The sequence below is a fragment of the Tetrao urogallus genome (genome assembly GCF_951394365.1).
Source record: "Tetrao urogallus genome assembly, chromosome: 27".
NCBI classification, from domain to species: domain Eukaryota; kingdom Metazoa; phylum Chordata; class Aves; order Galliformes; family Phasianidae; genus Tetrao; species Tetrao urogallus.
This window is the reverse complement of record NC_136840.1, coordinates 2,646,511-2,790,689: the sequence shown is the minus strand read 5'-3', so window position 1 is coordinate 2,790,689 and position 144,179 is coordinate 2,646,511. Positions and strand designations below refer to the sequence as shown.

Here is a 144,179-nt window from a genome sequence, read left to right as displayed (position 1 = left end):
TATTTAACTGAGGTGGGGGAAGACTAATTGAAACGTATAGGAAATCTATAACTTGGAAATGGAAACACAAAAAGAGAGGAGTGTAATGGAAGCACCACCTCGTGAGCTTCTGATGACCTTTCAGAGGAAACAGCAATGACAGCTCTGCGATGTGTGGCTGCAAAGCTTCTCAACAGAAATGTGTGAGTGTGGCTCTCAGAACACTTTTTTCATGGTTCGCAGGCTACATGCGTTCAAAAAAATCTCAACCAAAAGATGCTTTTATATTTTGCAGTGTAGCATCGAAATTCCTGTGTGATGCTTTTTCCCAGTATGAAGTCACTGGCTTTCTGCCTTTAACATCCATTTCAATATCCATCATTTCTCTCAACTCAAGAATGGAGGAGTTCAGATGTTAGAATTTTGATTCACTCCCATCCATGGCAACTAACATGCTCGATATTATGCAGTAATTTCTGCTTCAATTTCTACATTTAATATTCTTCCCTAAAAGCCCTCTTCTGTTTGTCTAGTGCAAGCTGAGATAGGTAAAGCAAATTAATTAAATCTTCTTTCATTGACAGTATGATGAAATCTTAATGCCTTTTTTTTTTTTTTTTGAGAGCGAATGCACCTCTTATCTCTTTGTTTAGAAACTGTTGTAAAGAAATGTTCTGATTATTTGATGGAAGGAAAGAGGAAGGTGCTATCTGCAAATGGGCAAGGTGGGTACTTTGTGGGCTATTTCAGGTCAATTTCAGACCTATTTATTAGTCATTGCATTCTGTATTTCGTGCATGCATGATTTTCATGTTGCACTTACTGCGGCATGGCGAGAAGCAACAGAGATTTATGTGTGCATGGCTGTGCAAAAGCTTTATGGTGAAATAATAGTGAAATAGTACTAACATGATAATATTACTTCAGTAAATTGAGAGAAGTAATGCCAATAAAAGAGCTTTTGTATCAGTATAAAGTCCGTGCCAGGGAGTGTATTAATCTCACTATTAAGGAATAGAGCAATGCAGAAGCTATGCACAGGGGATTCAACTGAAGGGATGAGATCCCAACTGTTCTGAGACCTCTGGAAAGGCTTTCAAACAGAGGAACCACTGGAGTACTTTCGCAGGCAACCTCCCCTGCCCGAAACATACAAACAAAACGGAGGTCTGGCGCTTCCTCCAGCCTTACTTTTCATGTTACACACATACTGCATTAATATAATACCTGTGTATTTTATGCTTGGTTTCAGAATGCTGTTAGCTGTCAGACAGAGATGTATTTTCAAATGTTTTATTCATGTGTCACTTGACTGCTCATTTGCTAAGGGTTTACAAATACTTCATCAATTATTAACACTCCTGATACCTCCTTTGGTTTTGTTGTTGTTTCAATTTTTAAGGAGGTGTAGGAGAGGAACACCGCAAATTTAAGAAAACAGATAGTAAAATAGGAATTAAACTTACATCTACTTACTTCGTATAGCCAACTTAGTTTTTAAAAGAAAATGATTATATGAGAGATGAATTGGTTTTGTTTTTTTTTAACAACACTGAACACCGATGTTCTCTCCTGGTGCACACAGAGCATTGAGGATGTATGCTCTCAAGGGAGAGAGTACACCAGTACAGATATGGTTTGAAAACAAAACATAAGCATGTATTTAACCGACTGCATCAATTCCAAGTGAAACTCAGTGCTGTGCCAGGGGTGCTCCAAGGAACCAAGGTCTCATCTCCTTCGTAAGAAAGCACAAGAGATGTGCTCTGGCCTCTGAAGAGAGATGTGTTTTAATGCCTAAAAATAGAGATCTTTCAAACTCTCACATCTGTAAGAAACTTCTGCTTTTCCATTGGTACGGCTGTATAAGCACAGCAACAACAGGAAGGCTTGACTAAATTCTGACATAAACAAAAATATGTAGGAGAGTTTCTTGCTCCTCCATAAGAATAAACGGAAAGTGGAATTTTGCAGTGCTGTCTGAACACTGACACAACTGGAACGCAGCATTCCAGCATCACCTCCAAAGCCGCTCTGTTTTCTCCTCCCTTTTAGAACCATTCTGGAAAGATGCAGCTCCTGTTGCTGAAAGCCCTGTTTTACTGAACAAATCAATACATGGGATTTCTTTCTACAAAGCCCTTTGAAGCTCAAGCAATTGTCTTGATGGGCTCTGACTCTCTTGCAGGAAGAGCACAATCAATTATCTAATCTCACAGAAATAAAGCGCAGGAGCGATGCGTGCAGCGTGCGGTGCCATGGCTGGTGTTGGGCAGCACATTAATGTCTCCTACAAAGTGCCGCTAGAAAATACAGCAGCAATTATACAAACGCCAGCCTGTTTTTAAGAGCTAACGTTGGCCCTTCAAAGGGAGCAGAACAAGAAACAAGAGGGTGGTTAAGCAGACTGCAGTACACACAGTGCATGGCGCCACTGCTGTGAGGGGCTGCAAATGGCGGCTGCCCTCAGGTGCCTCGTGCCCCTGCGCTTGAGCCCGCCTTCACAGCAGGCCCCAGCCAATAGCGCTGCATCCCGCCTCCCCCCAGCCAATGGGGATGAGCCCTGCCTGCCCTCAGGATGTGTGGGGTTGGCCCTGCCCAGGTGGTTCCAGAAGGTTCTGCCTTCTTCACTGCCATCTTCTTGTCCCGCAGGCTGGAACAGTCACATCTCACTGTTGAGGTGAATGAAGCTGCATTCACCTTCCCCAAGTGAGTAGATGGTCCAGAGTCACCCAAAGGATGGAAATTCCTGTTTGTGTCTCTTTGCCTCTCAGTTAGCTGGCAGCTGCAGTTTCAGTTCCCTTAGGCTGCTCCCTGTGGGCTGGCCATTAGCGCAGACCTCCACAGCTGCTCCCTGCAGCCATTTGTGCTGCCCTGCTCAAACCCATGGAGCTGAGACTCCACGGCCACATGCAATTCACTTTCTAAGCTGTTAGCAAATGTAAGGTTTAGTTTCTCAGCCACTTTGCAAGAGACAAAAACACCAACACCCACATCTCTAAATGCCAGCACTCACCTCTTTTAATTGAGGCTTTTGTTGTTAAATAGAGCCGTGTTCATCATTTCACACCAAGAAATGAAATAGACTGATGTTTTCCTGTTGGGTTTGTAATCACACAAAATGTCCTAACAAATAGCAAGCAGTACTCGTTAACAGATGAATTCGTTAGAAGCCACTCTTTGCTGCCTGCAAACTTCAGCAGGTCCCAGCAGCAGAAAGGACCCATGTAGGGGCAATGGCACTTCCATCTGTGCTCTGAGTTTGGAGCTGGTTTGGAATTGCCACTACAAGTGATGGAGATCAATATGACCAAAGGCCTTGATGTGTTCTCCCATGCACTTTGACTATGAAGAACTACGTGAATATGTGACCTTTGTGAAATGGCTTCGAGGATCTGCATCCTGCCCCTTCTGGGCAGATATCCAGACCACAGAAGTCATCATCTAAGCTAAGTTAACACTAATTAGTTTTCTTGTTAGCAAATTCTGAAATGATGCCATCTCTAGGGTGAAATATAGAAGCTAATTAATAGTACTTAATTTGTGTGTCATCATGATGCCCCACTAATACATAATCACAACAATAATATTAACAATAATATTAATCTTTGTCACCCGGAGTGTTCTTCAAATTATACTGATCATATTTGTGAACCTGGCAGAAAGGAAACCAATCATATTTCTGTTGTTCTTAGATACAACTGAGCTTATTGTTTGTTTGTTTTAAAAAATGATGGCCTTCAGCTTTTACAATTTTCATTTTGTCCTAAATCATGTTTTATGATGTATTTATGTACTTCCATTCTAACTCATACTTACAGACAACCAATTATACCAGGGATCCCAGAGTTAATATTTTTGGTTTCAAAGCTTCATTTTATCTGAGCCTCTATAAATAAGATTCTCATGAAGTATTTATACACACTAACCCAGCTCAGAGAAAGAAATAGAAGTAATGGGTAAGTAATGGAGAATCGGTTACTATTTGTATTTTTGCATTTTAAAAACAGATACTATGTTTTAAAACCTATCTGAATTTTTAAATGAAAAGCAAAGCTTGCTTACCACGGAAAACCGAGACTCAGCGTGGGGGAGATGCTGCATTTGTTGACTTTTTTCCACAGTGATTTGGTTTTGTCAATCTGAAATAATGTGCATTGGATTTATAAGTGTAACTAGATCTATGTATACACCATATATATAGACATCTGATATCCCTCTCCTACATAGGTGCATATTCTCTGTACAAATGGCTACATCTGTACTTCTAAATTCATACTCTCATAGCAAGTTAGTGACTTGCTATTTTCTCTAGCTATGTCATTACATTTACTGTGTACTTTACTATTTCACCACCTTTTCCATATTTTTTTCTGTGCATTTCTACTGCCCACACTCTTTTTGATGATTGTCTTAGGGACTTCTTTCTCCATACAGGGTTTTGTTTCTGATGACCCTTCAGTGCCTTCTAAAGACATTTATCCTACATGCATTGAATATGATTTGATTTAGCCCTCTTCCTACCCATTTTATAAATGTTTCTGAAACACACAGCTGTAACAATAAGCTATGATTCAGCACATTTCCATCACATAAAAATCAAATTTTAGTAGCTCTGATTACTTCTTATTGTACTGAGATCAATAGATGGGAGAACCCTTAACCTAGCAGCATGCCAGAGTGCCCGACATGTATTCATAAGAAGAGTCTGAAAATTCAATAGAAAAACTAGGTTGAAGGGGCATTCATGCTTTGAATAGCAAGGGTTGGGTTTTTTTAAAAGCTTTTCTACCTTGCTTTATACAAATTGAATTTCTAAAAAGGCTTTGAGTCCTTCAGAGTTTGTTCTACTTTGTAGGTGGGTAACAGAAAGGTCGAGATAGTTACACAGCATCCAACCAAAATGAAAATTCTGCAGTGACCAAATCACGTTTCATCTACATTCTCCAATTACGCTGCTAAATTTCCCATTCTGCTTTCCCATTGTGGAGTTCTATATTGTAGAGTGCGTGCCATTACAATATATTGTATTTCGTTGAAAAAGTGCATTTCTAAACAAAGTTGGTGCATGCTTAAGTAAGAAGGGCCACATTTTCTTTCAAGCTCAGTGAAATGAATCTGGAATGTTCTATTATTTCCACAGGAATTAATGTAGACTCTCGGGGTACAAATAAGAGGAGGATTTGAATCTCACCAAAAGATGGGGAGGAAAATAATATGTCTCTATCTCCAGTAATAGACAGCACTCTAATAAATAAACACTTGTGCCTTAAATTAGGTTCAATTTATTATGGTTATTTTAATGCTTCAAATGACGCTAATTAATATATTTTCCAGAAACTTGAAGGTGATAACGCATGTGTTACATGCACAAATATACATCCTATATCCTTGCTCTTGAGAACCTACAATCCAAATGGATAAAATTTGTATTTGTTAAGAGACAAAGATCATTCTTAGGTACCAGTTAAGACTCAGCTTAGCTTTACTTCCTCTTTGCAGCAGAAATGGATGCCATCCATACTACCTGATAAACCAGCATTCCACTCTCTTTCATTATAAATTCAAGTCCACAAGAATATGAACCACATAATAAACATTTAAGCGACATTCATTCTGTCGCTGAAACCTTTGGACCTTAATGCTTCTGTGCAAAAAAATAAAATAAAAAAATTTTTAAAAAGTCAAATGAACCTGTTTTTATTTATTCAAAAATGTCCTCTTAAGGGTTGATGAAATTCTAAGTTACTAAAATGTATACTTTGATGAATTTGTGCATACATATGGGACTCGTGAGGAAGGAACAAGGATACTTTCTTTTGGCAGGTATTTCTTCTTTCTCTTCCATGGAGTATAATGTTTCTTCAAAGGCATGAAATCAAAAGCCTCCTGCCAAAGGCGGATTTGTCTGGTAGTTAGTTTAATTTTTCTTGAAAATTTTGCCATGGGCTATTTTGAAAAGTACATTGCTGTTGAGGGTGCAGAGGAACACATTTGTTTCGCACGAATGGCGGCAAATTCCAAGACTGACTTATGCACTTCTTGATGGTTTTCTGGCACTGCTTTTTGAGAGAGAGAGACGTCGCTGTGTGCACATCGAGACGACATCGCGGGCTCCGGCTATTAAAGATTTATTTAACTTGAGAACGTGTTTTGGTTTTGCAGATGATTACAGATGGCAAGGTGGCTGAATCCTGGCGCAGGAGATTGTACAGCGTGACCCCGATGAGCTGACAGACATGGCAAAACAAAAAAATCCTTGATTTCTGCTTGCATGTTTTGCAGGACTTTTGAGCAAGTAGTGCCTGAAATAAGAATCCATTTCACAGGTAATTCTTATCAGTTTGTTTATAGCAACGTATGTCTTGTGATGTTCCCGCTTTATGAAATGAAATTTATATCACTCGGAAGTCGTGTTATATGTGAAATTATCTAGTTCAGGTTTCATCCAATTCCATACCTACAACAGTGCAGGAGTGAATTTGCTTAACCAAAAAGAAAGATTACTTGTAGTATTTATTAAGGCTGAAGGTAGGCTGGGACTGGGTCCTAGAGCTTCTGGGTACCTCATTCCATGGGTGAGGGTGAAGAGACAGTGGTGCATTTGAGCTTCACCATAATCAATCTACAGCTCTGTTGAACCTTATACCTCCATCATGTATGAGCACAGACCTCTGTCTGCATGATTTTTTGCAATGAGTTTGTTGTTCTGGTGATCAAAATCATTTCCAATATGTATCACCTGTAGTACTCAGTTCGAGGTAATACATGAGTATGTGTTCTTTGTTAGAAATTCATGCCTTCAGAATGAGCAAATGATTTGGACCATGGCTACTACAGTGATGCTCATGGTCCTGTGAGTAATTACTTAATGACAGTAGTGGAGCTGAGTATTGCAATATTCTGTATTCTCAGTGTGCAAAGTGTAATACTAAGTAAGGAGACAGTAACTGTGTAGATATAAAAAAATAAATGGTACAGCATCATGCCTTTCTGTCCTGAATCATCACAGGGCTCAATATTCTATAGATCATGTAATAATTTCATTCAGGAGCATAATAAAAGGCAAATTGGTTTCTGAGAGACAGTTATATGTGGTAATCTGTTTTATTGCTCTCTCTTACTGACTGTATTTGTACTGCAATATTAGTTCCACTATTGGAATTCTGATGGGGGGTTTCTGGTAGATATGTATATGTATCTACAGTTTATATTTTCTGAGCCATTATGGAAACTGAGCTGTAAGGTTCTAAGAGAAAAGGATTTGTAAATACTTACAGTAATGTGCATTGGTAATAACTGTATGTTCAGATATAGCACATTTTTCTCTACGTTAAAGAAGATTTCAGCGGCCATATTTTCAGAACACTCTCAAAGCAGTTCTGAGTGGACTTAATTTTGACAGTACATTGGGAAGCCTGGAATTGTTTACTCTCCTCCTTCTAGCTAAAACAGAATAACACAAAAGTTAAGGAAGACTTTCACGAGGTCACAAGAGAAATTAACTTTTCTACATCAAGACTTATAGGTCTTACAGGACTATACTTCTTCCTTGAAGTAGTTTCTTGTCAAATAGAAGACTAGGAACATCTTTAGATACTTACCTTTAAATTAGAATAGTTGTTGAATAGATCACGAACAAGGGATATTAAGAAAGCAGTTGATTTCATCTACTGTAGATGTGGGTTGGTAATGCCACCAGTGTGCTTTTTTTTTCGTTATTATTCTTTCTTGTCTGCCCACTTTCTTTTTCTCCATTGGTACAGCATATCTTCATTGGCTAAATCAATCTTTCCTGTCCTTCTGTTTTTTATTAAAACCATTGTTGCCTTTTGTTGTATGTCCAGAATTGATCCCTTGTGATGAGGAAAGGTTGGATGGAGGGAGGGCCGTAAATAGAGTAAATCACAGCCAAAAGAGCGTGATATTTAACAGCTTGGGTTTGCAGCAGTAAAGGGCAAATTCGCAGGTGTCACATAGAGTGCTTTCATCGCCCAGAGGGGCAATTCCAACAAGGACTGCCTGCTGCAAAGTACAATGGTGTGAGGTGATTCGTGGGTCACCTGCACACAGTTCTCTTGATGGATTGCAGAAACTTTCTCTTGTACTGATCTTAGCTACATCCTTGCTGCCTGGGGTTTTCTGACAGGCCTTTTCTTCTGCCAGTAATGGACTCTTGCCTCCCGTTCAGTATCTTTTTCAAGGTAGTTACAGAAAATCCCCTGTGATCTATTGCATAGAGCTGGCAATCCAAAGAATTGTGCCCATGGTGTACTACTTTATTCTTTGCTCTCTCTGAAGCAGTTGACCCTTCTGCAGCATTGGCAGTTGGATTAATGTACACAATATGCACTTTGCAGATAATACTATTGTCTATGTCTTCACATACTGAGGAAAAGGAATCCAGAAGGGTAAATAGGATTTCTGGTGACTGGAATGTGATTAACTGCCTGATATAATGTCCCATAAAATACGCAGAACGATTCCAACTAATTTCATTTGGACACTGGAGCAAACTTTTTTGGACTGCAACTCAGAAACTCAAACAGTAAATTTTAGAAAGAGTAGAACTGAAGGGGTAGAAGGGGTAACTAAACTTACATATCAATTGTGTCAGAGTAAGGCTAAAGTACTGTATGAGGTCTTCTTAGCAGCAACCATTGACAAGAGTTGGACCACTGAATCCTTGCCAAGGCATCATAAACAAAAAATTAAATGGTTTTAACATCAGAAAGCTGTTGACCTTTAGTGACTGTGTATAAACATGCACCCACACACATGCAAAATTTGGAAAAAAATGTGGTCAAAATGTTACAACTGGAGTTGCTCCAAAATTAGATAACGTACATCGGAATTTAACCTCCTAACTTAAGAAAATGGATAATAAATGACATTTGGTTTTGGCCCAGCAATTTTAAGGCATTCCACATCCACTGATCGGTGGCAGTAAGCACATTTTCTTTCTGAAGTAAGAGAAATTACAGAGGCGTAAAGAGACACAGTTCAACTGCTCTTCAGATATTTCATTTCTATAAAACTGGTGCAGCTCAGAACTCCACACCAATTAAAAATAAGTGAATTACAAAGAAAAATCAGCTCTGAGAACATGGAATAATTGGACTGGAAGGGGAAAAATAATAAAGTGGATACATATTTTGAGAAGTGCTCACAATAAATAAAAAGGAGAGACACTTTGCAGCCTCTCCATTTTCACTTTATATAGAGTGATGCTCAAGGCAGGGTGATTCATGTGATGAAATAGAGGATCTGAGCAGATAATAGTTTGCCAATTCCCTGAGCTGCTTGCAGGACACAGAAGGTTGTCCAATTAATCCCTCTTGTTTGGATTAATCACGCCAGCCTGTTCTACAGAAGAGGCAGCAACCAAACAAGAACAGAGAAGATGCTGCTTAGGCAGAATTTTCCTGAGAAAAGGATTTTAGACTAAATTTAAATCCTGAATTCATGAAATAATATTCAAAAATAAATTAAAATCCCTCCCTTATTCATGCTCAATCTCTATCAAACAGGATAGACAACATAAGACAGGATTAAACAAATGTTGTGGGTTTTTTTCCTCTGATGTTCTGATTTTTGGATGAAAGGATGTGATTGTTGCCATTTGTTCCATTCTATACCATTTTATATGAATTGAACACTCTCCTTTTTAGTAAGACAGCTAGTGTTAGTGTACACTTGAGGAGGATACTTTGAGATATGGGAGTGCTGCCTGGAAACAGTTGTAATGTTTAAAGGAGTCTCACAGCCAGTCCTACTTTACCTGCATTAATTGCAAAACACACGTAGGCTTCAGGAAAAGGAGAGATGACAAAGGCAGTGAAGATCTACACCCTGCATCACTCTCTCTTCTCAAACACATCTGGAAGGTTAGAAAGAGGTGGTTGGATAAATAGGAAATGATCTTTTCACTTACCTCTCATCCCTATTTACTGTTTGTTGTGTGTGCACATGTATGCACAGGCTTAGATTAATACAACTACTTGAAGCAATACTGAGTTGCTAAATATTTTATGAGCCCGTGGAAGGTTAGTCATTACACACATTGCTCTGTGTGTCTCATTCACAGCCATTTGCAGCTAATTGCAGCTGGACTTTAGAAGGTCCAGAGCCCTTAGTGGAATAAAGTCAGATAAAAATTCCCTTGTAAACACAGAGGGCTGAGAGGAGGACTGTCCCAGGTGTTTTAGTGCTACAGAAACCACAGTGTTACAGTCTGTGCTTCTAATTACACAGGAGGGTAAATGATCAGAAACTACTTAAAATGTGCCTTTAATTTATTAAAAGAAAAAGAAATAAAGATGGGATTTCAACCCCGGATGTAAAGCCTCATACAGGGCCAAGGTCAACTACCCAGTACTTACAGTTTCTTAAATGAAGACTTCGTATCTTTCTAGGAAACAGTTAAGCTCATATTGTGCTTTTGAGCTAGAAACAAAAATTAATGAGGATCTTGTGACCTTTGTTACTGCACACATCCATCCAGATGGCCGTGCTGCTGCCTTTCAGCCTTCGAGTTTGAGTCCACGAATCTTAACATCATCAAAGGGTATTTTCAGCAGCATAGGAATCTTTGATTCCCACTCATTCCAAAGCTGAGCAATTTCATGATTTTGTTTCCATTTCTGAAAATTCTGAAAAAAAAAAATAAAATAAAGATGATTTTTCCTAAGATGTTGCTTGGTTGAGAAGCTGTTTGTACATCAAAAATATCCCAATGAAATATGCTTCAGCAGCCTAATGATCATCTGCAGAAAAATGTTTTTATGTTTACACTGTTTCAGTGGAAATACTCATACAGATCGATTTGGAAGCATTTATTTTGTTTTTAAATTATTAATATGGAAGTTGAAAGAGAAAGTCATTCAGTTTTTCCCTTAAATTAGCCAGAGTCCCAAATACCCAATATATACCCAGATACCCTTCAGTCCCTTTGCTTTTCAGTTCCCATGCTCCAGTGTTTTTCCTGTCAGTGTTAAGCACAGACATTCACACCACATGTCAGTGTACAGACGTGTAAAGCTGGCACTGGGTCAGAATCCAGCTTGTGGTACATAAATCAGCAGGTAAGGTTACTGAGCCTTGAGTGAAAATGCAGGCGCTACAGAAACTTAAATTCAAGGGCACTGCTTTTGGAAATGTGAAAGTGAAGTTTCTGGGGAGGTGCTCTAATTTATTTTAAGTGGCTTTGTCCATATCTTCATCTCTCCTTTCCACCCTTTCTTACTTATGGGTGCTTAGAGATTTGTCTCACAGTATCTATTCGTGCTGTATGTGGCCTGAAGACTGAAGGGAAAATCAAGGAAGGAATAAAGCCCTGGCCAAGCAGGGACTGAATTTTCCCTTGGGGAGACTTGTCTTCTTTTTTTTGGCACGGCTTGTATTGATAAGAGAGAGGTGTGATTCTCACGTTTAATGAAATTCCTGTAACTTGAGGCATTCATTTAACATCTGCTGTGTAGTGAAGAAGCACTGAAGGTTATTCTGAGCACCGTAGTTGGTTCAGAGGACCTGTTGGCATCTTCCCCTGTGCTGCAGAAAATCAGAATCTGAAAATGGTCCCAGTGTCTGTTTGGAAAGTCAAACCAAGCCACCTGACTGACTCGTTTCCTAGCACATGGAACACCTCTTGTCCAATCTTGTAAGCAGTCTCATTTCCAGCTGCCAAAGGCTTGGTGTCCTACAGAAATAAATCAAGGCTGGCAAACTGCAGTCTAGCAATAAGAGGCACCCTGGGTTGGAGCAGCATGATTGGCAACTGTGATAAATTTCTGTAATTACTATTGACTCTGGGCAGACTTTAAGTGGTTTAACGTATTGCTAGATTGGTGAAGTTTTGATTAGTTTAAAAAGATGTATTGCACATAACTTTCAACTGCTGGTTAATTTGTGTGTGTGTGCCTTTTTAAGACAGTATCTTGTTGAAGAGAACACTGACAGGAAAGCTAGCAACTCCTGTTAAACCTTTTGCCTGAAAAAATTCTCAATATTAGTGACAGAAATTATTGCTCTTGCTGTGATCTTGTTAAACTCTCCATAATTTTCTATCCACCTGTATAATCAATGAATATACAGATGTTACAATTAAGAAATACACAGGAAAGTGAAGCTAAGTAAGATTATTGCAACAGGAAGATAATAAATGGCAAATGCTTACCAGTGTTGTAGGCTCACAATATTCTCCACAAGGAGTGATCTCCAGGAAGAGATCCATCTTTGGTGGCAGTCAGCACTTAAATGGGATCTAGGAGAGGTGGAACCAGGCTCCATCCTTTCCTGTAGCACAGGTGAATTGCCTGTGAACTACTGTGAAGTGATGCCTAACTGAGTGAGGCACTGAGGTTTTCAGTGACGATGGGAGCTCAGTAAATGTGTGTGCTACCAACCACCCTTGTAGGAGATACAATGATCATAGTAACAAGGATTGGCCATTAACAATGTGTCTAGAACATACTTGGTGAGTAAAAGAAATACGTGTCCATTTTTAGGATACAGGTATGAAAAATAAAGGTGCCTCAATGTAAATATGAATCTGACACCTTATAGCACCAAATTACTTCTAACTGAAATGCACCTGGGCTTCTGTTTTCCAAAAAGAAAAGTGTTCTTGTTGCTTGTGGTCATCTGTCTCTACCCTTAGATTCCTGAAGTTGGCTGGAAATTGACTACAACTGCATTATGCATATTCTCCAAGGCTAAAGAATTTTTTTGCTCGGTCTTGGCAACAGTCCTCACTGGAGCCAGTAGATAGGGGCAGGGAGAGCTAATTGGCTAGAGAGCGAGTGAATGACATAATTGGCTGCAGCATATCATTATCTTGGTGTACCAGCTATAATGACTGCCATTTACTCAGGCCAGATGCAGCATCCCAACAATATTCAGGAGCAGAAAGAGTATTTTATCAGTGGCACTCATTCCCGACTCTCAGTGTTGTCATCACTGGGATAAATGAGCTTTGCCAAAATGCATTAAATCCATAAAATGCACATTCATGCAAAATGTAGCACAGGAAAGATAGTAAAATTAAAGGGACAACTCACTGTAGTTTTGCTTAGTACATGAAATGTAAGAGGGCACAGTGCCTTGCTGCTAAAATTCCTAAACTGAGAGTCTCAAGTTCTGTTTCTCTCCCAAAGTAATGTACAGTCTCAGGAAAGACCTCTGCCTTGGCTTGATTTCCTAAGAACACATACAGCCTACAGACATTCTGTTGCTTTTTGCAACTTTTGTTCCAGAGATGGTTTTAGAAATTTTTAAGAATAGTTTCTTTTTGTGTAGTTTGCGGTTTATCCAAGTCTGACAAGGTACAGTTTTCAAAATGTGGAGTTGTTTCAGATAGAATCAATTTCCATGTATATATGTACCCCCTAAATGAGACCTTCTCTTCTGAATGCAAAACGAAGATCCAATGAATTCAGGGGTCAAGAGTATTTCTCATACCTCCAATTGTAATCAGCTACGGAGAGGGATTTGTAGGTAATGAATTACCTGCACAATCTTTAACCCCAATTACCAACTACTTGTGCTCATCCATAATTGTCTTTGCTGAAAACTCTTTCTTCCTGAGAAAGTAAATGATGAATTACAGTTGTGCCTGTCTGCGGACAGTTCCAAATTGATGCATTGTTGGAAGGTTCCTGTTCCCTAAAACACAGACATTAGCAATCTCTTCAGACATCACATAATCCTTCTGAGCACCTTCCCTGTCATGAAGGATGAAAGAGCTGCCATATGGAACTTTCTCATATAAACTCAGATTAAAAATCACAGGAGAAGGAGTGATTGTGACAATTATCTGTTATTATTTACTGAATTGGTTGATCTAAATCAAATTGCATTTCAATAGTAGCCCTTAATTTGAAGTAATAATGCTTAAAATATTGACCAAGCTCTGATACGTAAAGTGACAGGTTATAAACTTCATGGGTTTGTTTCAAGTTCTCACTCACTTTCTAGATGGTAGACTGGTGGTGCTCAGGCAGTGTTTTCAAGTACTTGTCTTAAGTCATAAAGATTAGAAGTACATTTCTCATTGAAGAAACCTTGAAATGCTTATTCTGTCCAGGAATGGAATACACAAAATCTCTCCATCAGATTTAGCCAGACGCAGCACAACAACAGCTGATACGAAAGGCTGCTTGCCAGGTTTGAAGTGGGGAAGTGTAATGTGATGAAGTGCTCTGCTACTGTTGGGCCACACGACACCATAGGAAGGATATACCCCCAGCTGGTGCTAGGGGGGAGAAAAAGAAGAAGGGAAAGGAGAGAATTTCAGCCTGGTGGGCCTCCTCAGTTTTGTCCTACCAGGTAAATCTGTGTGTAAGATAACCACAGTAGACATGCAGTCTGAGTAGAGTTTTTATATGTGTAATTTCATCTCATGAAATGATGATGGCTGCATTAAAGACATCCAGATGATCTATGGAAGTATGGCTTCAGATATAATAAACCAGAAAATAGAGTGGAAGTATATGGATTTTAGCACAGATACAAAAGCAAGTGTTTTTGTGATTGATAGCTCTCTTGCAGACACTGAACTGAATCGCTAGTAGCTTGGCAATCGATGGCCTCAGGCTACTTAGGAGGTAGTATTTAATATTGCTAATTTTCCTCTTCTGATATGTTTGCAGAAATCCTGCAGTGTAAGGAACAACTCATACATGTTTTCTAAATTTTGAATAGTTTATTTAAGTAGGGAATCAAAATAGACTGCCCATTCTTTCAGGCATGCTTGATATTTCTGTTATGTCCTACTTTATGGGCAGAGAAGTGTGGTTGGCAGCTTACAAGAGAGAGAATCTCTGCATCTCCACCAACTCAATAACTCCCCCTTCTCTCTTCCTGGAAGCTATTTTTCTTGTTTTTATAGCGTTATTTATGATCCATTGAAAAGCCTCATGGTGCAAGGACTGGCAGTGTTGTTCTTCAGAACCATTGCTGCTGTATGTGGCACATAAAGTAGTAGTGGGAGGTGATGGGTAGGAAGGAGAGGAAGGGAGCAGTGTATCTTAACCCCGCATTAGATATTTTTATCCGTGCATGTGCATGAAAATTCAAAGCAAGGAATGACCTTGCAGATGATAAATACTACTTTAGATGGTACAATGAAACCAGCATAGTCAGAATGGTGCAGGAACACAAAATGCACAAGATGACGGCACAAGTGCAGGCAAGTAGGAGAAACAAAGCTGCTGGTTCATTTAATCCTAATAACATTAGTCTGCTATGGAGAGCAGTGAAAGCAGAGCAACCTCTCTTTATTCCTCACAATTGTGTGCTCAACCACACAGTGGCTGGAAGCTTTCGTTTGAACTTTTGGAGAGAAGAATAACAAAATATTGTGCCAAATTCATTATGGCTTAAATAAAATTGAGAAATGATAATCAGGAAGAACTATGCCATTAACTGGGTAAATGCACGTATTGCTAGCTCAGTGCCTGGAAAATATAGCCTCAGGTATTTTGCAGGAGTAAACAGATGCAATTGTATTGAGTGTAGCTGAGTGATGCTGGCTTATGTCAGCAGGAGATTGGGTCCTAAATATCTACCCAACTAACTCACAGAAAAGCGAGTACCTGCAAGTATAAAACTGTAAAATAGAGAAAGGGATTATGCCCAAAGAACTCCCAGCTTATTCCTGCCTCTCGTTCTTTCTTTGTGACTTAAAATATGCATCTTTCAGCATACAAATTATACTAACTGTGTTTTTATGCATGTAGAACAATAATGCTGAACGTCAATTGAATGTTCTGAGTGCTGCAGGAATACGGATGTTATGATCTAATGGGTACAGATTGCCAGTCTGCTTGTCAGAAAGAAAAATGCTGGGTAACGGAGTTTGCAAAGGAGTTCAGGAAATCTCCTAAAACTCAAAGCATCTGTTGCAACATTTGTGGTGTTTTATCAGTTAATATAAAAGGTGTTTGCAGCTCAGTGAAGCCCAAACATTAAGATTATTGCACATTTTATTGGCTTTTCCTGAGCTCTGAAACTTGAAATTCATCTACCTCTAACCTTTTCCACCCAAGTCAGTTTCATACATAAGTAAAGAGCGAGCTGAAATTACAGGGAGCTGTTAAGGAATGAATTGACTTGCTTTCTTCTTTCAAAACTGATATTAAAATATATGAGGCACAGTTGTCAAACTAAGAAATTGCAGGATGATTCATAGGGAATGAATGGGCAGCCCGCTAGTCTTTCTGCTCCCTTACATTACTGATTTTTAATGCTCTTTGAAAGGGAAGACATTTTCTTGCCATCTAAAAGAAAATAGAAATGGGGAGGGGTTGAAGGGAAGGCTCCATCCCTTCCCAGCTGCTATGAGCATATTGCAGATAATGCCAATCACCAGAGCGTGCTGGAGATGTTAGATGTTTTAGTAAACAGCTTGTAAATGAAAACACAGAGGAATTGTATCTACTTTTCCCCTCTACCCGCTCTACCATTTTTTATCCTTCCCCTTTTCTATAAGACACTTGTCAGGCAACACTGTGTTTGTCAGTGTTGTAGCCCAGCATCTAGGAGCAAAATACATACCAAAATTGATTTATACATTCAAGGGTGAATTTTCACTTCAGTTTGCTGAGCTACAGCAGTGAAGCATGTCTATTTAATTTGCAATATAAAAAGGGATAAGTGCCATGCCAGCTTTGTGAATGCTATTGGTTCTACATGGGGTAGCAAGGACTGGAGGAATCTTATAAACTGGGGCCTCCATCCCGGGATTCAGCACAGATGGGTACACTGCTACCTTGTAATGCAACTGAGTGAAGATATTAAGCACAGTTCAATAAGTTTAATGTAAAAAGAATCCTCCAAAGTGCATTAAAATCAATTGCAAAAGGCTCAGTTAATAGCACTGCATTTCAGACAAGTTCTGAGGACGCTCGCAGTCTCCAAACTGGACTCTGAAACCCCAGCTGAACAGCCTGTCCACCTAGACCTGCAGAGGTGGTAAAAGTAGAGAGGAAACAAATGGTTTTCAAACTGCATAGGGTGTTCAATGAAGGGATTATCTGAACAGTGTCTTTTCATGACAACATGCCTTCCAAGGCCAACGTGCTGCTTGTGTTCTCTTAGCAATTTCTTCAGATAATGCAGCAAACAGTTTCAGTACATTTTTTTCCTCAAACTTTTTACTTATTGTCAGCGTTTGGCCTGGTTCAGCCTAGGTTTGGTGACAAAGGGAGAAGGGGCCTATGGACCATGGCACTTGTGATAAATACCTTCTATTTACTACAAAGAAGCCATTGAATGTATTTTTCAGAAGAGAAAACCCTTAGATGTGTGCTCATACTTTTTTTGTTCCCAGCTTCTGCATTTCCCTGTGCTAAGAGGCTTGCAATATTTGATGTGATACCATAGTCTGTAGATTTTCTCTAATTTTCTTTGAATTTCTTCTCTCAATTTTTTCTCTAATTTTCTTCTCATGCATTCTTGTTCTCCTAAAGCAGATTCTTCTTATGAAGAAATTCCTCTTCCATTTTATCATGCAAATTCTCCTTTTCTAAAGATTTGCTTACTTTGATATATTGATGTGTTTTATTTCTTTCATAGGAGTCCACATATTCTCAGTTATCCCTAACTATTATTTCCTTGCCTGGACATCTGCTATTGTGGCATCTATTATGCTGTCAAACATAAAAGGCCATGTCATATAGATGATGACTATTGTGGTGTCACTCCTACTCAGAAGTCTTCAAGTACCTGACATCTGTTCTTCAAATTCAGTTCCTAATGGTGACTGGGGGTCTCGTGTCACTTTTTGTAATGCTCTCAACAGTTTTGTTTTCCGGGAGTTTGATGTTTAGTGTCAGCACACAGATGATCACTGGCAATATTACCAGGAGAGCTCTGAGTGAGGTTGACCACATACTGCAAAAACTTCAAAACATTCCTACAGAAACAAATTCTTCTTTGTTTAGACCAAGCTTTCTACCCCAAGCACTGCCTACAGCACCTTCTTTGTTCTGAGTTATTCTGCCATTCAGCCATGCAAAGAAGTCCAGAATGTTTCTTGCTTTGGCTGCAGCCCCAATTCGTAGGAGTTCAAATCAGAATGTTGAAAGCGTGGATTTCAGCACACAATTAAATTATTGCTGTTCATGAGCATCACTCACAGCTAAATGGTTTGCCCAGTGACAGAGAGGCTGATTTTCTGACTCTCTGAATTATATTCAAATAACATTGTCCCATTCCTCGAGGGACCCATCGGTGCACTTATACGCTCTTTAGGGCTTTGGTCGGGCTTAATAAAAGACGATGGATTTGAACTGGCATCTTATGCGGGGAGGCTTGTGTTGTAGATGCCAAATTAAAACTAAACCCTCTCCTGTGCAAGAGTCACATAAAACTGAAATGAAAACAAATATTCTGAAAGGAAATATGAAGAACTTAGAGAGTTATTTAGTAGGAATACATTTTCCTACCAGAATCTGTAATAGTTTTTAAAAGAATCTTCAGAAGGATGAAATCTACAAAAGTGCCAGGTTTCTTAAAATGAAAGCCTCATTATGACATCTTATGAGAATGTTATTTTCATAGGAAGTGAGGCAGCAGAAAGGAGGGAAGATCAGGACTGTAGTGAGTGGGAAATATTTCAAAAAGTAGTGGCAATATTGAATTTCCACCTTTCTGTAAAAAAAAAAAATGCAGTTTGTTCCAACAAAAAATAATAGCTTAGTTCAGGCTGGGTAAGTTTGGAGGACAAAATACTGCAGTGGAGTGAAAGTGTGTGGCGTGGCATTCAGTCTTAATTGGAACCTTAGAATTAATATAAGGATATGCAAGTGAGGGATTTTATAGTAATTGTTTCCTGAATGAGTGGACGTGTTCTATTTCAGAGCTCTGCAGAGCTGTTGCAGGTATTTCTGTGCTGGTGGCTCACTGCTGCCTGCCAGCTGGGCGTTTCTGCCTTCCTTCCATGCATCAGCCAGCACGACAATGCCCACAGATAGGCACAAAATCATCCAAATGAGATAAAACCACTTCCATCAGCATTTTACATTCATTTGTATGACCCTGAAGTGCATGAAGAGGGCTCATGCATCTTGTTGTGTCAGTTCAGGAATGAAGATAAGAGCAAGCAGTGCCTTAAGCCATCCTAAGTGTTTTTAAAATAAACACCTCTGAAACCTGGGAATCAGAATAATGCCACGGAATTCAGACCAGGTACCAGACACTGAACTCTGCCTGTCAGTCTGTAACTGAGCTTCAAGCAGGAATGAAGCTGCCTTTCCTGCTGTCAGAATATGGCCTCTTGTAATCCACACTCCTGAAATAATATCCCAATTAGGAAAGCGAGCTGTAGGGAAATATTCCCATCAAGGGGCGTGCTGCAAAATGTCTCTGTGTCTGCTCAGAGTAACAAAGAAGATACTGGGAAAGGACAGTATAAACTGTGCAATGTGGTGCAACTTTGTGAGGCTGCTGTTAAAGCTGGAATAAGGCAGCCTGTAGGGCAGATGTTCAGTGAGTCAGAGAATAAGATTAATTAATAAAATAAACTTATGGAAAATCCTGCATCTCAAATGCATCTGCACACCCTTTTGAATGTCTCGGCTCTGTTATTAAATAGTGGAGGAAAGAACTGGGGAATAGGTCTTATTTTGTTCTTTGGACTATCATCTTGCTTGAGTGCAGGTCAGTTCCCATTGGATTCTGAAATAAATCTGGGCTCTTGACAAAACGGTCTAAGAAGCTTTGCTGAATGCTTGGATGCAGTCTCCATAGCAAAATTAATCTGATACAGCTTTTGGTTTCTTGAAGGATTACTTCACTTAATCATAACTGTTTTCTGTAAGCATTTTAATCAGCTGCTAATCTTCGTCTCTTCATTCACATTAGATAATTGAATCAAGATTTTTTTAAGTGTACACTCAAAACCAATGATACTTATGAAGGAAGTCTGTGAAATGTCATTATTTTGGAAACTGTTCTATGTGTTTTATTTCACATCAACATATCTTCTTTCTTCATGATGCACAATACCCCAGTTTTGAAACAATATTATTGGAGAATCACTGTTAACATAAACTTTTAAATAACTTTTTAACATAAACAAATTATGCAAGCAGAACTAGAGAACAGGGTAAGATAGTTTTGAACCTCTTTGGGGGGATGGAAGAGTAGGTGAAGGGGAGGAAACAGAATCCAAACCTAAAAGCAATAGATCTATGTGACGGGTTGTTACCAAAGCAAGCGATGAGCAGAAATACTCTGATTTTTTTTTTTAAGTCTGTCACAATGGAACGTAACAAAAAACAAATCTATGTTAGTCCTCTCCTTCTGAAAGGCACTGCTGAAGATTGGCAAAGCTCCACGAAGAAAATGACTTTTTAATAAGATGCATGGTGGCTTTACATTGTTGTGTCGATACTTTTCCATGTAACAAGAGGAGTGTTGCAGATATCTGAATATCCAAGAATATTTTGGCACTATTTGGGGATTAAATTTCATGCTCATGAACAAAACCAGGGTTGGATAGCTGGAACTGCTCTAGAAAAGGAAAAAGCCAAAAACTCTTCCTATCTGCTGTCTGCCAGAAGTACTTGGAGGCGCAGGGTAGTGTAGAAGAGTCACAGGGCTGAGTTTGCTGGACGAAGTCATTCATCAAAAAGAAAAATAAAAAAAATAGGAAGAACTGAGAGGAATAGCAAAGCACTTTCTGTAAACTAACATATAAAAAAGACAGCAGCAAAGTAACATGTCTGAGACAATGGTTCTGTGTGTTGTAGAGGACTGGAAGATACACTGGTCTTTTAAGTTTGTTTATACGGATGAATGCTTGGTGTTCTCCCAGTCTTAACTGAAAGATGTTGGCTGTGTTCTAAAGGAATGGCAAAGGGCAGTTTTCTGGTAGTGTGTTCATTTGTTTTCGTTTTAGCTCTTTGTTCTTATTTATACTCATAAAGGAAAATAATAACTCTAATAGCTTTATTAGTGGTATTAGATCACCCCAGCAGCATTTAAGTAGATTTCTGACAAATGAAGATGCTCGTCAAAAATAGCAATAAAAAGTTACACAACCAGTAATAAATATGCATTGAAACCTCACAGATATATCTGAAATGCCTTGTTAGATGTGATTGTTTTTATGTTCCACATTTACTTCCCTTGAGTTTTGTTACCGTAGTTAATACCAGCAAAATCACCTTCACTGTATGATTAATCTGCCTTATGGCTCCTACAGTCATCAAAACCTGTTTGTGGCATTTGCTGTGATCACAGCTGAGATGTATCAGAAGTGAAGACCATCAACCCATGGTCATATATGCATGCTGGACAGTGCTGGGAAATGCAAATTGTCTTTTGGGCTCTTGCTTAAACGTACTTAAACTCCAGGTGAAATTGGCACAAGATGCACAAAGCTGTCTTGGATCAGATGCTGTAACTCCACAAGGTGTTAAAGGCTGCTGATCTCTGATAGCTTGTTCTGTGGGCAAAGTCAGTAAACAGCAGGAGAACATATTTCCTGAAATGTCTGAGTCACTGTTTGTGATGGAATAAGGCTTTTCTTGGTACTTTTTAATTTTTTTCCCTTTCAACTCTATGGTCCCAGGCTATTTATTCATGTGTAGCAAGAATCAAAGTCTGAATCTTTTCTTGGTGGCTTAAAAACAACGCCAGCCTACTGTTTCTCAATTATTTATGTCTACTGTTTCTGAAGAGAACTTTGTGATATAAACAGGAGTTACACTTTAATTGTGCCTTTGTTTCTGTATACCAAGTCACCCTTGTGCTTAATGCACATTTATTGATTGTAACAGCCACCAATACCCAGGGTTTACATCTGTAAATGAAACAGTTCTGTACTACTAGAGAGTAGGAGGTGCGTAAGTAAAACAAAGTAATAAATTAAGCAGTACAAAAACCAACAACTGTTTCTGGCATTAATGTGCAATGTAGGAGACTCCCAGAGCATATCAAGCAAAGCTCTTCAGGGGAATTCTACCAAGTCTCGACTCCTTGAATATCAGAGAGATAATTTTGTGTAAGCCATCTGAAAGGTATTGTAATACAATTAGTTGTTCAGAGTTGTAGGAAGCTGCTTGCCAATTCTTCATGGATTTCATTTGTAATTTGCCTCAGGAGTGTGGAAGCTGCTTCAAAACCTGTTTAGAGAGAATTCTGCAGAGGTAAGACTATAAATATCCATGTAAGATTAAGCAGCATTTGCATGGTTGAGCTATTAGAGCCACTGCTGTTTGGCTAAGATGCAAACAAAACTGAATTCACTTCTATTGTGGCCGTTAGAAGACCACTTTAAGTAGGGAATAGCCTTTAAGTGGGGAACTACCATGATCTGAATGGACATTTAGTTTGTCACTACTTTGTAGTTCAGCTATTAATAGATATCTCTAATTGCATTCTTCATAAGGTGCACTGAGCAAAGTTGCTTATTAAAATTCTACAACTTTCCTTTTTAAATGTATGACTTATTAAAATTGTAATCATTCAATGGGAAACGAAGCATTGGGAATTCTATTTATTTATACAGAGAGCTACAGCCTTCTGAAGTTAGTGGAAATTTTTCTATTGATCTCAATGACTTTTGCATCGGAGCTGTAAAATGCAAGTAGAGGCAGTTTCAACCCCTCTTAATTGTTTTCATGTACAAGATGATATCTAATGGTTATGAGTTCTTGCTTTTTCTGTTCAGCACGACAAATGCTGCACACCAGCTTTGGCAAAAGGATATGGGGAAATCCTGCAGTTATTAAAAAAGCTGTAGTTGCTATTTTTGCAGTTACAAAATGAATTTCTGGATAATAGTGTAAGTGAACGTATTTGTACTCATAACTCTTCCAGTGTTTGTAAAACAGTGTCCCAAAGGGAAACTGTGAAGCAGGTCGGTTATTGGAGATGATTTTGACTTTGACATTTTTTAGGATTTAAATTAGAATTTCGTAAAAGTTTTTTTCTTATTATTTTCCTAGAACATTTCCTCCATTCAGTTTTCTTCCAGCACTGTGCACCAGGCAAGGATCCACTGTGCTGGACAGAACTGAGTCGTGGTCTTAGCTGGCATGAACCTCCTTGATTGAAGAAACGAGCCATTATAGCTCAGGGTTTAGACACATGAAATCCTGGTTCTGTTGGAGTCATCTGAACTTCTGCCTCAGAACCAAGACTTTGTGAGGAAATATTGAAAGCACTGACATTAATTTACTTTGGATTCCCATTTCAGTTAGATTAGAAGCTCAGTTCCCCCCCTTTTCTTCCTCTCCCCCACAGACTGCTTTGAAAATCTTGGCCATTGTGTTTATTTCTGAGGCAGAAGATTTTATCCTGATTCTGTCACATTTACACCTTACTATTTTTTTAATCCATTTTTCATATGTAGTGATATTTTTAACTGAGATGCTGAGTTATGCAATAATATATGTAAAGTCTCCTTGGTGATATTTTGTGAAGGGGAAAAATAAAGCTGTCGTGGAAGTGGTCTTGAGAAATACATTCTTTAAACTGGCTGCCCCACCTCATGTTACGTCCAAGTGCAGACCTTTTGTTACATGGGAAGAAGGCTTTTCCCCAGCTTTATTCACAAACCCTGCATTCAATCTGTTGCTTTGTCCTGTAGTGCAGAGCATTACAAATATGATGATTAGTAATGGCCTTGCATCCGCCAAAAGGATTGGCAGATCTGGTAGTATATAAGGATTTTTAGATAAATTTTACCTCTGGGAAATCTCCAGGTTTTCATTACATTTCTGTCCTCTCCTTTTGCTCATTTCTAGAGGGAAAGATAACACCTTTCTTTCATTAATGAGCCTTCTTTTATCTGAATTATTTAAATACAAGGCAATGTCCCTGCTCGTTCTCCTGCAATATAGGCAGACCTATACTGAGATACTGAGGACACTTCTAAATGAGATTTAATAATATAGTAGGACATTTAGCATATATTAATTAAATATCAGCAGATGGTAAGGAGAGCCCTCGCTGAGAGTGAATAAGTACAGAGAGAAATATAACTGCCATGTAATTAAACCAAACCTGCTGAAACAATGAAGGTGCAATTACTTTTTTATTAACACATTACACTTGCATGCAATGCTGAGGAATTTAATTACTACCTAACTTCAATTATGTTCAACTCTGGAGATGGTTTAAGTAACGAAGTTCTGAATCTGAAGACCTGCAAAGTGTGAAGGTGTTGGGATCCACAGTAACTCACCATCTAAATTGTGCCAACAGTTGTGCTCTGAGCAGTGCAGTGTCAGCACAGAGAAGAGGATTTGTAAAGCCCTGTTTTCCCTTCCTTCCTTTCTGCTTTCTCTCAATCCACATCCATTGATATCCTCCACTGGAAACCTCTTAGTCTAACTTGTGTCTGGTCACAATTCCATCTGAGCTTAAGTTGCTGTGAAATACTGGAGTGTGAGGTTGCTATTTCTGTAGCCTATATCTGATGGTGTGTCTGGAAAGGGAAACTGCTGGAGGTGATTCCTACAAGGCACTGCTGTTAGAAAATTGAATGATGAAGGAGCTCTAATGTGGATATACTCAGGCAGTCTGAGGTCACTATCATGACTCAGCCTGAACATTGGTGTAAAACAAAATCTAAGTCATTTAACTTAGAATAACCATAGAAAGAAACTTAATGCTGCAACAGATTCCGTAGTTCTTGGGTAATATAAAGAATGAGCTTTTTCCCATCTCATCCAAGCAAAGGTGCCCTCAAGCTTCTGACTCTTTTGTGACCTCAAAGTCCTGTCTAGAGCGTTCCACATGATAATTAAAACAGTATATAATATCTTAGTAGGATTCAAATCCAACTTTAACAGAAATGACCTAAAATCCATAGTGATCCATAAAAGACACTGGTTTTTCACCCCACTCTTATGCTGTTTCTTACACTAGAGCTCTGTATGCTGCTGAATGTTCTTCTTATTTAACAGATGTTTTTCTAGCTAATGTTCTTTAAGTACACAGTGTAACCTTTGTCCATCTTTCCTAAGATTCATTCGGCAGGTTTACAAACTCATCAACTGAAGTATAAATATCATTGCAACTTCTTTTCTTCAGCTCATCTTTCCTCTGAGAAGCCCTGGTGGAAACAATCACGTTCCCCAGAAGAAGATAGCAGCTTTGCTGCGCTTCTGTGTTTGTATCAGAGGTGTGAAATTGAATGCCTGTGAGTTCTGCTCCATGAGGATCAAAGTCCTTTTATCCAGATGAGTGCACCAGGTTATATGACAGACCTTTAAGCTGAGGACCAGCCAGCCTGTAACTGCAGTGTGGCAGAGACTGATAGATCTCAACTCCAGCTAACTCCAGTATAAAGATAGATTTAAGACAAGTGCAACCCAGAAAATGGGCAGCAATGTGAATTCCTTTGTAAAACAGAGTGGATACAGTGAGTATTACACTGTACAGGGGTTTTGCATCTCTCTGTTAGTGTAGACAGGACTCAAACCTGACACACACCTGCAGCAGCACGTTATGGTGTGAAGATCAATAAATGCATTGGAGATAGTGTTGAGACATCTTTGTCAATTCATCATCGACATTAAGTACAGACAAAAGCAAACTGCAATTTTCAGTCTAATTGGCTGGATATTGCATTAATTGTGCTATTTAGTGAGCTATTATCAATGAGCACTGGGAGTAATGCTAATATATTTATTCGAGACATCTACCACAGGAAACAAATCTTCTATTTAATACACACGTAGGTTGGACCTTATCTCTCCTTTCACAAGGGATTTGTTTAACCAAGACTCTGGCTGATATTAGCAGTCTCTTAAATTGAAAAATTGCAATTCATTCCCCCACAACTTTGATACAAGTCTTATCAGCATAAGGAAGTGACAAAAACATCTCTCTTCTCCAAGACAGAGTAAGGATTAGCTGAACAGCAAAAGAGACTTCAATTTGTAGCTCAGAAATGAAAATAATGGGTGAAAAGCTTTGTCCTTTATTGAAAACATGGGGTTGATGTTACACTCAGGTTTGCCCCTACTTATCTGCTTGGCTACATCATCTTTTCATTGCTGCTCTGAGTTGAACTACTGCAGTGGTTCTCAAAGTATGAAAGATGTTGGAAAAAAAAGGAAATGTAGAAGAATAGCTAATTAGATGATTAAAATCATTGTGCTGAGCCATGCCACTGGATGTTATTAATAATGAATGACTTCAGCTTCTGTAACACTGCCTGCTCTCTTATAAAAGATTCTCGTAGGCCCACGTCTTATGTATCTGAGATGGACTCTACTGTGTTGAGGGGAATACATGTGAGGTCTCTTTCTCACAGATTCTCAGCTGCACACAGAGGTGAGTGGAGAATGGAATCGCTTCAGTTCCTCCAAATTGGGAACACTCTTCCACTCCTTAAAGAGAAAAGACAATGCAATTGAAGTGAATTGTATTAGTGGTGGATCATGTCAGCTAATAATTAGTCAATACATTACATTGCCCCATTTAGGTTTTCTTTTCCTATTTAAGTAGCAGCACAGTTCATTTCTCGTATGTGTTAAATCTTCTCTAGTAGACACTGTGAGCAGTGAATTAAGTGTGAACATCAGAACAGCATCCTGGAATGGAAAGGAGGTTGTCAAACTAATTTCTGACAAGTGCCAGGATGAGGATCATGGCAGTTTGCATGTAAAGGCTGTGCTGGATGGCAAACTTCATGGTCCATCAAATTCAAGGATCAAAATGGAAATGAACTTGTAATTTTTTCAGTACAATAAGTATTATTTTTACCTTACTTTCTACCACCTTTGTTATTTAATAACCCATTTGAAGAACATTCCCCTGTACTTTTATTACTTAGAAGGTATTTAGTTTTCTATTCTATCATGCGAAATTCGGGTTTTACAACTATAAAATTCCAAAATGTTTTACAAGTGGCCCTGATCCTACAAAGACCTACCCATCTGTTTAGCTGAATAATAATAATCATTTATATTCCAATAGTGCCCTTTATCTTGCTTGGTCTGTACACAGAACCATCTGCTTCAAATTGACTGCCTTTCAGACTCAGCTCTCCAAGAGCCCTGACCTTGTAATCTCATCTCTGCCTTTGACCTTGCAGAGCTGCTCTGAATGAAGGATTAGGGTCTGCCACACACAAGGCAGCTTGTGAAAACAGGATCTGACATTACAGATTTGTAATTGAAGTCAATGAACTTTTTTTCCTTAATATGACTTGAATTTCTGATTTGTTTTTCAGTAAGACAAAGCAAGAAATGAAATGTAGGCTCATTTGCTCCATGCGTCTTCTCATCTGAAAGTCTCTTGGCCTCCTAAAGCAGTAAAGTAAATGTACCTCTGGCTGTTAGACTGGGCTGTTTATTCCACCCACTGATTTTTCTCTCTTTTCCAAAGAGTAAATGCATTTTATTTTTCATTATATAAGGCTTAGAGAAACAAGTAAAGCTATCACTAGAGAAGGGAGTACTTCCAGCAAGCAAGCAAGCAAGAAGATTGCCTACTGAGGCATGTGTTTGATGGTAAATGAATTGTATTTGTGAACTGCCTCCTATTTACTGTAAGGCTTTCAATAGTAATCTTTCTTGAGCTAAATTACATTATCACAATAAAGTTAAAAGGAACATGATTTCTTCAGCCAAACCTACTTAGTCATCAAGAACCCCAGCTGCTTTGAAGGGCTCCTGCAGCCCTAACTAATAGAAGAGACTTGCCAACGTGTGGCCTTGCCTCTCACAGAAACATTACTGGTGAGGTGTGAGCATGTGGAGCACGCATATGGAATATCAATGCAAGAAGTCTGCATGGTCTTTCCAATTTGAGAATGGCCCTTCTGCATCTTCAGGTCTCTTCACTCTAACACTTTGAAGCTTTGGAGGATCCAAAATTATTTCCTTATTCTCTGTATACCTGTCTTACATTGCCTTTCCTTAGCCTTAAATTCTTGCCAGTTTGTTTGTCTCATACATTCAGTGTCTGCTGTTCTCAGAAGAGTCACTTAAACCTTTTCACAACAGACCCCATTTTCTTCTTTGATATTAGAGTCTACAAAGAAAAAAAAGAAACATAAAACTCTTCCAAGCTATTATATTTCGAGTGCAAATTATGCTATCATCTAAAATTCGGAATGATCACCCTGTCAGCTTCACATTTTGGTCCTGCTTTCAGCACAGGGTTTGGATGGGGTGACTTCCAGAGTTTTTCCCAAAGTAGAATATTGGAAGATATGGACTATGATTCTCACCTATCAGGTGAAGTCTTTGAAACTGTAGCAGGCCCTTTGACTCTGCAGAGATGCAAGAACTTAGGGATGAATATTTAACTGCAGTTTTTTTGTACTGTCCTGGTTGCAGTCATGCTTTAAATTAACAAGTTATCTTAATTGTTGTTTTGGCATATTTTCTGTAATAAATTATTTTCTTTTAATTTACAGAGCCTTTAATGTTTCTCTATAGCACTTTTTGCAAGCTAATAGGATCTGTTGTCTGAAAAGTTAGACAATGGAAGAGATATTATAAATTGTAATTGTATATAATTGCTGCTTTGTAAGCATTTATGGGGGAAAGAAGAGACTTCCTTATTCTTTCAAATTCGAGTTTCTCTGTACAAATGTTCATAAACCTGTCTTTTTGTTTTCTAATTATTTTGCTTCGTTTGTCCTAATGAAGCTCTGAGAATGTTTGCAGGCCTTTCTGTATACCATACACAGGGTGTCGACAGTCAGGAGCTGCTCAGAATCGCTCCCATGACATCACTGTGTCTTCCTGCCTCCTGATGAAACTGGAGGAAAACTGAAATTGTTTAATGCTGTGAGGCAGTTGGTGACTTTCATGCTTTTAAGATGTAGTCTTTATGTGTGCAGTTTTCTGTTATTGTCCGGATAGATGTTGCCTATAATTCTGCCCTGAAAAATATTGAGGAACATGGCATGCTTAGTTTTTCCTATCCAAAATTTGACAACTGTTCCAAATGAAGGGGAAGCCGTAATTGCTCACTTTCAACATTGGCTTTTTCAGGGCATGAACAATATTCACTTAAGTTCTCAGTCATTTGCAAGAGGTAAAAAGACAAAAAGAGAATGCCTGAAAGTGAGTGGAGTGCATCTGTAGTGTTTTGCATTTTTATGTTGCTAAAACCTCAAACAGTCAGAATATTAAGAGTTACTCCTTTGGGACAGTGACAATTATTTTACAGTGCAAAAGACTTGAGGAATGGAAAATACGCTCTCATATTTCAAGCTGCTGTTTCAAATGATCCTCAGTGGCAGAGGACTGCCTTGCTACGGTCAAAAATTATGGAAGGTATGGATGGCATAGTAAAGAAAAATAGCGGGCAAAATGTGGCAAATAATCTCAATTTGTGACAATCTGAGATGCTAGAAAGCTTTCTAATGTTTGCCCTCTCATGCGTTCCTAGCATGTTTCTCTGATTTCCTCTGGAATTTATTGTGCTCCATGTAATTAGTGACTGTTTTCTACTGGGAAAACAGAAAGCTAAGGGGGGGGGGGGAGCCCCTGAGATGATGTTTAAGCAATAAGTTCCCAATGTTTTATTGAGAATCCAGCATTTCCGTTAAGTAATTTCCCCAAGCAACTGGGATTTAGTCAGTGTTCTTAGTTATAATTAAATGATAAATCTTGGCATGGACAGTGTCCAATATAGAGTAAGTCAGTTCTGCTGAAGCAGAGTGGCACAGAAGATCCACTTCCCTGGGAAAACAATCCAGGCTGAGGAGGCTGTGCTCTCCTGTCAGAAGCCAGACAGCAGGCAGACATCACTGCTTAGTAACACAGGAGCTGTTTGACAAGGAGTTTCAGCCATTTTCTGTATATATGCAATTTTCTATGAAATATATTTACGATAGAGCTTAATATTTCATCATCAGTGTGAATTATTCTTACAGAGCTCTTTATTGCTGTTGCTACTTGCAAGGAGAAACCATGGTAAGAGGAGGTCGATTACTGAAGACGTATTACAGTGTGATTATTGCATTACAGATTTTCCTGATACTTCATATCAGTCAGTCAGCCTTTATAGAATATTTTAACAGAAATGTGAATTACTAAGAAGCCTGTATGCATTTTAGCCTTTTTCAACTGTGTTTTGCACATCTCAAAATCACATAAATAGTCTAAAGAGGGAACACTTTAAAAGAAAGCTCAGAAGAGAAGGCAGGGTAACAGTCTGTTTAGTGCTCAAAACAAAAGAGAAAAGGAATAGATAAAGACAAGAACGTATTGCTATGGAATACTATCTTGTATTGTCTTATGTAGATTTTTTTCTATCATCATGCAGCTTCCAGAGTTGAAAATAGATACCAAGCAGTAGCATAAGAACATATGGACCTTATTAACAATGTAATAATATTTACTGATACTGTTCCATAAACTTACACACAGCACTTGACAATGGAGGTTGGCAGATCTCATGCTGCTTTATGGACTGGGAAGCTGTGGCATGCAGAGACATACATGGATTAGTAGCAAAACCTGGACTAGAATCTACATTTGTAGATTGGGTCACAACAATCCCACCCCTCAGTAGGTAAATGTATCCCCAATGGCAATGAAAACCACCAAATCCTGTCCAAGGGCTGAAGGAAGCCATGCCAAGATGTTTGCCATTGGATGGAGTCCCTCAGAGTAAAGTAGAGGACAGTTAATAAGAGAGAGAGTGGGTGCTACAGAATATTCTATGGCATAGGTAATCACTCATTTTGGTAAGAGTTTAAGACTTTGTAGCTTTTACTGCTTTGCACTAACACTGATTTGTGTTGCTTTTCTGGAGGTTGGCCCTTTACATTTGGGCATAGAAAACTCCAGACAACTGCAGCCTTCAAGATGCCATTTTTGACCTGGCCAGCATCTACAGAAACCTCGTTGCTTTAGTTAGTAAGTAGCTGTTGTTCCTTTTCTAGATCTAAATCCTAAAGCCTTTTACTATTGCTAATACTTTATTCAAAGGCATTGTTAACTCAATGTAAAGAATATAGGAGCTCCAACAACTGTCAAGCTGAAAATTGCACTGAACAGTTATTAATGAAATGCCTTTAACTCAGTATAAGAAGGTGATGAAATGAAAGATATCATTATATATATTAAGTCTTTTGTCTTCATTCAGTGTCTTTTCCCTGCCTGCAATAAGAAGCTATGTCCTTGATCACAGCTGACAGATTCTGCAGTAATAAAATAATTAACATAACCTTAATTTATTTCTCATTAAATTGAATTTAATCCTGGTTTCCTTAACGCAGTACAAAACCTAAGTTGATTTTAGCAGATCCAGTATTTACTTTTTTCACTTTTGTACTTGAGAAATGAAATTTGATGCATTGCTTTCGCTACTTATTGTATTGAATTTATGTGAACGTACAAGTTTGAACAACACTGTCACTACGAACCTGTAAGGAGGATGTTTGCTATCTGAAAATGTTCCATTTGATTCATAATGTTCTTCTGTGACTCTGAAAGCTCACATTACTTACTGAAAGATAACAGCTTTGTGATTAAGCTCAGCATATTTGGCCCAGGCAGGCACTGCAGCTCAGTACCAGGTGTTCTGCTCTGCACACCAATAGGTTCAGCTGTAACTGAAGCATCTTACCAGTGCTGGTTTAAGCTTTGACTCTACGTTAGTCTAAGTGAAAGCTGATCTTGAAGAATGATCTCTAACTGACTCTGCTGGACAAACTCTTGACTAGAATGTCCTTATTATGGCCAAAGACTCTTCAATCATTAGTGAAAGTATGCTAGTTCATCAAACATTCAAGGCAATCAGGAGGTTAAGTCACACAGAACAAACACCAGTAGCTAATGTGTATGCAATATAATACAGCAGAGGAAGTATCTCTTGTGGGCAGAGAGTGGCAGGACTAGTAATTTCGTGAATTGTATCATTAATAAAATATATTTTATTCTATTTGATGCTGACTTTGGAAGGCTCCTGTATGATTATTACGTTTTTACGTATGAGAATTTTTTGTTTCTAAAGGCTTTACCGGAGGCTAAATTGTGATCTAATACAAAATTCAAAGAGGTTCTGCTGAAATGCCATTAAAATTTTAACTTTATGTTCTTTCAGGGGTTTAAAAGTTATAGAGGCAAAGCTGTACAAGCCAAAAGGAATTCAACTATAAGATTTCTGTGTTCTGTAATAGGTAGAATGTCCAACCTGACACAGATCCTTTGTTGGGTTATGTATTCAGAATATTTGGGTTTTGTCCTAGTAAATGGTTGTGTTCACATGGGGCTCTTCAGCACTTGATCTTTTCAGATGTTTTTCACTATAAAGTTTCAAGTCCTTCTGTGCTGTTAAATTGAAATTAGGCAGATATTTCTAGATCAGTGACATGATGAGCTGACTCCTCAGAGCTTGCCTGTGCTCTTACCTGTGATGTGCTCTCATCTGAAAGAAGCCAGAAGCCAAGAATTGGCCTTGATTGCTTTTATCCAGGACCCATTGCTGTATTGCTCACAGCTTCCAGTATCTGTACTTTGATTTCTGACTGGTTGTGTGACTGGGAGTGTGTTGGCCTGATTCCTGTCCAGCTGATACCCAACTACACACTGACACTAACCTGCCTCTGTGCTTTGATTCAGTGGGAAGTTTGTCTTGGTGGTGGACCTATAGCAGAGCTGGTGCATCTTCTGACCATATTCCCAGCATTTGACAGAGCTGATAAGTAACAAGTGGAACCTTGCTGAAAACCTCAAAAGAAGATTAGATATATAGGCTTATGGCATGTTAACTCCTATGATGGCTGTAATTTATAATCCAAAGTTATAACCCTGAGAAAAATGTCTTTTTTCAGGCTGTTAAGCATTGATGCTCATACAGTATTTTTAATATGCTACAGACTGTGGTGGTAATTAAAATGCCTGCTGATGTCAGAAGCATCTCCAGTAGCATTTTCCCCTTATACTGTCCAGGAAAAAAGTCCCAAGCTATCATGCCTCTCTGAACTTATTCTACACTGCTTTTAATTCTTATGATAGCCACTGAAAAATTTATGAGTAAGTTTGTCTGCTATCAAAAGCTGCCTCATGGAACTTTATTATATTGGCACTCGATCACAACAGAGAAATATGGATCATCTCATTTAGTTTCTGAGACTGTGTCTGCAGGACAGGCACAGTTGATGATCCCAAATAGGCATCTCTCTAAAGAAGCATAGGCTGCATTTATCGCTGCTGTGGTCCCGGAGCAAGTAGCAGTGCTGCTTTGTTTGAACTGCAGTGGCATGGAACAGAAAGAAGGCAAATTAATATTGGGAGAAAGAGAAGGAAACAAAAGGGATTAGGACATGTGTGGGAAACTGGTTTTGCTTCTTCAGTTTTCTGCTTCTCATTATCAGTTTGTGTAGCATCACATTTGCACTAGATGGAAAATTAAAATCTTTCTTGCACAAAATGCTCTGGTGCAAAAGGCAATGTTAGATGAGCAAAACATCGAGCACTGAAGCATCAAGGTTTAAGATTTTTACTACATATATGTTACACCGTACGCTTCATATCTAATGTAGGCACTGAAAACTAAAATTCCTGATAGCTGAATCTTCAGTCTAAATATGCTGGCTATTTCCAGTCATGCAACTGTTTCACTTTGTCTTATCAGCTCAAGCTAAATGAATTACTGAATTCTGAAGGTTCAGTTAGGAGGGAACTGTGATTTTCGGGCCTTGGCAATAGTTGGGTTTTGGCAGTTTGTCTCTTTCTTGAACATCAAAATATATACTTTGATGGTAAGTGAAGAGTTGGTGTCCATTCTTACTCTCATGATTAACACCTTATGATTGGGCTTTATTAAAATGGGGTGTTGAGTAATTAAGGACTCACTGCACTAATGAGTATTTAAAGGGAAATCCCAAGATTCAGTTTGCAGCAGACTGTGTTCGTTTTAAAGATTCCCTGTTAAAAATGGCTATCAACTTCTACTTCTTTTTTTCCTTAGAGATCCATTAGAAAAATACAGCTTGTGAGAATATTAGTAAAAATAATTTGCTTGCCTTCCACGCAGAACTCGAGTAATAGAAGAACTTCCAGGTGCCTTGGACCATTTGTGCTGGAGTGAACCCTGGGGTTTGGGTATTTGCATTTGCACCTAAAAAGATAAACGGTCTGTATTGATCCTTACAGCGAGTGCAGCGATATTTATCCAGGAAAAATAAGAATTGTAGTGAACTCAAAATGTGATCTGACTTAATCTCAAGTTTAATGCTGAAATAACTGAGATCCTGCTCACCCAATCCCCTGAACCTTTGACTGTCAGTTGGAGAGAAAATTGTTAATAATTCTACCTGAAACACAAAGCTTTGGAAGTTGAATTGATGAACGTTGGCAGAGTCTCTCCTGACTTGCATTAACCTGACATCGATGGCAGTTTTCCATTGTCTGAATTTGTTGGTGTTCTTGTTTCTTCTTTCTGCTCTGCCACGAGAACTGAGAGCTTAGTTCCACAAGAATCAGTGGAGCCTCCTCTGATTTGCACTGACATAAGTACCGTGCTCACCACATGGCTGTGTTTAACCCCACTTAGTTTTTGTGCCCTCCTAACTTGCAAGAATAACTACATTTTGTGAAGGGCTTACTGTTTCATTTAAGAGTCTTAAATGAAACACATGGTGCTTGCTGGGAGTGTGAATGAGCAGGGCACGCTATCTCCAGTGCTGTGAGAGTGCCAGAACGCCAGGCTATTTTGGGATGAGGTACCAGACAGAATTAATGTGGTCTCTCACAGAAATCAATGCAGGGTTTTGGTATTACTTATTCTAGGGATGAGGATGAGGGTTTCTGTTTTGTCTTTAAAACTGTCACACCCTTTGCAGCTATCCGTATCAAGAGCTGCCTTAGCAGCCACAAGATGGATTTTGTGAGAACTGGATGTCATCTCCTTCACAAAACAACCAACTGAGCCTGAGCGAGCTGGTGAATTTCCCTCCAGAGAGAGTCACATTCAAATTAGCGGATAAAACTGAGACTTTTTCAGAACATCTGTTCCTGCTTTCAGACTCTTGATGGTGGTGGTAATAATATCAAGTGCAACTATCCAGTTTTTTTCTCACCCATGTTTTCTAAATCTTGGCTATTGATACTGTTTAGCAATGTTAATGGGTCTCGCTGCTTTTCTTCTCCCCTTGATAGGCTTTCCTCTTCAGACATAATTAGACTTTGTTTACGCAAATATTTCATAAGCGTCTGTGTGAGTAAGCTCAAGACATTGTGTTGTGTTCAGCTTCTAATATTCATTAAAATCTTAAATCATACAGAAAGGAAAAAGACAATTAAAAGACAACCCATAACCGTGTCCGAGTAAACAAAACGTCTGATAAGAACACTGGGACTCCAATGACTGATTTATGGGATTTCTCCTGAGTCACTGCCAAAGTAGAAAATAAAATAAAAGAATAGCAGTTCACCATTCTGTGCTTTCAGAAATCCAGGGAGTCACTTGGAGTATTGGAATTTTCTGCAGTTCTATCTATAACTGTTATAAAACCTCTTAACATGTTTTAATAGTCACTATTCCGATGTTTATTTGTGATATCATAGCCTATTATTAACATTATAAACTTTATACCCATGTGAGTGTGTTCTACTGTCCACACATTAATGATGGGGCACCCAATGACTCGATTGACTGCATATATAAACCCACATTCTGTGGTTCACAAATACGGTTCTGCATTTTCCCTGTATCTCATCACTTCACTTCCCATTCTATTTCCAGTTCTAAACAAGAAGTGCATTTGATGGCATCTCATTCATACTCTGTGGTCATGAGAAAAATTGACCTTTCATTCCTACTCCTTGCCTTCTGTATTGCAGCCTTTTTAATTGTGATGGTGTCATACCTCTCACACGAGAAGTTCTTACCTTCCTGAATAGCTTCCTCAGACACCATTTGATGAAATGTATTTTAAAGAATACAAAAGTTACCATTTAGAAGGTAATTTTTGATGCTAAATTGCATCAAAATATCAAGAATGTGGGAGATTTTCTCTCATTCTGCACTTTTTACGTTGAAACATAACGATGACTAATACGAGATAAGCAGAGGATGGGCAATAATGAAACATGACAGTGCTGTCCATCTTCCGTGTGAGCACTGCTTTTTCAACCTGGTGTTCTTCTGCAAAGACACAAAAGGTGGTGAAGTGTTAAGGAGGTTTCTGAAGCATACAGCTAGATGGCAACTAACCTCTAAGTGACAATATTGAAAACAATTTGTTTTTCACCAGGAGGGTTCGCATAAAAGTGTTCTAAAAATGCCCTGCTGCCACATCCACAAGCTCAACAATGGCAGCACTGACAGCCCTGCTGAGGAAGGCCTCCAGCATTTCTAATTCTGGTGGTTTGTTGCTGAACAAAACTGATGGAGTGATAGAGACAAAAGAGTGAGCAGGTTATCTGGGTGAGGGATCTGAGTGCTGGAGAAGCCGGGGTCTGTGTTTATTTTCAACAGAAAACTAAACAGAGAAGTAAACTAAACTAAAAAGAGCGTTTGTAAATAAGTCTGCTGCAGTGATTTTTGTACCCAAATGCAGCACACTCGGTGCCTCAGACTCACAGAGAGAGCCTGGATTCAGCAGCAGAGAGTATTCTTTCTTTTTCCTTTCCAAAAACAACACTTGCTGTGATCAGGTAGAAAATAAGCATCCTTGGATGCAGTGACAGTGGTCATGTGTTCCTGTCCAGAAATGATGAGGCCTCTCTCCCACTACTTATTTATTACTGTCCTTAAGAGAGGATGCTACAAGGTTATGAAGCCTTTTCTAAAAGAAAGCTGTCTGTTCCAAAGCCTTTGGTCTGTGGGACATTTGTTTTGCTCTTCTTAGTAGAGAGTCTTTTAAAAAGTTCCAAACAAACAAACAAACCCCTCAATTCTTTATTTTCTTACACTTTTCTGTTTATCAGAGGGATTTTTTCACACTGTGTACTGTAGAACTGTATTCAGGTCTGTGCCTTTCTTTTCAATATGACAATGGGCTTTCACATTCCTTGGCACAAACAACTCTCAGGGCAATAGCAGGTTTTCCTCAGTTTGTAGTCATTGCAGTAGCTCCCCAGTAAGCTTAAAAATATCTGGTTTACAAAAACAAATAGGCTGTTGCATCACAGTCCAAAGCCCAGTCCAAAGCAGTGCTTCCTCTGCTCCCATGTGCAGAATGGCTGGCCATTAGGTGCTGCCAAAAAAGTAGCTGAGGCAGTCCTTCTAAATCTGAGGACTGCTCACTGCAATGGGAAGAATTTATTAGCCATTTAACAGCTGTGTGTAGTACACTCAAAGGATGAATAAACAGTAATGAATTGGAGCAGCTCATGCTTTATTTATTTATTTTTGGTAGTGGAATTGGTAAGTAGCTTTGAATTATCTGGGCTGCCTCTGGTCCTCGCAGTAGGTAATTATGTGTTAAGTTTGCTATGATTTGTACAGTTCTCTGTCCATCTGCATTTCACCTGGGGAAATCCATGGTGCAAGCTGAGAGCAGCTTTGCTGGCTTTGGTGGAGGGGAAGAGACAAAGTCATGTTATTCCCAGAGTCAAGCTGGCAGATTGTCGTTGTTTCCGAGCTTCTTGTTTTACTGCCATCTTGTGCTAGTGACACAGTGTTCCACGTTAGGAAATGTCAGCTCCGTGGATGAGCCATCCAATGAGAATATCAGCTCTGTCAACAGGATGAGCTGTTGGCTGGAAGGAGCAACTGCCTGCATGCAGATCCCTCTCCTGGAGTTTGTTGGTTGAAGGGTTAGATGGAAGAAAAACCGTCCTGCCTTTTCTTCTCTGTTAACTCTTTATTTCCGTCTTTTACAAATACAATTCTCCATAGATCTTATTACTGATATACATGTTAATTTCTATCTTATTTAGCTTTCTAAGCCAGGTGCACACATGCCAACTGCAACAGCAAAAGCAGATGGTCGAAGTTGCTGAGGTCCCTTGGTATTTTTTGAGAGAAGGGATATTGTTCTGAGCAGTCCGGCTAATTATACTGCATGCAGTCACATTTTCTTCTGTCTGTGTTTTCCCCTTCTTTTGTTTGAGTAATTTTTATATATATATATATTTTAATTCTACATTGAAGGCGACTTGTTGTGTTTTTAGAGCAGAGTTCAAGCAGAATTCCTTCTGTAGCAGCTGAAGTTTAATATGCAGAAGTGTTTGAAGCTTGGGTAGGTATTAAGGTCTTTGAAAAAAAGTAAGTGACAAAAGCTAATTGAAATGGAACAGTGTTGGAAATTCAGTTCCAATAATTCCATGAGATAGAATTTAACGTTATTTAGGGGCACCCAAAAATAAAATTGGAGAATGTACTTTCTTTGACTTTTTAAATGTTTTTCTACTACTGAAATTTAGGAATGAGGACCAAAGAAACACTTTAAGAAGTTACTGGAAGCAAGACTCTGCCTGCTGCCAAAGAGACCCAGGTGCTCCATACATCTCTGAACTCAGCTGACTGATCTTGCAAAGTGTATTTCACATATTTCAGGATGGGATTTGGGAATGAACAAAGCCCACAAAGTACTGATGTTGCCAGTTAGTCTGAAGGCTTTTTCTGTCTTCCTTACCTGCTCATTAAGAATGAAATGCTTATCTCTTAATGACAGGAGCCGGGTTACTCAAATGGATGAAGTAGAATTGCATATACAGAGTTTGAAGCCCAAGGTAGTAGGAAAAATATATGTGTAGAAGGGTAGCATTCATTACTAAAAGACAGATATTGGAAACATGCACTGTTTAGATCACATAGAAGCAAAGGTTAAAGTGGTCAAATAGCATCATATATCAGTGAATGGAGAGATACAAGCTAAGAGTCTGTGAACAAAAAGTCTATTTAGATCAAAATCAATTTTAGGAAGGATGGCAAATGATTTAACAAAAATAAATCTGCAGAGCTTCTACAGCCCCTCACCAGCAGATTTTAGTAATTACCACATCCCTGCAACCAGAATCACATCACTCTAATAGCTCTTTGCATCCCATTTAAAGTACAGGGAACAAATGCTATTAACTACAGTGTACAAATACTCCTGGATGAAATTCAAAAGCCATTTTTCCATTTCATCACTGAATTTCCAGGAGGGAAATACTAATGTCTGTGCATCTAGCACACATTACAAATCCTTTGGAATACTTCTTGCAATCCAAATTCTATCTGTTCAAAAAGGACTCTTGCTGCCTCAGCTCCAAGGACAGGCAGGGCCAGCTGCAAGACAGCAGCGATGCTTTCACAGTTTGTTAATTTGAAGCTGTTTCTCATTTCCTCAGACATCCAAAAACGTCAGGAGAGCAACGTGCCCATAGCAGGAAGCCCAGCAGAGAGCCATTAGGCAAAGGAGCTAGGAAGCAAAGTTCTTCACTCACATACAGACAACGTCAAAGCCAAGCTCTGGAGTTAGGATGCGACCTAGTTAAATGAAGACCACAGGACTCCTTTCTGTGAGACTTTCTAGATCTAGACCTCTTTCTAGAGGTGCAAAGTGCCTGTGACAAAATGCTTTGCACATCCTCCCTTCCCTCCAGCGATAGGTGCAGCTGCTACAGCACAGAGCAGTGGGAAGACCACTGGGCAGGCCTGCAGCATCAGGCTTTACTGCAGCCTGAAAACACATCAAACAGAACTGGGACCCTTTTAAATTGTATCTGCATTTGTTATCCTATCATAATGCATATGGATGAAGAAGATAAAACTATTTTTTTTAAAGACCAGTTCATTAAGTTCTGAGGAATTTACGTAATGCACCTGCTACTGTTCTTTAGTGTATTTTGAATATTCATTTTATCAGTTGCCAAATCCTTCCAGTGACTTTTCTTTCATGTTTTTTGGAGATAAAGCAATACATTTTAGAGATGCTAGTGATGTGCATCGAGTCAAGCATCTGACCAGAAAAAATGTGTTCTGTCTTACATCTTCAGTTTAAGCCTTCTTTGGGGTCTGAAGTCCCTCATTTTTGTCTTGGTTTTGTATGGTCCCTTTACTGCTAATTGAACTGCTATTACTACTGTGTCTAGTTCCCAAAAATTTGGTAGGAAGGGCTGCATTCCCAGGATAGGGGAATCCTTTCCTTTCTGTTAGGATAGGCAGACAAGATTTGCAGTAACTCCACGAGCACAGGGAACTACTGTTTTCCAGCCAAGCTGTGCTAAGGGCCCACAGGTGCTTTCTACTCATTGCAGTAGTTAAGTAAAGCCAGCTGTCTGCGTTCAGCCACCTGGCAGTGTTAAAATAACACATTCTCATAGCAGGAAAGAGCATGGACATGGGAGTTAACACAGCTCATCTGATGAACAGTGACTAATGAAGCCAGAGCAGTTTGTGATCATCTGTGCAGACCCCCTAAGTAACCATTCCCAAAGCAGTTTAAGTTCTTTGTTTGGAGTCCCTAGCAGAGAAGGATAGTTAAGTAATAACTGCACAGCATGGCAGGACTATTCTTGCCTCTCGTGTACTAACAGAGGCTAACTAAATATAAGATAATCAGACTATAATTTGATTTGCTCTGATTCAGAGCCTGTCTGTTGGTAATACAGGAGTCAGAGAAGCTAGGTAGCTCTTTGGGATAAGACAGGCGACCTAACTTGTTCTCTTGCATTAGCTCAGTACTTGCTTGGAAGAGCAGAAACATGTCATGTGCAGTGGAACTATCTGAAAACTTGAAAGCTTGCTTTCGATGCCTGTAGAACCAAGAAACCTGGCAGGCTTCAAAGCTGTAACAAAGCTTCCTGCCCAGTGTAGGACTGCTGAGTGTTTGTTCTGGCTGCACAAGGGTGGGATCCACCTCGAGGGGACTGATGCTGTTTGGCTTATTCAAAAGAAGGAAAGAATGAAGTCAAGGTAAAGAAACCGCCCTGTGCCAATTTTCTATTCTTGCTTTTGTTTTACAAAAGATCATTAAAACTTAGAGGTATATTGTAACCCCTTCTTCCTTGTGTCCTAAAATCATAACGGCTGTGTTTAGAAAAGCAAATCTAGACACTTCACCTTGTAATGAGGTTTTTGAAAAATATATTTAAGAAACTATCATCTCGCAGGAGTTAATTCATATTAAAGTTCATATCTCTTCTGGTAATAAATTGTAGAAAATGAAGAAAAGTTTCCACAGCACAACAGGACTGAGCAACTCCTCTTTTTCTCTGCTCCCACTTTCAGCACAGAGCTGCAACTGCGTGCTGCAGGTCTGACCTCAGAGAGATAAGGGATTTCACTGGAGCAGGATTTTCATTCTATCCTCCCACTGTGATCTAACAGAGTTTGTTTAATAACATTCCTTTTGTTCTGGCAGATAATCATGGGCTGGCCCAGATAGCATCGCAAATTTGCTTCTTTCTGATAATAGGATCTTATCAGGGTTTCAGCAGCATATAGCATTTTACAGGATATGGCTTTAATTAAAATGACAATATGGAACGGCGGAGGTTAGATTTCCTAGTCTGGCATCTCTGTAACATCAGACTGGAAAAGGACAAGGTAATAAATGTCTTTCATCTGGTACCAGAGAAAAGGTAGAGAACTATTTTGATGACATATTAATCATCTGCTGGCTGGAGTAACTGCACTTGGGAGTTCCAAGGTAAGCTGTCTGTGAAGACATACAATACCTATGGACACTGCTGGGAGGTCCCCAAACAGGCTAAAACTGAAATAGCAGGGGCTGTGCCTTGCTTTTTGGTCATTAGTCTTGGAAATCCCTGTGTGCAAACCTCAGATTTCGCAGCGTGGAATACAAGATGATCAGAGTTCATGACAACAATACAGTGTTTTCTGTTTGAGAGAGGATTTGGGTCAGGCCCGGGCAAGCTATCACAAGAGAACTCAGTGTTGTAAGCAGAAGTCTTCAGATAAAGGCTGGTTTAGAAAATACAAACATTCCCCTCCTACAGTTCAACAGCTTTGCAATTCAGAGTTCATGAAAGACCGAGGCTGCCTGACCCCAAGAAACAACTTTTGCTGTGGGGAAGCATCTCCTATCCACTGTACAGCGCGTGTTACCCAAGGAAGTTTATAACTTGAAGCTAGTTCTTCAGTATCTTGCATCAGATTAATGCTGGCGCTGAGTGCCTACGTAGATGAGAAGCTTTTGGCAGCTCTCTGAACACACTCTTCTATGCCCCATGCAGAGTCAAAGCTCCAACTTCAAAGTTCACGTATCAGAATTCACAGATCAATAGTAGCCCCCAGCCAGCCAGGTTCCTTATCTCTGTGCTGCTCCCTGGTAGAGCAATCAGGGAAGGGATAGTGAGTCCTGCCTTATCTGTATTAAAGGCAGGCTATCAAAAAAAATCTGCTGTTTGCAGAGCCTTGCTTTCTCTTCCATCTGCCATCTTAGGAACTCTCTGCAGCCCCTGTTCCTACTCACCAATTCAGTTTCATATTGACAATAGCCTGTTCTCCCTCAGCCTCTCCATCAGAGATCACCAGGAGACCACGTTGTGATGGTGGCTGTAGGACATATCGAGGTACTGATAATGGCAATGGCTGGTGAAAGAGGAGGATGTTTCTTCCTACGAGAATTTCCTCTAAGAACAGGTCGAATTATCACGACCCAGCTTTCTAAGGGGCAGCAGAGGAGACTGTGTTCTTCTGCAGGACTTGAAGTTAAAGCTCATTTGCAAAGTTGCACATCACTTACTTTTACTGGAAGTTCTCTCCCTTTGAAGGTGCAACTGTGACACAGCAACACATCAAAGCGGGCATCTACCTTGAAGCAAGTTAACATACTAAGAGTTTTCAAGTACTAAGCATCTTCTAAATTGGAATTTCATTCTCTTAACACCGTAACACAATCAAGGAGAGTTACACGATGTCCTAAATAACAAGGGATGACAGTGGATGAAAAGAAAAAAAGAGATCAGCTGACTTAAGGGAAAATAATTGCTCTTACTCAGCAAGGCTGAAGTTAGAATTCCTGAATTGTTGAATTCCCTGATAAAAACCTTCTGAAAGAGAGAAATGTTCTTATTAATTTTTGTACTTTTCTTCGTTTTATCCCTTCTGTGTATTTTGTAGCTTTTAAAAGCTGAACAGAAGTGTTTTATAACCCGTCACCGGTGGCTTTGAAACCGGGGGAAAAGAAAATCATCCGTTGTAATTCTTTTCCCGACTCTATGATTTTTTTTTCCCTTGCTGGGTGCCACGTTCTGAATGCCTGATGCGATGGTTGGCTTTGAGGATATGGTCATACACAACTTGCTTTTTTGATTTGTACGTCGTCGTCACTTGCAGCGCACTTCTCAGTTACAGGACACTGAAAGAAATGGGTTTATGCCTCACTCTGCAAAACTCCTGGACTCCCTAGGATGTCTGTGTTTAAGTGCTGTGAACTGAAGCCCCACAGACTCCCTGTTACTGTAGGAACTTTCTATGAAGTCATAGCTTGCTTCTAAAATATAGTGCCTAGCTATATAATCAGTGAATATACAGATGTTATAACTAAGAAGCATACAGGAAAGTCAGGCTAAGTAAGATTAGTGCAACGGGAAGATAATAAATGGAAAATATTTAAACGATGTTGCAGGCTCACAATATTCTCCATGAGGAGAAATCTCCAGGAAGAAATCCTTCCCTAATGGCTGTCAGCACTTAAATGGGTCCAGGAGAGGTGGAACCAGGCTCCATCCCTTCCTGTAGCACAGGTGAATTGCCTTCACCTATGCTGCCATGGTTGATTCATTGCTTGCCTCAGGTGGTCAATCAGAGGTTCAGCCTGTGATTCAGCAGTTCCCATACACTGACTTAAAAGTATGACATCCTTTTATTGCAGTTCATTACAACTACCCTTTAAATAATTGGTAATTACTACCCTTTAACCTTCAGTTCTCTCTTGAAACAGCAATTGATTTTATTTTATCTTAAGCATTGAGGAAAGGCAAAATCTGTATTTCAGAGCCGTGTAGGTTTGTATCACGTGAGGTGTGCTTTTAATAACATCATAATTATTGTTGTGGGCTCTGTCCTATTCTGCCTCACTTTCTCATAAACTTTCTTTATAGTGTGATCAAGGAATTGTGGACTTCAGCTGTTTGTGTGGCAGAAAGAGAACTCCAAGCACCAGCCTGGAAGGAAAAGCTCCATGTTAAGTGCTGTACCAAGTAATACTGAGCCCGAGTTTTATGCAATGCCTAACTCCTGTGCTAAGGGAAATCACATCCAAATAGAATGTAGGATCAGTGTGAAGTACTTCAAATATATTGTAAGCAAAATATTTCCTCCTATGCTATCTGCCAGCAGTTGACAATTTCCATGCATTAACACAGTTGCAACTGAATCCTTAAAGTGTCTTGAAGATCAGAGAAAACTGTTTTGAATAAGATTTCATGTAAAACATGCCAACATATGCAGGTCTTGATAAATAAAGCAAAACAATCAAACAAAAATACAACAAACAAACAATAATCCTGCATTCCACTTCTCCATTTTCAGAGGTCACTCTTCCCCCTGTAGCCAGAGAAAATCCTTCTTTAGCTTGTATGGTAGGCCATTCGACTGAGCTACCGACTTCGTGGTCTCTTGTGTGATTACTCATGACAGAGTTCATTGTATTTTGTTTGAGAACATAATTAAGTCCTTAGTGCATGACAGCCGGGTGGCTGTCACTGTTACGGTGCTTGCTGCTTCCCTCTGCTGCACGCAACTGGAATTGCTGCAGAGAGACAGCAGTGGCGTGGGATGGAGGTGCGGGTGAACCTGAGTGCAGTGATGGGATCTGGAGGCTCATTAGCCCGGGGTTTAATTGGACTGACCGCGGCTGCTCCCATCAGCACTGTATTTGGAACTGCCTTGCCTGTGTCTCAGCTCTTCTTTATGGTCATTTGGCATGTATTTTGATTCCACTTCAACACAAATCCCCCCCCTCAGGAGGGGTCTGATTTACACGAGCTGCTCCTGGTGTGGGTGATGCAGTGTTTTGGTCAGCAGTGTTCTGTTGTAGCTCTCTGAGCAGACCTTTGGATCTGCAGGCTGCAGGGATGGGCTCAGCTGGGCTGGCTGTCACTTGGGTACACATTTGTACACATACTGAGTACGAGGACTGCTCTTATCACACCAGGGGTCCCATTTGTGCTTCAGTCTGCCAGGTGATGCTGTGGTAATACAAACGTAAGGAACCTTTTGGAGGTGGTGAAAAAACAGCTGGTGCTTGGTGCTGTTTGCAGGAGAGGTTACTTAATTCCGTGCAGTCAACTCCTTTTATCAATTTTCACTGTAATGTGTGTGTCAAATCTTGGTAAAGCATTTATAGGGCTTGTTTTTGACAGGTGAAATAGGTTAATTCATCTGAGAAAGAAGCTATGTTTTTCTTGATAGGAAAAGGATTATTGAAATGCTGAACAGGCTTTTTTCTCCATTCCTTTCTATAGGCTGGGTTTCTGATGCTGCAGACTGTAACACTAAACCTTGTGCTGGTTATTATCAAATGAAACTATAGGTTAGTGGTTTCCTCTTGTCCACACCTGCTGAAAATAAAAATAAAATGCTCATTCCATTCAGCAGCCTCTAAACACCCCTGCTGACAGGGGATATGCAGTGGAATTCACCTCAACTTTAACCCAAATAACCCAAACATAGTGAAGTGAACCCAAGACAAATTGGGCTGAAACCATGTGACAGGTTTGTTAGCTTGAGCATCTTCTTCCTAACAGTATTGAGAGCATCGTGCATGAGAGGCAAGGAATGTTGGGTTGCGTTCAAAATGTGAACACTGGAAGAGTGGGCCATTAAACCAATCATTTTCTTTTTTCTATACATGTACAGAGTTTGGGGTTTGTTTGTTTGTTTGTTTTTATGCTGTGCATTTAAAATTTAAAAAAAATAAATGAAGGAAGTTATGAGTATATGAGAACTGAAGCTGAAACATACGAACTGGTGATTGAGCAGTTTGTGTCTACTAGCAGAGGCACGCTCTCATTCAAAATGGGTAAAGCTAATGTCTGAACAGCTTTTCTTGCTGGAATCTCCTCACAGTGCAGGAATTGGTTGCATTGTTTGTTTAGCTCCCATCTCTCCCTGCAGCATGCTCAGCTGTAGCCAGTTCCTTTAAGTCTCTTGTCTTTTGCAACAACTGCCTCATCACTGCCACGGAGCGCTTGTTCATCTCTTGGTGGAGCTACACAGATCCTTTGATGTGCTCTTTAAATTACAGTTGTCTGAGATTACTTAGTTCTTTTTTTTTTTTAATCAGTGACTCTGAGATTCTTGAGCTTCTCTTCAAAATATTCGAGTGATTGTAGACGTGAGTGGATGGCTGTTATCTGCCATCCTTCCTATGTTGCATTCACACGAGCTGCTCCTCCATCTTTACGGATGTAACTGAGTTGGAATAAGGCAAAATCTTCCAGGCAAGCCCTGTGTGTCACAGCAGATCCTGGTTAGCACCACAGAGGGACGTGTCACAGGGCATCACTTCTCTGCTCCAGCGACCTCCACCTGGGAATGATTTATCAGCGTTCATGCTTCTCTGCTGCAGTCACCAGAGCAGAGCACAAGAGGCTGCTCTGCCTTTATGCAGCCCGAGAAGCATCACCAGGGGTCACACACATCGCTGCAGGAACACGTACAGCCATCTCCTCGTGGTGGGGTTATCAGGGAGTGGTAAGAGGTCAGCAAACTTGTGTCAGGAGAACTGTAGGAGCTGCCAATAACTCAACCCTTTGCTGCTTAATCACACGAAGTGGGGAGAAGAGCTTACCTCGGTGTTTGATGTTTGATTGATGAATGTCAACTGGCATTTCTCAGAAAATGATTTAACTTGCACCAAAGTGCTCCTATTGTTCCTCCGCCTTGTTGCTGAAATGATGTTTTAATGGTTGAGGAAAGGAACTGCTCAACTGCTGTTGTCTTTCATTCACACCTGAGATCATCGAGCAGTTGAGTTTCACAATGTGGGTAATTATGAGTAATTCAGAGCAATAGTTACTGGATGGTCACCCTCTGCTTTTCTGCCGGAGATTAAGATGAAAATAATAATGCAAAGAGTTCTCTTCCCCTTTTCCTCTTGTTACTGAAGAGTTATTATTATGTGACCATTTCAAAGGCATAATTAGGTAACTTAATAACATGACACCTGCGTATTTCCAGTCCTGTCAAAATTGTACTTAATTAGGGCAAAAATAATCTCTCATGACTCACTGTGAGGCTTTGGTGCATCAGTTAGCAAAAAGGAGAGAAAGAAACAGTGTATGTATGATTAGTCCAATGCATTCAGCAAATCAAAGCAGGGTGAAGTGTCCCTAATCAAGGCAAACATGTTTGCAATGCAAATGCCTGGTGCCTGCTTCAGCATCCTTCCCAGCTTGCAGGAAGCATGAGCCAGCCTTCGGGCTAAAGCTTGGACCACCTCATTAACCCCAGTACAGAGCATTAGCCTCCCATCTTGCTAGTTAGCAGGTGTTCTTTCTTTCTCAGGCTCCTTACAAAACAATTTCTCAGCTTTTCTGGTTTTATCCTTTTTTGCTACTCTCCAATTATAGAGATCATATAGAATCATAGAATGACCTGGGTTGAAAAGGAGCACAATGCTCATCCAGTTCCAACCCCCTGCTGTGTGCAGGGTCACCAACTTACTAGACCAGGCTGCCCAGAGCCACATCCAGCCTGGTTTAAACACCTCCAGGGATGGGGCATCCAAAACCTCCTTGGGCAACCTGTTCCAGTGCCTCACCACCCTCTGAAAAACTTCCTCCTAATATCCAACCCAAACCTCCCCTGTCTCAGTTTAAAACCATTCCCCCTTGTCCTATCACTATCCACCCCTGTAAACAGCCGTTCCCCCTCCTGTTTATATGCTCCCTTCAAATACTGGAAGGCCACAGTGAGGTCTCTCTGGAGCCTTATAAAGTTCCTGTTTGGGATTCCATCATCTTAGGACCTGTGATTGTTTCCATCCATATCTCATTACAGAGCAGCTATCATGCGCAGTCATTGAGCATCCATCAGCATCCCTAATTGCCCCAGGAAGCAATCTGTGAATTTAGCTGTGTAAGTTTGGATAAAAAAAAGTGGCAATAACTTCCCACTTGATGAGAAGGTTGCAGACTGGCTCAGTAACAGAGTTTTGAGAGCTACAGGCCCTCTGACTGAGGCTGAAATAGCTCACACCATTCACAATCTTTGTTCCTGTGAAGGCAGAGCAGAACCAGACTCGTGCGATGACTCCCATCCCTGTCCCTCTAACTGTATAACTGTACCCCTGCCCTTAGACAGCAGCACCCCATTTTCCCCAAGCTCTGAGCTGCTCTGTGCTCTAGACAACAGCATTACAATGTTCTAAAGAAGCTGATATGTGAAGTCCCTTGGTGATTGTATGCCTACCCTTTTCCCTTTTTGCTTAACCACAAATTACAAATAGCTGAGCGACTGAATTGCTTGTCTACTGCCCTGCTGCTTTTGAATGTCTTTCTTTGCTCTCCAAGCACGCATTCTAATCCAAGCACATCTCACCTTTGCATCATCTGTTTCTTGTCGTGCCCCTCCCGGCCCAAGTCAAAGTTCACAGAGGAAGATCTGAGCCAGGATGCTAAATCTGGAATAGATATTTAGTGAGTGACTGTAAGGGATGGGGAGTACAGGTGATGGACACTTCCTATTTGCAGTCTGAGCTCTTCCTACAGAGGTTGGAGCAGGCTGAGGAGCTGTCTGCCTGTAACCCAGCAGCAATCACAGCAGAAAGGCCTGGATGTGTGACAAGGGAATGTAGGAAGGATTTGATTTATTAATTTTGGTGGAGGAATCTAAAAGGGCACAGAAATAGCAGTAATTAATGCTGAAGTAGAAATTCTTTGCCCAACTGAGGGAAATGCTGCAGGTAAGTCTTCAAATGCAACTGATTTCTCCAAATTATGAAGCAAGGAGTGAATTAAGTATTAAGATGATGACATTTTCCAAGTATCTATTTCTTACAATCTTAAAATCGATTCTTGAAGTTCAAATGTTCATCCCCACCCCCCAGCATGTTAATCCAGACTGTTAATATTCTCATATTCTAATGCAAAGATGACCACTTCAGCACTGCACTTCTTTATCAGACAAACTGTGGTGTTTTTCAATGTTTATTTATTAATTTTTGCATGCATAAGTACAGGAAAATGCAAATTGTATTACATCTTAGATTAATCAATTGGAAAATAATAGATTTTAACTCATCAGAAATAATGGCTTCTGCCAACGCAAATGGTATTTCCACTGTAAGGAAGTGGGATGGAATTGTTTAAAGAAGCATTGTGGGCTTTTCAAGATGTATTTTTCCCCATCAGTGAGAATGCTGAGGTTTATTCTTTGGAATAAAAGGATTTTTATTAATGTGGAAACAAAATGCCAAAATGTCAGAATAGTATTGGAGCAGAAATTTTGAGACATGGCTTGAAGCAGTGATGGAGCACCTGGTGGGAAGGCAGGGCCAACCCATGGGAGCTCAGCTGCATGCAATGCAATGCACTGATTGACCTGAAGGGCTGGAGCCAGGACCCACCCCTTCCCAACCCTTTAAGGGCTGGCATTGGAGATGTGACTATCTCCCTGAAGATCCCTGTGTACTTGAGGCTTTGTGAAGGTAAGCAGCTTCTTTCCTTTATTTCTGTGCCCCTGGTTGTTGCATCTCAGCAAATCCTTGCTTGCTGCTGCCTGGAGCTTTGCTGCTCTGCTGTCGTTGCTGCGTTTTCCATTGTGTTACAGCATTATAAGTGTTAACATTTTAAGTTACTATAAACACAGAACTGGAAAAAAATAAGCACGCTGTAAAGAGTCAGACTGCATTATGAGGCAGAGTAAGCGTGCTGCTCTGGTGTCTTGATGAAAGATAAAGTAGAAATTGATATATGTACCTGCCACTTTCTTTGTGCTCACACTTCAGAGCACTCTATTGAGCAATGAGTTGGGGTTACATCACAGAGCACAATCATACAGAGATCCTGAGATTCTCTCAGAAAGCTTTGGAGGAGTAGATATGGGCTTCCAGGCAGGGGATCAGAATGGTGTATTCAGGTGTGTGTGTATATCCAGCAAATTTTTCAGCCACTAGATGTCCTAATGTGTGGAGCTGCAAATCCAGCATGAGCAGTGGTGTACAGAAATTACAAACCTGGGACTCAGTGCTGATTATCTGCATATTTTTAGCCCATGGATTTGCAATTCCTAGAAAACTGCTGAAGAGGCTCTAAAACACAACCAAAAATGAGGCTCCAAAACACAACTCAACAGCAGGTTTGCATGCAGGCTGTGACTGGCTGATTAATTGCCATCATGCACACAGGTTGTACTTTTATACTGGCTTAGCAGATGCTGTAGCTACTCAGTCTGTTAAGGATTGTTTCTAAGTACCTCGTGGCTGGATCCAGTACTGCATCTTGCTGCTAAATGTTGTTGTTTTTCCAGATCATATGATTTTGAGAGATTTGACAAACCCAAAGAAATATGGGTCTACTGCTAAAGGAAATGCAGTGTTGAAATCCTGACCTTATGCAGATGAGTGAGAGATGTAACATGGGAGGAGAAGAAAATAATGAAATTCAGCTGATTTTTTCTAATTATTATTAATTCCTATATTATAAGCAGTGGAAATGCCATGCCTTCATCTCACAGCTGCTCTCTCTGCCTGTGAGAACCCCCAGCCATTTACCTGCAAGATGCGTGCAGTGAAATTCCATGTTGCTGAGGGATGTTCTGTGCTCAGGAAGAGCTTTTGAGCCAGCCCTTGTTGTAGAGATGAAGAAATGGCTGGGTAGAAGGAGCACCCAGCTGTTGTTTTTATTGCTGGCTTAACTGTGTATTATTCAAGCAGGGTTGGGTTGGGGGTCTGTGTTCTGTGACTATCAGGTGGTCCAAAGCTCCTCACTCACATTTCCATGCACTGGGATGAGAAAGTTCTGTGGAGTGGCAGATAGATTCAATCACAGACTTGAGGCCAAAGGATCAAGATGGATTTCAGCTGCTTTTCTGCACATTCATGTCTCATGGAGTGCTGCACTCAGCTGTTACCTTCTGCTGGTTCACCTGCCCTGGTATTGTCTGAGAGAAGCAGTGGGTGCTGAGGCAAAGCATGGTGTTATTTTGGGGCTTTTATCTTAACCAATTTTCAGTTCCAGTTTCGTTTAGAGAATTGTTGCGAGTGAGAGAAGGGGAAGAATAAATAACCAAAATATGCAAAGAGTAAGTAGGGCTTTTATTGGCTTCTGTGTGCTTACAGCAGAGCCCATTCAGAGTTCTTAGTGTAATTTCATTAGTGATTTGTTGTTACAGTTCTTGCCTGCTCATGAATTATTTACCTGTTGTACAGGTGTGAGTATTTGCATTAGAGCCAACTGGTGCATGTGTAATGTTCTCTGTTAAGTACATCAGTGGGGTGGGTGCATTTATTCTCCTTTTATCATTCCATCCATTATGCATGCAGTTGTACACTTATACCTGAGGTGGCATTTGAATATGGAATGTTTTTCAGTTGCAAGAGCTGCAAAATGAGACCAATTCCTTTCTACCTACTCCTGAGATCATTCCAGCACTGACCCCCAGCCTAATTATCTGACCCCAGGTGATGTGAATTCTGATCTAACTCAGATCACCTGTGGGCTCTTCCAAGGCTGGACATGAAATAAACAAAACATCATCACCTGCTGCAGATTTCTGTGCTGTGTTTGGGCAGAGAGAGGGATGGGAGCCCCTTGGAAAACTCAGCTGGAACACTTTGCTGAGCTGCTGGTGTGGAGGAGGGAATTCTTAATATTTTCCTTCAGACTGCAGTTGTGTGGTTTATTAAAAATTACTGGGGTGTTGACACATACCAGGGAGAAAAGCTGCTTTTGCAGTTGTTTAAGTTCATGTGGTCGAAGGCTAAAAATCCATAGACTCTTCAACTATCTTCATGGCACACTATGAGGTGCAACCTGAAATGCAGAGATGTGGGGAAAACCACACTGAGTGCACAGGTGGCAGAACTGATGGCTGCAGATTCTGTCTGTCCTTCTGGTTGGTGCTTTTGTGCTGTGTGGATGTGGTTGGAACCATTCAGGAGGGTTCCTCTGGTTTGCTTTGTTCCTTCTTGCCTTTAGTTTTTCTTTGAACTTCGAGGCTTCTGCTGACAGACTTTCAGTTTCTTGAAAATGTAGAAAGCCAGATGTGAAATAAGGAGTGTGTTAGAAAACAAATATTGCTGCCAAGCTTAACCATTGAAATGCAAGGGATGAACAAACTTCTTCCTTCCAGCATTCTCAGCTTCTCTCCATTAGCATTTCTCCCTCTTGCCCCAGTAATGCCATGAATCCCTTCTGACTGAATTCCAGATGCACTTTCCTTCTTGCTCACTCCCTGTTATCAAAAGGCAGATCCTCCCTTCCCCTTTAACTTCCCTCTGGTTAAACCTCAGTGTGAATTGCAACTATATTTCTAACAGAGGTGGCTCATTGGGCTGCCAGAGCAGATTTAGAGCTTTGTTTCTGTAAGGTGCTGTACTTCCAGTGTGCATCAGTGCTTAAAGAACACATGGTTTCATCTGCAGCTCAATTTCACCAGCTCAGAGGTTGCTGCATTCTCCCCACTGAGGTCTTTTTTTTTTTTTTTTGTAGAACACTTTGCATCTTTGCATGTCATGTGCTCTGATTGAAGTTACCAGCTGCTGCCCTTCTCTGCTTATGCTCTCTTCTTTCCCATCCTAATAGTTCTATCAACTGAGAACTCGGTATTTTAATCCAAAGTGCCAAACGTTGACTCAGTGGCATGGGCAGAAATGGTCTGTGAGCTGAACTCAGAGCACGTGGCTGTATGGAATGGATGTCCTTGGAAGTAAGGCTGAGGTTGTTGACATGCAAAGGCTTAAAGAAGCACAGGAGATGCTGTAATGTACAAAACCATTCCTGTGTGCCTTCCTGATTGTGTTCCTTTGTGGCTTTCTGTTTGTTGTTATTCTTTCGGAGCTCATTGGCCATGGAGATGACCTTAGGCTATTGAAGAAAATGTATTTTTCATGTGCTTGCTCTCAGCCTTCACCACTCTGCTCTTGATTGTGGTCAGGCAAACGCATGACAGAAAAGAAATAAGAGCGCTTCCGATGTGATGTTCTCAGATATTGATTTATTTTTTTCCCCCCTCTTAAAATTCTGTTTACAAATTCCTATTGCTTTAATTATGTGTTTCTGGCTGAAAGCAGTACAAAGCTTGCCTGCAGGACCAATTGATAAGCCTTCATTCTAAGTCCATGTAACTAATCCTACTGTATTTCTCCAAAACTCACCAGTCAGGGATTTCTGAGCGCTTTGACAGGAGCAGCCGAGCACCCTTAGCATGTGATGCAGGTGGAGTAGGGTGAGGTTAATGGATGAACTCAAAAATAAGGAATACAGCCCCTCTGCTGATTCCTGTGCTCCTGTTGCCTAGTGCAAATAGGGCTTATCTCCAAAAGAATGGCAAATGGAGAACAAATACATTATCTTAGATTTTATGTCTTTGCTCACTGGTGCACGTTGTGATGCATTGACCTGGAGCGTGCCACGCTTGGCTTCTGCAAAGAGGATTCGGAGTCACGGTGGTACGAACCCGATCCCTTTACCCTACAGTTGTGTAGGAGCCTCACGGTGAGCACTTTGTTAGCAATGCTGTGCTCTGAGCGCCTCACTTGGTGCCACCGCCGCTCCCTGCGGCTGCACCGAGTCCTGAAACGCGTGGGGTGCAGCTCCCTGAACCCCAAAGCTTTGCTCCTCCTCTGCCTGCAGCTGCTTTGCACCTCTTAACTGCCTAAGTAAGGCAGAGCGACTGTACCTGAGCACACCTGGGCTCGTTGGCCCTTCTGTGCACCGAAATAGGTGGTTTGCAGCGAGCCGGGGGAAAGGGAGCGTGCAACAGTGCCCCTCACGGCAAGGAGAAGCACGCTTGGGCCAGGCGCTGTTAGTAAAGATGGCACAAGCGCTGTTTGCTTCGGGCTGAGGCGCTGCTCCCCGCGCACCTGTTAAGGGCGGTGCTTTGCTAAGGAGAGCGTGGCTGGAGGGAGGGGGAGAGGCAGGCAGGATGCGCTCTACTCCCACCCCCTCCGCTCTCTGCTCGGCCCCGAACACCGGAGCTCTTCGGGGGGGGGGGGGGGGCTCTGCGCGTTGCCCAACGCACCTGGCCCCGCCCCACGTGCGGCTAATTAGCGGCGGGGGAGGGGCGGCTCATTAGGGATGCGGGCGCGCACGGCGCCTCGGAGGCAGTCGGCGGGAGGAGCGGCGGCAGCGCGGGGCTACGGGCACAGCTCCGGCTCAGTGCGTGCGGGGGGGGTGGGGGGTAGGCGAGAGGAGGGGAGGAAAACAGGAGGGGGGGAAAAAAAAAAAGACAACGCGGGAAACGACTTCTCTCTTCACCTGCGGCGGAGGTTTGCAGCCTCGGCTCCGGTCGAGGAAGGAGCGGAGTTGCGGGGCCGGCATGGGCGGAGGGGCTGAGAGGGGCGGCTGCGCCCCGCGCCTGGAGCTGCTGCTGTTCCTGGGGCTGTGCGGCCGCGCGGCAGCGCTGAGAGGTAAGCGGGATCCCCAAGCCATCCCTCCCCGGCAAGTTTGTAGACGGAAACCCTCGGCCGGCCCCGAGCACCGGTTGCTCTGCTGGGCGAACCCCCGTCATTTAAAAAAAAAAAAAACAAACAAAAAACAAAACAAAAAAAAAAAAACCTCTCCCCACTCCATAACCCCACGGGATCGCGGTGGGAGGCGAAGCGGATATGCCCCAGCGTTGGGGTAAGGGGAATAGAGCCCTGCAGGAGAGAAACGGGGGCCGGGACCGAGGGCGGGACGCAGCTCGGCACTGCGGGCTCCGGGCTGCGGAGCATCCTCGGGAATGCGGCGTGTGCAGGGCTGCGGGCAGCGCTGGGATACCCGCAGTGGTCGCGGGGAGTGGCGGAGCCGTCCCGAAATGATGGGGCTGCGAGATCGTGGACTGTTCTGACAGCGAGAGAATCCAACACCTGGTGGACAATGCGAGTGCCTGCGCTTGGGTGCGCGTACGCGCGGTGTTATTGATGTACGTGCGATGTCGGGGTCCGTCCCCACCTCCAGCCTGGCACCTCGGTACGTTGAGCTCCGATAGGGCCGGGCACCGCGCATCGTTGGACCCGGCGCTGAGGGCAGCACAGAACGTTCCCTCCTGCTGTTGCGGTTTTACAGAGCAAACCTGCAGCAGGCTTTGTAGATCCGAGCACATCCCTCTTGTCGCCTTTCTCGATCTCTCCCCGCGTTCCCGCTGGGGCTGTGCCTCCATCTGCTGCTGTGGGACACCATCCTCTGGTCGGGCATTGCCCGTGGGTCAGGCACGGGGCTGGGCCACAGGTGGCTGCTGGACAAAAGCATCCCTTGTAGAACTGAACTGAACGATGAGAATGGGGGGAAGGCTGATATTACTTAGTATTTATTTCAAAAGGCATTTGTGACCATAAGGGACTGCATGTGTGTGTTTAAATCAGTGTTTCGTATGCATCTGGCAGGACTCTGGGGTGGATCTCATATTGGGAAAGTGTGGTTGGGATCAGGCCCCGTGAGCCTCAGAAATGTCACTGCAAACCGTGTGGGGTGTAGCAGGGCTGTTGCTGTTAAAGAGTTTTAGTTGTTCAACTAAAATTTTCCATCCAGGACGTTTCAGGCTGAAATAGGATGGTTTGGTTTGGGAGTTGTGGGTATCCTTAGGGTCAGCTGGTGGCTGTGGTCTCTGAGCTGCGATGTGCTGTGTTTGGTTGTGGCTTTGGCTGAAGCAATGAACCCCAATCACCGACCTGCTGAGCTGTGAGGGATGCAGGTGAAGTTATCTTCAAGCCTCCTCTGAAACAAATGGTATTCCGAGATCCTGGTTTGAACTGAGTTTAAAGAGAAATGAAATGACTGTAGATAACCTTCACGCTGCATTTGTCTGTTGGAAGGAATGTCTGTGCATTGCTTTGGGCTTTTATTTTACAGCAAACAATGCATAGACATTGAGGGAATTTGAAAATGAGATGGAAGTTGCTAATATTTTTTTAATCTCACTGAGGTATTGGAACTAATTTTAGGTTGCATGTATCCAAATAAAGATGTCTCTAAAACGTTGAATGCTGGTTTTGCTCTGCATCTCGATATTAAAGCCTAAAGCTACGTGTTTCATTGTGTTCCTACATCTGTGTGCGTTTTGTTGTAAATAAGCACCGTTTAGGGATTTTCCTTCTCTTGTTGCAACAGTACCAGTGCAGCCATTGCTTCTCACTTCTGGTTTTATTACAATAAATGCTCCGCTAAGCCTCCTCATGGAACAGGGCATGGCTGAGCAGCGAGCCATAGGAGCGGGTGTCTCAGTATGGAATTGAGGGATTTTTTTTTTTTTAATTTGCTTTTTTTTTCTTTTTTTTTTTTTTTTCTTAATCTCACCCAAAATATGCGGTCTGGAGAGCTGTGAATTTAAGGCATTGCTCTGATGTGGGAACTCAGCAGACAAACCAGGTTCTGGGCAACAGAGCTCTTGGAGGAATAACGCTTTAGAGAGATAAAAGCAGTTGATGCTGAGATGAATCCAGTGGCAGGGACAGGACTGATAGGTGAGTTGTTTGTGTCCTGGTTCTACCTCTTGTCTGGAATTTAATGCCATCCTTGTGCAAATTAGATGAACTTCTGTTTGCTTCATTACGAACGAGCTGGAATTGCATTTGTGTACCTAGATTCTCTCAGTATTTGCAGTGTACCTCATTGCCACCAGCTTAGAGCAACCTGGGAGTCACCGCTGCTGCTTTTATTTGCAGAGTGACGTGGATTTGCTGCGCTGCATTCAAGGAGCAGGGAGGCTTTTTGTGTCCTGATTTCTGCATGTGAAGGAGGTGTGTTATGGCTGGTGTTGCGTTAGATTGTCTTCAGTTCTCATTCTCTGTTCCTCGTGCCCCGCTGAGAGTAAAGCTGTTTATTTGTTTCTACGTTCACCAGTTTACTACCTGGAATATCTCTCATGTGCCGACCTCAACTGAACAGACGCTGTCAGCATACGGATTGATGTGATCTTAAAGTACAAATGTCACCAGGATCTCAGCAAAGCGAAGGACTGAGATATTAACAACTGACACGGGGTGAACAAAAATCAAGGAAAAGCTCTCGTGAGCTGTGTGCATCAATTGTATGACTGTATTCACACACATCACGTAGTTTTGCTGCGTGAGGAAAAAGCATTCGTTAAAACAAGAAATCCCATCTCTGAGCCATCCTTCTACTCACTGTGCCTTTGTTTCTCTGCCAGTGTTTGTATCTACTTCTCTGCGGCTCAGGGAAGAAACTTCTTTGACTTGGGGCTGTGGTTACTGAGTACTTGGTTGCTTCTTTCTGGTCTCCATGAAGATACAAGCTTGCTTTGCTTGTGCTGAGGTCTTGCTTTGTGTAGGAAGAGAAAGGAAGGTTTGAGAGAGGAGGATGGAGAAGCCTGGGGGCTCAGAAAGCAGCATTTCAACGCTGCCATCAGAATGTGGAAGTTGTTATGCTTCGGGACTGACAGAATCAGTGCATGTATTAGTTCTTTTAAGTCACTGTTCAGTGGTGTGTTGGCTTCCAGTCAGTCCTGCTCTTTTCTGCATCTGTTGCTGTGCTCATCTGCTATAGCATAGCTCATGAGATGAGGTTCATGAGATAGGAGAAGCGTTTCTATTGAGTGTGAGGCTGACTTTAGACCCTCTGTAGAAGGGGGATCCACTGATTGGGATCGTTTTAATTTGTTCTCTGATCTACTTGGGTGTATTGCTGCATTGCTCAGAGCACACTGAATTTATTTCCTGCATCCTGTGGCAGCCAACGTTGGTGCCAAATGCTGCTTAGACAGAAAGCTGAGAAGTTGCACATATGATCCTGTGTTGGAAGTGTGGTGCACGCATCTCCATCCCGCTGTTCCTTTCTGACATGTGCATCTCTGGGTGATATTCCCTCCTGTCTTTCCATAAAGGAACCCCTTCCCTGCAAAGCAGTGTGTTGTAGTGCTGCTTCTCCCTGGCTCCTCATTGTACACTTGTGCTTCTCCACATCCACACAGTAGAGCTCTGCAATTCCTATCTCTTCTGATGCAAAGAATGAAGCTCGAGCTCTGCAACGATGAAATGAGCTTTCCAAGCTATGAAAGAAAATGTCCATCTTCGCAGAGGCAGGGGACTCTGTATCAGGCTGAATTGTTAGCAGTGAAGAAGAGAAGCTAATCTGATGGTTGTTTCACAGCGAATTACAGAACGCAAACATCAACAGTCTGATACAAGCCTAGATGGAAAATTACTTATGGTGCAAAGGATCCCGCAGGGCCATCTGATGTATGTTTTCTGTATTTTCAGCCCTGCTTTCTGGGGAAAGGTGGAGTCAGAGGGAAGGAGCAGAATGTTAACACCAGAGGCTGCTGTTTCTGTTGTTTTCAGCAGCTGCCGCTGTTGCAGTGCAGCAGATGGTCAGCTTCATTTCTATGAAATGGTTTTGTTTTTTCCATTTCTACTTTTAGAGAACCTCAATTGCCACGCTATATCACACTGCCTCACAACATCATTATTTGTAAATGCCATTTTTTTAATGCTTAACCATATCTTATGTGGTCCATAAACCACATTGGAGAGCATCTTGCCAAGAAGGCATCGAAAGCTTCTAATTTAAATACACAATTTGGTGACCTCAGCCTCAAAATTCTACCTCCACCACTTTGGTTTGTGGTTTTTGTCCATTTCCCCCTTCCCACCTCCTTTTTGAGGCCTTTTTTAAAGCAGCAACCAGGAACAGCAGTAATAAAGAAGTGCTCATTGTGGTACAGTTCCATCTGTTGGGGTGATGGGTGGCAGCCAGTGCCCCCTGCTGGGGTTTGGGGCTGTGTTTGTGTTTTCCTTCAGTACTTGAAGGCACACTGGATGCTTCTCTACATAAAATGGTGCAATAAAAGAGCTCAGCTTATGTGCAGATGAAACCTACTGAGTGTGTCTGGAGATGAGCAGTGTAAGCAAAACAAGTGCAGTAGGAAATAGTGTTGGTGGGTGGGTGGTGATGGTGGTGTTCCTTATATTGGTGCCTGTTGTAATAGGAAAACTTGAAAATCAGAAGCTTTTTATTTATTATTCCTGTGCAAAACGTCCAAACTTTGCAGCTGTCAGGAAGCACAGAACACACAGCACACCTGCTCTTACCTTTATGCTGAATGGGCAGTTGCTTCAAGTTTGGATGTATTCTCTTTTTCTCAGCAATACGTTTTGTGGATCTCCGCCGTTTCTTCTTCAAGCACTTCTGCATGTGAAATTAAATTGCTGGAGTCCTGGCAGACAATGGATGTGAAAGGAGCAAACGTGGAGGCTTCTTAGAAGTGCTGAATAGTTACTCACAGAATGGCTTCCATGCTTACAATGCTCCCAATAATAGATTGCATTGCTGAAAAACAAATTTGCTCTATTAATTGAATTCACCTGTCATATAAAACCACATCTGATCTGCAGTTCAACAGATGCGTCTGTGACTTTTATGGTGACAAATGCTTCAGGTTAGCAGTGTTTTGGGCCAGATTTAAAACCACTGAGGGTCCGTGGTAAGCCATTACCCTTTGAAATATTAATTTCGCCTTCCAATTCCGAGGTGTTTGCTGCCACTGATTTATTGCGAGGTATTTGCTGCTGCTGACGTAGCTAATAATGGATTTGAGTCTGAACTTTTTCTTATCTTTTAACTTGGCTGTAGAGAACATGGGCTGTTTGCTGGGAGTAGAAGAGTGATGCTGGGTCGCAGCTTGCAGTGCTTTCCCTGTCACAGCTGTCATACAGCTCAATGAGGGGCGGATGCAGGGTGATGCATGTCCTTACTGTGTCCTAACGAAGCTGTGTGTGCTGTGCTCATCGTGTGGTTCTCAGAGCTCAGTGATGCTGGAGAAATACCCGTACATCAAAGTAGCTCTCTCATTCTGAAATTTAATTATTTTTTTTCTTGATATCTGTGTGTTTCCAAAGGTTTTATGAACTTCTCGATATGGTTCATGGGCAAATGACTGGTGATTTCTCTATTTCTAAGAGGGAAAGTAGCTGAAAAAATGCTTAAGGGATAAATAGAAGTGGAAATAAAAAGCCACTGCTCCTATTTATCATTATATATTATAGAATCATGTCAGATTTGTAGGTCTGACCTCGAGTAACGTGGTGTAACTTGTGCGAAATGGGGTCACTCAAGTTGAGATGTTGAGATCTGTCTCCTATTTCTGCCTGCTCTCTCCAGCTGCGTGCATTCCTTGAGGCAGAAGGGTTGCATGGAGCTTTAGGCTGCTCCAGAGATGAACCATCCTGACACGAGGAGGTCGGCAGTGTGCGTCACCCTGTTATTTAACCATGGATTGTGGGGAAAAGGCACTTAATCATACATTGCCTTTGTTATCAGCCCTAATCCTTCTTCTTTTCCTGGTAGAAGCAACTTCAGTGATGTTAAATTAGTTTCTAAGAAGCAGTGGTACTGTGTTAAGAGAGGAAACAAGTCATTCTTCTCCAGCTGGCACTTGGTAACAGCTTATGGCTGTGCTGAGTACCTAAAGGCTGTTAATACCAAATTTGCCACAGTAACAGCTGAACTCCCTCAGCTCCCACTGCATTAAAAACGTAGGACTTATTTTGCGTCAAATAAGCTAACAAAATAAAAGATGAATTTAGAGTATTTAATCTGTCAGCATCAATGAATCTGAGAGGATTATCATTCCATTACTGCTAATAGATTTTTTCCAGAGATAACTCTGCTACTTGACTTGCCTATTTCTGTGAAGATTTTTACAGATCTAATTTAGACTATGATTTAAATACTTCTGCTCTATTTTGATTTGAATCTGTGAGTTAGTAATGTGGTGCCTGACTTGTTTTGAGCTCAGTAACTTCACTTCCACTTCAATTATTCGAATGAGAGCATCTTTAATTCTTGTTAATGTGGGGTTTCCAGATCTGAGTTGTGCTAAACATGATCTAACAGTTGGAGCTGACTTCTCCTTGCCTCCTTCCTGAGGAATGGTAAAACAAATAGCACTAGCCCTTACGATGGGTATCAGAAGCACTGATGCAGACCTGGTGCTTACTCATGTGTAGGGAAAGAGCCCAAGGATGGGGATTCTTATTTCCAAGGTCTCTCGGTGGTCATTGATGTGTGAAGGTTTTTTGAAGACAAATAAGGATAACATTTCTTACCTTATAGGATGAAAAAGGGAGCAATTGTGTGTTCCTACCATCACTCCAAGCGAGCTGTGGGGAGGAGGGAGAGGAGTACATAGCAGAGAAACTTCCTGACTCTAGATGGAGCCCAGGCTGTAGGATTTGATTGCAGTGATTGCAGTAATGCCCTCACAAAGGTCTTGCAGTCCAACAGTCAGACTAACTGCAGTGATAGGAAACCGTACAATATCAGTATTGGTCTGCAAATAAATTCCCCTCTCACAGCGTATGTTTCAGCAAATGGCTCCACAAGACAACATGCCCCTGAGTTGTGTGTGAAGGTTAAGTTTGTGCAGGTTGGGGTGATTTGTTGTTACTTTGGGGTTAGTGGGGCTATCTTATCCAAGTATGGGTGAACCGATGCTCCCACTGGACTCTGAATTTAGCAGAAAATAAACCAGAGAGGAGATGTGAGGACCGTCCCGACCTCATACAGTTGTAATCATCCCCAGCTTCAGCTCTGCATCTCTGTAGTTTGCGATGTCAAACTGGATTACGTGGCTATTGAAACTCTGCTGTGAATTTCATAACCTCTCTGGGCTCTGTGTGTAATTAAGAGACTTTGAGTCTCCAGTGTTATTTAGTGCCTTTCTCTAATTAGCTATTTCTATGACTGTTTTTTATACAAATATTATGTCTGCCACCTTCTCTGTATGTAAGAGTGAGACCCCTCTGCTGGTCCAGCAGTGATGGAATTCTGTAGGAGGGGGGAGGGCTGGTGGAGTATTGTCAATTGTATCCAGAATATCATAGATGAAAGTAATAATTAATGTTTTACAGCTAGATTCTGAGTGCTGCCACTGGTCGGTGCAGTGGTATCTGGCCATCCTGCAGCCCCATAAATGAGATCATAGCCACTAACAACTTGGCAGGGCTACTCTTGAGAGACTTTTTTTGTGCCTTTGGAATGTCACTTATAGTTACAGTCCCCTTGGTCCTGCAGGGACAAAGGGTACACTTCTTGTGATGGAGACAAATAACAAGCTGTGGTCCCCCTGTGTTTGGCTGCACTGTCATGTCATGCAGCCTGCAGTGTTCCATCATCTGAGCCTGTCATGCTTAACCTCTAAAGCAGCTTAACATGAGAAAGTAGGAGAAGCTGTGAGTGGGGAAATAGAGTTGGGCCTGATGTTGGTTCATATTTTTAACCTTTAATTTCCTTGGGAGTATACCCATAAAAAAAAAATACAACCACAAAACGTTGCCAGCTCACACCAAGATGTTTTTAATCCTGTGGAAGTTCCATATTTAAAATGTTTTATTAAAGGTATAAAATATTTTCTATGGAGCTGAACCATTTTTCGTGGCAGAAAGATAGGAAAGAGACTTCAATAACGCAGGTGTTGTTATGAGGGGAAGCAAAAGGAGGAATTCTTTTTTTCAGTGCACAGCTTCTCTCACAGCTGTGAATAAAACAAAACCCACAGCCCCCTAAACAGTTAGTTTTTTGAGGTAGTTGCTCACAGAATGATGTGTGATGTGTCCAGCCAAGGAGCCTTGTAAATGTGGGACTGCAACTTGTTTCCTAGTGGTTTGGATATTTTTTTTGCCTGATAAATGCAGAAGGAAATGGAAGGATAGTGAAGACATCTGACTCAATCTCAAACGAGACCAATAGGAATCAACTTTGATCCAAATATGAGGCCCCTGAGCTCTACGTTGGTTTCTGATGGCTTTAGAAGGGCCAAGCGTTGTATGGGCACTTGAGGTTTTCCACCTGAAAAGATATCTGAAAGTTTGGGAGAGCAAAATGCACAGTGTTCCTGGAGCGGCTTGGCCATGCTCTTCCCGACTTAGACTCCAATGTCCTGCAAGCAGGCTGTATTTCTTTGTGTTGAAGGCTTGCAATTAAATCTTAGCTGATTCTATGTTGTGGTGGCTTGTGATGCTTCTCATGGGCTAGGCTGATGCAGCAAGTGGCTTCAAATTCATGTCTGACATCAGCTGTTAAACTTACTTTAAGCCCAAGCTGTTCTTCTTGCACTCCTGTATATTTTAAAATCTCCTACCGTTGTGGAAAGCAGTAGGAGAAATCTTCTTGATGGCTGTTTAACAGTCTCATCTCAGTGGTTTTCTGTAAAACAGATCCAGTGTTAATAAAGACTGAGAATGTTCCATGAATAGATTCCTATTCAGAGCGCTGAGATGACGTGCTGTATTTATGAACAGGGATTTTAACCTCTAGGTTGTCATTAAACAATTTCTGCTGGAGATCAGCAAATCTCTGGTGGTTATTACTGACTTGGTAACCTATTCCACTGATCTGACGCTACAAATCTTTCAGTAAATTGTTTTAATAAAGAGAAGCCTATAATGAGGTGACTATGAGAATGTCATTTCATCATATTAGGGGTCTGTAAGACTTCACACAGACAGGTGGCTGTATTGGCTGCCTACGTGCTTCCTGCATTCAGTTTAGCAGTCAGAAGAGGATAGAAGGAATAGTCCAGAAATTGTGTGATTGCTATATGTTGCTTCTGAGATGCTTCCAAAACAGGTTTGGGTTTTTTTTTTTTTTTCAATGCTGACATCTGAGACAATGCATGTAATTTAATTCATAGCATGGTTGCAGACAGCGCAGTCGTATTTCTTCTGATCTTCTTTGTTGGTTTTTCAAATGACAGACATGATTCTTGGTTATAATACTCCTCCTTATAGGCTGCTTGTTAAGTTAAATTTGTGTGTCTGCTACAGTGAGCAATCCTGAGTTTACAGTCAGTAGCTGCTGTCCCTAATTCAGCGTCTACTTTCTGTGCTTGAAGCAGTAACTGAGATGCTGCTGTGAGAATACACAATCTGCTTAGTTGCAAAGAGAAATTAGCATTTACACAGGAATCCCATTTAGCCTTCTCTTAGCAGATTTCTGCCTTGTAACCTAAAATCAGTGCATCTGGATCTGCTCTGATGTGGCTTTTCAATGTGTCAGGTCCAGCTGACACAGGAGACTTTGGACCACCTTCAATGGGTTGTGCAGAGCTTCCTGCCAGCCTTTATGGCTTGCCTGAGCTTCAGGAAAAAGTGCAATGAATTCTCCATGTCTCAGCTCCTTCCTTGTGCATCTCCCTTATTTGTTAGCAGTGTAAGGATATAAAAAAAGAAACAGATCTGATTCTCCAACAGTTTGGGCAAGCTGTGTGCTTGTTGGACCTTTCCAAAGAATATGAAAGAATTATTCCAAAGAATGGCCAACATATCTTTACGCTAATAAAGAAATGCCTTTTGTTGCACCTCCGAGTGAACTGGGAAGCTATGGGATTGATGAAGCACACAAAGTGTGGGTGATGTGGCTGCTCTCTGACTTGGCTTCTCCCTTGGACCATTACTCCAACTGTAGATCACTGTAAACTACTTGCCTTCGCCTCCATTTCAAGCATGGAAATGGAACAGAGGGGGCAAGTTATTCTAGCAAGCACTGACTTGTATTCCAGCTCGTTTGTGTGTATTTATGTTATTGAAAGGGGCTCGTGAAGCATTTGTGGCAGTGTATTCCACATGGCATTCAGAGAGGAGGCTCAGGAGTTGATTCCATGGGCAGCCGTTGGTGGGAAATGGAACCAAGTGTCAAGTAAAATCAACAGGCTCTTATGGAAGGAAATGCTGCACATCCCTATCTGTTCTGAAAGGGGGAAGCAGGAAAAAACACCACCATGTTCCTGTAGACCTGTGCTTGTAATACAGACACGAGAACATAACAATCCACAGTTTCTGGTAGCCTGGAAATTGCTCCTAGCACGCATTGCACTTGGCCGAACACAGAGCAGTTGGGTTAGCTGTGTCACAGCAATGACTAATGAGCAAAGGTGTGGGGTTTGAACGGTGCCACCTCCTTTCTGTCATTTTATGGCAGTTAATAACCTGGGGCGTCTCGCTGCATGTGGGTCCCTCCTCCTTCCCCCCCCCAATTTATTTGCATCTTGTAAGAATGACCTTGTTATATTTCAAAAAGACAAATTCTGGGGAAGGCAGAGGCTGCCATAGCTGCTGGTTTTCCCATCGGCAGAGTTCTCTAGCTCCTAATTAGCTGCAGAAGAAATCCAGCTGACAAAGAAATAAAAGATGGAATTCACATACTCAGCTGTATGCTACCAAGATGCAAACAACTCCAGAATATGCATCAACAGGGTCAGCAACAATGGTTGTATTTTATATTTGGTGGACTGTTACTTTATGTAGTATGGTGGAGTGTTACCTTGTGGAAAAATCAGAGATGTTCACATAGCCCAGTTCTATGTATGAACTAGAATATAATTTTGCCCCGTGATGCTGAGCACCCCTCTGGAATCCCAGCAGTGTGTGGGCTCACTCAGCACAGCTGGAGAAGATGAAATACTCTGAATTACTGCACGTCATTCTGTGTTATTTCATTCCAAGTTTTGATCCTTCCCTCTAGGTTCATAGCATGAGTTTGGCTTTGTTGCGTGGCCTGAATCCATAACAGGTTCATTTGAGTCTGTCACGATGACCTTACATCTGACTGTTCATGCAGAATGTTGCTTTCTGCTTTTCTCCTTTATCAGAGAGCTTTGTGGAAAATAATTTCCATTGATATCATAAGGAGGTTATGTTATATGGTGATTTCTTATTCTTTTTAATGCTATATCAGCATCTTGTTCAGAGTTTTTGCTGCACTTTGGCCGTGTGTGATGAGGTGCAGGCACTGTTCTAGATAGAATTCAGGCTGTGATGAGAAGACAGGTGAGAATAATTACTGTTTTATGCTGTGTTCTGAAAGGAGTTATCTATAAGTATCTGTCAGGTTACTACTGCCTAAAAATAATTGTTATCTAGAGCAAAGGCTTTACAGAAACTTGGAAAGAATTGAGCTCCCACGTGCTGAAATGACCTTCATGCCATGGTCAGGGTGGGTTCCTTACCATCCTTGTGCAGTGGTTCCCATGGTGTTGTGCAGGAGGCAGGATGCTGTGCCCTCCTGCTCCAGCTGTTTGAACACAGCCCCCAGTGCCAGCAGGGAACACTGCAGGGTTTGTAGGATTCCCTGAACTCAGGAAGGTGTTCTGACATTGCAGAGCTGCTCTGGGCTCTCTGCCTATGCAACTTCCATCTATCTGCAGTTGCTTTATTACACCTAACGTGCGTTTTGTCCTCTTTTGCCTTAAACTTGGCTCCAGAGACACTATGGCCAGGCTTGGTTTACTTTTTTATGTCACCAAATGTAATGACAAGGCCTCCTTGACACTCTGATAAAATACACAGTGTTTTAGAAAAAATAATTCAGCTCTTGAAGGCAAGCAGAACAGATGACCTGGACGGACAGCTGCCTTTCACCTATGGGTACCCCCATCAGTTATTTGTATTGGTCTGGCTGGGAGAGAGAATGACACAAACCTGTGCCAGCTCACACGAAGTTTGGGGCATTCTTAGTAATGCTCAGAGCTAATGAATTATTGCTTATCAGAAATATGAACGTCACATCTCGATGCCTGCATCTTTAAAAGAAACTTCAAAAGAATATTTTTGTCTCTCAGATTCCCCAGTTTTTCGTAAAAGGCTGAAAAAACACTTTTTAGAGCCTTAAACTGCCATCTTCTCTCAAATCTGTCTTGACAACTGTTTAATGGTATTATCATCACAAATGGACTTCACCAGAGTTGGAGATATCTGAGCAATTCTAAATGGCATGGGAGTTTGTGTAGGCTTGCTGCTGAGGGAAGAGCTAGATTAAAGGCTAAATGCATCTTGTGTGCTGTGATGTATCTGATACAGTGAGTGGGAGTGTTGTAGTCCACAAGCTGAAGTGAGTAGAGCAAGATGGAAGGCAAACAGTGCTGAAGACTTCCAATCTGTCGGGATGGATACTTAGAGGTATTACAAAGGACAATCCAGAAGCATGGCTTCGATTTCTAACCAGTGTGATTCCTGTGGCTCTGTAGAATGAGCCTCTGGTTTCTCTTTTTCAGGCTCTTAACTTTTCTCACCATGAGCTTTAGGGACATGATTTGAGTGTCTGAGGGGAGAAAGGAAGTGAGTAATTCCCTCAAATCTTACTCTTGAAATCACTCCATCTCTTGGGCAGCTGCTTTAGAGCTGACTTGGAATGGGCTATGAGAGATGCAGGTGGTGTTTGTGTAGACGTGGGTATGATAGGAAGATGCTGGCAATGGGGTGGGTTCCTGTATGCTGCCCAGTGCTGTGACTGGCAGCAATTGTCTTCCCTCCATAGGTTTTTGTCTCAAATAGGGCCATTTTCAGACAACTGCATAAGCTTTGTGCCCGATGTGTTCTAGAAAGGACAGTACACGATAAGTTTGGGGCTGTTTATTAGCTGTCTTGGTCAGATATTTTGTAGCCTTAAATCTCTTACGTGCCTTGCTGCATTTAAACCACAAGAAGAACCTGCAGAATGTACGGTTTTCTTTAACTATGTGACTTTCCAAACCAAAAGGAGGGCTCAGCTGTCCTTCCCTGTGGGCTTTCTCCTGTAACTCATAGACTGCACTCATTGCTGTGGATCCAAAGCAGTGCATGAACCACTTAACTCTACTCTTTCTCCATTTAATGAATGGACAGGAGACTGTTGTTGTTCCAGACCAGGTGCTATGGGCCACCTTCACCTCTGTGGCAATCAGAAAGGTGATGTGATGTTTGCTCTGGTGATGCTGTGGGGAAGGGCATTGCCTGGAGTCCTATTAGTAACTCATAAGGTTCAGAGTACAGAATCTTATTTCCTTTTTCTGGAAGGTGAGGGTAGCTTAGAGCGCACCTTTGTTAAGCCTTGGTTGCAAGGATTGTGTGCTGGTAGCAGCCAGTTGTTCTGTACTGATGTTTCTTATGTGATATCTGCACCTTTACGGGATCTGAAGTCGTGTCTTCTGGCTGCCCTGTTTGCTGTCGCTGTAGACAATTTCTTACAAGTGAAGCAGGATGTTTCTAATTGCTGTAATACGGAAGGAGGACAAATGGTCAGCTGAGCAACTTCTTAAATAAAAAATATGCTTTTGTGCTTTGTTAGTACGTGATATCTGTCCTTGTCTTCGTTCTCTATGCCTTTCTCACATCAAAACAAAAGATGTTTATTGGTTTGCCTTTCTCAAGGGAGGAGTGCTGATCTACTCATGAGGAGGTCTGGTTTACAAAGCTTGTGAAATCCAGAGAAAATCCTTTGATTGGCAGCAAGAATTGCCAGTGTGTTGACTTTGTGTGCTGCAGCCTCACCGGAGATCTGCTTTGATGCTGCCTTGTTTCCTGCTAACATGAAAACAAAAGTTGCTGTGCTCCCCATTCCTGGTTTAGCTGTTGTAAATGCGGCCCCTGGGGAAGCTGTTTGCTTGGAAATGATTTGCATGTTTGACAGCACCTTCTTCTCCCTGTGTTAAAAATGTAGGGCAGTGTCTGTCAGCAGCAAAGGCCCTCTCTTCATTTTCCCTTCTTTTCGGCGGTTGGTTAATTACGTTTGTGGGTCCAAAGAAAAAAAAAAATCTGCTGTTACGCAGGCAATTGACATTAATTTTGCAATAACTTAATCTGTGCCAAGGAACACAAAATAGATCGAAACCTGAATTCGAGTGACTTTAAAAACAATAAAATAACAGCATGCAGCAGAGCTACAGTGTGTTATCCTTCAGACTTGGGAAGCTGTTGGAAGTTGGAGTGTTGTGGTCCATCCCAAAGGGACTGTTTTAGTTTGATATGTTAAATTGCATTGAAGTATAAAAATAGCCTCTCCTAAATTACATCTGCATCGCGTGACTTCTCAGCCCTATTTACTTTCTTCATTTAAATCCTACTGAAGTTATGACTGAGAACATTATAAGCTTTTCTATTATATACACGGTAAAAAACCAATTAGTCTTGCAGTGCTGGGCCTGGGATCATGCTGGGGTAATGCACTCAGTTGTGAACAAAAGAAAGTTATTAGGATCATTTGCCGCAGGATGCTCTGGAAGCCACTGAAATATGTTTGATTCATTGAAGGTGGTTTCTGAGAAAGTCCAGCACTGTATTTCTTTGCCCTTTAGGTCCTCCTTGTGAGAAAAGCAAAACTCCAGCCCCATAAATTGGCTGCCTCAGATTGAATGAGGGAGGACCTCTGTGAGTGTTTTGGAGAAAAGGGGCTCTTATCAGAAGTGATGGGGAATCTGTATGCAGTGCAGCCCATGATGGGAGCACTGGGAGGGCTGACTGGGTCTGAGTTCTGAGAGCGTGAGTTATCAGCTGAGTGTTGCACAGGAAGCAGTGGAACAGCTATTAAAAGTTCAACCCTGCCTTGCTAAGGGGATGTGTGTTTAGGGAAGCAGCCAATTGCAGCACGATATCTGCTGCTTTGACCCTCTTTCAGGACACAGTTTTATTTTCTCTCCCCCTCCAATGACATCCCCGCTCTCTGGGGATAGGTGCTGACTTTGCACAGTGTAACAGCACAGATTCTGGCCTCATTCCTTTTCACCTTAAAGTTCAGAACTTGTTCTGAGCAGATGAATGGTTGGAGGCTGTGGCACTGCCTCCTCCTCGAAGGAGAACAGCTCTGCAAGGGCTCTTTGGGGTTTGAGATCCAGATCCTGCATCTGGTACATGGCTATGGATCATCCTGATGAGTACCAGGAAAGTGGAAGGATGAATGTTTGGTCCCAGCAGTAAATTACAGAAGCATTTGCTGAAAGCGCCGTTCTGCTGTTTGCTATTTAAATAATGATTTAATTGCATGTGAATTAAGTTGGGTGATTTTTATTTATTTAATTTTTTTTAGACAAATTACTGCTGTCAATGAATTTTATAAACCACGACCTCGACTCTGCAACCTTCTCTCAAAGGCTTGGAAAAATATTCAAGCTGCTTAACCACGATGCCAACTGTCAAATACGTCGCTGTGCTTTGCCTGCCCCCAGCATTTGCTGTCACTTGGGGATGGCAGGAACTTCTGTTGACTGTGCAGGCATTTACTGTCTGTCCACAGGACGTTCTTTGCTTGATCAGACAACTTTAATACGATGTGTACTGGTGAGCGTTGTCTGATGATGAGGGATTGTTTCATTCAGCATCCATACGACCTCTGAATCCCTTTACAGAGCTCGGAATCATTGAGTGGAATTGGATGTGGGATACTTTATAAGAATTCAGGATAAGAGCTATTGAAATATGTGATTAGAAAGGGCTTTTGGCACGTTTTCTGAAGTTGGGAATAATTGGTTGCTACCCAGTGTCCACATACACCATGATGGCACATCAGAGGGTGTGACAGTCTGGTACCAGTCTGCTCCATCAGTGCACTTAACCTTATGTCCTGATTTGATAGGGGAGTTGCTCTTTTAAGCATAACTGTTCATTAGAAGCAGATTGTTTACCGAGGTCACGTCAGTCACTGCTGTTAAACAATGAGTGCCAAAACCTTTTTTGGAGACACGTGTGGGAGATCCCCACGATCCCATGACTGCGTTGCATTTAGCAGCTCGCCCTCCCTGTCTGCTGGCACCCCGAGGTGCTGAGGCACCCATCACAGCTCTGCCTGCGATGCTGTAAGGAGGTGTGGATGTCACTGTGAACACACAGCTCTGCTGACAGCTGTACCATTCAGAGCTGTCTTTTAAAAAATGTATTTTCAGAGCGGTGCTCTTCCTTGAAAGCAGAAATGCTGATGTGTGACAAAAGAGTTTTAAATGGCAGGTTAAGAAATATCTGAGCCCCTGTCTGGGCTCTGACAGTCTTCTTAACACAGTTGAGTGACAAGGAGTGGCTGTATGTGGCAGTGCAGCTTTGGGGGTTGCTCCTTATCCCAGCCAAGCTGCAGTTTTTGCTTTAGTCAGTGTAAGAGTTTTGCTCTCAGGACATTTTCCCTATTGTGGTATTTTTTATCTAGAGGTGGGAGCACTTCTTGTACTGACTGGGCAGAGATGCTCTTGACTGTTGCTTCTAATGTCTGTAGTAATCCTGTCATTGAAGGTGGCCATAGAGCTGCTTCAGCACTGAGATCGAGTTCTGCAGCACTTCATGAGCTCTGCACCCCACCTGCACTGCTGTGGTGAGACCAAGGGATGTAAGCAGCTGCCCCTGATGGGGAGAGGGTATGGAATGGTTAAACACCCATAAAATAGAAAGATTAGGTTGAACCCATCAGATTAAAGTGAAGGGGCTGTTCTGTGGCTGTGATCTTCAAGAGCTTTTTCCAAACTGCCTCCCAGCTTTGCCTGTCCGGTGTGGTTCTTCCACCAGCACAGAACCACTGCTATGTTAAGACTTCAAGATGCAAATGTGAGAGCAACCAGAGCAATGCTTCATTTTCTGCTCTGCTAAAAAAAAATTGTTGTTTTTTTCCTCCCACAGCTCAGTTTTTTCTCTTTTTAGTGACACACACGTGGTATTTTTAGAGAGTTCTTAAAAAAGAACTCTTTGCAAGAAGGGTGCTTCACGGCGTAGCTTTGAAATATAGAGGTAGAAGGAGCCATATGTCACTTGATTAAAACGTTGCGCTGTGATTTGGATCTGCTTCTGTAGATTTGACAAAGACCTCAGGCACAAGTTTTGCCATTCTGTGACTCGATTAATCTGAATGAGGTAAATCTGCCCGGCGTGAGCCATCACTCAGCTCAGTGACAAATCTCCCTCCGAGAGCAGCATGGTAGGAAGTGGGAGCCAAGCAGTGCTGCCGAAGGGTTTGCTTAAATGCTTGTTTTTGTTAAAATGTTTTGGAGATGTTGGCAGTGACTGCATTTTTATTTTATTTTACAGCTTCATACGAGCGTACGTGATATTGGCTTCCACTTTTCTTTATTCAAAGTAAAGCTCTTGGAAACTGTCCTGAAAGATGCACGTGGTCAGATTCTCAGGAGACTTAAGAGTGCTAAATGTTTAGGAAACTGAAAATCTGGCAAATGTTGGCAATCTTTTTCAAGCAGTTCTGTCTGCTTAGCAGCAGCCACGCTGAGCTGTGTGTGGAGAGTTATGCTCAGACCATTCAACAAGCTCAACTTATTTCCAAAGGCACTGTAAAATCTCCATTACTGAGGGCATGCTCGATGTTTAAAGCTTCTGTAAGTGGGGTTCTCCCTGGTCAGTGATGTTCAGGTGGTTGCTAGGATGGCAGCTAAGAACTTCTGCATGAAGATTACACTCTTGGCTGGGTAAGGAGCTGGCTGGAGGGCCGGGCGCAGAGAGTGGTGGTGAATGGAGTCAAATCCAGCTGGCGACCGGTCGTGAGTGGTGTTCCGCAGGGGTCGGTGCTGGGGCCTGTCCTCTTCAATATCTTTATAGATGGCCTCGATGAGGGCATCGAATGCACCCTCAGTAAATTCGCAGATGACACCAAATTGGCTGGAAGCGTGGATCTGCCTGGGGGTAGCGACGCCCTACAGAGGGATCTGGACAGGCTGGAGAGCTGGGCTGGAGCCAATGGGATGAGTTTCAACAAGGCCAAATGCCGGGTCCTGCACTTCGGCCACAACAACCCCAGGCGACGCTACAGGCTTGGGGCAGTGTGGCTGGAGGACTGCGTAGAGGAAATGGACCTGGGGGTATTGATTGATGCTCGGCTGAACATGAGCCGACAGTGTGGCCAGGTGGCCAAGAAGGCCAATGGCATCCTGGCTTGCATCAGAAACAGTGTTGCAAGCAGGAGCAGAGAGGTGATTGTTCCCCTATATTCAGCACTCGTCAGGCCGCACCTCGAGTACTGTGTCCAGTTTTGGGCCCCTCACTGCAAGAAAGATATTGAGGCCCTGGAGCGTGTTCAAAGAAGGGCAACGAAGCTGGTGAGGGGTCTGGAGCACAGGCCATATGAGGAGAGGCTGAAGGAGCTGGGAATGTTCAGCCTGGAGAAGAGGAGGCTCAGGGGAGACCTTATTGCTCTCTATAACTTCCTGAAGGGAGGTTGTAGTGAGCTGGGGGTCGGCCTCTTCTCTCGTGTCATTAGTGATAGGACCAGGGGGAATGGTTTCAAGCTACGCCAGGGGAAATTCAGGCTGGACATGAGGAAGTATTGCTTTTCAGAAAGGGTGGTCAGGCACTGGAATGGACTGCCCAGGGAGGCGGTGGAATCACCGACCCTGGGGGTGTTCAAGGAAAGACTGGATGTTGCGTTGAGGGACATGGTTTAGTAGGAGCTATTGGGAATAGGTGAACGGTTGGACTGGGTGATCTTCTAGGTCTTTTCCAACCTTAGTGATTCTATGATTCTAAGAGTTATTTAGAATATATAATAATAATTATCTACGCTATTTAAAGCAGCGCCGTAGGATCAGAGAAAACTAACTGTACCTTTCCTATAGTGCATTGCTTGTCTGTTCTGGTTAGCAGGACACAAAGTTCTGCTTCCATGTCTCCACAAACAGCTTTCAGGAATCCTGTTTTAGGAACAGCTGGCCTTCCTGAATAGGAACATTAGAACTCTGGAGCTGTTTTTTAGGTATCAATGCAATAAGTGTTAGTTTGAGTCAAAAACACTGAAAGCAGAAGATGACTGTGTAACAGAATACTCATTTTGGAGCTGTAAGGAGAAAAGAAAATGCAATTGCAACCCACGATGGATTTGCAGTCACTGAAACCATCTAGATGCAACTTTGGGAACTTGATTTTGTTTGGAAGGAGCCCCCCCAAGGCTCGTATGGCAGATGGCAGCCCGGGACCTGCACGGCACTGCCTGGGAGCAGCCTAGGATTACTGCATTTATTGCTTCAACAGTAACTAAAGCAGTGTAATTCCATTAAGCTCTAATCTGAAATTGTTTTTCAAGCTTGGTGTGGCATGAAGGAAAAGGCCCAGATGAGTTCTATGTGATCTGTGTTTTGAAGATGTGGAATATGCTGGCAGAAGGGATCATTGGAGGTGTGATTATCATAAAGTGATCGTGCTGCAGGCTCCAATATAAAAGCACCTGAAATTGAACTTGGTGTGAACCATGACTTGTTCAGTGTGCTGATGCTTGAGCTTTCTCTTTTATTTTCTTTTGTCTTATTCTACAAAATGAGGATGAAGTGATAAGTGGGTTTAAAAATTATTGCAGAAGCATGGTGCAGTGTCATCACATAAAGCTTTTAGCCCGAGGGAGCAGAACATGGGTTGGTATGTGGTGTTCCTTCACTTAAGAGTGCTGTTTTCTGCAGTTGCATTTTCCTTGAAGCTGTTCTTTTCTTTCTCTAAATCTTGCTGTTCTAAATAGTGGTACATTGTGAGCTGTAAAGAGCAAAAGATGGAAGCCCTCAGATCCCAAATACTCAGCCCATGCGCCTTTCATTTTGTCTGTGGTATGAATCAATTGCTCAAGTGACGATCAATGCTGGAGCTGGCAATAGGGAAGGGAGCAGCTAGTCTTGAATCTTTGCCTCTATGTCCACCTCTGTTTTCTTCAGCGTGTACAAATTAGGCAAAAAGGAATGCTTGTAAATCTCCCAAATTATCATTTACTCAAATTATAATTAAAAACTTGTGTTTAAATCAAGTAATCTTCTAAGGGAAGGTGCATGAAACAGTGGCTTCATTGGCAACGTTTCTGAAGTCCGTCAATGTCAGTCCAAGTTTAGATTTTTGAGCTGAGTTAATTGAGAGTGATATTAAAAACAAACAAAAAACAGAGGGGAGACAAAACAAAACCCACCAGCACACTGTAGAAGCATGAAGATCTCATTCTTGTACGCGATGCGCTGTGATAGAACACTCCCAGTACATGTTTGTTAGAAGCCTAGGAACAAAGCCCTTGACTTAACGTCTTTGAAGCACAGAGCTCCTTTAATATTGGAGGATCAAAAAGGAAAAAAAAAGTGCAGAGTCTGTGCAAAAGAATTTGCTGATGAATACATATTGCTTTGCTGGTTGTGTTTGGCTTTTGATGAAGCTCTGGTTGTGTGGCATGGCTGGGGTGGATCAGTAAGGAGTGGCCAAAGTCATGCTGGGATGACTGTAATCTATTCTTGATGGAAATAATCTGTTTGCAGTGTGGTCAGTGTTGAAGGAGGAGATGCATGGAGGGAACTTCAGTCATTTTTGATGTTTCATTTTATTCTTTGGATTGAGCTTTAGTAGTTTTTTTTGTATTTACCAAAAGGTGAATGATAGCTCCCTGTCTGCCTATTAAAACACGACCTTCAGAAAGGTGTTCAAGATCAAATAATTAATGAGTGAGATCTCAGCATCTGTAACTTCTCACTGTTCTGCTAAAACTGGTGGAGTTGCATGGGCTTACGCTACCCAAAGTGCTGACCTCTATTGGCTAACACAGCAATGATTAAAAAGTGGGATTTAGAATATCTAGGTCCTGCTTTGCTTTCTTCTGTATATCTTTACTTTGGTTAAGAGCTCTGATATTATTATTCAGAAGTAGGCTGGGTTTTCCCTATTCCAGCTGGGTTTTGAGCAAGGGAAAGCGAGAGGTGATGGGATCATGAATACATCACTAAGTGATCTTTTTATTTTTATTTTTTTAAAATAAATGCTATCAGATGTTTTTGTTTTTCAAGACCTATTAAGCATCTAGCAGTTCCTGTTAAGAACAAGTGAGAGCACACTAGAATACTTTGATGTCATTCAAGACAGTTAATTGGAAGCCAAGGTTTTCTTAGAATAACTGGATGTTGATTACAGCCATGAGAAAAAAAAACTGATGTTTGTATAATCTGATGTCTGCAAGTTGGAAAAAAGTTTCCACATCTTTCACAGAACACAGAATAGAAGGTTTTCCTTGACTCAAGGATAAAACTTGCCTGCTGATGCTTCGTGCTGATTGCTTTCTTTTCAGCCCAAGATCTATGAAGCAATACATAGAAGTGGCCATTGAATTCAAGTCCCACAATTTCTGTCTCATAGACTGCACTATTGTCACACGCAGATGCATTCAGAGGATGGAAAGATGTGTGCTGTGAATGCTTCAAAGTAGAGCACTGTGCTACACTTGAACAGAGGTTACAGTTTCTATGCTGTTGCTGGATAAATGTAAGAATCTTCATTGGTTTCATAAATGTCTTTATAGTACTAGGTTTAGAACAAGCTATTCCTAAGCTGTTGCTGTACAGAGAAGTAGAAGAATTTCTGTGAAGCCCCTTGGGGCAGGAGGTGGCAGGGTGAGAAAAACACATGCAGATGGGCAGGAGCAGGAAGAACTCTCCCTCTAAACTAAGCAGCGCACAGCAATTTGCATCAGTGATGCAGTGAAACAAACTGTTACAATGCAGAGGGGTTTAATTGTAAATTGAAACTGCCTTGGGACATCATCACAATTGAGTTTCTCTGCAGAATCATAGGTCTTGAATGGCTGCAGTTCTGCCAAATGATAGAAGATGCACATCTTTGCAGAAAGATATGTTTCTCCCCTCAAACGTTTAACGCTGCTGGATTTCTTTTTGATGTCTTCTTCCAAAGAAATAAAATGAGATAAATTTCCTTGTTTTTCTGCAGCTGCTTACCGGGTTGATTTTGCTTCTGGCAAAGTCAAACTGAATAGAGAGAAACAGAAGGGAAGAAGGAGCTGGATGCTGATAGGGTTAGCAGTGTCGCTTGGGTGATGATATATAAATATTTCATGGGAAGGCACTGGGACAGGCTGCTCAGGGATGTCCCATTCCCCACTGGAAGTGCTCAATTATTGGCTTGGCTGGGGCTTTGAGCAACCTCACCACGTAAGGCTGGCCCTGTTGGTGGGAAGGGTGATAGAACTCGGTGTTCTTTAAGGTTCCTTCCAACCCAAATGTTTCTATTGATACCATTACGCTTCTCTGCTTTCCCTAATCGCTTTACCTTTGAGCTGTATCTCTCCTGTTCTATGCTTTTCCTTTCTCCTTTCCCTTTGTCTCCATGTGAAAATGAATTATCAGGTCAGCAGTGTAATTCATGGAAAAAATGGCCTGTAAAACCACCTGGAGAACCAATCATCTATCTTTATTTGATGCTTGTGGATTCCTTGATACGTTCTTGAGGAGTTTGTCTTACCTGTGTCAAGATTTTCTTGGCAAACAGCCATTTCCATAGCAATAAATGTACACTTAGAGCAGCATACGTTTTGCTGTGTTCATTTGTCTGCATTGAGAAGTTGAGTGTCTGTATGCAGGAGCCTGTCAATTTGTTAGCATTTTCTGCCTGCTTCTGCCCTTGCTTTCTATGCCAGTTGTCCATGCTTTTCTCATCGTGAATTTCTCAATGGTTTAACCTTGGGTACCTGGGAGTTGTGCTGCTGTATGCTGTGTATGCAGTGCAATAACCTGCTGGTTTTTATACACTTTATCAGTATATTGATTGAAAACCTGACCTTGGGCCGTGTACATTCAGATGCCAAAGAACAGGGAAATGTTCTGCATGTGGCCACAATCTGCTGAATTTCATTGAGTCGTAGATTGGTTTGGCTCGGAAGGGACCTTGAAACTGGAATCAGTGATGGAAATGTTGAAGGACAAATGTAAATACACTCAAATCTACAATTCCAGGATGTGTGCATATCCGTACGAGCAAAGTTGCAATGGTTTGATGAACAGAATCATCTCCTGATATTCAGTTTGATAGCAACGTTCAGTTGTACTACAACTAAGTAATGGAAATGTTCAGTTGTCTTTCAACAAATTTGACCAGACCTTTTATAAAAGTGGAAAACATTGCATAACATTGGCCATGCATTGAGGTATATGGAATATCCACATGTACACAACTACAAGTAGGAAAGCGTGCAGTGACCCAAAGGTTTGAGCATTTCTACTTTTTCTGTACACTGAGGAAATTTTAATGCTTCCAAACGCAGAGTGCATTACAAGCCTTAATGCTACCTGAGTTATTAAACCTTTTGAACAGCCGTGGCCTTTTGTTTTCTCATTATTTATGTCAGGTAAGGCTGTATCTGTTCAGGTAATCATGCTATGTAACTACAGAGGAATGTAAATGATGTGTCTCAGTTCACTGAATAGCAGACGTGGAATATAAATGATATTTATGAGGAAGTTGGGAGTGCTTTAAATATTGTGAAACCACTTAGTTTGACACATTGGGGATAATGATGCTGAAACAGTAGATGCTTTGTAAACTGGTTAATGGCAACAATTTTCTAAATCAAAGCGATCTGCACTTTCCCATTTACAATTTCATTTCTAAGTGCTGAAGTCTCATAAAAGGGTTTACAGCATCGAATCTGCTGTGTGCAGTTACGTGGCACCGAGGCACCAGCATTATCTGCAAACCATTTTAATAATTTATTTTTAACATTTTTGGAATGGTTTTTTTTTCTGCTCTCTTTTCATGCGGAAGTAGGATTCTAACTTGCAAAAATGATATTGAAATTGTGTTAGGGGGCTGAAAAAACGCACTTGGTGGAGCTGTTGTAAGGTAGATTCAACTTTATTGGAAATATGTTTTTTAAAATTATAGTGGGATTTTTTAATACTAGGAATTCGTATGGGTGCAATTTATGTGTGTATCATGTGATTTTGAGAAGGAAAAGCAGATGGAGGTGTGACTGTGGGTCACCTTAATCCCCTCTGTCTGTCAGTGCAGAGCTGTTCCCTACAGAACAATTTCCAGGATTGAACTGTGACTACTTACAGAAGTCTCAGGTGATGTTTGCACCATTTCTCCCAAGAAAGCCCCCTTCAAAGTCTCATTGATCTCCATGTCAAGAGAGTTTTTCCTCCTATTCAACTGTAGTTTTTAGGAAAACTGGCTTCTTTCCGTTGCAAAGAAATGACGTTACTTGCTCATGTCTGCAGCTGCCTGTTGTGCAGTGAGCCCATTCTATTCCATGTCTATTCCATTCCAGTCAGACATCTAGCAGAGCAGTTTGGTGTTTGTTCCGTTGGAGCTACTCTGTGGGGGCCTATTTCAGTGTTCTCCAGAGTAGAAACAGAACAGGGAATATAAAACATGCATCACATTGACCAGTCAATCAAATCATCCATCACACTGACCAGACAAATGGGTATAGATGTCCAATATGGATGTTGTATAAATGTCTAGAAGTGCAGACTTAGGTCTCTAACTCCTCTTTGCCCTCACTGGATCTGTTTTGCTTTTTCTTAAATTCTGTATTTAGTGCTTGTGAGGTCTTGTGATGAGCATAAACATCACCTAACTGAAACCTGTGTGTTTAGTAGCGCCCTCGGTATGATGGGAATGTGTAAATTTAATCCTCCAACCACTCCTGTTCCCTGAAGAGGTTCAGGCAGCTGCCAAAGGATGACTTCCATGAAGACAGGTTTCCATGCAGCTGATGGAGATCTCTGTGCAGACCTGGCATTGGTTTCCATTCATACCTGTAAGTGAACCCCAGGGCACCCAGTCTTACCAGCCATGTGGTGGTTTGGACTTTACAAGGTTTCCTGGGTCTCAGCAAGGTGGATGTAAAGGAAGAAGTTTTCTAAGGGCTTTTCTGAGCTTCCTGGGTTGTGCTGTGTTGGCTGGATTTCTCCCTGGCTGGATGTGTTCCATCCTTATGGAATGCTGCCTGCGTTCCCAGGGAATCCCATGCAGAGCTGTGCCTGCTCCTATCCTGGCACTGTGTAGTGCTATCCCAGCTGGGAGCTTCTGGCAGCCCATGTATCATAGGTGCTGGTCTGTGCTCCTCCAGAGAGCAGAACCATCACCATTTCCATTTCAGTTGCGTTGGAAATCAGCGTGTGGGTGTAGATGAACTTGATAGTACCATTAAAAGAAAGCAAACTGAGCACAAGTGTGTTAAAGGATGTTACAGCAACTTTGGGTGCATTATATATTCTTCTCTGGTGCGTTGCAGACAGGAGCAAATGAACTTTAATCACTTCAGATTAATGGAAATTATTTTCTCAGCTCATGTCATAACAGAGCACATTAGCAGTCATGCGTACTTCATCACGTTCCAAGGAGGAGAGCTGAAGGAAAGTAATGCAAGTTCAGATTGCCAGCTCTGTACTGCAGTGATGGTGTCTTATACAGTGATAAAACAGAGTGTTTTAAAGGGAGACAGTTCTTTCTTTGCTCAGATTTTTGTAACAGCATTAAGCACGGTAACCATGTGGTGGTGGAATGGATGTGGTGCGTTATACAAAATCATGTTAGAACCCATGAGTCTGGCCTGGGCCTCTTTACGAAGCCAAGTTGTGTGTTGTGCTGCACTGAGAGCTCAGTACCAGCACTGGGTGTCCAATCCTAAACGTAGCTTTGAGGGGTTCCTATCCCATGGCATATGGCAATGTTAAGATAAAGGAAAAAAAAAAAAAAAAGGTAATTTATGGTAACAGATGGTTTTGAACTCTTCTTGGATCTGTTGAGTACTTTTTAATTCTTAATTTGCAATGAATCTTTCATACAACATTTAACCAACGCTGCTGTCGTCTTTTAAAATATATGAAACCTTCTTGATGCAATTGTTTGGGAAATTTCATGTGGATGCTGTGTGCTTAAAATTAAACAGTTGCTAGAGTATGAAGCAAAGTAATTTCATTGACATCTTGATGCTTGTTTCTTGCTGTTCAGGATGTTGCATTTAAGGGGAAAAAAATAATAAAGCATGTTATGTTGTTAACATAATCTCTGTTATGAAAACAACCCCAAACCTCTGAACTCAAATGACAGCACGAGAAGCAGCTTCTGAGATACTTCTGCTTCTTTGCTCTGAATTACATTTGTCATTCCATCCAGTGTTCCACAAATCATGGTTCTGCCAGTCTGGAAAATGCAAGAAGGTTCTTGGAAACATCTGCTGTAGAGAATCAGTTTCAAATGAAGTTCATTAGAGTTTGAAAATTTTCCTTATCTGGAAACTGTCTTGCAAACATTATCTCCTTTTAATTTTCAGTTTAGTTTTAAGGAATTTAAGAACTCAAACACAACTGTTTCCTACGAGGGAACGAAACTTTACCTGCAATTCTAACCTGCCTTTGTAACCCAGCTGTGTTTGGGACAGTGGTTGGTGCTCCTCAGCTTGTGGCTTTGTGCATCCCTGATGTTTGGCCATGGGTTGTGGCTGTGTAATCCAACTCCACAACAGCGTTCTCCTAATGCCCGTTCTGGGGAATTTAGTCCAGATCTGCCTGGACTTTTCATGCCCGAAATAATGCAGCTATTGCTTCCTCTTGAACTAATTGATGTGCAGGTTCATCGCAATAAAATTATCACTTAAAATCTTAAGTGATGCACAAAAGCCGGTCGCTCAAAGCTGGATTTGAACAATTGCTTTAATCTCCCATCTGTTGGCTGGACTTATCATTAGCTCTGGGGATGTCATTCCTGCTGGGGCTGTCTGTGCTCCTTCTGGGAGGTGGACAGTGGCTATTCTGGATAAAGCAAAGTGTCAGACCTACTGAAGCTGCATCTGATGCTCTCAGATGTGGCAGGAATGCTCGCTTAGGAATACTGATGATGTTCAAAGTAGCACTTTCTCTTTTTTATGTAAGCCAGCTTACGCCATATCATTTATTAGTTGGAAGCAGAACCTGAATCGAGAGGCTGTACTTAGTTCTGGGCTAAGAGCTGCATCTCTTTGCAAAACCTGCAGGGGAAAAAAAAAAAAAAACAAAAAACAACAGTGGTGATAGCATGAAAAATAATAGAAAGTTTGCAAACTGTTGTTCAATTCATTGTGTGTTAGTTGGGCCCAAGAGAACATCCGCTATCTCCTTCAGTTGATTATGCAAATATGAATAAATATGTGAATACCTATTCCTACTCTTTATCCTCTGTAATCTAATGTGTCCCCTGACAAAATGCTCTCAAATTATCTTCAGTGAGTAATGACTTGCATTTAGTATTTTTATTCCTAACTGTCATATAGATCATTTTTCTGTAATACTTTACATAAATTAGGAAGCCTCCCCCATGGCATGCATACGGCTGCCAGAGAGTTGTTACGAGATTAAAAGTGCAAACAACACAGTTCTCGTGTCGTTTGGAAACATGCAAACAGAACGAAATGATAAACTTGGAGGTTATAGTGAATTACAGGGCCATTAGTCGGAACAGCTTTGGGAAGCGTTTGGCTTTCCCAAAATAAAGTTATTTTCTTTAGTGCAAAATGGTACCTGACAATCCTTGCCCTGTTCAGAAGCTGATGGAGGTCTTGGGTTGGGAGCTGGTAGTCAGGTGGCTGCAGCACATCTCAGTGCTTAATGGGGTGGGAGGGCTGCAATCATCGGGTTGCACCATTCTGCTACAGAAGGTCTCTGTAGGCTGTGGTTGTGGGAGGATACTGATAGGTATCCCCAAAAAGGAGCACGTGAGAAGGAGACTCCAGCAAACCATCCTGCTGTCAGCTCTCCCATTTATCATGTTGCTTTTCAGGGCCTCTGTCAGTGCACTCAAAGGCAGCTGTAGGATTTGGGTACAGCACTCCTCAATATGTGCAGTTTGCTCCCTGACTGCACTGTCCTAAGGAGAACAGTTGCTATCACAGCCTGTACCTGCCTCAGGCTGCATTGTCACGAGTGGATTATTTCATTCCTGATGATCAGAGGGTGATGGAAGTATTTCTGAAGGTTTGAAAAATGCTTTTCCTTTTCTCAATTTTGGACTAATGAATATCAGAGGCAGTAATTCTTACATGCTTTTCACTCTCATGCTCTCATCCTTTCTCTCATCCCCACTCAATGGCTCTCAGCTCTTATCCTGGCACTGTGAGGGCTTTATGACCTGTGTGTCCTCAGCAGGAGATGATGTTTCACAGTGATAATATAGTTGCCATAAAATATGACTTTTAGAAAACAAATCAGGCCAGGCCTTCCAACTTCTCTTAATAACAAATACAGTTAGCTTTTCCTCCTTAAATCACTACAGAGGAAGAGATAATAATAAAAAAACATATATATTGCTTTTTAAAAGAGATAAAAGTACTGTGATTGCTTTCCAGGGGACAGCAAGGAGGGGGAATAACACAGTTTTATGGAGTGGAAGGACAAACAGAAGGCAGAGGAAGGCTGTGTGGAGCAGCAGGAGAGGAGGTGTTGCGGGAGGGAAAGAACTTTGAGTGCACGTGGGGAGGAAATCTGTCATCATGCTGCACGTGTGGATGCTGAGCCTGAATTGCCAATGAAGGCTATGCATTTTCCTAGGACTGTTTGTGTTGTCTACGAAGCAGTGAATCCTGTGTTAAGCACAAGAACTACCTGGTGGCTGTATCTGACCCCTGGTGCTCAGCCTGGGCTGCCCAGCATTGATGGAGCGACAGAGTCTGCAGTGTTCAGTCTGAGATGATGGCAAAATGAGCCCTGTGCTGTCGCTGCAAGGTGAGCTCAGGCCTTGGGACATTGACTTGCAGTGTATAGAAGTCAAATTTATTTTCCCTTCTCCTTGCCTGGAATAATTCTTTTTTTTTTTTCTCTTGTTCAATTCCTATTTCACTGGTTGTATGGTTGTGTAACATAAAATGGGTTCAACTGGAATAGTCTAATAGAGGAGAGGAAAGCAAAGCCCATTCCTGACCCAGCAATTGCAGCCTCAACAAATCGGTGTTTTCAAAAGAAATTCTCCCACAAGCACATGTGTATTTCACAGTCACTGAGCTCAGTGTCTGAAGGGGCAGAGGTGCATCTTACATTTATTTTTTTCTTTAGACCTGATCTTTTGGAACAGTTTTTATAGCCTCAGCTGTTCTCCTGACTTCAATATTGAAGACCTTTATAAAGCAGTCAGTGCCTGCTCAGTAGTTCTGTGGGTGAGGTTATAAAGCCACAGCAGCTCACTCAGCCAGGAGATGGGGTTATTCCTTTTTTGTTCCTCATGTCTTCAAAATGCACTCCTGTCACTCCATAGAAGATGCTATTGCCAGATGGAAGGAAGTTGTGCTCGGGTGTAAACGCTGTCCTTGGAGCAGAGATGTGAGGAGGAATGTTCAACACTCATTGAGCCAGGTGTTAAGGATGAAGGTGAGAGTAACTGCCTCTGTTCCAAACAAGGTGCTTCAGATTGATTAAAAATCTGGAGTTGAAATTGAAAAGTAATAAAAATGAGGACAGGATTTGTTAATAAGGTTCTACTTTTATATTAGGAACAGTGTGTTGTTGCCTTGAAAAACTGAGTTTTGATCAAGCTTTGTATTTGTGGATTTGTGTATTCATTTATGATTAATTGGAATCTTGCTGCCTTACTCTTAGAGGTTTGGCTGGAGACCAGAAGGACCTCATTAAAGACTGCTGAACAATTTTTTTTTTTTTCCCCTCATTTTGCTACTTCCCTACTGATACTTTTATTACTTTTCCCCATGGTGCTTGACGATGCATATGCTTTGTGTAATGCATTACTAAGCGTAATAGCAAAGCACGTGGGGAATAAAAAGAAGTTTTTCTTGAAGCATCCATAACATCAGCTAATTTATGTATGAAATCTGCCAGCAACACAAAGAAGCAGTTGTGTGTTTTTTCAAAGACGCTTCTGCATTTTGGTTCTGCAGTTCTAGAAAGATATCCTTATCTCATTGCTTGACAGGGCCATAAGCAGCTGCAACGTGACAGTAAGAATGCTTACTCTGTGGTGGGTTATGCTACTCAGCTGTAAAAATGGCTCAGATAAATCTGTGTGTTGATAGTGCTGCTGTTCCCCCATGTGGTCTCTTTGGCATTCTGTCTGGTGCCCTTTGCTCTCATATAGGAGTGTATGAGCTCTGCTGGGGGGGTGTTGTCCTGTTGGCTGATAGCAAACACCACAATGAATTGTCCCCTCCTGTGACAACGAGGCTATAATTTTGCAAAGAAACCATATCTACTGTAGGAATAGATTATAGCTACACTGTTGATATCAGGAGAGATTAGCAGCTCTGTCTGCTTTCACACCCAGGCTTTGCAAACAAATCCAAAACTTGCTTCTTGCTTGTGCAATGATCACTGTTTAATAAGTGGCAGAGATAACGGGCTTCCATCACATCTCTGCAGTCTGTCCTCCTGTGTACAAGTTGTTCCCTTGCATTAGGATGAGCCCTTGTGGTCTTCAGGGAAACCTGCACTTGTTTTATCCTCCCTCCTGAGATGCACTGAGCACCCAAAGAGCTTTTGTGAAGAATCCACGTGCTGTGATTAATTATTCAGTATTACACCAGACGTGGCTTGCAGGCAAGAATTATAAAAAATGGTAAAGGTCATTTAAATGGCAGGAAAGAAGATACCAAAAATAGTGCATGGCTGGCAGCTTTGCCATGCCGGCCTCTGAACGAGTTGTTGCTAAAAATTGGCAGGACATCTGTCTAAATCTCTGAATTCTATGCAAAAATCCCTGACTGACTCATTATGTGCATTCGCCATTGCTGACTTCTTTGCATGATGTCCTCTGTTTCTCCTGAAGTGCAAAATTACATTTGAAACAATCACACGCATCTATTGGAAGATAAGCTCTCAGCTGTCAGCATCTTCCCTTTATTCGTGCTTGCTGAATTCATGTTGGAAGAGAAATGCATTCATTTTTTTTTTTTTTTACCATTCTGTCTCCCCCATCATTTCTTTATTCAAAGGAATCATTTTATTTGAGAGGCTCTGGATGCTGTCATGTTTTGGCTGACGGTGGTTAAAGTGAATTTTTGTCTATATCGCTTTGCATGTTAATTTCTGGGCCTCTCTGTGTTTCCTGCTCAGCTCTGATGTTTCCCATTGTGATCTCAGTGAGCTCAGAGCTGTTTGCTGCCCTGGGAGCTGCAGGAGTGCAGTGCTGCTCAAATCACTGCTCCCAGCAACTTCTGCCCAACCTGACAAAACACACAAACAGTTCTGCAGTTCAGTGGACCAAAATCTTCACAGCTTTTATCATCACAGCAATCTCAAGACTTGCTAGGTTGAATATCTTGAATTTCGGTTGGTTGTGGCCAGACTCGTGGCTGATTTGCTCCAAGCATTGCTTATACCTGACACGACCCAATGGTGTTGTATTGTTTTTAGGGTTGGTTGGTTTGAAGGTGATGCTGAGCTCTTCTACACCGAAAGCAACACTTGAGAGCTTCTGGACATGGGGTCTATGTTGCATCCCTTGTGCTGCTTTCTTTTGTTTTGTGGGCAAACGGTTTCAACATAACGAAAACCAAAGTATTTGCCACATAGAATTTGTTACTTAAAAAAGCAATAAAAGGTGACCAGAATGGCACATCCTCACAGCGATGTAAGAACTCCTTTACCAGAGCCTCTTTTCCTCCCCGCGCTGCTTAATTCATACATGGTGATTTCAAGGTGGTGTTTGTTATATTATTCTTAATTAAGCCTCATCAAAGAGACAGAACGTGTCTTTTGGGGCCGAACTTAATTTAATTAACAATATATTCTATCAGATTTTTTTAAAAAATTATTACACTTTTGCTTCTTGCCTCTAAGACACGCATCCCTTGTTTGTATAGTTTAAATAAAACCATAAAAAGAGTTATATTTTCACTCCAGAGTTTCCTTACCCCCACGTGCCCCCCTTAATGTTTGGAATTAAGCAGCAGGGAGATTTAAGGCAGTGTTTCAAGGCCATTACGGTTAGCTATACCTCTGAGATCAATTCAGCAACACAGTGCTCACAGAGCACTTAATCTACGTCACAGCAAAGGCTCCAGGGTGCTGCCCAACGGAAGGCATCTATTTACCAAATTAAAAGCACAGCAAGGAAAGGCCTGGGTGGTATTTAAGCATATTTTATTGACTCCTATTCTGCTCCTATTTAGAAAAGTTCTTGCTGATGGAAGATGATGGATGAAGCTGATTGCTCAGCTTTCCAAAAGAAATAAGGCTTCTCTGATTTATTCCTCTTACGTTGACAAAACAGCTGTGGTATAATTGGAGGTTGTACAAGTCTGGCTGGATGCACAGTGCAGGCAGCTCCTATTGCTGCTGCTGTGCTCTCACCTTTGTGGAAGTCACATAATGGAGGTTCTGTCAGCTTTATGTTTAATGTCAAATCTGGTGTCGAAGCCAATTATGTATACATAAGTCTCCAAGTGTGTTTGTGGACAATGAGAAGATTCAGGTGTTCAATTCTTCACTAAAATGAAGCAGTGCAACTTTATGCCAAAGGCAGATCTGCGTCATTTCTGTGCATGTGATACACGTTTATGGACATGAAGAGCAGACATCACCCAAATCTGATTTGTTAAAAGTACCCAGTGTGTAACATTCCTTTGGATGCATGCACTGAATTTTGTGTGTTGTGGATCTACAGTCATTTTATTGTTCTTCAGTGGTTGTATTTGCTTTTGTTTGCTTTAGCTCAGATGCTGATTTAGTTGAGCGTGGGCTTGGAGTGGCCCATTGGTTACATTTTTTTTTTGGCGTGTATTACAGTTGTTCTTAATGAAGAAAATCCTTAAACCATAGCATCACGTAGCACTGTGGCCGAGTGCTGTGGTTTGTCATATAGAGAGCTTGTTTATCTGAACTCATGTGTTTAAGTTCAGCCTTAGGGAGCACCACTGAGTTTACTGCGCTGCAAGAGCAAAGATTATGGCTCATCTACACTGCGCATCTGCTCGTTAAGTTTTCAAGCTCTAAAATGAAAGATATCTAGATAGATTTTTAGATGTATCTGCATGAAATACATAAAGCCTACGTTAAACACGTGAGATTTAGCATTTCACTGTTTCACAGGACTTTATCCTTCTAGTGAGTCTTTCTCTTACATGGAAACATGGGTTTCCATCCAGATACTGGATTGTTTCCTGCTCGGTTCAAGTATCAGACCTCACCAAGATTCTAGCTGCTTGTTAGGGCTCAGGGTTTCATAAATTCCTTCTCAGACACTGATGTTCACTGCAAGGCTGTATCAGAACTGTCAGACTTGACAAATACATCTTCCAAGTCCTGGAACAAAAAGCCTTTCAATCATAGAGCTGTGATAAACATACTAGATTAATAATGCTGCTTTTCTTGGGGAGAAGATGATTCAAACAGCAGTGAAGTAACAAGTGGTTTTTATCATCTTGCAGATATGAAAAGGATATTGTTCATAGACATTTGAACACAGTTCTTGAATAATTTCCTCACCTTTCTCATTGCTTTTCATAAAAAACAGAGGAAGACATGTTGAACGTAGCTGACAGGGCTCTGGGCAGCCCCAAGCTGCTTTGTGAGCATCTCCTAAACACAAGATGCCAGGTTCAGTGTGCAGATGTACATACTTAACTACATGAAGCTAATTATAGGCTACCAGCTTCCAGGAGATGCTATTTCTTTCCTCCTGATGTTGAATTTGACTGCAAGCAATAGCTCAGTTCAGGGTGCTACACATTTTTATCTAGTTGGTCAAACATGTGCAAAAATGGTTTTATTTTTCCTACTATAAAACCCTTGCTTTCATGACTTCTCCAACAGGCTGCAGTGCTGCAGTAAGGCTTGTGCGAAACTCCCTTCTCTTCAGTTCCCCTTCTGCTCACAGTGCCCACATTGTGCAGAATGAACCACAATGCAGCTCCTGCCTGGGAGCTCATTGCTACTGCTGAGCCCTGATGGGATGGGGGGAAGAATCGGGGGACAGATAAATGTTGGAGGTCAGTTGTTGTCATCCCTTTGGACTTAGCTCAGTGAGTCGTGTAGCTGTGCTGTATTACAACAGCCTTTACTCGTTATGGCAATAGCAGTGAACGTGAGACTTCTGGGGATCAGCTGGCATTTGGAAGGAAGAGGAAAAACCTTTACGCTTTGTTCTGGTTTAGGAAAATAGGAAAGCTGAGGATGCTTTTGTCTTGACAAGCAATCTAGATTTAAGCAAAGGCTTTGTACATTATTAATAAAAAGATTGTGATCAGTGTAATTCTTTCTTTTCCCAGCTCCCCCGTGTGAGTACATATTGGTTTTGTAGAACTGCTGCTTCTGTGTTTGTGACAAACTTGCAGAGGTTCTTAAGCATCAGAACAAATTTGTCACGCTTTAGTAATACACGTTTGTCTGTTTGAATACATTGTGTAACATGTGGCTGCAAGCTTGGATTTGTGCACATATCCCAGCTTGATTCTCATAGCACTGCTTTCTGTTCTTTGTGCAATGTCTGTGGATGATCTGACTTCTGAACCAAGGAATTTGCTCAAGCCTCCAATGCTCTTGGTTCCTAAAAGCAAGGCAAGAACTTGCTGCTGGCGAGTGACTATTGGGTGTGTTAGAGAATGGTGAAACTGTTCTGACATGCAAACCTTGTTGCTTCACATTTTCCTCTCCCATAGATCAATGGGATCAAGCTGGGCAGCTGTAAGAGGTGCCACAGCTTGGACAGGTTGCAGGGAGTCTGTCATCAGTGCAGTTGTCTGTACTGTCCATGCTAAGGCAATGAGTTAAGCATAAGTTGTAAGGCTAGCACGTGTTTGTATCTGATCAGCTTTTTAAAAGCAAAATGAGTGCAGAACTGGAAATGCAACTTCACTGTCAACAGTTCAAATTTATTGTTAGCTGTTTACACAGGATCAGGAAAAGAAGGTTCTAGACAGATTCTAGGTAGATAGGACTTGAATAGGAGCACAGACATCATGTTTGTAAGGAATAAATGATCTGTTACGGCTTTAAATGGTGAAGGAATGTATCAGGGGCATATTGTTGGATCAGCTTTATGCTTTGTGTTATGTCACCCCCAGGATGTTGCTTTACCTGCCCATGGAGGGCTCAGCAGGTGAGATATGGCAGCCACAGCTGCATGGGGCTTCAGTGGGAACAGCTGTCAGCTGCATCTTATCCATCACAGCACTAACCAAACGTGGGCATTTATCACAGCTGCTAAAGCACCACGTCTCCTTACAGAGAGAAATCCAGCTAACGTATCATGTTTGTGGAGTTGAAAGGAGATGGATTTTAATGTCATACTCAGTAGCTTTTGACGTGCTGGAGAAAATGGGAGCATGCTGGGATGTTTTTGCAGCTTTTTGCTCTAAGAGCAGCTGCTGAGTTGTGTGAACATGGTCATTTACCCCTCTTCCCCTCATCAGGTAGGAAATTCCTTGCAGTTTGCTGTCAAGTGAAGTTTCTTTCTATGGATTACATGTGCCTGTTATGAAAATAGACTGCATTCAGTACAAATCTGTATTGCAGACTTCTTGATTTAGTCCAGTGCTTCTGCTTGCAGACTGTATGACACACAACAGCAGTGCTTCTCACACCACCAAGCAGCTGCCATTGCAGAATTGAAATGGTCCAACTCACATTGGCATAAAAAAACCCACAAAGCTTTACTGAGTGACTTGGCTTGTTCAACCAAACATCTAGCAGCCACTTGAGGGTAAACTGAGATAAAGAGTGCAATGTGTTGGACAAGAAGTAGTGATCAGGTCAGGAATGGATCAGTGGTTGCAGCTCGAGGCATCGTTGGCTTGTCAAGCATCTGTGAAGAGATGACATTCACTTCTCAGTAAAGCAGCAAAGCAAGTTCTTTGCCTGTAACTGAAAACTGCATACGTCTGGGTGTTTAATGAAGTTTTCTGGCATTTATCTGGTGGTATATATACAGTAACCTCAGGAGGGGAGAAATTATGGTGGCTTCTGTAATCTGTGAATAACTGGAAGCCGAAAACCACAGAGGAGATCTATGAAGAGTTGTTTCTGAGCTCTTTAGTTTTCTTCCCTTCAGGGATGTGGCTGCAGTTTGAAACGTAGGAACATATTTCTGCTTTTTAAAGTAGCCCTACTGTTATTGAAATTAATGCTATTGAAATACAGCCTGCTTACTGAACCTGTGCTGCAGGTCTGGCTCTGCTGATGTCAGATTGATTGGCCTTTGTGTGTGTGGGGCATCTGGTGTTTGGGGCCAGATCTTAAAATCACAAAACCTGAAGGTCAAAGAATGTATTGAAGGAAGTTGTGAAAGTGATGTGAAGTGTGTCTGCACTGGAAGCCAGCCCCAACTTAAACCTCTCACAGTCAATCATCTTTGTAATCTGATGAATAATAACACAGAAGGTGTTTCTTAATTTATTGTGCCAGGCATTTTTAATGCTTTATCGCAGGGTGGGAATATTCTGTTACAAATATGAACCTTCCTATTAGATTGGAGGGCCCTTATTTTGGTATTTGATGCTGTGAGCTTTTGTACTGATGTGAGTGGACTCTTGGTCTGATTGTTTTCCCTCCTTGGAGATGGGATGTGTGGTATGAGATGATGCCACTATAGAAACTCACATCCTTGTGAGTCACTGATTCTACCTGGCCTCTTGGAAATCAAGGTTATTCTACCAATACAGAAAAGAAATATTGTTTGTTGGTTGAATAATAGCATATAACATTCTGATTTCATGGAATCTGAAAAATAAAAAGCACAGAAATCCCTCAAAAAAAAATCAATGAAAAGCCCCATTCTGAACCTTTTTTGCACTGCTGTGTAGAGGATAAATGAGGGATGCTCTCAGGAATACTGGAGCGCACAGGGTTTATGCTTCCTCACCAAAATGCAGGGATGTTTAACATCAGGAAACAGTCTATGTTCCAGAGCCTGCGTTCAAAAGGAGTCTGCTTGAGGCTCCTTTGGAAATCATTCTGTATAATAGAGGATCAGATAATGCAGTATTTAGTAAAATTGCTTGAAACCCCACAGGCAGACAAGGTTAAAATCAATGGAATTCACGCAAGGGTAAACCCTAACACTGATGAATACCCAAACTGATCTGAAGGGTGGAAGAGGAGAAAGAAGAGTGGATGAGCTTTATTACTTCAAGGTGTATCTGTGCTTGTAGAGAGATTTCAGGACAAGAGAGTTTAGCTGATGCACATAACAAGATAATCTCACAGTATTTGAATAGCTTGCCATTCTCACCCAACGTGTGCATTTCTCCCACAAGCAACTGCTGCAGAGCTAACAGCTGTATGTCTTTCCAGGTCTTTAATATGACAAAAGCTTAAAATGCCCTTCTTGAAATGCAGTATGCAGCAGAGTATAGAAAAGGTTTTGCATGAGGTAGCGTGTGATTCAGATGGAAAAACGTCAGGTTTTGAAAATTATTAAATCTTTGTGCTGCACAAAATTGTCAGCTGAAGGGGCGTTTGGTGTAGGAGGTTCTTGAGAGACAGTATTTCCAAATTGATCTTTTTGTGCTTTTTTTTCCTCTTTTGCTTTGTTTTGGAGTTATTTCTCCCCCAGCAGCAGCTGCACAAACAGGCAGGTGATCAATAGGACAGCAGCTGCCAGGTAGCAAAAGTGTTGGAGAACTGATTCTGATTCACTGTAAGGGAAAATGCTAGGCAAAAAAAAATAATAATTAAGAAATTGGTAAGCAGCTGCATGAGAAATCATTCCATGCCAAGGGAAGACATCTTTCCAGAGCTATCTGGAATTGCTGTGATTCAGAATCTCTCAGGTTGTTCCTTTTTACAGACAGTGCAGTTCTGCATGTGCTGCACAGCAGCTGTTGGTGAGTGGTATTTCATTTCTTCCCTTTGAAGGACCTTCTAAGATTGGATCTCTCAAGAAAGTTCTCAGTATAGGTAGGATGCCCAGAGGAATACACGAGTATTTTTGTCTGGATGTCCTTTGGGGTTCTCATCTCAACTGCTGCTTCAGAATTTGCACTGCAATACTTCCATGGGTGGATAGGGTTGCATGCAGAGCATTGGGGGTGATGCTGCTGCAGATGGGAAATGACCAATATGTGGCAGGTGGGTTAATAAACTGCCCAGTCTGCAGTGCCATTCCACCAAGAGGCTGTGAAAGATGTTTATTTTACCATTTCCTTGTCCTCCTTCTCTCTGTGGTTATTTCATCTAGCTGTTGCAATTGGTTTTATGTCTATTTCATCAAGTATTTGAAGCAGAGGGTTACCTTGAAGAAGCAGATAGATAGAAAGTTAATGGCCAACTCGCACATCCTTTCTGCAGGAGCACAGGGATCACTACAGTGCCCATTAATCTGGCTCTCTATTTTTTTCCTTTGTTGTATGACATGTAGTTACTGCAAATATGCACATGAAAATATTTGTTAATGCAAATGTCACATTGCTTTGATTAGTATTTACAGAAAGACTTAAAAACACCTGGGACTCGAGTCTCTCTAATTACACAGAACCTATCTCCTAATTGGATTTTTCCTCTGTTGTGGGATACTGTATATACTTCATAAATTGAGTTATATTTGAAATGCCCAATACACAATAGAGTCAGTATTAGGATAGGCAGGACCCTTAAAGTCGAGTTAAATGTAATGTGTCTCTATTGAGCTCTGCTTAATTTGTGTGAAGTGTGACAAAGAATGAAGACACTTGCAAAGAAAAATTAATGTGTGATTTTAATTCTGTATTTTATGTGAATTAGGAAATGTAGTGTTCTTCTCATCTGAACTCATTGCTCCAAAGCGTGTGCTCTATGTTACACATAGAATGATGTCTATCAATGCCTAACGTTGGGTATTTTCTTACGTTACTAGGTTTGAGCTACCTGAAGAAGCAAAAATAACTACAGCAATCTTTAGTCCAGTTTTTAATTAGATCATTAGGGATTTAGAAGGCAGTTGCTGAGAATTACACTGTTTTCTCTACTCTTGGCTATCGAGTGCCTCAAGATATGCATGACAGCGATGTCTCAAACCCTGCCAGGAGGAAAAGAAGCTGTTGCTTTCTCACAGCTGTGGTTGTCTCTTAGTTCATGGGTTTTGCAAATGAACACGTGCGTGTTGTCTTGGTAATTAAGGTCACCTGAACTCAGGTCTCATCATAGCTGTATTACTGTCTTCTCCTACATTTCAGGAGCAAATAAGGCAGTTTAGAGCGCTCTCCTCCTTTCTCATGTCTTGGTCCATTTTATCTAGAGGTATTTTAGAGTATGAGAGACATATTTGGTATTTAATGAGAACGTGACCTAAAAAAAAAAAAGGGAAGTGTTTGCTGGTGAACAGTTTATGTACTGAAAACTCCATGATTATTTTATTTATATGTTTTGAGGAGCTTTCTATGATTTGTGAGCAGAAATGCACTTTCACTTTTTCTTGGGATGAATTACTGGTGGTAACGTTGGATTTTCTAGTGAATACCACAGGGGCAGGAATTAAGATAGAATAACTGCATGTACATATGACTATTAGTACAGTTTTGGATAAAGTAGACGTAAGAGGTCACGTTGCTAAGGAGGAGCTCGACAGCACTGTTTGCAAACGCAAGGGAAGAAATGTGACCTCTTATTTCTCTTGTCGTTGACTTTCTTGCCAAGTGATGTATACCTGTGCTTCACCTCAGGCCAGGTTCTGGTTTTAATGTAATTTATACATTTATAAAAGAAATCTTTAAGCCCAAAGAAGCCCAGTGATTCATGTTTTGTTCTGCTTGCACGTTTGGTAATGAGCTTTGGCAAGAAAAGGAATAGGTGAGAGGGGGAAGTTCCTTTTTGTATTTGGAGTTGTGATAATGTCTATTCACATAGGAGTGATTTAAATGTCATGTGCCATACTGTAATTTACCTCTGACAGTGACTGATACTTGAGTTTGATGCACAGCAAGGTTACGATATAAGGCAAAAGAAGAAAATCAATGAAAAGCACCAACTTTTCCAATGGGAAAGATATTTTAGGTGAGACTATGATTAGAGCTTGTAAGCATAGGAGCTATTTCTGACCAAAGTACAAATCAGCATGCTTCCATTGCTCTCTGCACACCCCTCATGATCCTTGTCACCCCTGGTTATCACAGCTCCTATATAAACCATTGGAAGGCTTGGTGCTTGGGATCAGACCTTGACCTTGTGAGGTTTCAGGGCCAAGCTAGGCTTTGTCTATGCAGTGGTTCAGCCAAATTTTTACCTGAATTTCAGAATTCTCTGAATTGATGGTGAATGTTTGCATGTTTACAACCTACAGGTTCATTTTTTTTTTTTTTCTCTGCTTTGAGTTTTTTTTTTGTAGCTGAATAGAAATTCTACTTTAGATGTCGGTCTCTTGGACAAATAAGGATTCCCTGATACTTTCTGTCTTAAAAGCAGTATATGTTGTTTTTTGTCCTTATCTTCAATGCAGTCATGTGCTATTTGAGAGCATCAGGTCATTGGCACCTTTTCTGCTGGATTGGAGGGACCTGAAAGGGTCAGATGGACAACAGCCAGGGAGAGTTTGTGTTGAGATCTTAAGCACAGCATTGAACACATACTGCTTACTTTTCTGTGCAGGCAGCCAAAGAAAAGCATTGAGAAGATTTGCTGGGTGACACGTTGTCGGGAGTTGCAGGCATTATTCTATGGTGGAGGAAGAATTTTTTTTTTTCCCCTTCAACATTTACAAAAAATTAAACTGACATTTATCTGTAGAGCAGCTCTGCTGTTACAGTGGTTTTAAAAGAAAATCAGTTTGGTGTACGTGTGGGCTTTCTTTGCCCCCTTCTTAATATATTATCAGCAAATGTATGACAGACTTATTACTTGCTTGCAAACAAAACAGAACTCTTCGTGAAGCAGAATGCCAATGGCTCTGCAGTGAGCATCTCCTCCTGCAGCTGCATTGGCTGCTGGGCACGTCAAAGCCTTGAGCCTTAATAATGACAATTGATGTGTGAATTGAATTCGTGGAAGGAGCTCTGGTGGCTCATTCAGTAAATAAAATGCTGCTGCAGCTAAGAATGAGCGTTGTGCCACAGGTGTGATTATGAACTGGGTACGAATTTATTATATTTATTATTGCTCTGCTGCTGAGCTCCAAGTGGTGATGCTCCAAGCATCAGCAGGTACTGTTTTTTGACCTAGGGCTTGATAAGCAGCTGTGTTAAGTCAATAATTGTACTTGGGAGAAGTCTGTTCCTAGAGCAGAAGACCAGACTACTAAGAAATATGTGTAGCTTTCAAGGCAATGTGAGGTATCTGCACACATCAGAATCCAAGTAAGGCTTTCCAGAGCCTCCCCCCTCTCCTGCTTTGTCATGTACTTCTATGCTAAATTTTTCCAGCTGCCTTAAAGACTTGTTCCATAGTGTAGAAGCTGTAAGGAAACACTGACTGTGTAATGGCAACCATTGCACTTGGCAGTGATACGAGGCACCTGTAACATCATCTAACCCAATGATGTGTGTTAATTTCTTCAGGGTTTTTTTTTCCTTGTTATTTATTTCTTGTTCTTAAAACAGGCAACATCAGAGCCTGAACCATCAGTGCAATCTGCACATCTGGTGGTCCTGTGGCACCATCTGGAGATGTGAGATGCTGAAGTCTCCTCCATCTCCTACAACCTGCTGACAAGTATGATGTGTTTGCAGGAAATTCTTAACGTTTATGTAGCTGATGCTATTGCCATTGAAGTTGACTTGTGGCTGGTCACCATGTTATGGTAGCTGTGTTGTACCTAGGAAGGTTTTAGGCGTGTTTTGCTCATTCAGAATGCTGGTGAGGCAGTGATGTTTTCAGGCTGACTGCTAGCTAAATACACAGTGGTTGTCCTCATCCATTTGATTCTCTGTATGCATACAATCACGTATTACCACGTTTTCCCATTTTGCTTTTAAAGTTGTTTTTTTTTTCCTGTTTCTTGTGGTTTGCTATGATTCACACATTGCATTTCTGTGTCACTGATTTGTCTCTTTAGAATGCTAGGGAGTCTTTTTCCTTTAAAGATCGATATTCCTTGCTAATGCATAAAGGACAAAAAAAAGTGGATGTTGAATGTATGAACATATGAAAGATTTCTCAAGTTTGTAATCCACTTAATTTTTAATAAATTGAATATATCATTTTTAAAAGCATGTATAGCTTTGATACATATAGGTTTAGAATACATAAAGGATTATGATAGCGTAACATTAATCTCTGTTGGCACTAAAAAGACTTCTGTTTCATGAGCATATTAATCCTTACCAATGGAAACAAACACGGTATCCTCCTGTAACCCATTAAAAATGTTTCTCGAAAGTTACTGCTATGAGTTCTGTGCAACAGCAGGGATGGAGGGAGAGCACAATGTCAGCTGAATTCATGGGGAAAAGAAGTGTTATTGAAACAGGCTGCTAGAGGGAAAGAGAACGGAATACAGGAGGATTGAGGAGATGGCCTGGGTCACATTGGCACACAGATTCTTCACAGTGAAAGCGGTTGTGCTCACTTACAGAGCGGTACTTCAGAGGCTTTTATTGTTACAGCAAAACGCTGTTGACATGGTGGAGTTTCTTTCAAATGGATTCTGTGAGAAAAGGTGCTTGGATTGTAGTGTTGTTACTGTTGTGTGGTGAAAAGTGGGGGAAAAAGGGGGTTGTTCAGAGAAATACAAGAAATAGGATCGTGGAAGGAAAGGAGCTTCTCTCCTTCCCTCTCTAAGGAAAGTACAGCTCACAGTGAAGGGTTCCCATGTGTGTTTCTTGTTGGTTGGTTCACATCAAAGTGTTGGCTCGTCCTTCAGCAGATACAGGCAGTTCTTATGGGTTTTTTCACCACGAAGCAATGAATTATTAAAGTTGGCTCAGTCGCTTCCAAGTGCTTCAGGTCGTTCTGTCATTCTCCTGAGTTCCACTCATCATTCCTGAGCCCACAGATAACCTTCTGTGTACACCAGGACTTTCTCTCAATGTCCATTTTATCAGTGCTGGAAAAAGCACTGAACCTTTACAGCTTTGTAGATGTAGAGTAGGTTACATAGGAAGGGATTGTTAAAGCAGATAGATGAATAACGTTTGCCTTGATTTTTAATCTTGTTGAAGACAACAGATTTCCAGTGTTTCGCTCTCCTTTTCTGCTCAAGAGGACACAATGTCACCCAAAGCCTTCTAAACTACAAAGAAATATCATATGCAGCTTAGCATGGTTTTAATAGAATGGGAACTGAGGTCTGTGGCACTGGGCTGCTGGCTGCATTGCCAGCTCACAGTGTCCATCTGCAGACTTGACCATTCACCCTTTGGGAAACTGAAACTGCCAATGCCTCCTGCCCAGATATGTTGTCAGGCTTCATGATGCTTTAAAAGCAGTGATTGAAGAAGCCACACAGTGCTGTCAAAGTGGAATGGAAAAAAAACCAATGCAAAAACAGATGTAAAATGAAGCTCCAGGTGGAAGCATCCACTCCTCTGCTGAAGAAATAGAATTCTTTACAATTCAGATAAGTGAGGTTTGTTTGCAGCTAAAAATTTTGAGCACGCTGCTTTTGCATGATAATATTTTAGATTTATTTCCACAACTTATTGCACATTCCTTTTTTTTTTTTTTTGGAGTTTTCATTGCAGAAAATTGCCAGGAGGAATGGATTTTTGTCTTCCCTCAGCTGGCAGAACAATTTTCCACCTGTCGCCCAAATATTTGATGGGGAGGATTATGGTACAGCTGGTGGAAGTTTATACTTTATATCCATAGGAAGGCTCTGAGTCTCACACACTGCCACCAGAGGTTGGCTCTCTGAGACATGCCCTGCATTTGTGACTTCCAATGGGAATTATATGGGAAGCCCCACAGTGGTGCTTGGCACATTTGCAAGCAATGCCTGACTTCCCACCTGCAATCCCCTTGAGACACATTCCTTCCCTGGGGAGCAGTTTTTGTATCTAAACTGGGGCTGTTAGTTGGAAAAGCAACTTCAATGCGATTTGCCTTCGTTCTTTTAACCATCTGACCCTGCCACGTATGCAGAAATGTGGGTTGTTTGTTTTTTTGACAGCCACGCAGACATTGATGGAAATACGAGATTTTGTTGCCTGTGTGAAATCCTTTAATGCCTTTGTTATTTCCTTTGCCACATGGATTTACTGAAGTCTATAGGGACGTGGTATTTAGCAAAGATTGACGATGCAGGAAACAGAAGAGTGGTCAGTAATCAAAGATGCATGCTGATGAATCTCACTGCATAATTTTTCTTGAAACTCTATACATTGAAAGTGAATCCAATTATTACTTATTCAGCACCGCTGGTAAATGATACAGAACTACTTAATTAGTATGAGTGCCACACAGGGATTGCATTTGGTAGTTCTGTCCTCTGTCATTCACTGTTGTGGTGGAACAACCGCTTTCCTGTGAGTACATATGGCTGAACCTTGAAGGCTGACAGCTGCAATAACTTGAAATCAAAACCCTTATAAAGTTCCGGCAGGCTTTAGATGGATGTTAAAACAAGTGAGGCACCACTGAAAGAAAACAGAAAAGAAAGATGTGTGAAATTAAAAAGCACAAGGAGTAAAAGAGTGATGTCTGTTGTTTGCAGGTGCTCGTCAGTAACCCAGTAGCACCACGGCTGTGTGTTGCTGTGAAGTCCCAGCCCTTCATTTCAGCACTGTTTGGGTTTCATCCTTTGTAACTCACTCTGAACAACAAATTGAAGGGCTCCCAGAATAACATTGAGTCCTCTGACTAAAAGGATCCCTGTAAAGTTGTCCACTGTTCTTCCCAAAGTCTTCCACTATTCCTGCTATCCCTAGAGGTGCCTGAGGCCGCAGGTGGAGCCCTTTGCAGCCTAATTGGGGATGGGAGCAGTGGGCTTTGAGGTCCCTTCCCAACCCAGCCTTAACCCACACAAACTCATTGCTGCCTCGTGGAGCACTGAAAGAATTGATGGAGGAGTGGGATTCCTGTGCCTCTCTGAATTCACAGGAAATAGAAAAAGTGTCATTCTATAAAGCATGGATTTAATAAGGCCTGCAGGGACGCAATATTACTGAAGACTGACAAGATGAAAATTGGCATAACTGTTCAGTAGTAAAACGCTAAGAATTATGATAATATTTTATAAAGTACACTAAAAATGTAGTTTAAAACATTGTGAAAAATGTAAGTCTCTCAGTCTCACTCGGAAATATAATCATTTCCCATCACGTACAGGGTGTATAGTTTCAAATACAGATACAGAGTGTTAAACAGGGTTTCTTCTATTAAAAATAGATGTCATATGCTCATTATTGTTTGAGTGCTTCTGCGTTCACATCTAAGCAGAGAAATTGAGGAAAATAGGACGTGTGCTGATTGGGCGCCTTTGGATCCTCCTGCCCACAGTGCAGCCTTACCCCCACAGGCTGTAGCCCTACAGAAACCAATTTTTCCAGTTTTTCCAATTTTTTTCAACTTTTGCAGCACCTTAAGGGGCTGAAGGAAGGGGGATCAGTGTAGGAGCACATTGAACATTCCCTTTGTGTGGGTTTGGAAACACGGTTTGCTTATTTCACTGTTGAAGTGCTGCAGTAGTGCTGCTCACATCAGTGCATTTCTCCATGTACTCTGAGCCTCTTTCAATGTGCAGCAACTGTTTGAAGGAAAGTCAGCATTGGAAAAAAGGGTGCTTTGCTGGTTATAGCTCTGAATGCTGCTCAAGAAAATAAGGCTTAGTTCTACTTCTCCCATGGGCATCTTGTATGATCTGTGGTGACCCATTTAGTCTTTCTGTGCCCATCTATAAAACTTGGCAGTACGGATGGTGCCTTTTTCTGATGTTCTGATTTCCCTGGAAGTTCTTACATTATTGTTTTGTCTTGGTGTGCGCCAAAGCAGTCCTGATAACTATTGCATTCTTCAAGTTTTTCTTTAATAAAATTAGTTTTTAATGAAATACGGACGTTTAACTGGTTTACAGCCAGCTTAATACAAAAATACAGCAACATGAAAAATGTGTGTTTTCCTTTCTGCCCCTTTCAGGAAATGATAACAGCGAAGCCCTTCCAGAGTCCATCCCATCTGCTCCTGGAACGCTGCCTCACTTCATGGAGGAACCAGATGATGCCTACATTATCAAAAGCAACCCCATTGTCTTACGCTGCAAAGCCATGCCAGCCATGCAGATTTTCTTCAAGTGCAATGGTGAATGGGTCCACCAAAACGAGCACGTGTCGGAGGAAAGCATGGATGAGACCACAGGTAAGGGCAGTGTCCTTGGGGAGGTGTAAGCACAAACTGCACTGGGGTCGTGACACAGTTGAATGGCAAAGAGCTGCGGGGTGCACTGAGCTGAAGGAATGGTTATTTGCTAAGTAACCAAGTTCAGCAGGAGAAATCCATTGTGTAAAAGCGTCTCTCTCAAAGGGAGAGAAATAAGAAGGGAGAAAGTTGAAAGCGATCAACAGATTTTTATCATGCTTCCAGCACACCCTCTATCTTTTCTCATTTAAAAGCATCTTGATAACTATTGCAAACCAATTTAACGCTGCGCTGTCTTGTAATTTCACAATTCGATTTTGTTATTGCTTTCCTCCTCTTTTTAACTTCCACGATTGCTAGGCAACTCCACGGGTTGGAAATAGCAGCGTAGGCACAACATCCTCTCCATCAATACCAGAAATTCCTCTTTAGAGGGGGGAAAAACCACATTTAAAGAAGAAGATACATCTCCTGACGTGACAGTGGTGTTTGGCATTCACTTTAAGTGACACATTCTGAAGAAATTTCATCCTAGCAGCTTTCTGTAAATGCTAATCTGAGTGAGCTCTAATTTCTACAGTTACCTTTTCAAAAAGAATTTAATAGGCGTAACCTTTACTTCTAAAGGCACTGCTGAATCAATATAGAAGAAATGTCGTTCCTAAATGTTTTTCTTCCATATGGTTAATGAAAAGCTGTCTTGTGAATACTGCAATTATGTTTTATAAGCCTTGGATTAATAATAGAATAAAAAAAAGATGAAGCAACATTAGGTGGCAGGTTTTCTGTTTTGCTTTTAAATAACACACGGTAACATTGAGTTTTGAGACATGGAGGCACAGACTTAGCGAACGGGATCTGGAATATAAATGATGCAGATTTGAATTTAGCCCAAGGGCAGAGCTAGCAGTAAAAGTATTGTTTGCTGTCTGCACATGGGCGTGATCCCAATAGTTAATGTGTTCTAAAAGCAGCCGTGATGATGCTCAGCATGCAGAAAGGCACAAGGAACGGCTACGTTGGATGAGCTGTGAAGGACAGGCCTGGATGTTCTTCTCTCCTAGATGTATCCATACCCACAAACTACTTCAGAACCTTTCCCCAGCCTTCAGGAAACATCAGACGTGAGGTTTTTTGAGGGGAGTAAATGAGTGCTCTGACAGCCCTCTCATCTCTGGAGCCAAATCCAGAGAATAAACATTTCTGCTACCAAACACTCCGTGTTCTGCACACTGTGTGTGCTCCATCTGTGAGAAACTGCACTCAAATTTATGGCACAAGTGGTGCCTCTGGTTAGTGAGTGTCAATGCATTCACCAAAAGGAAGTCATGCTGCACGAAAATGAGGCTGCCTTGTTCCATCCTTCCACTCTTTGGTAGGTGGTGGAAATTTGGAGAAGAATAGTAGAATAGTGGTGAAGAAGAGAAACAAATAAGTGAGCAAGACGTGCATCTTAGCATCTCTGCAAATTCCTGCCTGTGTGTTCTTAGCCAGGCTGTGCAAGGAGTGCACATAATGAGAGCCAATATGTGAACCTGAGAGGAAGGGCATCAATTCTGTAGCTCTGTGTGGTTTGTAGTTAAACACTGGGCTGACATGAGCTGGCTGCCTGAGGGTGTATCGAGGGTTCTGGGAGGCTGATGGTTTGCATTGCAGCTTGTGCTGCGGTGACTTTGCTGCTGCTGATGCATGAAGTCAGGGCAGGTAAGGCAGCACGTGTCGTGACTGATGGATGCACTGCTGTGGTCCACTGCTCAGTTACAAACCCAATTATTTCATCTTCTGCCTTAGTTCCTGAGCTACAAAAAAAGGGGAGAGCGATCCACAGTCTGCCTTTTGTTCTTGGTTCCATAAGCACTGCAGCAGGGGAACTTTGCTCACTCTGTGTGCTTAGAAAATAAGAGCTTGAGCTAATAGATCCTACTGTGATAAGAATATAATATATAATATAATGTGATGTATATGATATAACGTGATAATATATAATATATAGTTATAGCTTGATGCATTTCTTTCTGCTTTTCTTCTCTTTTTTCCTGAATGTTGAGGACCTCACCTCCAAATTAGTTTACAAATATCTCAGCTTTTGGTTTTACCTCAGGATCAGACCACTAAAAGTAACTTGACTTTCCACGTCTGATAAATAAAAGGATTACAGCAATAACTGCTGTCAGCGTTTTTCTCATTTAAACAAATAAAGCTGACAAATGCTGAAGTTCTGTGCAGCTCTGTTATGTTTAGTACATGGAGAGCAATTATTCATCTGCTGCCAACATTAGTCTATCTGCAGCTAAACCATCCAACGGTGCAGAAAGCTTATTAGCATCTCAGTACCACAGTCATAATTTTATATTCTGTAAGGCTGTGCTGTGTAACAAAAGATGATGGTTATAATTTGCACAATAATTTAAAGTCAAAATTTTGACTTGCAGTGCTTATTAGAGTTACACAAGTTACAGGTAAAATGTTGTTCTTGTTTATGATGTGCCTGTTTGTATTTGCCTGGATATTTTTTTTTTTGCTCTGTGTCATTTCCTATGAATGTTTTCTCTGGCATTTTTGAGACGCAGATGGTGAGTGAATATATCTGCTGGTGAAATACAGTGATGATAAATGAAGGATATATGCCTCTGCTCCCCGTGGGTTTGCTTTCTGTAGTTGGTTCTAAAATAAGTGAAAATAGGTGTACTTTCTCCATAGACAACACATAAACAACTTTCCCCAAAGAGTGGATGTTCTCTGGAGGTCCCCTCCCACCTGGATTCTGTTCTTTTGGATGCATCTGTTTTGTGGATTGACAAAGCAATGGAGTCCAAGGGACAGAATTCCTGTCCTTCTCCCCTTCTCAGTGCATCTCTCAAAATCATGCACTGTTTGGCTGCCTGATTCAAAGCTCATGAAGTGTTGCTTCAGGCTGACGTATATCAATTAATATTAATAAACATGTTGGTGAAAGGAAGAGCTGAGGTGGAGAGCATTCTACCTTAACAAACCCAAATTTGAAGATGCCTTTATTCAGTGGTGACTGCTCAGTGTTGTACAGCATCAATGAGCCTAGAAATGGCTTCTGCTCTTCCATGTGTGATGATTTTTTTCAGGTTGGTATCAATAAAGGCTCTGTTGTTTGCACCAGCAGCTGTGTAATGTGCAGTTCTCAACTCATTTCTATTCGCTGCTTCCAAAAATTCCTTGAGTAGCTTGGAAATGTGGGAGATTTCAGTAGAGGGGCTGTATTGTAACCAGGTGGGGAATGGTCAGCGAGGTAGGAGCTGATGGCTGGTGAGGGGATGAGTGGGTTTTCCCCAAGAAGATGCTATTTGAGGTCATGCTGGGAATAAGCTGACTGTGGGAGGCCAGCTATAGGTACTTAGGTACAGCAGGATGCCATGTGAACTTCTCACTTTGGTAGCAGTTCAGACAGTGCACAGAGCAGCATTGTGTTTGTAGGCAGTGCAGACTCATAGGCTGATAGGACATGGCTGCACAGCAGTGTGCATCAGCTAATTGAGTGCTGGGTGAGTGATCCCTGACCGGAGACAGCCATCTCAGAAAGGTCACTGTTTGTCAAGGACTGATTGTTTTTTATCCTTGTCAAAGAAGTCTTTAAGTAGATGGGTTGCAACCTCGTTGGACATGGCTGCAAATTAGCTTGGATTTGGAGGCTTGAGCTTTTGAGGCTCTGGAGCTTTGAAATCATCCAGGGATTGCACAGAGCTTGATTTGTCACGTACACAGTAACAGTAAAATATGCATCTGTCAGTGTTATCCAGCATGACAGAATGAGAAATGTTCAACCACTGGGACCTGCTGTGTCAGGTTGCCAGGACTCCAGGGGTCTCTAATGGAACTTACTGTGGCTGCTCTTATCACTTGCCCATAAACATCACTCTATAGGAAGGTTGTATGGCTGAGAACTTGGGAATTCATTGCTCTCAGAGCAGCCTGGGTGTTTACTTTGAGATGGTGCAGTTTCATTGTATGTCTTATAGCCCATGTCAGCAAGGAGGAGGATTTCCAACAGAGCTGCTGGGTTCTGCCAGTGATGTTTTCATCATTACAGGAAACAAAGGGAAGCTTTTGTAAACAATTTTGTTGACAAATGCATCAACATAGTAAAAACAAAGCACAAATAGAAACAACCAGTTTGTTTATTACAGCATGGATAAATATTTGAGCTGCTAAAATGATTTTCGAGACAACCAAGGAAACTCTTGTAGGTTTGGCCATATCTTAAGATGTCTTTGGGAAATCCGACAAGCCAAACAGGAGAAATGAAAAGAAATAATTTGCCTGCTGCTGGAAACATAACAAAAATGTTGTGTTGCTTTATAGCTCCTCTGCCCTCCCCCACTGCTCTCCAGTGAGCATCCCCAGTGGCCTCAGCTCTTGTTTGTCAGAGGACCAGGCTGACTTCCTGGTGCCTTCCAGGAGTGAAGTACCCAGCCATTTGTTAATGATGCCCGAGATTAAGTGGAAGCCAATTTTTATGGAGTTCAGGTTTAGAAATTTTGTGGTGCTTTATAAATTCACAGGCATGAAATATTTTAAGATTGAGTTTTCATTCATTTCCAGTGAAGGGGAAATAAGTACCTTGGGACTGCATCAGAGGAGAGAAAGAAGAAAGTAGAAGGCATGATCTTTTTTTTTTTTCCCCAATTTTCAAATTAATGTTTTTCTGACTAGCTCTCCTAAGTGATTCTTAGTGCCACTTAACAGTGATTTGGATTATATTTTCTCTCCCCAACGTTGTCATACAGAGGTAGTTACGTATTTAGCATATAGATATAGCAAACATTGCGAGTGTATAAAATAAGGTGTCAGGTTTAGAAGGCCTCCACTTGTTATCTTGCCTGAAACAAAAGCTGCTGCTCTGAAGGGCAGTGATGCTGAATGTTGGCTGTGTATGGGGAGTTATGGAAATGGCAGCAGGAGGAAAAAAAAGCACGAGACTCTTCCCATCATTACTCCTGGTTTGCCTCCGTTATTCCATGAGATTCTTTTCTGAGTTACTTAGATAAACCTGTTTAATTCCTATCACTTATGCATAGTTCTGGTTGTTTGACTTGACCTGGGGGTAATGGATGTGGGTCCACCAGGGTGCTTCAGAAAGAGCTTCAAGTGCACTGAGAGTGGTAAATGGGAATACAATTTCATCTTATGTTATACAATGCCAAATAATCCCTCCAAGTGACAAAAGGCATGTGAGAAAAGGTTTCGGAAGCATTACACTCTTGCAAAGGCCAAAGTGGCTGGGTAATTTGTTTCATTTGATGCATTATGACCTAGTCAGCTTTTAGCATGTAATTAATGGTAATATATTATTGTCAAAGTAATTAAAGCTTTGCCTTGATTAAAAAAAATGGAATTGTTTAATTAAAAGAAAAGCGTCTGCTAACCTTTGCTTTATGCCCGAGGAAGGAAGCTCATATCACTTAATTTTCTGTATCTTTCCCCTTCAGGCCTGAAAGTTCGAGAGGTGTTCATCAATGTGACGAGGCAGCAGGTGGAGGACTTTCATGGGCCAGAAGATTACTGGTGTCAGTGCGTGGCATGGAGCCATCTGGGGACCTCAAAGAGCAGGAAGGCGTCCGTCCGCATCGCTTGTGAGTAGAATAAACCTTCTGATGTTCTTCAGATGTGTTGGAGTTGTAATGAGTTGGGTTTTTTTTTTTGTATTGAACTCTGCAGATTTAAGGAAAAACTTTGAGCAAGACCCCCAGGGGAAGGAGGTTCCTATTGAAGGGATGATCGTTCTGCACTGCCGGCCCCCCGAGGGCGTCCCTGCAGCTGAGGTGAGCTTTTTCTGCATGACACACAAGAAAGGCTCAGCACTGCAGGTTTCCAGGCCCAGCGTTGGTGGCAGTTCTCCCCACTGCAAAAAGCTGCGCTCTCCACGCGGGATCAACGTGTGCTGATCTACGTTGACAATTTTGGGGATTTGAGTTGCTTTGCTTTTGTTGCTACTTCTAAAAATACGATCTTTAGAGGTGAGCAGAAAGTTTTCGGGTGATAATTTGTGTAAATCCCATGTGTACTCCTTGAGATCCAAAGAAACAAACAATGAGTAAACGGGTACCTGTTACCTATTGAGTAAATAGGTGAACTTCTACCTAACAAGCATGGTTTGCTGAGCTGATTACCTGCATTTGTCTGGTTTTCAATTTATGCGTGGTTAAATGTCCACAGAATGCTGTCTTTGTTGGAATTGGACCATTTGAGGAAAAAATGGTGAATGCTGTTTAAATTTGACTGAGGATTTTAGAATTATCTGCTTTATGGTCTACAATCGAGCAGAATATCTGTCCTTTTGGAAAGTTAGGAATGATACTGAATGGAAAAACTGGCATTTCTGTTGTTTTCTATAGATAAAATTGCAGAGTTCTCAGAAAGCCCTGATTTACTGATGCTGATGGTAAGATTGTTATTGCTGCTAATAAAGCCTGTATATCGTAACAGGTCATGTTTGCTTTGGACAGTAAAATCTCACATAAAGGCTTCACATAAAGGATTCAAGGCTAATTCTATGCTCATCAAGGTAAACCGTCTTCTGAAAATAATTGTGTTCAAATGAGTAATGGCTCTGGTCTGTGGCAGTAAGCTCCATGTTGTAAACTCATTTGGTATTTTTGAGTTATGGGAGACCTACCTTGGGATAAGAAGTAACAGAGAGAGCCCATAAGTTTTGCTCAATAATTGTTGGGTGTGTGTACAGTACAAAGAAACGTGGAATGCTATAAAACCTGAGGCTGAATGGTTTGGAAACAAGAATTTCTCTCTTTAGAGTTTGGATGAAGTCCTAGGTGATAAGACTTGAGGTAACTATGGATGAAGCTCACGTTGGTTTCAGTTGATGCAGAATAGATGCTAATCGTGGTATGGAGAAAATGGACAGGAGACTCTCACCCCATCTGTGTTACTGTGCCAATGTCTGCCTGAGCCCCTTGGAGAAGATTCTGATTATTCTGTCCATCAAGTGCAGAAATGCAGCACCATTATCTTCCCAAAGAGCACACAGTTCTGTGCCTGCCATAGGAAGAAATTAATCGAGTGGTTTATTTCTGACCATGGTGATGAAGGACTGGTGCAGCCAAACCTTGAATCGCACCATGCAGCTCGGTGAGGGACAGACACTTCACACTGGAATGAAATTTAAGTTCAACTCCATTATTTCAGTGAGCCTGCCCCATGATCAACAATATAAATCTTCACTTCTGGAATTATTTTCCTGCAGCTTAAAGGTGCTGAGGAACTGTTAAACCTAAGGATAAAAGTGTCCTACTCTGTGGCTTAATCTCCCCTCCCAAATCATAGAATCACCAAGCTTGGAAAAGACCTCAAAGAAAAGACCTCATCCAGTCCAACCGTTCACCTATTCCCAATAGCTCCCACTAAACCATGTCCCTCAACACAACATCCAGCCTTTCCTTGAACACCCCCAGGGTCGGTGACTCCACCACCTCCCTTGGCAGTCCATTCCAGAATGGAATGAAATCCTCGCTCATTAGCTCTGTGAGACCTGCTGGGATGTCCTCACAGTCAGCATCTCTGCCAATGGTGCTTCAGTATTAGATCTATTTCTTTATTTTGGGGGTGATATAACTGTGGTGAAGACCAAACCTCACGGAGATATTCTCCAGAGAGAATTCCTCTAGATCAAGTTCGGTTTTGTTGAGAGAAATTTCTACTTTTATACTGTCCAAAATTAATATGACTTTGATAACTCATCATTGGCAGCAGTGAAAGCATCTGGATTAAGGTTTCTTATTAGTATTACTTTCTGCATGCAATATATAAAAGAGGAGGTAGTAAAGTATGGATTAAAGATTTGGATCCATAGTTGTAATGTATCCAGACTATATATGACATAAGACATGCCTTGTATGAATTCATTTACACATAATGGGAGCCAATGTAACATTGTCAGTGCTTTGTGTGCTCACACAGTTCACTTGTAGTAAATGGTCTTCAAGATGGATAATGCATTAGTGAAAACAAACAACCAAGGAGGATTACAAATAAGGAATTTACCGTATTCTAATTCAGCTTTAATGTCACACAGGCACGAATCAAGAGCTCCAAATCCTGCTGAGGCAAGCTCTGGATTTAATGCTGCTTTGAAATGCACTGTGCTGTCTTGACTCATTTAGCAGCAAATTGCAGTTGCTTGTGTCAGCTGGGTCTGAAGAAGTAAAAGACATATAGAAAAGGATCTCTCTAAATCTGCATTCTCTTTCCGAGAATGTGATGACTGTCTTCATCTCTGAGCTGAAGTTCATCTCTCATGCATGAAATGCTATTGAAAGTGCCCAACTATGACCAGTAATGAACGTTCTGTGTCCTTTGGAGCATCCTGATCAATGCACCTTGCTCCTAGGATGCTCAGCCTTTCTGTTTGTTTGCAGGCCCGGTAATTAGCTGCGGTCAGCCCCATAGACCAGCCTGTATTTCTGCCTCTGTTGCCTTTTCTATGTTGCCCACCTCTGGAGTTTGCTCCTGTAAGTAGAGGAATGTAAGGAAGTTCTGCTTTGGGAGGTTGCTGAGTGCATGCAGCATTCTATGCACATTGCCACAGCAGTATGAGTAAGAAATCCCAAATCCTGACACTGAGCATAATGCAGAAAGGTTTAAAATCATCTCCTCACATGCATTTGCATGGTAAGCAAAACAGAGCTGGTGAGCAGCTGTGCTTGCAGGCATCAGCACCCAACCCAAATAAATTCTTTTTTTTTTTTTAATGAGTTAAACAACAGAACAAAAAAGAAAATCCAGCCTTTCAGGTAAAGCATCTGATAGTCCCCTGCTGTGGCAAAATGTTGGTTTGAATGTAACAATCTCTGCTGCCTCAGATTGGATGAGACCAGAGCCATTTCTATCACAATTGATGCAGTGTTGGCCCAGGGAAGAGACTGTTCTGGCTCACAATCCCCACAAGAGATTCTCCCCATAGATAGGTTTATTAATTGTGTGCAGTAGAGGCTTCATTTAGCTCAGGGTGTGTGCAGTGCTGAAGTTGTGCTGTAGCACAGGAGTTGGATAGGATAAATCCATGTCTGCTGGTGGTTTCTGGGAGCTGCCAGGTGGGTGCTCAGCCTCAGGTCTCTGCTGCCATATTTGGTGAGAAAGAACCCATAACCCTTTGTGTTTATTAGGATGTAAAGGAGTTAAACCCAGTTGGGTCCTTAAGCCCCATTACTCTCTTTACAAATCTTGGCTTTAGATCCTTTAGATCAGTGCAAAGCAAAGGGGGGGTGAGTTTCTGCAGTGGATGCTAAGCCCTCATCCTCAGGAAGTATGTGTTTACTGCTCCTTTCTATGTATTACAGTCTACTATTAACATGATCTGTTCATACCTACTGTCACTGACTGTATAAAGCAACTTGGGTAAGATTTCATATCCATAATGTTGGCAGGCCGGTAACCATAATTGTCATGCCTGAATGTTTTCCTCTTTTCTTGCCAAAGGATATTCTATTAATTTTAAGAACATACTTGAGCACTGGACTCAGTGCCTCTCAGTGGCACATTCGTTTAGAAGTGAAACAATGAAGAATTGAACAACTTGATTCTGTCCTTTTGTGCAAGTCTGTAGTTGGGCTGCATCTGGAATCAATAATATTAATAGATCCTGGTGCTTTCCACAGGATCCTGGAGTCAGCAAACAGAATAAATGACAGCATCCTCTCTGGTTCATTGATGGCATTTCTTTCCTGTCTGCTTCTTGATGGTCGTGACATTGCATTCTGTGATGGTTGTTGAACTGGAGCCTGGAAGAGACTTGGTCAATATGCATTAAGTGAAGTTTAGGATAATCTTTATTCTGTGCAGTACATTATCAGTGCATAAGAGTGAGATTTGGGGCATGGGAACAAATTAAAACATAATTTTGTAGCTGATTTCTGCTAATAATCTTTTTAGGCATCTGGTTTTAAGTTCTCTTCACTGTTCTGGTTAGGGGCTGTGATGTTGGTTGTGGGCACATCAGTAATGAGTAATTCCAACTCACTGATTCTAGAGATCAGCATTTCTAAACAGCAGGCTTTCACATAAAGAAAATCAAACGAACCCTTTTGCTTTCTGGACTCTGGTCACCTTTGTCAGAGCAGTGCTGCTTGTGCTGCTACATGGGAGAGCTGCAGTTCTGTGTTGCATATGGTGTTAGCTCGAGGAGCCAAATCCCAACTGGAAGTGCTGGAGCGCTGATAAAAATCAATTGGAGCAGAAGTTGGCCTGGAGATTTATTCCAAATCTTTTTTACTATAAGTAAATACCTTCTGAGATTAAATCTCTGAATAGTTCATATTTAGGTATCAATGACTTGCAGACCCATCTGCATCTGCTGTTTTGCTGAACTGTTGTTGATGAGTGTGAACTCGAGAGTCCTGCAGAGGTCTGCAGAATACTCTAACATATCTTTATCATTTATATCCAAATATATATTTAAGGTTTAAATGGAGCTGTATCCAGATACTTTTTCAAATTTTTAACACAGATTTTGACACTTTAATGGACTGCTGCAGAAGTTCCAGTGAGTATCTGCATGAGTTCTGATGGCTTATTTTCTGCTGTAGTTTTAATGGAAATATAAAATAATTTCTCTTCTGGGCGGTATACATCCTGCTGCAAACACATCAACAAAATGCAAAACCCACATAAAATTCACAAGCTGTGGAGTTCAGAAAGCAGTGAGAGTCATTGCTGCCTGTTTTACATAGGCTCATGTATTTATGGGACTTGCACACATACTGTAAAACGTAATATGGCAGGATAATGGGATTGTAGTAAAACACTATGGCAAAAAAGGCTGCTGAGTTATTGTCTTCAATGAATCTTGTTTCTAGTTACACAGAACTGAGTATGATTACTAAATGCAAACAGCATGCACTGTATAGAGTTTGCTATAGATCTTCGTCCCCGTGTCTGAGAGATCAATCTTTGCTCTGCTTTTAAGGCATGTTGGTTACAAATACAATACGTGCATTTCGTTGTATGCCAGAAATGTTTCACAGTGTGTGCAGTGCGTCTCGGTGATTATTCATCTCTTCTTAAAGACAGATTTCGCTTCAACTACTGCCAACATCCATTTCCTTAACATCATAAAATGATGGGGAATGGTAAGAAATTCAGTAGTTAACTTAAGCATGACAAAATTACACGTGGTTGTATTCAGAACGGTGAAACGAATTCTTGTTGCTTTATGAAGGAATTATGCAAATTCCTGATTTTCTTTTTTTTAAATGTGAGCAGTGACAAATAGATTTCAACAGAGTGTTTCCCTGCAGGTGCTGGAAGCACACACACATACCCAGGGCTCAGTGGGTGCATCCCACGTACTGCTGCTCTGCAGGAAGGATGTCTCAGCTTTAGATCTTCGGGCTGAAGCAGAACTCCAAACTGTTGGGGAGGGAAGATAGAAAAATCACTAATAGGGTCTTCCGAGGTGCTACACATAGCATAAGGTATATGTAACCTTCTGCTAATTTGTTGGCAAAGCCAGCTGAATCAATGGGACCTTCAAATTCTGAATGATTTGTTTTGGTACAGATACCCCATGGAATTTCTGCTTATGAATTGTCCTGTGAAGTGTTGATAATTTTCAGGAGGTGGGGGGAGGGAATGCTGCTTTAGAAACCAGTGTTTTCAGGACAATGTTTTCCTCTGTGGTGCCTTTATATGTGGCAGAGATGGAAACCTGTGCTGTTACTGGGGTGTGATGCACGGCCCACTGATCTGACTGTGCAGAATGTAGTCCTACTTAATAGTATGCAGGCCATTATTCTGTACAAAACTTGCTCAATTAAAGCCTCTTCTTTAAGCCTTTGTGTTCCACAGATGCATGGACAACACAAACAGAATAAAGATTCTGTTTGCTTAATATGCTGTTTCATCTTTGCTCAAGTCCTGCATTCATTCCTTCCCTTCGGCACCCCAACTCTGTGAGCCAAGTGCTGCCTTGTTATCTTTCTACTGGTTTTTGGTGTGTTTCTTTTTTCTTCCCTGAAGCACTTCATCTTCAATGCCCTGAACATTTCTTTTTTTATTGTTATTCTTTAACCTAGATCATGGACAAGGTATTACAACAGCAACTGTAACGCACAGAGCCTGGAGTCACACTTTCCATGTTCAAACAGAGAATAGTTTTCAAAAGCAAAAACGGCTTCTGATTATCAGTGCTCGTAAGAACCACTTCAATGCTATTGCTCAATATGCAAAAATAAAAAGCCTTACATTTCACTGTTATTCTGTGAAAGTGGGGGATTAAAAAGGATGTGGTTTTGCACAGTGGTGGTTTTCCTTCAATCCATTGCAAATGTCACAGAGGGGTTTGTTGGCTGTGGATGTTTCACCTCATCCCAGCCTCTGGGGTTTGCAGCTCATAGAATGATGGAGGGGCTGAAGGGCTGCACAGCCACACTTGGAGGTCAGTTTGCTCTTCTGTCCTTTGTTACAATTTCATTTTTAAAGATTTTCTCACTAAGTTCAATGTTGGAATGGATGTTATTTGAACACCGCAAACTCCTGAAATGTTACGGATAGCCCACACTGTTAACTCAGTAATTTTGCTGATGTTTGCCCTGTTGTCCTCAGATGTTTAATCCATGTTTCTGCTCTGCACAGCTGACCTGTATGGGATCAGCATCCCATGTTAAGGTATAGTGGAGGGAGGGGATGGGGCAGTGGCTGTTGCACAGAGATGGCTGCTGCATGCTGTATGCTCTGCATACACAACGTGGTTTAACACTTTGGCCATCTTCTGTTGTAAGCACCAAGAGTTAACAGCATTTTTCTTGAATCTTAAGAGAAAACTGAGCTTCTTGTAGGGAAACACTGAATTCTTTTCATGTATTCAGCATTGCTACTCATCATAAAAGACATGCTTATCTCTATAGGCTCTCATAGCTGTCTAAATTGAGTATATGTGCTCGCTTTCAAGCAGGCAGCTGAACTTCTACTGTGTTTTCTTCCTGTAGAAAACATGCTTTTCTCCTTCTGAGGTCTGACTTGTGTTCTAAGTATGTCAGTGCGCCCAGGAGCAACAGACAGAGGTCATGAAATAGAAATGCTGAAGCAAACAATTGTTAGAATGAAGGGGTGAAATGTGAGAGGTCCTGAACAGAAGTGAGTTCCTCTGAATAGATAATTCCTTTTTCTGAAGACCTCTGCTCCAGGGCTTTTTTCTTTTGAGGTACTGTTTTGCAGCAGTATATATTTTTCTGGTACTGTTTTCAGAAATAGGTTCAATTTGAATGCTTGGAAACGAACATCAGGCTTTATCATTATGTTTATAATTATAAATGATGATAGGTTTGTGTGAAAGTTTCCTATCAAGGATTTTGAAACTTGAGTACAGTGCACGTTTCTGCGAGCAGAAGGATCAGACCTGTTTGGTAGAAGACTTTCATTTGAATCATCACAGGCTCACAGAATGGCCTAGGTTGAAAAGGACCATGAATATCATGGAGATCATCTCATTCCAACCCCCTGCTGTGTGCAGGGTCACCAACCAGCAGACCAGGCTGCCCAGAGCCACATCCAGCCTGGCCTTGAATGCCTCCAGGGTTGGGGCATCCACAACCTCTGGGTGAAGAACTTCCTCCTAATATCCAACCTAAACCTCCCAGTCTCAGCTTAAAACCGCTCCCCCTTGTTCTATCCAGCCTTATAAACAGCCGTTCCCCCTCCTGTTTATTTGCTTATTGCCTCCCACTGAATGTTTTATTTACCTACATCTACAAAGATGTGACCATCTCACATGGACAGCTGGGACTCACGTGGCATCTCTTGCTCAGGGAGTGGATGGCTGTGAAAGGAAGAGCAGGGAAGGGGAGTTTCCCTGGGGAGGAGGGCATCTCCTTATGCTTACAGAAGCAGGTAAGAGGTACAGCTACAAGAACTTGTCTTAGAATTTAGGACGGAATGCTGTTGTGGGTACAGCTTGCACGAAGTACAACAGATTGCACTTGCAGTTTTCAGTCCACTCACATTAATGCCCATTTTGGTAAATTGCACTCAAAATCATAGCAAGAGCAGCTGGTTTATTGTCAGTTGTGACTAGAGCTGTAATTGGAAGGGGGACGTGAGCAGGGGAAAATGTGAGATGCCTTTGGAGTGGAATATTTCCATATCTACTGCATTTCAGTGCAGATTCAAAAATCATGTACCAGAACGTGTCTTGTGATGAAGCGTAACCCATGTGCACGCAGGGTTTTCACTGCCTCTGGTGCTCTTCCTTCCTATTCTTGTGACTTCTGTGCAGCTGAGTTTCCCTTTTACATCAAAGGAAGCTCTTCCCCTCTAAAATCGGGAGCTCCCAAATATTTTGATCCATCTTCCACAAGCAAGGGAGATGTGTATTACCCTGATCAGTTCTTGCAGTTTATTCCCCTGTTCCTGTCTAAATCTTCATCTAATTGTGTATTTCCAAGCATTTCTATTTCTTGAATCTCATCACTAACACACGTGCTGAATGCAGTCCTAATGCAATCGCATTTTTTCCCTTTGTTATGTACAGATGCATGTAGTTACCGTGCAGTTGGAGTAATTTTGTCTATCACAATGAGATCAAAGGAAAGCAGAACAAGTGACCACATGATGCTGTGTGCTATTGTAGTCAGGATGTTATGCTGTTTCAGCGGTGAAAAGGTTGTTAGGAGGCTGAAATGTTCAACCTATCCAGCCAAGCTGCTGTGAGAAAATGCCCCCTGGTAGATATCTAAGTGGTTTACGACTTCAAAGTAGCAGTTGCATTTGTTACTGCACTTCTAGTTGTGGTTCTTTCTCACAAAACACCTTTCTATCTAAGCTAACAAGGGTTCTCTCCATTCAGGTTCTGCTGCTGCAGTATACTCATGCTATAGTCACTTTATCATCCGAAATGAGTATCAGTGAAGTACTGTGGAACTGATATTGTATAACATCACAGATGCCAGCAATGTTTTATCTCTCTGGACATATTGGTATACATTTAACATAGCAAGTTATTGTGTTGCAGGTCTGCTTGGCTGTGTTCAGTGACACAGCATGAGTAGCATGTTTGTTAACTAGCATTTGTATTTTTTCATATAGAGAGTTGGTTTTTAGATAAGTTTTTAGTGTGTAGAACAGGAGGGTTCACTAATGGATAAAAAGGGGTTTCTCTTAGAGGTATCTCACAGTTACGTTCTGGAAGTTGTATTGGAAGAATGCCACTTACAAAAGCAATTGGTTTTAAAAAAAAAAAAAAAGCTTGGTGTCACTGTGAACGCAACATCAGTGCTGTGGGCTCTTTGTTTCCTTCTGAGCATCCCACATCACAGCACTGAGGAACGCACGCTTTGTGCAGCACACTTGTAAAACAACGTCTGTGGATTCGTATATGCCCTTAGATTTTGTGTTATCTAGAGAAAGAAAAGCTTTGGCTTTTAATGCTGATTCTTTTATTTTTAACCGTCAGACAACCTACCATTAGCAGCAGTGCATTTAGGAATGTGTGTTCTTAACAATGGTTTAAAATAGCATGTCTGAGTCAACCTGTTGCTCACCTTCATCTTTAGCATTACAAATGGAGAAGCACATACAAGCCATGTATCTTTCCCATTATATTTACACAAGAGCATATATGAAATACATGCTTATCTTCTTACCTTTCCCTTTTTTCCCCCTCCTTGATTATTCACCAGTATCAGTTTGTTTGAGGTTTTAAATCACACAAAAATGCTTGCTTCATTGCAGATTGGACGTGGCTCTGAAAATAGGCTCCAGAAGAGAAGACAGCAATGCTGTCTATCCTGCATGGGAGGGCAGCCTCCCTGGACTTATTTGCTGCTTGCAGCTTAAGCTCCCCTGCAAGGCACCTGGAGCAAAACAAGCAGAAAGGAAATGCATTAGCAGCACACTGCCCTTGAGGTTTTTTGCAACCACTGAGAGCATCTCTTCAAAGAGAAGGTTCCTGTACCGTTGCCACATTGCCAACAAGACTGCAAGCTGATTTATGAGTTGGTCGGTGTGTCAGATTCATGTAACGAGATTATATATTCAATCTAATGAAGGAAAAATATGCTTACCAGAGCAGCATGACAGCGCTGTGATTAAATGATTCGGTAACACTGTTCTCTCGGTGGATTAATTTAAAAACCTTCAGCAGGTAGTTGACCTGCTGCTGCCTGTGTGTTTCTGCAGGTAGCCCCCTTGCAAGGAAGATCAATGCTTTTTGATTGTGTTGATAAAATAGTATGTGGTCGTGAAGGTAGATGTGAATCGCTTGGATCCTGCAAACTGGCTTTCGTGGTTATTAATCTCCCACAATGACTTATGCTGATGGGAGGTTTCTCCTTTGTATCCGTGTGAGTATTAGGGTAGAAAGCAAAACAAAGATCTGTTGCCATCTTAGTGCATCACTATCAGCAGAGAAGCTGCCCCATCCATCCTCATCCATTCTGCTGTAGTGCTGAGGAAGGTTTCCTAAGCTAGACACTTGCATTTTCAGAAATGTAAATTTCATGCTACATCAGGCTTAGTCTTGAAGGGAATGGATTTCACTCCCTTCCATAAAACACTGTAGGTCACAGTGAAAGCCATTTTTAGTAAGATTTTCAGTAAGGTGATGAAGTAGAAAGGGTTTTTTCTAGCTACAGGCTGATCACTGTGGGAGGAATATTCACCCACACCAATGTTAGCCTAGTGCTGTAGTCTCCCAAGGTGCGCTCTGGAGTCAGCAGAGAAGGTACTGGAAGCCTTCCAGGCCTTCCCTTTGTCTTGATGTGCAGGAGAACCTGTTGGAAGCTTTTTTTTTTATTAAAAGAAACTTATTTGGAGAAAAGAATTCATCTTTACTTCTAACGCCTTATATTCTCCTGTCGAAGAAAAGCTGTAAACTGTCTGCACTCTAAAAAAAACATTTGTGCTGCCTTTAGTCAGGTGTTGACCTTTTCCCATCTTAAAATCATGAAGCATTTATCTAGCATACAGAAAGCGATTGATTCTCTCTTCAAGAGGAGCTGACATTCTAACTATATTATCTCTGATATATGTGTACTCAGGTTATTGACCACATGAGAAAGTCAGATGTTGTGTTTAAAGGGCAGGATAGTATAATCTACAGGCAGGAATGCTAAAGTATTTTGTCTTCTGACCTATGAAATTATCGTGTGTGCCCAAAGATGTGAGGTGTATTTCTTCTTCTGGGTGTTAAATCTTTGTATTCCCAAGCAAGATACCCTAGAAGAATAGAAGATGCAGTGATGGGCAGCCAGTTGGCTCTTGGGGTGTTTCAATTGCAGCAGCTGCTGAGGAACCCTTCAGGCACCAAATCATGCCATGAGATGCTTCTCATCCACTGCCTTTTCTCCAAGGTTTAACCATTAAGTTGGATATTATAAACAACAAAGAAAGTAATTTCTGTTAATGTGAATAAGTACAGTGTAACGTTCTGCTCCCATAGAAACCACAACTGTAGCCCACTGATGGGCAGCTTTAAAGGAGGGAGCAACCTACAGTCTCAGATTCAGCTGTGGTTCTGCTCCCACCAATAGTTTCAGGGGTACCTGTGAGTCCCCAGAGCATCGGGGACTTGCTAGGTGGCAGCTGGAAGGAGGTGTTTCCATAGTAGCTGTTCAGATGTATCTGCAGATAAGGATGCTATACATGCTGTATTTACATTGCACATAGTGCAGTAAGACTCCCATCGCCTGCAGCAAACGAAATATTCCCATGGTATGAAACTGTCAGGCTTCTTTGTGCTATCCACAGTAGGCAAGAAATATGGATGAGTACTGATCAGCTTAATTTTTGAGGAAATAGAGAATAAAGAATTCACTAACTCCCATGGTAACCTACCTGGGATATGGTGTGCTTAACTGATTTTGTTTCTATAATACTGGTCTTTGATAATTGCTTTCTGTAATTAGAATAATTTATGATTATGCTAATTAATCTGCTGCCACCCAATAGGTAGTAGCTGAATTAACCCATATCTGCCCCTCCATTTCTTCTGTAGATCATTACGTGATTAGCCTTTCTTACTAATTGATGGCAGTATTTGAGTTCTGAGCAGATCTATTTCAGGAAGAAAAAAATCAGATATGTTTTTATAAACTTACTGCAGTTATAGGCAGGCTTTTTAAGTCTAGTTCAAGATATAAACATGTAAGGCCTCAAGACAGGCTAATGCTTAGAAAGAAATGTATTTTGGAATGTTATGAGCTACTGTATGACCTCCACTGGTGGAAAACTGAGTGAAGTTAAGTACCAGGGGGTTTTAAGTCTGCAGTTCTGAGATGGCAGGTTGGCAGTTCAGCCCATGTACCTCATTTCAATACGGAGATGCAGTAACTTCCTTTGTTGCCTTTATTTTGCGTGATTATTTTGCATATTGGTTCTGCATATGTTTGTGTGATGAAATTCTCCAATGGCTGCACCACTGCACGTTTCAACAACCTGCTGGCATTGTAAAGACTTTACAGTTATCAGGTTTTCCTTTGAATTCATCTCTTGGTTTTGCATCTTTGAAAGCATTCATCTGCTGAGGTCAAAGCACTCCTTTTCCCTTTGAGTGCTGGAATTAGAGATGTGCATTCGTAGTGCCATCAGGCCTCCAGATAAGAAGCAAAAGGCAATGCATGCCCCTGTTTACAAATAGCTTTTGATGGCACATCTCTCAACAATTCCACGTTTGCATTCTGTCTGTTTAACGTTCTCCCTTCACAGTGAACATCATTCTTTTAAATGCTCTGCATTAATGTGAATGTTTTTCATCCACCAAGTGTTGCAGTCCTACATGCAGTAAAGAGAACTGAGCTGAGAAGGGTGTTTGACTTCAGGGTATGGCCATACCTCCTTCAGGTCTGGAATAGCTATGAAAGCAAGTCATATTTGTTCAGGCTTCCAGTAGATTCTGCTTCTAGTTTTAATTTTTCAGTTCTGTTACAACTCGTCTTGCCTTAAATATTTGGTTTAAATGTTTCAGGTATAGCAATGCCTTGTGGAAAGTTCTGGGTCTGCTCAGAAATACGCTGGTTAGTGAACTAGAGGTGTACAGAAGTACATTGCACACAGTATTTCACAGTATTTATGTGCTTTGAAAACAAATGCTAATGTTCTTGTTTAATAGTGTTTAATTAAGTTGAGAGTCCGTTTATTTGCAAGTTGTGAACTTTAATTGTGAATTATTTGAATGGTGAATGTCATTGCTTAGATTGATATCAGACTCACGTAGTGTGAAATTTAACTGATCGTTGTCCAGTGGTTTGAGCATATGAAGTGCTGTGTTCTGTAAGGTAGCTGTGATTAACTGCTCTTTCTTTTTTCCCTCATCTTTCCTTCCTTTTTTCCAAGTAGAACAAACATAATATCTCTACAACCCACATCCTTACAAGTCTAAACCAGCTCTTTGCCATTTTCTCCTATTTCAGTATTTCAATTGTAGTGTCTTTGCTAATTAGCTCCAGGCTCTTCAGATAAGGACTGATTTCTTTCCTTGACTTTGTGAATGCCTGCTTTGTTGGGAATCTCATCCTACCTTACTTCTATTCCACTGTTTATAATAAAGATTGAAGTATCATTTATTGGTGAAGTCACTGAAAGATAAGTGGATTTCCTGCTTCCTCTCTTCATACCTCACCTTGTTTTCTCCCTCCCTCCCTTTCCAGGTGGAATGGCTGAAGAATGAGGAGCCCATAGATTCCAACCTGGATGAGAACATCGACACCAGAGCAGATCACAACCTGATCATCCGACAGGCGCGTCTGTCCGACTCCGGGAACTACACCTGCATGGCTGCCAACATTGTTGCCAAGAGGAGGAGCATGTCTGCGACAGTCGTGGTTTATGGTTGGTGGAAATGTGATAATTATATATTGATTATTATGGAAAAGCTTGTAAGACTGTACTTTTACTGCCCGAAGTCATGTTTTTACCATACAACTGGTTCTAAATCAAATGGCTGACCTCACTCCCGCCACATTTATTTCTGCTGAGGTCGTGGCTGTTTTTACAGTGGTTGGAATTATGAGTTTCCTGTTTGTGATGAAAGGTTCCCAGAAGTTGTCAATACTGTTAAAGTCCTCATTCCAGATACCAATAGGCTCATTCTGCTTACGAACGAAGCGATCAGATGAGCAGATTTGTTGTTCCGTGTCTCTTAGAGCCTCTTTCAGCACCTCAAGCACAGTTCTGTGTTGCAGTTAATGGAGGCTGGTCGTCGTGGACTGAGTGGTCCAACTGCAACGCGCGGTGCGGTCGGGGCTGGCAGAAGCGATCGAGGACCTGCACCAACCCTGCCCCGCTCAACGGAGGGGCATTCTGCGAAGGAATGTCCGTGCAGAAGATCACCTGCACTTCTCTTTGCCCTGGTGAGATACGCACGGTCCTAGAAGGAATCACTTTTAAATGGTGTGCTTCAGGTAGACCTTTTGGTTTCGGCAATGCCTGGTAGGCAGTTGTGCTTTTACAAGCCTACTGAGGTTGAAAAACAAAATAAAAGAAGAAAAGCTACTTGCATCTGGTGCAAGTGAACAAAGCTGCCCTTCTCTAATTTTGGAATCTCTGCTTTGCAAGTATTGCTAAGGAAATTTAGCAGTACTAAGCAATAGTAGGATTGTATGCATTCAAGTTCGAAGATCTTGTTTGCCTGGGGTCACAGCGCAGCCCCTTTGGCAAATCTCTCTTCTGGCTTTTATGAGTTTTTGATACAACATGTTCTGAACTGGCATTTAAACAAAATTAACATTTTCTGTACTTGTCTCTCTGTTGATCTGATTTTTTTTTCTTCAGTCTTATTCATGAGAAAAAATGGAGACTCTGGAATCCCTTCTCATTTGGGACAGGGTCAGACACAGCTAAATATCAGTCAGCAAAGCACCATACAGATTTCTCATGTTGCACAGGGCATTAGCCAGAGATCTGCAAGGCCAACTGTGCATTAGAAGCTAATAGGTGGCACCTGAAACGTTTCCTCCTGCAGTTTTAATTGACTACATTTGCAGACTGTTGCACGCTGGTGCTATTCTAAAAGCTTCTACATTTACATTCAAGGCGACACATTTTAATGCTGCATTTTAACTTCACATCTGATGCTGTACAACTGTTGAGAAATAAATATAGCCTTGCATTCTACTTGGTGCAGCCGGAGGGGAGATATAAAACATGTTTTCTTTGTAGGATCTTGGAACTGCATCAGTTTGGTAAGCAATGACAATGTTTGCTTCTTTTTTCCCCTCCCCATTCAGTGGATGGAAACTGGGAGGTGTGGAGTGAATGGTCTGTGTGCAGCCCGGAGTGTGAGCATTTGAGGGTTCGGGAATGTATTGCACCAGCTCCACGAAATGGAGGAAAGTACTGCGAGGGCCTGAGCCAGGAGTCAGAGAACTGCACCGAAGGGCTTTGCATTCAAGGTGGGTAACAGTTTGCACTGTGCAGCCTGACACAGATAGGGCAATCCAGGTACTGTGGTGGATCTGCCTCACATCTGTGTCAGCAGAGCTCCTGTGGGTGGTTTTGCTGTTGTGTTTTTTTTTCTTTTTTTTTTTTTGTAGCATGTGCTTTACCTATTCATTATCAGATGACTGAAAATGCAAGTAAAGGTTTTCTTCGATGTGTAATTATGGCCATCTGCTACAACATATTTCATAGAAAGTGATACTGAGCTTCCTACTTTTTAGTGCAAGTGAACTGGCAAAGCACCAACATGAATACAGTGCAAGAGCTGTTTCGGGTCAAAGCTGATTTCCAGTTTCTTGCGAGTAATAAACAAAGGCAAACCGACTTTACAGTCAGTCCCTTGGGACAGGATTTGCCCTTATTAAGTGTCTGGAAAGCATCTCCTTAATAAAAGGAGAACCCATTTAAGTCGTGTTTCCTTAATGACCCTGCAAGGTGGTGAAGACCACCTGTCCTACTTTGGGGGTGATATCCTTGCGTGCTGTGTGCTTGCATGTCAGTTCTGCATTCCTGTGCTATGCTGTGTTCATGCTTTGGGGGCAAAGGAAGAAATACAGTATTATGCTCATGCTGGTAACCTGGAAGGAGCATATGGCCTGGGGAAAAACCATGCCTGTTAAGCACAGAGATGGATGATTTACGTTTTCCCTGATGGAGCAGGCTTCGTTCCATGACAGCAGTCACTGAAACTTCCCAAGTCTTTGTAGCACGGTTTGTTTCAGATACAGACTGGGCATCTGGGCACTGCTGTGGTAACAGGCTTTCCCTCCCAGCTTCTGCTGCTCAGTCTCTCTGGTTCTAAGCTCATCCAGGCCCTTCTGTTAGTCTCTGTGGCATTGAGTTATCACATTAGTATCAGCTCTGGTTGTTCTCTGATATTACAGAAGTGCAGTGGGTCAGTGCCATGCTATGCAGCTCTCTTTCAAGGACTAGCTCTTCTGTTTAATGCTGATTCCAAGAGTGAATTTTCAAGAAGTATTTTAGGACAAAACTCTCTGAAGCTTTTAGCATGAACAAAGGTTTCAAGTACTGGTCACATCTCTATCGGTTTTACTGCAGGTAGAAGAAAAAGGGTAGAGTGCTTGGAGTTCCACTCACAGGCCTGGTACCAATGCACAGTAATTTGGTGTTGAGAGCCTTCTTAGTATTTACACACAACAGACTTTCACTGGGACTTGAACAGCATAAGAGGAATCCAAAGCCCCATGACACAGAAGCTGTTGCTCCTCTTTTTGCTGCGCAGTAGCAGAGAGAACGTGCTGACTCTGAAATTTCCATGTGCGTTCAATTAGATTGAAGTATTAAATGTCTAATTTCTTTCATCTTAGAGCATCTTCCTTTATGGGTTGTGCTGTATACATATACTGGTGTCAAATTATTTTTAGGAGCATAATTGCTTTCTCAGCTAATAGGAATTGATGCAATTACCCTATTTTTTGAATTCTTTTTCCCTGCTCATCTTCTGATATGTTCCTTTCCTTCTCTGCTTTTCATCCCACTGGGAATCGCGAAGGAAATGCAGTGCAGAGCTTCAGATAACTAATCTCTTGGAGGTTATTTATCAGGCACAACTTGTTAACTTTGTTCCTTTCATGAGGCAAAAATAGCAATGAAACATTCCTCTGGTTAACGAGGAGGAACTCTAATGAAAGTAAAGGGAAGAACATAAGATGCTGGAGATACGTGGCCGTGTTCTGAACAAGCAGGAACAGTTCTAATCCCCAGTGTGAATTTTCTGACTTGGAGTCAATGAATGAAACAGCAATAATTCGGGGGCTATGCATGCTCAGGTTATCCCCTCTTCAGTCCCTGACCAGAGAAGTTGGGAGTAACAGGAAAAAGGCATCTTTTCAGTCCCAGGAACATCACTTTTTCCCAGTTCTTGCTTTGGTTTTTGACTGACTGTGGATGGATCCAGAGAGCCCAGTCCACACTTTAGTAGCTTAGTAAAACCTTAGTAGTTTAGTAAAACCCCAGCTTGATAAAGTTGATTTCACATTTGTAAATACATACTTATGTGTTCAGGTAGTGCGTTGGTTCTGTGCGTTATTTTTATGCAAGTATACAGGTCAATAGTTTTGTGTATTTAATAGAGACATAAATATGAGTATATTGTATATTTTGAGGGGTAATTTTTCAAAATGTCACCAACTTTTTTTAATATATCAAGCATACAAAGAAAAAATTCATAACTGGACTGTCAAGTGATCCATTACCATGTACTGAACTTCCCTGTTGGATGCACTGTGCTCTAAATAAGAGCATCTAAAAAAAGCTAACAAATATTCCAGTTAACCAAGTGAGAAATGACTGCAAAAGAACTTCCCAAAAGAGACTTAGAAAAAGAAGGTGGAAAAAAAAATATGTGGACAACATAAAATATTCATATTGTCAGCAAATACAGAGAAAATGTTTCATTTATAGAGCTAGACAGACGTGATGTAGGAAATAGATATGCTCCATGTAAATTTATTAAGTGCAACTTTCTCTCTCTCTCTGTCTCTGTCTCTTTCTCTCTCTAGATAAAAAACCTCTTCATGAAATAAAATCCCAAAGTAAGTTATTTTCTTTCCTCTTGTAAATATGATTTTTCTCATCTTCTCTGCCATTCTGTTTTATTTGTTTAGAAACTGAATGCAGCTGAAGGTTATATGAAAGGCTTTCATATCTACTGAAAGCATCTTTTTAGCGGCTTGGCGATCATAGCTTTTAGACTAAAAATAAAAGGAGTGACTGTTCTTCAGTAATTTTGTGTCTTGCTGAGCCCTGCATATCTTCACATCAATCTTTTGAGGACTTGTGATTAGGGGAAAATTAAAAAGGTAATACAGGAGTTTGGCTTTCTTGGTTCTCATCTGTCTCCACTACTTGCTCTGCCTTGGTCAGCTCACTCAATTTATCAGCTGGTGAAGGGTGTTGATGTGCTTTACTATGTATCATTTGTATGCTGCTTTTCAGGAGCTCCCATCCTGCATTGTTTCTCAGTTTTCCATTGTTTTCAATGGAATTTTAGTTAAAATAAGAGTGGTGACCTCATGGCAGCCTATCAATACCTGAAGGGAACCTACACCCAGGAGGGGAGTAAACTCTTCAAAAGGGCTGACAATAGCAGGACTAGGGGAAATGGATCCAAGTTGAAGGAGGGAAGATTTAGGTTGGATGTTAGGGGGAAGTTCTTTACAAGGAGAGTGGTTAGGCCCTGGAACGGGCTGCCCAGGGAGGTTGTGGATGCCCTGTCCTTGGATGTGTTCAAGGCCAGGTTGGACGGGGTCTTGGGCAACCTGATCTAAATGTGGATGTTTGGTGGCCCTGCTAGGCAGGGGGGTTGGAACTGCATGATCCTTGAGGTCCCTTCCAACCCGGGTGATTCTGTGATTCTGTGGTACCTCTGGTTTGGATTGATTAATTGAAAGATTTCATTAAAAGAGAAGGCGCCCTTCCATCAAAGTCACAACATCCATGAGGCCTATTCTCTTTTAAAGCTAAGATGTTGCTTTTCTCTTACAAACCTTATACAGCATTTTGAGGATTACTCACTGCTTAATTTTCGACAAAATTTCTTTGAATTTTGACTAATGAATAACTAGATTAATAAATACATTTTTTTTTGTTTAATTCCTTTGAAGGACTTGGAACGAGAATCCATTTGTCCTGTGCATCCTATGTAGTGGATGCAATTGTATCTTCTTTAAAGAGAGAGACTTCTGTGATGAATCTGAATTGTGTGTTTGTCACGGGAATCCCATTATGGGATTTCATGGGAGGTGCATCCTATGTTCTGTGCTCCTGGAACTGCCTCCTGCTGGGTCGCACCAACCGATCTGTGTGAGACTGAATGCAAGTGATGCATTTTTGTACATCTGTGCTGTTCCCATTTAATTAGAGAGCCTTGAAAGAACATTAGTTAAATTGCTTTAATTTCTGATTTATTAAAAAAAAAAAAACTAAAAAAATACCTTAATGGCATTGATTTTTTAGCATGTAAGGTTCCTTAGAGAATTAAATGGTTTCTTTAGCTGTGGGGTTAGAAACATGTCGTACAGCTTGCTGCTATTCAGTGAAACAGGAACTTCGTTTAAGACTGCATGAATCATCACTGATGCAAAATCAAAGTCAATTATGAAGATAATTGAGAAACAACCTGTTCTACTAACTAGCCTTTACATTATGCTCTGACTTTTGGTCCTTTCTCTCAAGGACTAGATGTGTGAAGCAATGGATTTTGAGTTGCTAAGGGGCATCAAAAGCAAGGGAGGTGGAAAATAAGGGAGGATGGGAAGCAGAAAGAATCTTTCCAATCTCCTAGCAAACTCTAATGGGAGACTGGGGGAAATACACGCCTTGCATATCTCCTGGAAAGCACTTATTGTAAATGAGATAATTTAATCAATTACATTTCCTAATGTACTAAACCAAATGTTTCATTTTCTGCTCCTGCACATCTTAAATTATCTTCAGGTGCTGTAGAAAACTTAATCATAGTTAATAGAAACTTCATTACCATCAAATGTGCTTTCAATAAATGTTGTGTAACAGTGTCAGAAGGTGGAGTGAAATATAGGCTACAATTACCACCAACGTGTGTCCTGTAACTGAAATGTGTAAAAGTTGAAGCCCTTAGCAGCAGACACATCAGAGCTGGGAGGATGCAATTCTTAACCCACTATTGGCCAACTATTCCCATTTGTTTGTTGGAGACAAATACCACTCTTTCCCTTGACTTGTTTGTACCAATCTACAAAAATGAAGCTGGTGATGAAGTATCACAATTAATTCCCCGTAACAAGAAAATAGACTGGAAATAGTAAATTGGAAGGATGGAAACATGAACAATTTCTGTACTTTCTGTATGTGGTGCCAAAGAATAAAATGGAGGTACAACAGTATGTGATTCATGTGTTGGATTGGGATTCAAGTATTCTTGGTTTGAGGTATTTCCAGGGTCTTCCTTTGTGCCCTAGTGGTCTTGTGTTTATTTCAGATGGAAAATGTAGAATAGAGGCAACTCCCTTTGTTATTCTGATGCATTTCCATTGTCAGCTAAAAGCTTACTTTCTGGAATTAAAAATTGCAAGATGGTGCAGAAAAATAAATCTTTTTCTCCATAATTTATTTGGTAAAAGCGCGTTGTAATTGTGAATTTGGAACTGAGCTGTTTATTCTGAGGTTTCTCAGTTGTGATTACTTGTCGTGAGAGGCCACAGCGGATGGATGTCTCCTGGAAGTTGATATTTGCACTAACTAAAAGCTCGGTGGTGTTTTTGTTGTTGTTTTCCTTTTTAGCAGATTGCAAACATGTTAAAAATTGGAATGTTTTTCAGTATGAGGTTATTTGAAAATAGCAAATCTCTATGTGCCTCAGCCTACTTAGAGCAGTGTTTTCCTACTCGGTTTCCTCACTGCTGCAATTTGAATGGTGTTTTTTATTTCTGTTAGAATACAGTTGAACTTCATGATTGCATTTGGCAGCTGCTGTGCCTTCCCATGAAGTTCAGCTTTGCATTGTTGTCAGCCATGTAGTTCATGTGGGGAAACTGGTGAGCCACAAACACTTTTCAAATGCTTTTTCAGCTTTTTTTCAATGCTTTTCATTCAAATGCTTTTTTTCAGCTTTTCAAATGCTGCCCATAGGTCATAATTTCCTCCATTTCAGTGGTTTGTGGTTTCATGTTCAAGAATTCAGCTGAAATGAAGTCATCTGACTCCAGAAAAAATAAGATGCACAGCAGAAGCCTCCTCCCAAACATGAAGTAGTTTCACTTAACACGTTGAATTTGACTTCCTACCATACATATTCAGTGGTACTGAATAGTCTGTTTTTCCTGAGTATTTTTTGTCACTGTCATTTGTTATAAATGCATGTTTTGTACCAACATGCTCCTCACCTGATAGCAAGAAGGTGCTATTCTATCTCACTCCACAGTGGAGTGGAGTGAGATAGCAGGTGATGCACGGGGTGAACGTACACCATTATCTCTTTCTCTAAGCTGGAGTTTGGCATTAAGGGAGCTGTCTGAAGACTCACTGTGTGCACTTCCAAGTAGTTTAATTTCATGGTATGTGGTCCCAAATCCCAGGAGATCTAGAACAGCGGGACTGGATAATTCAATTACATAATATTTGCAGGTTTTATTTGGGTTCATTCTTTCAAAAACAGAAATTCCTCTGCTGTAAAAAGTTGGAAGTCTTAGGAAAGTTGATTGTAAGCTTAACGTGTGGACGTGGTCAGAGGAAAGGCTTTGTGTTCCAGCTTGTTTCCAACAGCAGGATTCCACCAAGATATGCAGGATACTGTCAGCCATTCTTCAAGCTTTGAGAGGGTGGATTGTTCCTTCTTAAACTAAAACTCACAAAAAGCAAAAAGGGAAGGAAGGGAAAATCTTCACTAAGAATTTTTTTTTTTTTTCAGAGGGTTTATGGCATCCTGGATTAGTTCTAGAACTGAAAACAAAAAACTTACATGTCCCTGGAAGCTGTCAGTAAATGAGAATCCTGCAGTACATAAAACAACTCCCCCTGGCTTCAGTTCTTCCACGTTCTCCCCTCTAAGGGCTGTATTACCATACTTTAATGATCTCCACTGGGCAAGAATGGTAAAAGATGGCATACCTGAGTGCACAGCCCGAGCTAGCAGGGTGTGCTGAGGAGAGAAGGCATTTAGTGGTAAGCACTCTGCTTCTGACTGCTACAAGTCCAGCTATCCCACTTCAAGAAAACCTCAAATACCATGATGCAACTCCTAAATCAATATAAGCTTAGTACACGGAATGAGGCACCAGGAAATTTGTTCATGCTTTCAAATGCTTGCTCCTCGGTGTTCTATCCTGCTGTGATCTGCCCCAGGTTTATGCCTCAAGCTTTATTCCTCTGGCTGTGAGTCTGTGGCTGCGGACAATCCCCATTGCTAGGAACACACTGGGCATTTTCATGAGTGTTACTGACTCAGTACTCACTTTTTTTTCCTCCTTCAGATATAGAGACAGCCAGTGACATTGCCCTGTACTCTGGCCTGGGAGCAGCAGTGATTGCTGTAGCTGTGCTGGTGGTTGGTGTTACCCTTTACAGACGGAGTCAGAGTGAGTACGGCGTGGATGTGATTGATTCATCTGCACTGACAGGAGGCTTCCAGACATTTAATTTTAAGACAGTCAGACAAGGTTAGTGTTGTGATTTCATTTTCTTCTCTCCAGAGCCCCTACTACAAAGAGATACTAAGCTCATATGCGATGACTGGCTGCAGGAGGGCATTCCAGCCTAAAGCTAAGGCAGACACATCTGGAGCCAGGGAAGGGCAGATCTGGCATGTGGAGTGGGATCTGGGGGTTGAACAGTGATGTCTTTTGTAGTCTGTTACTGATTTGTCACAGCAATTTGGGCATACAGTCTTTCTTGACCATGCTTTATGCGCTTCAGAAATACTGTCATTAGATTCTATGCTGATGTTTGTGACTCACAGGAAGTTATCTGAGCTAGAATGCTCCTGGATGGACAGCTGTGATATTCCTCCCCTTATTAGTCTTGTCCTACTTTCAATCCACTTTTCCTCAGGCATGAAGCTGTCCTTTTGTGCAAGCTCACCAAAAAGCTCTACCCAATGGGTTGTAATTAAAGACAAAAGCATGCACACAGAACCAAATCCAGAACAGAACAGAAGTTCCTTCATGGATTTATGCACATTGGAATTGCCTGAAGTGCAGAACAGTGATCAAGTACCTGATGGATCTTCTGCATGGTTTCATCTGGGTCTCAACATCGTCCTCTTTGATTTTAAGATTTGAGGCTGCCAGGGAAGAAGAGTAAATCAAAAAGGAAGTGATGGTGAGGTCAGGAAGAGATGTCTGAAACAAGGAATTAAAGCTCAGTTATGTAAATTTCCAGTGCTTGCTTTGGTACTTTTCTTTTATATTGCATAGAACAGAGCAAAGAGAGCTTTTACTCTCCAAATACAATTATTTTTCCCAGGGCTGCAGTGTGTGCTGAGTGCATCAAACAAGTTAGCATTAGATGCACATCAGAGAGATCTCTTAAGTCTTACCTGTCTAGCTCCAATTTATAGATGGGGAAATCAAAGTGCAGCTGAGTACTGCTTAGGATTTACAAATGCATCTAATGGTTCACTGAAAGTGACAGTGAAATACAGGCCTGACTTTTTATTTGCAGGCAGCTCTCGAGTGCAGAGTGATTTAAGCTCCAGACATTGCTAAGGAGGGAGGAATTAGCTGCAGCAGGCTTAGTGGCACAGTTCAGGCTGGAACTTGGGTTGGGTTAATGGGGCACTGAGGCAGGTGTGCATGGAATATCATACTGTATGTAAACATTTCCATGGCTGTTTAATAAAGAAAACACAACACCACCAGTCACGATGTGTGAATCAGACATGAGTCATGGGTCTTGGGCTACTTAGACCTCTATGCCTCTATTATTTCTCACTTCTCCATGTAAATGCAGCTCTTGTAACCTAAGGGCATAGTTTAAATCAAAGACATCTATTCATTTCAGGATTGTAACTCAAATTCAGTGCATGATTAGGATTGCAGTCCAAGATTCCACATTCCCACTTCTCTGCGATTTATGAAGATCTACACAAAATGGATGGAATGTTCCCTATCCACAGTATCATTTCTTCAGCAGTGTGTTATCTAGGTGCATTATTCTGCTTCACTGCACGCTCTACAATACAGTAACTAACTGCCTGATCCACTTCATTTCACCAGGTAACTCCCTGCTTTTGAATTCATCCATGCAGCCTGACTTGACAGTGAGCAGAACATACAGTGGACCTATCTGCCTGCAGGATCCAATGGACAAGGAGCTAATGACAGAGTCTTCACTGTTTAACCCACTGTCAGACATCAAAGTCAAAGTTCAGAGTTCGTTCATGGTTTCCCTAGGGGTGACAGAGAGGGCTGAATATCATGGAAAGGCACATTCTGGAACTTTCCCTCATGGGAATGCTAGAGGTTTTGGAACAATGCAGGCTAGAAACAAGGCTGCATATATTCAGAACCTGTCTTCAATTTCAACAAGAAATGAGCTGAAGACAACTGCTATCTTTGGACACCTGGGAGGTCGTTTAGTGGTTCCAAATACAGGTGAGTAGATCCTTTCTTATTAATAGCACATAATCTTATACGAAATTCATTTAGCTTGATGCAGTGTTTTATCCATTCATTCTATGAATTAAATACATTAAAAGTAGGAGCTGCCATAATGCAAAGTCTGTGAAGTAGAGCCTCTTGCCCACACAGGAGGTGGCTATGATAAAAAACAAAGCTTGGGATTAGTAGTAAAGACGTATTATGCCTATTTGAACTGCTACAAATTACCACCTCTTGATGTCTTTAGCATGAAAGTTATATTAATCAAAGCTGTAGCTCACTTGGATCCTGATCCAAACGAAGCACTCCCCGGAAAGGAAATTGCTCTTGGATCAGGATCTCAAATAATGGGGTCAAATTCAAAGCAGAGTCTACACACATCAGCACCTGACTGCATTAACACTGTCAGGCTTCATTATATTATTAAAGTTTGCAGCACGTAACAATTAAGGTGTCTCAGGAGAAATAGGAGAACTCTAGTGTGGCTTTCATTACCGTGCTCCTGGCTTTCTGGTTTTCTCTTTCTTTGAGATGAGCACTTCAAGGTTGGGCTATGCACTGAAGCATTGCAAGAGGAATGCTCAATTTGCATTGTTTAAGGAGTACAGTTTGTTTTGTGACTTGAGAGTTTTGTGAGACAGAATTTGAGACTTTCACTTGAGTTAAATTAGCTGGGAACATATAACATCAAATAAAGGATGTTGAGATCGTATTCCTGCAGCATGTTTGCAATACACCACCATGTTCATACGGTGCTGAATAAACTCTCACACTCAATAGTTTCTATAATGGCTGGATGCCCCCATTTCTAGCTAACAGGTTATTGTTTGAATTCTCGTGATCTTTACTCAGGGTTTCCTTTAAACTCAGCTTGACATTCAGCATCTTTCCCAAAGGTAACTTCTGCCTTTGCTCTGTTGTAGGAGTCAGTCTGTTGGTGCCACATGGAGCAATTCCTGAAGAGAGCTCATGGGAGATCTATCTTGCTATCAACCCAAGAGAGTCCAGGTAAAACATATGTAAAAAGCCAATGTCAGTAGCATGCAGAATGTGTGCAAGTGGCTCATCTCATGGATTTCATGTGAAGATTGTCTATAGGAATGGAACATCCGTCTTCAGTGGTGCTGGTAGGGCCACACTGCTGTGACGTACGATGCTCTGTTAGATACATGGCTTTAAATTCTGTTGCCAGCAGCAGATGTGGGTGTTTTCATCAACTCTGCTGCCATCACTTCAGTGGCCTTCGTTCCATCTTAGAAGGCTGAGAGATTTTGGTCCCAAGTCAGATGCTTGGGATTGAGTCCTCTCCTTTCTTTTATGACAAAGCACAGTCAGAGAAGCAGATTATTTTAGATTTTTTTTTTTTTTCAGTCATTCCTACAGAAATGTTTACTTCCCAGTTGGCTTTTAGCTGCCAGGATTGGTGGAACATAACCTTTGTTTTCAGATGTGTTGCTTGTTTTAGTTTTGTAGGAGTTTTTTTGGTGTGGTTTTATTTTATTTTTTTTTGTGAGGTAGATTTTAAGAAATGAATTGAAGAGAGCAAACTGAATCATACAAAGCTCCTATGAATTTTAAAGCTTGGAACTATTTTCTGAAACTTAATCTGAAATCTATTCTAATTTTTCTTCCCCCTCTTATCTGAATTCCTTTGTGAGAACTTTCCTATTCTGTCCCCATCTGCTGCTACAGGTTTTTGATCATTCTCAGTGGAATATTAAGATATGTAAAAGGAAGGGAAGAAGAAGTTGGGGTTGGGGGGGGGACAAAACAACAAACCCACAGCTGTTTTATCTGCAATGGTTCTGCAGAAGGGAGTTAAAATAGGTTAATTAAATACAAGCAGCAAATTTTGCCTACTGCTTTCCTTTTTATCGTGGGCAGAAACGGAGGGAGCAATCCCAACAGAAAATTATCACAGGCTGTTTTACTGCCAGTTGAGGCAATGATGATGCATCTTTCACCCATCTGAACTGAGGGAGAGAATAGCTGTGCTGTACCTCACCAGCAGAAGAATTATAACCATTAAAAATACAGCAGCTCGTGTTGTAGATTCTGAATGAAACCTTGTGCACATCGTATCGTGCTCAGTGCAATTTAATTTAACACAGGAGTTAACCACATAAGTAGATGCATACAAGAATGGAGACTTCTGTGGTTCTTGTAAGGATTTGAGGTCAATATAAAATGTGTTGGAGCGAACAAGGGTGGTATTGTTCTGATTTAGGTTAATTGGGAATAGTTTAGCTGTCACTTATATTCTAGTCTTCGTTCAGATGTTGAAATAGGTTGGTATGAGATATATGTTGATAGGAACAGAGGTGATGGGGGGGAACTGTTTGTATCTGCAGTGTTTTATTTCATTCCTGGGCCTTGAAAAATCAGGGCTGTTTTTAGATAGGAATCGTCACCAATGGCACAACTTAACCAAAACTCTATTCACATCTCCTCTGGGGAAATATTGTTTAATCTTCACTGCTGTGGAAATATTGTTAATGGCATTCTTTGCAGGCAGAATTAGATGGTAGCACTACCAGCTGGTGCACAACACGAGGCTTACTTGTATAGTTTCCAGTGTTTCATTTTGTTTAAGCAAATCAAAATGTATTTTAAAGACCAGAACCTAAAAAGGCAGCCAATGATTTAAGTACTTGTGGCCCAATAGTTCTGTTTCACTTCCTGCTACCAAATCTATATGAAAATTAGTGCTCTAGCTTGGCTTGCTTATCTTTTCTGCAACAGATGAACGAAGCGCTTACTTGGATTTTTAACTAAAACATTTAAAATTCGTATTGCAGTTAGTGTGAGTACATTTTTCACTCATTTAAAAAGGTCCTTAAGCGTTGTTATTCATCCCCAGCCTACAGCCAGAAGGCCCAGATGTCCTCCTGGGACCAGAAGTGACATGTGGCCCTTCGGATGTCTCCGTCAGCTCTCCATTTGCCTTGACTATCCCACACTGTGCAGAAGTAAATTCAGAGCACTGGAATATCCACTTGAAGAAAAGGACTCAGCAAGGAAAATGGGAGGTACGTTCATCCTTCTGCTCCCACTGAAAAGTTATATACGCTAAATGGAAAACATGATTGCTGTTAATCAGGCAGGAGCTGGTTGAAGACGGTGCAAGGGACAGAACAATCAAAACAGTTTTAAAGGAAGCATTTTTTCTCCTTCTAAAAAAAATGAAACAGATTTTGCATTTTGTTTCAAAGTAGTTGAATTCTGCTCAAGCGCTGAACTGAAAGATAGAGGAAAAGGGTCAGCACTTAATTGTACTGCTCCTGATGGAACTGCTTGATTCCCTGCATTGTAAAGAAAACAAAGAGTCATTAAAACACTTGTGGATACCTTAACTCTATCCTTTTCCTCCTGTAAACCACCACACTGTTGTGGCTCTTGTTTAAACCATTTCAAATTCAGCTTCGTTTTCCTCATAAAATTCATTCAATCCACTGTCAGCCCCATCAGTGTCAGTTACAAGCAGCCCAGAATTAATGAGGAGCATAACACCAGGCTGTAGCTTGCTCAGATATCTAACGATGCTGTAATGCAGAACTAAGCATGAAATACAAAAGAGTGGGTTAGGTAGTTTTTTGATGAAGGTAAACAACTGTAGTGGATGTTCTGAAAGGATGTCAAATACCTGTGATTGTTCAAGGTTTGCTTATTGACTTCAATCTTCAAGGTAATTTCTTACCTTGACATTGGGGAAAAAAAAAAATTAGATAGAGAGTCAAGAACACTTGAAAAAAGAAGCTCAAATTGCTTAGGCATTGTCATTATTATATGCTGTATGCATTGAATTCTGTACAATGTATTGCCAGAAATCCTCTTGCTGATTCAGGGCTAAATGGAGACTATTCACCTTGCATAGTTAGACGATTTTCCTCATTCTTTGAGATCAACATGAGTTTAAGGACAAAAAGCTGGCTCTTGGGAATAACTTTGCATTCCAGTTGTATACAAATGATGTCATGACATCTGTTATCAAAGCCTTTTTGTTGGTGGTGGTGGTTTTTTTTTTTTTAAACTTGAATTTCGTTTTGCAGGAAGTGATGTCTGTGGAAGAGGAAACTACTTCCTGCTACTGCCTGCTGGATCCTTATGCCTGTCACATTCTCTTAAACAGCTTTGGAACTTATGCACTTATTGGAGAACCCATCTCTGAGTGTGCCGTCCGACAGCTGAAAGTAGCGGTTTTTGGCTGCCTGTCTTGCAATTCTCTGGATTACAATCTGAGAGTGTATTGCATGGATAACACACCTTGTGCATTTCAGGTACGTAATTTCATGTGGATGTTTTGGTTTTAATTTTTTTTTTTCCCTTATAGAATATTAGCATCTCTTTATCCCTAGGGCTGCAGCAGCAGTTTGGAACTGTGATGTATGTTCCTTATCACGCTCATTACCCTTAGCTGTCATTAATCACTTCAGGGATTCCTCTCCTTTTTATAATATGAGCAAGAAGAGATTGTATTCTTATAATTAAATTCTTGTAGGAAAAGATAGTAGTGCATTTCTCCTTTAAAAAAACAATTAAACCAAAAAATCCCCAAGCGTAAATTAAAATTGGTATGACTTTGCATTCCAAGGCAAAACAATAAGATTCACAGGCTATTGTAGCCATGGTGATTCAAGAAGCTTTAACAAAGTGTTTTTCTTTTGAGAGCTGAAATGGAAACGGTTGTAACCAAATTTTTTTACTTCCTCTTCCTATTGTACAGAATAAAGACACAAATCTTAATGGTGCATACACTAATGCCTTTGTGCTCTAATAAAATCAAATGCACTGAAAGGATGGTTAAAGATTTACAGTGGCTTTGTAATTATACCCTTTATATTCACACAATTTGTGGGCTGGAAGTATTTTCCTGGATGTATCTGCCTGAAATTCAGAGGCCCAAATTCCTTCTTCAGGTATTTGTTGAACATATAAAGGAAAATCTGGCTCTCGTGTTCACAGTTCAGTGACTCAGCATCGGTTATGAATAAGCCCTAGCTGTAATCATTTAGTATTGTGTAGCAGTTTTATAGCATTTCATAAAAATGAAATTCTAAGTAGTGTAATTTTTATGTTTTTATATGCTTTTAGTTAATATTTAATGTACGATTTTATAATGTTCTATAATTTCTCGAGTTGTATAAAAATAATCTTGTTTCTCAAACTGTGACGTTCAGCAGAACCACCAGAGTAACTTCCAGTGGAAAAGCCCAGCTTCAACTTGGAACTGAAATATGAAGACAGGCGTTAAAGAGCTGCAGTACCCTTGTGGTCTCTTTCTCAATTACTGCAGTTCTAGGGAAGGTGTGTTGGCATTGACACTGAGGGAGTGAAGAAAATAATCCTAAGTAGCATCAAGGACAGCAAAAGAGCTGACAGAGCCTGATGGCATCCCTGGAAGTCCAGTGGTGGAGCACAAATGGCAGAGCCCACTGTGTGACAGAAACACCCCACTGCTGTGGATGGCCTCAGTTCTTTTCACAAAGATGAATTTTCATCACAGTTGGTGTTTGTTTCTAATAGTAAAGAATTCTTTTCTCCTCTGCCATTGCAGGAAGTGGTTCTGGATGAAAGGCTCCAAGGAGGACAATTACTGGATGAACCCAAACTTCTGCATTTCAAAGGGAATACCTTCAGTCTCCAGATATCTGTCCTCGATATCCCTCCTTTCCTTTGGAGAATCAAACCTTTTACTGCCTGTCAGGTAATTGTCCATCTTAATTGTTTGCATTTTGATTCGGAGGCAGTAAGAATTTCCACTGGCACAAACATAACAGGACAACTCTCCCTATTATTTTTGAACGATGTGGTTTTAATCTCTGAGATGCTATAAAAATGCATTGCATTATGACTTTGTCAAAAACAGAATGAAACATTTCAAAAGCAGCAGAATACTTAACAAGTATCTTTTAATAGAAAGCCAGCTTGTGCATTTCCTTATTTAAACTACCTCCAATGGCGTTTATTGCTACTGAAAACATTTTTGATATCTTTGTCATTCCAATTTCAGTATAATTATGAATGTATGGCTGAAAATGAGAGGATACATGTCAGTATTTAAATGTCATGACTTCAAATTACAGCACATGCATTCTTAGAACTGATGAAGAGCAAATTACTTTTCCTGTAAGACATTAATTAGAGAGGCTGTTGAAAACAGGAAAGTATAAATCAAAACATAAGATGAATTTCAAATGTATTGGTTACTGGAAGCTATAAGCCATGTGCTGGCAAATAGAGTGAGCTGGTGTTTTAAAATACAGATGTCTTTCATCTTGATTTTTAGCAAAAAAAACACGTCTTCAATGTAATGACATGGAAGGTTTCTATTAATACAACAAATGAGGTTTTGCCTCAACTCGTATTATAAAAACAGCCCTGTCTTTTGATTTGTTGTCTGATCATTGAAGACTGTAGGGCTGTGTTTGCTTTGAGGAAGGCTCTGAGCACAGCAAGGACTCGAAGATCCTCTGCTGGCAGAATGGTGCCACAATGCTGATACTGAAGGCAAAGAAACATTTGCATTTTATAATTGAGTACCATTTGAACGGCAGCTGAGGAAGATGATGATTGTTTCTTAACAGAAACTGCTGACCAACTTGCACTGGCTCAGTGAAATGTTTTCTGCTGTGGCTCCTTGGAGTGTTTACTCATTTCTCTCCCACATACCAAGGCTTTAAGTTTGGGTTGTCTAGAACAACTGAAAGAGCTGATGCAATGAAACCATTGTCAGACGCTACGATGAGGAAATGATTTATGTTAATGATTTTCTCAGATTAGCAAAATCCATTTCAAGGCTTGAAGGGACAAATCAGCACCATGTAGAAATGCAGCGTTAAAGCAGTTTATAGCAGGTGGCAGACAGCAGAGCCCAGAGAAATTGTTAGTGCCTTTGTTTGTCCTGGCCATTCTACAGGAGCAGGTGCTCAGTGCTTGGCATCCTTCCCAACATACAGACATATAAGTAAGGGGAAACCTTGAGAACTGGGCTGATAGAGCAGGAAGGGGCTGCGGTGAGCATGGTAAGAACCAGAGGCAACACCCAGGGTTAACAGCAGCTGTTTTCCTGGCATCTTTACCTCTTGGAAGATCCAGCATCTCATTCTCGTTCCCCCATTCTGGTGGGCTGTTTCTCTCCCAGGAGGTCCCATTCTCCCGTGTGTGGTGCAGTAACCAGAAGCCACTGCACTGTGCCTTCTCCCTGGAGCGTTACACTCCTGCAACCACACAGCTGTCCTGCAAGATCTGCGTCCGGCAAGTCAAGGGGCACGAGCAAATCCTACAGATCCAGACGTCCATCCTCGAGGTAAAGCATCCTTTCCTTTTCATTTTCTTTTGTCAGGCTGTGTAGCATGAGACAAACTGTGCCCTGTTTTTGCCCCTTCTACATCATTGGCATTTCTCATGCCCTGTTTAACACTGCAACAAGCACAGAGCATTCAGTTCTATTTCCAGCATTTACTGAGATTCTAGAACACTAAAAATAATTTATATGTATGTGAGATGATGGTCATATTTCTCTTGTGGAAAGTTTTTGAGTATCTTGAGAGTTTAAAGAAGAATAACTTGCCTGGATGCTGTTTGGCCACAGCAATGGTGTTCAAGCAGGCAATGCCTCCAAAGGGCAAGGAGAACTTATGGAATTTAGAACTGAGATGCTTAGGCTAGTCAGCATCCTTGCTGATTGTTTAGAAAGTATGCAGAAACTTCTGGATTAAAGATCTGTGTCTGTGTGCCAACAGCAATATGCAGAGAATGTAGATCTAAATAAGAAAACCTCTAATGTAATTCAGATAAAAAACAGAGGGACATACCTGTCCACAAAGGCTCAGAGTGCCACAATTGTCCCCTCAAGCAGATGTGCTGACACAGCTTTCTGAAAAGGTGAGAGAAAAGTGGGGATAATTAGACTGTAAAGTAAATATAATCAACAACTGAGTATTTGAATCGTTCACAGCTTTAAGATGCACCAAACTAACCAGGTAGCAGCAGCTTATCTCACCAGTGCAGGGTATGAAACCTACCATTGTTCTGCAGGTTTAATTTGAACAGACAGGCATTGTGATATATGTGCAGCACCTCTAGTACTCGGCACGGATGACTTTTGGAATGTGTCATAAATGTTATATGAAGAGACTATAGCATCACTGTTATTTAATATTTATGTCGTGTTGCACTGAAACAAGTAATGCATGGAAGTGGGACTGTTACACAAGTCTGGTATAATTGCATAGGAACAGAACAGGCCCAGTCCACCAAAAGGACCTGAATTCCACTGATAAAGAATTTAGGTGTCTGTATTTTAGGCATATGCAACTGACCTGTCACTGCTCTATTGCACTTTGTAACCCCACCATAAGCAAAACTCCTGTGAAAGAAAAATGACACTATTTTAAACGCTTTAGAAAGTTCCTTCACAAGTCAGGTAAAACACCCTCCTGGCTGTTTGGTTTTCTGTTGTCACGTCTGCAAACTATCAGGGGGACCTCAGACACAGTTGGATGCATTCTCTGTCCACAAGCAGCCTTGGGGCAGCAGCACATATGTAGACATGTATGTATGTAGACATGCTTTGCTTGCAGGCAGATCCTTGCATAAGAGTGTACTCCCAGTACTCTGGTACTGAAGAGGCCATGCAAAACTCCTGTCTCAGTTTCTGGCTCCTGAACAGGACCATTGATGGTACTGTTTCTGCAATGGAGAGCTGCCTGCAGATCTCCAGATCAGAACCTGGTGCTGCACTAACTGCTTTGCTTTTATCTTCTGTATAGAATGAAAGAGAAACCATTGCTTTCTTTGCACATGACGACAGCAACTTCCCCGCACAGATGGGTGCAAAAGCATTTAAAATCCCATACTCCATCAGACAAAGAATCTGTGCAACATTTGACACACCCAATGCCAAAGGCAAAGACTGGCAGATGCTAGCACAGAAAAACAGCATCAGCAGGTAATGGGAAGCAATTTTGAAAGGTGAACATTTACATATGCAACAAGAATAATTTTGCTGCTATTGTGTTATGGGGTTTTTTTTTATTTGCTGGTATTAAGGATGCATAAATTGTAATTGCCTTTCTTACTCTCAAGGATGAACTGTAGTTGGTATGTTCTTTTATATACTACTAGTGACTGAAAGCAGGACCTGCCTTCCACTCTGAACCATCCCACCTGGTGTTATCCTGAGCTCAGGTTGTAAACCACCATAGTGGGTCAGTACAGCACTCAGAAATGATTGTGAACACAGCAGCTGAGCAGCTGTTGTGTGGCTGCCACCTCCAAACTGAATTATGGGTTTTATAGATTTTTTTCTAAGGAAAAAGCATATTTCAAAGAAAGTTACACTCTACTGTTAGGAGCAATAACGTTATGATTATTAAAACTGAAAGGCACTCTAAAAACTCACTCACTGCTTATTTTGCATTTCCCACTTGGCTAAAAGGAACTGGGGAAGGCATTGGACTCAAATAGTTTCTGATTGTCACCACCTCCCTAAGTACATGCCCAGGAGCACAGAGGATGAAACAAAACAGCTTCCTATTGACGAGTTGCTTTTCACAGGGTTGTCAATAAATCAAAACTGAGCCAAAGAAGAGAATGAAGTTACAGGCAGGCAGCAGTGAGTCACAGCACTGTGCTTTATCTGGCAGCGTTTGCTATGCATTGTCATGCTCTTCAATCCTGAGGAATTTTGGCTTTCTCAGGAAACTGAAGGACAGTGCAGAATAGAGATTACAATGGTTTGTGCAAGACTGAGTTTGTGACAGTTCTTTAACTTCTGATTCTCCCTTGGATGCATTTGGATGGTGCAGCATGCATTTTTATCAATCAAATTCAGAGGTAGAAAAACTGTTCTCAAGCAGTTTAAATAACTAGACATGAAATGATAAAATTTGAAGGGAAGAGCAAAAATCATGACTTCACCAACCTTCATCCAGCTGCAATCTATTAACATCATCATCATATTTCCCCCATCTATTTAAAAATAATAATCAGAAAATGGAGCACTGCCATAGCTGTAGTTCTGCTGACATCGAGGTTTCACTTGACAGGAGTGACATTCTGGCTTTAAGTCCTCATTCTGGACAGGGATCTGTTCTCTCATAGTTCTGAAACTGTCAGTTAGGAGCTTTGCTATAAGAGACTTCAAAGCTAAACTTGTACTGCACACATATGCACATATGAGCTGTTCACTAGGATTCCCTCTATTCATCCAACTACATCTTGCTGCAGGTTTCTTTACTCTAATCCGTCTGTTCCACCTTTCCTTATTCCTCTCAGGAATCTCTCCTATTTTGCCACACAAAGCAGCCCATCTGCAGTCATTCTGGACCTCTGGGAAGCCCGACACCAACACGATGGAGACCTCGATTCCCTCGCCTGTGCACTGGAGGAAATAGGAAGGACACACTCTAAAATCTCAGACATAACAGAAACTGAGATCGAGGAGCCTGACTTCAACTACAGCAGACAGAATGGACTTTAATCCTTCATTTCCATTGAAGAACCGATGGCCAGCTGACTTTCACACCTGAAAATCTCTTTGGCAGGGAGGAAATAAGGGTTTCTGCACACTGCCCAAGGAAGCAGATGCGTCTCCACAATGCCATTTTCAGTTGGAGGAGCAGAAGCAGCCCTATTAAAAATCATCTCCATAATAAGGAAAACAAGCTGTCCCTGTGCTACAGTCCTCTTTCATTTAAAATTCATGTTTCAGATTCAAAAATGAGACTGCACATCAATCATTCCCAGGGGCAGGAAGGAGCGAGGTACAGAGCTGTGCAAGGTAAATATTATGACATCCTATATTTAGGAAACAGTGATGCTAAAGAAGAATACAATGCCTACTAAAATACAATGCCTAGTGCTAAGCAGTGAGTATTTAGAGCCACTAGAGGTTAACCTCAGTGTAAGAGTTTGTGTTCTTGGGGCCCTGAGTCCCCCTGTTTCCAACTTAACTTACCTGAAAAGTGGAGGTAAATGCCATTTGCTGGCATCATGTTGACTCTGTGCATTTGCTGTAGTTTAGCTAAAGGAAAGCTGTAAAATCTGACCTTCTCCTATTCAGAGATTTGAGGAATTAATAGATTGTCTAAGTATTTAATAGACATCAGGTGTCAACCAAACAATTCTTTTTACAAAGTCATTCAATGAATGTAGCCTTGCTGCAGATTCTCCTGCCTGTTCTGATAACAAAAACAGAGCAAAGCCCTTCTCTGTGCAGTCAGTGTTTGTGAGCATGTGTGACCAATGCCCTAAAGTTCTCCATATACAGAATTTCATTAGGTACAAAACTTGTTGCTTTGGGGGTAGATTTAAACAACCAAATAAAATGCAGGAGGTTGCCAGTCCTGAACTGAAAGCTGAAGGTAAATTCAATCTGCACACCTTAATTTTGCTTTAGGTTCATACCAACACAATAACCTCCACTTATCATTACCAGAAATTAGCCTGATTTACTGTACAGCTTGCATGTTGTGCAGGAGATAGAGCAGGCTGCATTACCTTTGGTCTATTTACCCCCACATCTGGAACAGAGCTAGTGAATTCTCATCACTTTTTACCCATCTCATGCAAATATGATTCATTGCTTCAACTGAACCAAAAAAAAAAGAGAAAAGCTGTCACTGTGAGTCAGCATCGTGGCAGAACTGGTACCAAACCAAATACCACCAGTGTTCTCACTTGTACAGTGTGAGAATTACCCATAGTACTCATATTGGGCTGAGAGCAGCATGACAGGGCAGGTACTTAGTGGGGAAATCCATAATGATCCAAAATCATTTCTTCATCTGGGATCCCAGATCTGAACAGTACAATCAATGGCTGTGAATGGGACTTTGCTTGCTCTTGTTGACCTGAAGCAGCCAATTTCATGGCTTTCCCAGCTGAGCAGGCGGACTTACAAACACTTGGACTTCCCCAACCATTTTTTAAATGTTAGTATTTCACGCAGTCTGACATCAGCACTCCTGTTTGCAATGGGAACCCATAACTGCTGCAAGCGTATTTAAGACCAAGACAAAAATACCAGCTTAGCAGGCAGCAAGCTGTCACTTTTCTCAGCAGCACGTGGTTCTTTGAATTATACTTGCAGTGACTTCCATTCCTCCTCCCCAGAAACTTGTTTTGTCCAATGAAAAATATCATGAATAAAAAAATTGCCAATGACATCAATGGAAAAGCAACAGAATTTTCCTGAGCTGTGGTTGTCTGGGAAACCCACTACAGACTCTCTCCAGCAGTTAATTGTTCTCAGCATCTCCTCGGATGCAGTTTTAATTTGGTTGCTGCTTTTTCAATCTAACTCCAGTTTGCCACCCCAGCAAAGACCCAATGAATCCCCTGGCAGTGCCACAGCTTGCTGTGGTGTTCTGCAGAGCTCTGTGTTGGCTCCTGCTTCTGTTGTCCCAATCTGCTAAGCCACACACAGGGGTCAAAGCTCTGCAGAGCTCAGCCCTCACAACCTCACTCAAGAAACATGTAGTGTTTACATCCTGGACTGGAATAGAGATGTGAGAAACCATCCAGCTCTGCCTGCTTACTATTTGTGCAGCAGAGAGATGCCAGACCTGTCCAGCCTAATTTCCTCTGTGTGCACCAAACCTGCAGATGGAAGGGATCAGGGTTGATACCAAAATCCACATCCAACCCCAACTCCCATGAAGTCTGCCCTCTGAATTACGTACTGAAAAGAATGTCATTTCTTTTTTTAAAATGCTGGAACAGAAGCTGTTCTGTTTTGGGCCCGAGGTAAGATTTCAATTTTGCTTTGCTCAATAGAGAATTGTTATTCTGTTTCCTGGCTTTTGTTCAGTTATGCCAAAGCAGCTTCTTTGCTGCTGACCTTCCTTTTGTGAATCTACACTGAGAACTGACTTCTAACCTAGTATTGTTTTTGTGACCTTTAGTTGTTTAAATATTACTCTAACATTTCTAATCCATTTATCTCAGTGGAAAGGAATTTGAAATAGGAGCTGGACTTCTAGCCTACATTTCTAACTTGTATTGATCTGGCTGTACTTCTGTGCTGTATAGGATCTGCCCTACTGTATCATAGAAAACATCCTTTTAGCCTTACAGTATCTCTGATTG

The 144,179-nt window shown here is 41.4% G+C and overlaps 1 protein-coding gene across 1 annotated transcript; it reads left to right on the top strand.

The window, feature by feature from the left end:
- Nucleotides 1–54,303: 54,303 nt before the first annotated feature.
- Nucleotides 54,304–141,570, top strand: UNC5D (unc-5 netrin receptor D; the record flags this gene model as incomplete). The annotated part of the gene is made up of 17 exons (XM_079547365.1): nt 54,304–54,394; nt 100,360–100,578; nt 106,038–106,181; nt 106,267–106,370; nt 120,201–120,381; nt 120,735–120,902; nt 121,779–121,943; nt 124,512–124,544; nt 128,961–129,146; nt 130,704–131,081; nt 132,011–132,095; nt 133,948–134,116; nt 135,137–135,364; nt 136,642–136,791; nt 138,229–138,393; nt 139,859–140,037; nt 141,366–141,570. 17 exons carry the CDS (start codon nt 54,304–54,306, stop codon nt 141,568–141,570), a joined length of 2,850 nt encoding a protein of 949 aa, XP_079403491.1.
- Between the last annotated feature and the right edge of the window lie 2,609 nt (nt 141,571–144,179).